This window comes from Pleurodeles waltl, chromosome 8 (genome assembly GCF_031143425.1).
Source record: "Pleurodeles waltl isolate 20211129_DDA chromosome 8, aPleWal1.hap1.20221129, whole genome shotgun sequence".
Taxonomy (NCBI): Eukaryota; Metazoa; Chordata; class Amphibia; order Caudata; family Salamandridae; genus Pleurodeles; species Pleurodeles waltl.
The window spans coordinates 1,003,711,653-1,003,855,831 of record NC_090447.1 but is presented as its reverse complement, the minus strand read 5'-3'; positions in this window follow the sequence as shown (position 1 = coordinate 1,003,855,831).

Below are 144,179 nucleotides of genomic sequence, written 5' to 3'. Positions count from 1 at the left end.
GGGTTACTTACAATAGTTTGCCGCTTACTTACGGGATAAGCTGTAGTTTGCTATTGACTAGATTCTATAATCAAGAACATGTTCAGTACTTCTATTCTAATTTAGATGTAGTGTTTTCTTTTGTGCCTATAATTGAGTTCCTGAATAAAATAGCTAAAAAACATAGCATAAAAATAGTTAGGGGTTTCCTTGAGCCAACACTGACATTTGGAACAGCTTATGCGCACCGCAATAATCCAACCTGCTTACTAACGCCTGTATAGAAGAGCTTCTTAGATCACACTGATGATAGAAGAAAAGCATTAAAGGAAAAGTTAGAAAAAGGATTAGAAAAACGCACGTTTGCAAATGATTATGCTTACACTGCAATAAAGACACAGGGTAGATTAGCTATAGACACACTACACGTAGGAAAGCTTTGAATATATAAGTCGAAATCTGATCATGACACTTTGGGGGTTATTCTAACTTTGGAGGAGTGTTAATCCGTCCCAAAAGTGACGGTAAAGTGACGGATATACCACCAGCCGTATTACGAGTTCCATAGGATATAATGGACTCGTAATACGGCTGGTGGTAAATCCGTCACTTTTCCGTCACTTTTGGGACGGATTAACACCTCCTCCAAAGTTAGAATAACCCCCTTTATTTGTGCGAGCGAGTGAATGCAGACATGTGTTTTTGTTTCAGAGTAAATGGACATTCATGTTAAATGGACAGGATCCAGCGATCCCAGGGATCTCTTACATATGTGGACTTAATGCTTATTACCGTCTTCCAAAGGGATGGTATGGGACATGTTATTTGAGAATAGTTTTCCAAAGGATCTACCAAATTGATGACTTAAAGCAGCTTCCTAAAATGTCTAAATTACATCATACTAGACAAAAGAGAGAGACAGCGGCTGCTGTCGTAGGTGATATATTTGGAGCCATAATTCCTTCAGTGGGGGTTATATTAAACTCCATAAAGATTCGAAAGTTGTCCACTATTGTGGATAACATGTTGACAAATTTTACAGGGGCTATACTCCTGATGGACACTGAACTTGCTGCGGAGAGGGCTATGACTCTTCAAAGACGGGTTGCTTTAAACATTCTTTTAGCGAAGAGTGGCGGAGTCTGTAAGATGCTTCTTGAGCTCCACTGTTGTGCATTTATTCCAGACAATAGTAATAAGATTAGAGGCATGCTTACTAACCTAACAAGAGACAGTACAGATTTGAAGGAGCTGAAGAAAGCTGGAGTTTGGGAAAAGGTTGGAAAAGGAATTACTAAAGTAGGGAATTGGTTTAGTAGTATTTGGAATGGGATACTTGCAAAATAGTATGGGGTATATTGATTGTTCTAGCTTGTTTATTCAGACTATGGTTAACATGCAAATTTAGTAAAGGAATACAGAGAAAATTGGCAAAACACAATAAAAGGAAAGAGGAAAAGAAAAAGGAGAAAATGTTCAAAGAAATTTGGGAAAAATCAAGAAGAAGAGAAGAATATGAAATGTGAGAACTAAGAAGTGAAAGGTTGTGAAGGGAAAGGTTTCATGTGATGACAAGTGTCATCAGAGGAGGGACTGAGGGAGCGTAGCTCTTATTCTCAAAATTAACATGAAATGTTTATGAACTAATTCATAATAATGCCGCATAGAAAATGTTTTAATGTGTTTCTGCTAAACGTGCGCTTGAAATGTGCCCACGGGGAGTGGCCGTCAATGTATACGATGACTAATGAAATTGATTAATAATGAACTAATGAGAAGTTAATGTACGATTTTATACTAATATTAAAGGTTATATGTTAAAGATTTGCTAATTAATCATTAGGCCTTAGTTAGAATGAGTCAAAGCCTAGCTGCCCGGTTTCATATTAAATGTGTTTTTCTAATGTGCAGTGTGCTGACTTGCTGAAGGACATGAACTCGTACTTTTCCAAAAAGCTAGAAGATGAGTGTAACCATAGTAGATCCGTTCTCATGAAATTCGACTTGCTTAAGGAAACATTCTTGCTGAATGCAACAGTGTAGACTTGTTACAGGTACAAGGTCGCCTAAACTGGTACAGACAATGGAACCACTGACTAGGGATGCGAAAAGTACCACGAGAGTATGAAATCATACCGGACATTCTACCCGTTGGAGACATCAATCGCAAGAACCAATAATCTACGTGAGAACTGTTATGGGGTGACAATTTTGATAGTACCACTGGAGAGTCATTGGATGGAGATAGTGGGGTGCCAACCTCACCGAATTAGGAATTAGGGGACTGTACAACAGAAAAGGGATAAAACTCTCTGACCCTAGGAGCCGAGAGAGGGCAATGCCATTGCCAACTTTTGCTATGACCCAGACACTTTGTCACTCTGCCTAGAGACTTTGCTGTTTGACTCTTCAAACCACCCTCACCCTTACCTTGCCCGATTCTATACTTTTCCTTCTTATGAGGGAAAGTGCCCCTTCTTACCTGTCTGGCTGAATTCTTGGCTGATGGCGAATCAACTGATGTCCTGAAGACGAAGACTGACTCTGTATGCTGACCCATTACGGAGGGTAACTATAATATGACAAAATTTATTTGTCTGTTTGCCTTTCCTTTCTAGGTACCAGCTGCTTCTTTTGACAGAGATCTTAGTTAGAGGTTTTCCAAATTGATGTTGCTAAATTGTTTTGCATGAAGCCCAACATGCCAATGCTAATTCGAGGTTAGTTGAAGAGTTCACTAAACGGACGCAAATAGACAAATGACTGAATCTATGCTTTGTTGAATAACGTGCTGAATAATACTCTGCCGGGGTCAATCCATGTTGACTTCGTGCTATGTTCTAATGTTCGTGATCTTTGCTTTGATGAAATCTTATTAGAGTTGCCATATTATGACAATGCTGATGTGTTTCATGGTTTTGAGACTAATAAACTTACTAGTCGAATTGTAATCAATAGGGAATAAACGTCATAAAATCGTACTAAACTGATGTGCTTATTCATGACTAAAAGGTCATGGTGGTTCCTGAGTCTTATTAATGTCATTGATTTATCTGAATTGTCTTGTTATGGTGAATATTGATGACATTATTGACATATTGATTGACATGTTGATCAGTTATCTCGTCCTAAGGTGTCCTCAATCAGGGTCAAAAGATTCATTGGCCTAAAAGGAGTCCAAGAGTGAATAAATTAGCCATAAAGGGACACATTACCACAAGCAACATGCCCATCCAGTTTGGTAGCAAGACTGAGACAATGGCCCTCATTATGACCCTGGCGGTGAGTGTTAAAGTGGTGGTAATATCGCCAACAGGCTGGTGGTAAGTTCTACCAAATTATGACCATGTCGGTGATAACTCCCATAGACAGCCAATGTACCACACCAACCGCCAGGGTGGAAACAACATTCACCACAGCGGTAGTTGCCAACAGCCAGGCAGGCGACAAACTACCACCCATCATATTAAGACACACGAAACCTCCACTTTTTCCGAGGCGGTACCATCACCAACAAAAGCCTGGTGGGAAGAGAGCTCAGTAGTGAAAGGACTCACCATTGGAGACACAGGGAAGAACCACGCCACCATGGAACCTGAACTGCAAGTCTTACCGATGATCTTCTATGTCATGCTCCACCTGGAACATCAATGCCGACTAAGATGACGACGGTGAGTACAGCCGCCTAGCACACAAGGGAGGGTGGGAGGAAAACAAGAGTGACACACACACGCATGACACAGACCATCCTCGCACACACCATACACACAACCAGCTGCACATGTAAACCAATCGCACACGACACACAGCATAATAAAACCAGGACCACAATGCTGGAGTACTGACAATGTATTAGCATAGCAAAACCCACCACATGAACCAGATATATATACAGATGTACATAAAGGAACAATGCCCAGCCCAAAGTCATAAGGGCACACAACTCCACAGGGCACAGTCCAAGGCCCAATCTGTATCCTGACACCCAGAGATAACACTGCAGGGGCATCATTTTGCAAGTGGGAAGGCACCTCAGGTGGAAGGGGGGGCACCTCAGCCGAATATGGGAACATCCCCACTGGTTCTGGATGGGGCTCCATGCCCATTGCTTTTTCCTGGGGAGTACAAGGCCACAGTCTCTGGAGTGGGTGACTTTCCCACTGGTTCTGAGGGGGCAACATGTCCATTGCTTTGTCCTGGGGAGTGCAAGGCTACAGTCTCTGAAGTGGATGACTTCCTCACTGGTTCTGGAGGTGGCTCCATGCCAATTTCAGTCTGCTGGGGAGTGCAAGGCCACAGTGTCTGAAGTGGGTGACTTCCCCACTGGTTCTGTAGGGGGCTCCATGCCCATTTCAGTCTGCTGGGGAGTGCAAAGCCACAGTCTCTGAAGTGGGTGACTTGCCCACTGGTTCTGGAGGGGGCAATATGCCCATTGCTTTGTCCTGGGGGATGCAAGGCCACAGTCTCTGAAGTGGGTGACTTTCCCAATGGTTCTGGGGGGGTAACATGCCCATTGTTTTGTACTGGGGAGTGCAAGGCCACAGTCTCTGAAGTGAGTGACTTTCCCACTGGTTCTGGAGGGGGCAACATGCCCATTGCTTTATCCTGGGGACTGCAAGGCCACAGTCTCTGGAGAGGGTGACTTGCAGACTGGTTCTGGAGGGGGCAACTCTCACAGCAGCCCCTGGAGTGTGGCCTACATGGCGTCCTCTGGCGGTGACGGCTGCACTGTGGTAGTGGTAGGAAGTGCCTCCTGGACAGCCTCTGCACTGTTTGATGGCTGCACTGTGGTGGTGGATGGGGGTGCCTCCTGGGCAGCCTCTTCACTGTCCGATGGCTGCACTGTGGTGGTGGATGGAGGTGCCTCCTGGGCAGCCTCTGCACTCTCTGATGGCTGCACTTCCACAGCTGGCGGTGGTTGTCATGTGACAGCTGGTGGTGGTGGCGGTGTCAGCCTGACAGCCTCTGCTAGTATAGAGTGCCTTGTCTCCTCCTGTTCATGGGTCGTGGATCCCTTACCCTTCCTGGCAGGGGTGGATGGGCTCTACCGCTCTCTGCCTGGTGCTGCAGGCTCCTTCTCCTTCTTCACAGGTGGTGCAGGTCCGTTCCCCTTCTTCACAGGTGGTGCAGGTCCCTTCCCCTTCTTCACAGGTGGTGCAGGCCCCTTCCCCTTCTTCACAAGTGATACAGGCTCCTTCCCACTCTTCACTGGTGGTGCAGGCCCCTTCCCCTGCATCCCTGGTGGTGATGGCTTCTTCCCCTTCTGTGATGGAGGTTTGATATCCTTACCAGCACGCGTAGGTGGTGCTACCACTGTCCCCGTGGACTGTTTGGCTGAGGTGCTGGGCTGTGTCCTTGGTACCCTGCCCATACCTGTAGGACGGGGGGAGGGTTAGGGAAAAGGTCAAATTGAGAAAGGAAAAGCTTTTTAGGGACGTTGGGGGGGAGGAGGGAGGAGTAATGGGAGTGGAGGATGGGGGAGTGGTTGTTGGATGTGTATGTCTACTGGACTTGGATGCAGGTGCATGGGCAGTATGCTGATATGAGGTGCGTGGCTGTTGGGTGTGTGAATGCTAGCGTTTGTGTCCCTTAGAAGGGAGGGAAAGACAGAGGGTGGGAGAGGACAGAGGGGACACGTGCATGGCTGTTGTGCAGGTTTCTGCCAGTGAGGTGTGTGTTCTGCTTGGTGTGGTGATGCTGGTAGTGGATGTAGATGTAGTGCATGCAGGTGTGAGTGTGGACGTGACTGGGAGGAAGGTGGACGAGGAGGGGGAGACAGTGGAGGTAGTGGATGTTGTATTGTCTACAACTGTTTGGTGTTTGCGTGAGGGCCTGTGGGATGAAGTGTGGTGCTTGTGTTTGTCTGTGCCACTCTTGTGTGTTGCCTTGTGTGCATGCTCGTCTGTATGTGTGCCTGGGATGGGTTGGGGTTGAGGGGAGTGGGACTGGGAAGTGGTAATTGGAAGGGGGACGGTAGAAACAGGGACAATGACTGCCATCAGAGAGGAGGCCAGAGCCTGAATCGATCTCTGTTGGGCCACCAATCCACCATAAATGCCCTCCAGAAATGCATTGCATTGCTGCACCTGGGATGCCAGCCCCTGGATGGCATTCACAATGGTTGATTGCCCTAAAGAGATGGATCTTAGGAGGTCAATAGCCTCCTCACTCAGGGCAGCAGGGCTCACTGGGGCAGGGCCTGAGGTTCCTGGGGCGAAGGAAATGCCCACCCTCCTGGGTGAGTGGGCACGAGCAACTCTCTGAGGGGTTACTGGGAGGGCGGTGCTGGTATGGGGTGGCGGCTGTACGTGCAGCTGGGGTGGTCGCAGAGGTGTCCACCGCCACTAGGGAGCTCCCAACGGAGGAGGTATCTGAGTCTGTGTTGTCTCCTCCAGTCTCTGCATGGTGATCCCATCGCCCTCCATCCCACTGGTTCCCTCGGCATCACTGGACTCTGCCTCCAGGTCACACGGGCCATGGTAGGTTCCAGACACAGGTCACAGCAGCACACGCAGTGTAGGTCTTTTCCTGTTGAAGGTCAGGAAAAAAGTGAGGAATCAGATAGAAAATAACAGTCACGTCCACGGCGGTGTACACTGTCACCGCCAGGATACATCTCCATTGGCCACTGTACTCCATAGGGCCCAATATTATCCAATGAATAATTGCAAGGCGGTGCACGACCGCCTACCGCCATGACACTCAGCGTCAGTGGAATTACCTCACTTCCACCTGTCCCTCCATACAGGACAGGCGGTCGCCATTTCGGGGGGGGGGGGGGGGGTGAATAGGCCTATCGAGAATTGCTGCGTCACAAGTTAAATAGGCACATACTTGGAAATTTACACTGTCCCAAAACATTAGTGCACGATGTGGACTGCTGTTGTGGTTTAGTTGTTCAAATTGTGACAGCCTACTCACTCTTGTGTCCCTTAGATACCTAGTGCTGTGGATGAATAGGAGATGGAGACATACCCACGTGTACAGACCACTGGTGGACTTAGCTACACTGGAGGACAGGCACATTATCCTCACCTATAGACTGGACAGGGCCACAATCACAGAGCTGTGTGCCCAGTTGGAGCCTGACCTGATCTCATCTATCCGTCAACTGACTGGGATCCCTCCTCTTGTGCAAGTGCTATCAGTTCTCCATTTTCTGGTGACAGGTTCTTTCCAAGTGATAGTGGGCTTGGGAGCAGGAATGTCACAGCCAATGTTCTCAAGCGTGCTGGCAAGAGTGTTGTCTGCCCTTGTAAAACACATGTGCAGCTACATAGCTTTCCTCCGGTGGAAGATTTGGCCACTGTTAAGGCTGGATTCTATGCAGTGGGACATATCCCAAATATTAATGGGGCGATTGACGGGACAAATATTGTCCCCCCCCCGCCAGAATGAACAAGAAACAGGAATCGTAAGAGTTTCCACTCCTTGAATATGCAGATAGTGTGCCTGGAGGACCAGTACATCTCCCACGTCAATGCTAAGTATCCTGGGTTGATGCATGATGCCTTTGTCCTGAGGAATAGCAGCATCCCAAATGTGATGGCCCAACTACAGAGGCACAGGGCATGGCTTCTAGGTAAGCCTTAGTCCCCACCCAGTGTATGTTAGTGTATGCCTCTGATGTTAACCTCATGGGATGGTGTGTGGCTAAATGTTGTTCCTCAATAGCTGCAGGTGACTCTGGCTACCCAAACCTATTGTGACTGCTGACCCCTGTGAGAAATGCCAGGGCAAGGGCTGAAGAACGTTATAATGAGGTACATGGGTGAACCAGAAGGATCATTGAGTGGGCCTTCAGCCTCCTGAAGGCCAGGTTCAGGTGCCTTCATCTAACAGGTGGATCCCTGTGCTACTCACCCGAGAATGGTCTGCCAGATAGTAGTGGCATGCTACATGTTGCACAACCTGGCCCTCAGACACCATGTACCTTTTCTGGAGGAGGAGGGGACTGGAGATGCGTAAACCATGATGACAGTGAGGATGAAGAGGCTGAGGATGAGGACCACAGAACATCAGTTATTCGTCAGTACTTCCAATGACACACAGGTGAGACAGTGCAACTTAACATTTCTATGATTATTGGTGTATTCTGTGTGGCTGTGGCATGATTGCATTACCCACTTTTTACCTCTATTTATTGTCGTATATGGGTTCTCAATTTACAGGTGTTAGTGCAATGACATCTGTGTATTGATGTGCTGACTACAGCCAACTTCAGGTCATTATTTCTATGCTCTCACACTGTACAGTTCATTTGCAACTGATATAACTGTTTCCATTAATACACTGTTTCAAAACATGAAATACAAGTATTTGAGTTGTGTTCAAGGGTGTTTATTGTAGTGCTAAGAAATTTAGGGTAAAGTAAAATTGAATGGAGTGATGATGGAGGAAAGTCCAGGGTATTGTTCCAGTCTGTTTGTAGTACAGGTGCAGTGTTCAAGTGTCCATAGGAAGCGGAGCAAAGGCAGTTCAAAGTGGACAAGGTGACAGAGTGGGACACAAGGGGGACAACCAGGAGAGTCTAGTTTCCTGGCGGGGGTCTTGGCAAGTGTCTCTGGCTTCTGTCTGGGTCACAGAGAACGTTTGCGGGTGGTTCACCTTCTGCAGGGGGAAGGATGCTGGTGGCCTGTGGGCCCTGGGGCAGGGCCTCCTGCTCACTAGCGGCAGCGGACGTGGAGGGCTGTTCAGTTGATGGGCTGGTGGTAGGTTCCCACTGGTGTGCTGTTGTCTCCCTCATGATGTTGCCCATGTTTGCCAGCGCCGCTGCAATGGAGATCAGAGTGGTGTTGACGGCCTGCAAGTCCTCCCTGATCCCCTGGTCCTGTCCCTCCTGCAGCCATCTTTCCTCCTGCACGTTGTCAAGGATCTGGCCCATCCTATCCTGGGAATGTTGGTAGGCTCCCAGTATCTCAAAGAGGGCCTCCTGGAGAGTTGGTTCCCTGTTCCTGTCCTCCTCCGGGCGCACAGCAGTCCTCCCAGTTTCCCTGTTGGCCTGTGCCCCTGTATCGTGAACGGTGTGCCCACTGCCACTGACCCCAGGTCCCTGATTGTCTTGGGGGTGAGGTGTGGCCTGGGGTCCCTGTACAGGTGGGCACACTGCTGATTGACGTGTCCTGGGGACAGAGGTTTGGGTATGCTGGGTGGGTGCTCTGGTTTTGGATTCTGATGGGGGAGTCTCTCTGGTGGACTGTGATTGTGCTTGGGCAACGGGCTGTCCAGTGGTCCCTGGTGATCCGAAAGTCCAGAGGTACTGTCATCACTGGGGGCATCTTCTGTTGTACTATGCTTCAAGTGTATGACATTTGTTCATCCCTGGCTTCCCCTCTATCGTCAGTGTTTCCCTGCCACATTTTGCTTGTTTATGGTGATGTATTGTGGGTATGTTAGTTTCCCTATGGTGGGCATGCTTTAGTGATGGGTGTCCATGCAGGGCTGGGAGGGCTGTTCATGCATTGGCATGGCATGCAGGGCTTGGCATTGGGGTTAGTCATATGTGTAGGTGCAGTGTGTGGGATGGAGTGGAGTGATGGGGTGAGGGTGTGAAATGGCATGCAGGTATGGGGATTGATAAGTGGTAAATGTTGACTTATCAGTGTCCAGTTCTCCAGCTACTTCAGCGAGTCCCTCAGGATGCAGTATTGCCAAGACTTGCTCCTCCCATGCTGTGAGCTGTGGGGGAGGAGGTGGGGGTCCACCACCAGTGTGGCGAGCTGGTGCCTTGCTGCAATGGAACGTACCTTCCCCCGTAGGTCGTTCCGCCTCTTCCTGATGTCATCTCTTGTTCTTGAGTGCTGTCCCATGGCGTTCACCCTGTCCACGATTTTCCACCATAGCTCCATCTTCCTTGCAATGGATATCTGCTGTACCTGTGCTCCAAAGAGCTGTGGCTCTGCTCTGACAATTTTCTCCACTATGACCCTTAACTCCTCCTCAGTGAAATGGGGTGCCCTTGTGGTGCCATGGGTGTTGTGTGGTGTGTGTTGGTATGAGTGTGTTGGGTAATGTGGTGGGGGTGTGATGTGGAGTGCGTGAGGGGTGTATGTGTGTGAGTGGTATGTATGTCTAGTTGTCTCTGTGCTCTTCTTCTCAGTCTCCTGGTAGCAGTTGGTGTTCGTAATGGGTTGTGGGTAATGTGGGTGTGTGTTGTATAGTGGTGTGGGTGTGGTGTGGGTATGGGTGTCAAGTGTGTGTTTTTCATATTGGCCAATGTGGTGTTGTTTTGTATGTGGGTGTCCATTCTGAGCCTGGGGGTATGAACCGTCAATGGTTTACCACCGTTAAATGTCCGCTGGGGTGATTCGTGGTTCATAATGTGGTGGGCGTTATCTTGTTGGCGTAACGGTATAGGTGCTGGTACCGCCACTTTAACACTGACCTTTGGGCTGGCGGATTTGTGTATGTGGCAGTATTCTGTCAAATTGGTGTGTGTGTGTCATAATATGATGAACGGATATCCGCCACTGCGGCGGTATGTTGGCGGCCGTCAGCGTGGTGGTAAGCGGTATTAACCGCCAATGTCATAATGAGGGCCAAAGTCTTTCGGTACCCTTTGAGGGCAAAGCAATCTGTCAATCCTAGATATACATCAGTTTATTTCTGTAGGAAATGCCCAAACTACAGGACTCTGAAAATTCCATGCCATATTTCACAAGTAAACGATTAAATGACTTCATGCTTGCTGGCCCCCAGATGTCCTTCTTATGATATAATCCTAATCGAAATTAAATTGTCTGAACTGCATTCTCTGCCCAAATCCCTCATTCTGTCACCCACCCAGAGAGGAGTCTCATTAGTAAATCTACTATTTCATCCAAGCATTAACATGCATGATGGGTCATCTTCCATTTGTATGATTGTATTCTTGGACTTCAGTCAAGTGTTGGGAGTAGAATGTAAAGGTAGTCACTATCTATAATTGCACATCATGTCAGAGTCTACTACATAAAGACAAATGTTATTGGCTTAGAGTGATATTGTATCATGCTCCACCAACAAAAGCCTATCCTTAGATGATCCCTCTTGACAATGCAGGCCAAATACTCCAGTGGCAGTATGAATAGTAGGGTCGGAGAAGGAAAGACCTGCTTTAAACTCTTTCTGAGTTGGAAAGGACACAGTGAGCCAGCATTGTCAATGGCCTTTTCTAATATTTCTGATCATATCACACTAAATCAACTCAGGTATTGTGAGCAGAAGTCCATCTTTGTCAATATTCTGAACCTAATAGTCACTGCAGTGAACATAAGACCTTCTTAAAAAACTGGGAATAGTACCACCGATGATTTGTGAAGACACCATAAATTCCAATTCATGGATCTTTCGGCCATTAATGCAGACTAATACAAATGTACAGTCTCTCAGCAAGCCTGATGAGAAGCTGAAATTACATTTTCCTCAGAACTTTGGGGAACAAAAAACAGCCTCAGCCTTATTCATTCAAAGGCCCCTCCTAAATAGCCAGGACTTAGCCATAGTGGGGCAGAGATCTTGTTTGGACAATGTCAGGTGGTGGGAGATAGTTCATCTAAATACTGGAGTGGTCAGGGCTCTGAAGGCAGACCTACCTGGAGGCTGAGGGGTTTTTCATTATGAAACAGGGTCTCCTGGATAATTTTATGTTATGTGAAAGAGGAAGAGCTACAAAAACGGTGAGAGACTAAGAAAATAGTTTAGCTTTGGTGACAGAATTTCTCCCAACACTGGTTAGTTCACGGGATAGATCTGGTACCTCAACCACCATCTCCTCAGAGCATTACTGGATCAGGAAAGATGCCACCCGAAGAAGGCCCTGCTGGAAGACTCTTAACTTTTAACTCTTGCTGGAAGAATCATATTCACTCATGGACTCAGGATTCAAGGGCTCCTGACTCCTGCTGGTGTCAAAGGACTGAAACTGTTTTCCTGTTTCAGAGACACAATAAGCCAAAAGACTCCTAAATCCATGAGTGTTCAGCTGACCACAGGTAACTGGAAACTGATGTTCTGGCTAGAGGGAGACCTAGAGGCCAAAAGCTTGCCCTGAAAAAGCTAGTGATTGCCAAGCTGACCGGAAAGAGCTTTCCCAGCAGTTGGAAAAAAGTGGGACTGTTTTCTCATTTTTCCACTTGTGGAGGACTGAGACACTTACACAGGAAGAAAGGCTTTCAGAGGCTTGCACAGGAAAAAAGCAACCTAAGTGGCATGAAAACAAGGTTCATACTGCAGAGAGTTGTTTGCCACATGGAAAAAGGTTTAACAAAACTTCCCACTAAAGGTATGCGCCATTGTGGAGCTATGCCCAGCAACAGCTTCCACCCTTGACCTGCTGTTGAACTTTGACTTTTAAAAAGTGGCTAAGGAACATCCTTGCAGTTGTTTTAGACCTAATACTCCACCACAAATGTGGGAGTGTACCCTGTCTGCCAAACTGATGGTCCACCTGATTTATTTACAGTTAGGTTGACCATAATGTTTATGATGGTGGTGCCAATGCTGGTCGAGCCAACAGAAACCTTATACCAAAGGCCCAAGAGACTCGAGCCATCAGTGTAAGTACATCAGACTGTCCACCTATGTAGAGCTGGCACTCTTATATACTTTTTAGCCTGGAACCACCAGGGTAAGGTGAGCAGCCCAGAACAAAAAATAAGAACAATTACACCACACCCTGGGAGAAAATGGTTGTATGTTGTTACCTCACTTCTGGTGTCATTACATAACAGGCATTACATTGGGAGTACCTTCATATCCCAGTACTTTACATCAAGAGTACTTTACTTCATAGGTAAAATGGTAGGTATAATTTTTATAAGTATATATGTGTGTTTATATATCTCCTTGTCATTTGACTAGTCATGATTGATCTAATATGTGTGGTTATAAGCACAGCATGGCTGAGCGTGTTATGGTTCATTTACTGAATCATAGCTAGTGAATATCATTTTATTTTTGGGTTTATTTTGTAAACATAAATAAACTTTTAAGTATGTGTTTTTCAGTGATTTTCAGAGATATTCAAACATACGTTATGGCGTTATAAGGAAACCTAACCAAAACTTAGGTTGAAACTGTTTTCAGTGCATTTATAGACTTATTTGATCCTGTGCCACAATGGCTTGTCATTTGGACTATAATATCCATTTCCAGCTAACCATCAGTGCGCACAGACTTTGGCTGTACTTTGTAGAGAATCAATGCTGCCCCTATATAAAAATAGTAAAGGATATCTTACCCTTGCAATAATTGCCTTTAGCCATGAAAAGCAGGGGTTGCAAGGCCCTATACACTACCTGTCACAGGGGTTCCACAGGCATAATCTGTTCCCAAAAAGCCACTGTTGACCACACATACTCCAAACAAGCAGCTGTGTGCCTCAGGGTGGGTAATATGAGCACCTAATCCTCGCAGTGGGCCCAGATAGGATGTCTTTGCATCTAGCCAAGTTCCATGCTCGATCCACCACACAAGTTCAAACCCTGCTGCATTCAAATGTTGGCTCTCTGCAGCAGTGAGTGTTTACATGGATTGTTTTTGAGCCAAGTCCTCTACCTAACCTGCTATTGGAGGCCAACCAACACAACAAACAGCATTGTACATAACTAGATTACAATATCATTCTTTTGTGGGTGTTTTTCCATTCTTTAAATGTTTTTACAGGTTTTATGATAAAACTTGTTTCTTATTTTAATAAACCATTTTCATATATTTATTAATGTAATTCTTGTTTAACTGGAAACATTTTTACTGGCACCATTTTTGTATATATCTGTTTTTCTATCCAAGTTTGGTAGAATATTGATTTTTGTTTGCAGGAGGTGTAATATGTTGGAAATGCAGTGTCATAAATCAGGATCATCCTCATTGCCCTGAGCAACATCTGTGTTAAAACCTTATTCTTCTTGCTCCTGCCCCTTCTTTGAATTTCCAAATGGGATATTTCATTGTGATGCATTGCCTAGAGATGTTTCTCCTTCCTGACTTTCCAAAAGTGTACATGCCTGAATCACTTCTTTCTAATACCTTATTACAAATGTACAAGCCTTTTTTCAAGCATTTACTTTTTCTGTGAAGCAGAAACCATAGAGGTGGAAGGCTTCACCACAACAGCCATGTGGCAGTGCAGAAGATGGTCCTGGTGTTGTCCCTGCAGCTTCTTGGCCTTCCTTTTTAGCCTGAGAGGATATGATGGCAATTAATTAAACTTCCTTCTGGCACTATGAAGGAACAGACACAAAATGGTGTCCTTCAACGATTAGGCTCAATTACATCTAGAGGCTATACGCTTGTTTTTCAGGCAGTGTGACTTACCATCCCTACAGTACAGAATAATCTGCTAGCAAAATTGTTCATATACAAACTGTGTGATGAACTAAATCTGAAGACTCCAGGCCCTGTTTTTCACCTTCTGTGGGAATCTCATCCCTGCTGCACACAGACTTCACAATGTGCATCAGCTGTAAACACAGGTGCTAAAGGGACTAGCTTTTGTCAAGGTTCAAGGAACTCTACGGGATCCACCGTCCAGAAACCAGATCTGTGATCTCCCATAGGTTACATTTCCCAGAAGTTTGCACTGGTTCAGTGTACCAGGGATGGGAAGATTTTGGGTGCTGCAGGAAACACACAACTGATATGCAGCTATGCACTGCCTAATTTGCACACCAAATGCAACACTCATGACCTCAACCTTAAAGAAACAGATATAAAAACAAATGTTGTCAATCATTTTACAGTTGAGATTATCTAGCTCATTTCCCTCAATGCTTTGACAGAGACTATGGTATCATGTTTGTTTAATTACATTTCACTTTGTTATTCATAGGTATTGTTAGAAATGGGGTCTTTGGTTGGCAGTCAGGTTACCCCCTGTCCAAGCAAGGACCCTCACTCTAGTCAGGGTAAGTCACATACAATCCAAATTATCCTGTGTCCACCCTCTGGTAGCTTGGCACTGACCAGTCAGGCTTAACTTAGAAGGCAATGTGCAAAGTATGTGTGCAATAAATCATGAAATAACACAGTATAACACCACAAAAAGACACCACACAGTGTTTAGAAAAATATATAATATTTATCTGGTAAGATGCAGGTCAAAACGATCCAGATTCAAAAGGTATTCATTGAAATATCACTGTAAAAATGATAACTGGTGTCTTTAATCTTTAAAAAGCAACAAAGGTCTCTTTTAAGCACAAAGTACTTGGTTTGTGTTCAAATTCTCCACAAGTGACCGCAGAGGAGGAGTTGTGTGGAAATTTGGGAGGTGTGCGTAAATTTTTCCGGTGCACACAGATGATGCGTCATTGAGTTTTCATGCAGGGCAGGCTTTGCATCGATTTCCGGTGCATAGACTGGGATCCTGTTCAGGTTGCGAGGTTTTCGGATGCCCCGGGGACGATGCGTTCAAATCCTGGGCATGCAGGACGAAGTCAAAGGGGCTGCATCGGTCTGGTGGACATTGCGTGAAATTTCTGCCGCACGGCAGGTGCAGCGTGGATTCCTTTCAGGAAGTTGGGTTGTGTCGTTCTGGCTCGGCTTCACGTAGATCCAGTGGGCCGCGCGTCAAATTTCCGGTCACAACACTGGAGCTGAATCATTCTCCTCTTCGGAAAATTGGGCTGCGTTGATCCGGTTTGGCGTGAGGTGATTTTCTCACTGCAATGCAGGCTATGAGTTGTTTCTTGCAGGCTGAGCATTGATTTTCGCTGCACAAGGAGTTCTTTTTCAGAGATGAAGTCTTTTTGGTCCCGAGACTTCAGGGAACAGGAACCAAGCTCTATCCAAGCCCTTGGAGAGCACTTCTCAGCACAACCAGAGAGCAGCAAGGCAGTAGGGCAACAGCAAGGCAGCAGTCCTTCTCAGAAAAGCAGTCCAGGTGAATCCTTTGGGCAGCCAGGCAGTTCTTCTTGGCAGGTTGCAGGTTCTGGTTCAGGGATTCTTCACCAGTGGTATATTGTCCAGACATGTCTGAGTTAGTAGGGTGAGAGACCCTGCTTAAATACCCAAATGTGCCTTTGAAGTGGGGGAGACTTCAAAGAGTGGCTTAGAAGTACACAAGGTCCCCTTTCAGTTAGATCCTGACTGCCAGGGACCCAGTAGGGGGTGTGGCAGTGCTTTGCGTGAGGGCAGGCAACTGTCCTTTGACATGTAAGTGTCAGGCCCTCCATCCTCCCAGCCCAGGAAGCCCCATTCAATATGCAGATGTGTGCAAGTGTGACTGAGCATCCTGTAGTTGGGGTTTGTCTGAGTGGAATGCACAAGGGAGCTGTCAACTAACCCAGCCAGACGTGGATTGTAAGGCACAGAAGGATTTAAGTGCAAAGAAATGCTCACTTTTTAAAAATAGCATTTTGCATTACCATTCTGGCCATACTAAATATGACCTTGTTACTCCTTTCAGATCAGAATCTACCACTCAAACAGTATATGAGGGTAACCCTAACGTTAGCCTATGAAAGGAGCAGTCTTCACAGAAGTGTAAAAACTAATTTAGGAGGTACATTTCATGCCTTTTAGCTATATAGCACTCTGCCCTATGGGTTACCTAGGGACAACCTTAGGGATGACTCATATGTAGAAAAAGGGGAGTTTAAGGCTTGGCAAGTACTTTTAAATGCCACGTTGAAGTGGCAGTAAAACTGCACACACAGGTGTTGCAATGGCAGGCCTGAGGCATTGTTAAGATGCTACTTAGGTGGGTGGCACAATCAGTGCCGCAGGCCCACTAGTAGCATTTAATCTACAGGCCCTGGACACATATAGTGCACTTTACTGGGGTCTTACAAGTAGATTAAATAAGCCAATTAGGTATTAACCAACGTCCCCATGTTTTAAAGGAGAGAGCATATGCACTTTAGCACTAGTTAGCAGAAGTAAAGTGCACAGAGTCCTAAAACCAGCAAAAACAGTGTCCAAAAAGTGGAGGGAGGCAGGCAAAAAGTTAGGGATGACCACCCTAAGGCTGTCAGGCCTAACAGGAATAAATATTGTGAGGTTTTAAACATTACAGTTGTTTTACAAGTCAGTGTTTGTATGTGCACGAGCTATGGAATGTGCTCTGGGAGAATATCAGTTGTTTTTCAGTTTTACTGTGTAACCATGATTCCACCACCTCCCCACCAACATAACAAAAAAAGATAGGGGGTGTGCCAACCCCCCCAGGTGCCTAGGACCACCACCTCCACAGAACAACATTAAATAAATATATGGGGGGGTGCATGGACCCCCAAGCCCATGGGGCAACCACCTCCCCAGTGCAACATAATAGCAATTGTTAGGGGGCCGTGCAGACCCCTCTGGGCCCTGGGGACCTTCACATTCCTGGGGCTTCAAGATTAAAAAAGCAGGAGGAGCACAGACCTCCCGGGCCGCAGGGACAACCACCTCCCTGGGGCTACAACAATTAAATGAAGTGGGGGGCCCCCCGAGGCCTGGCCAGGTTTTCAACGTGCCCTGTCCCCACCCAGGGCATCCAGTAAAGATGTCCCAGCAATCTCCTTGCCTCCTGATGGAGCCAGCATTATTCTTGAACACAGGGAACTGCTGCAAATAGCAGCTTTCTGTGTGCACGAGCTATAAATTAAACATTTTTTTCCTGCCTTCATGTCTGCGGGCAGAGCAAGAGATGAACTCTCCACTTTCACTAAGTGGGACCACTTTTGAAGCTCAGTTGTGCTAGAAGCAGAGTGTTTGCTTTTGCTGGGTGGGACCTGTCACAGCTCATGCCGAGCAAAAGAAAATAGCTTCCTTCTGAGGGTGGGTACCTTGGGAAGTAGCAGGAGCTGGCTCTGGGGAGTAGTGGTCCCCAGGGCCATAGATGGCCAAGGAGGGGGGCTGCATGGCCCACTCATATATTTTTATATATTTTTAATAACGTTATAGGCCTCAGGGAAGGTGGTGGTCACCAGGGACCAGGGGGGTCTGCACGGCCCTCATCATATTTTAATTGTAGCCCCAGGGTGTTGGTGGTCCACGGGGTCTAGTGGGGCCAGACAGGCCCCCTGCTTTATTTCAGTATTGTGGCTCTGGAGAGGTGGTGGTCCCCAGGACCCGTGAGACTCCATGCACCCTGCATACACATTTTTTTTTGCTCCAAGTTGAGTGGTGGTTCCCGGGGGTCTGCACAGCCCCCTGTATGTGTTATGTTGCTGCCCCAGGGAGGTCATAATCCCCAGGGCCAGGGGGTTCTGCGCAACTCCCCACATATAATAAAATATAGCCCCATGGAGGTGGTGGTCCCTGGGGCTTCAATAAGTCCTCGGGGTGCCAGGACCTGCCCCACCTGGGGACTAATTAAAATATAAGTGCAGTGCTCTGCACTCTTTTTTTCAAATTCTTGATTGATCATTGACTCCAGTCATGGCTTTCACTGTGAATAGACACACCCTGCCCCTTTTTCTGTCCACTGAAGCCAAGTACCAAAATGGCTGCCAATACTTCTTGTTTGAAGTATTGGCAGCAAATCAGATCTCAAAAGGCGATCTCCATGGATCAGCGGCTTAGGTAAACAACGTTTTCTCTTTATTATCTTGAAAACTGTGGAACAGAATTTCACCAGATAACAAAAACCATGATCTGCAGATGAAAAGCTAACTTTTTAGAACATTTGGTGTTATTCTGTCCAGCGTTTTGGCCTGCAGGCGTGTCCAAAGAGTCTATGGGAATTAACTAGGAAACATACTTTCATGTCCCCCCCCCCCCCACCCTTTTTCTCGGCCCCCACTTGATGGATCATTGTGGAACTTTCCATGTTCAACAAGACCATAAAGGGCACTTTTAAAAAAAACATTTATGAAGATTCGGCAAACAGTGCCAAAACACTTTTTCTATGGAAACTAGGTCCTATCTATAACTACCTACTGGTGACTGCCAATAAGAAATACATGGCTTATGTTAATTCAGTGGTTTCCATACTGTTGCACAAACTGGAGTGGGAATAGTACATTATACCCCTCTAAAGTCCAACACTTCCACTACTGTGCGCTGACTGGAGTGAGAATAGTAAATGTTACCTCTCCAAAATTCAGTGCTTTCCCTACTGTTACACAGACTGGAGAGGAAATAGTGAATTTTATCCCTCCAAGGACTAACACTTTCTCTACTTTTGCACTGACTGGAGTGGGAACAGGGAATTTCTCTCTTCAGAAATCCAGTGATTTCCCGACTAATGCACAGACTTGAGTGGAAATAGTAAATTTTACCCAAACCCAACACTTTTTTCTACTGTTAAATTGTTTTGAATGGAAACAGTACATTTATCCCAAATTGTTTGGAATTGGAACAGTATATTTAACCTTTCCAAAGTACAACACTGTCCCTACTGTTATTTAGACCTGAGGGAGAATAGTACATTTCACACTTCTGAAGTCAAACACTTTCACTATTGTTTCAGTGAGTGGAGTAGGAATAGTTATTTTGCCCCTCTGAAGTCCAACTCTTTCCCTTCCTACTATTGTGGTGGGAATAGTATATTAAATATTCTTAGACACCAATAGTTTTCATGCTATTGGTTAATCATTATTTAGCATTAATTAATACATTTTATACTATTTGTTTTTATTTTTAAATGTTTATAGTGTTTTCATAAATGTGTTTTTTTTATTTTTACATTTTATTTAGTTCATAAATTAATATATTTTTTGTTTTTTTCTGTTGAAATGTTTTTATTTTTTATGGCTACTGGTGTCACCAGTGATGCCATCAATTATGTCATTTGAGATGTTTTCAGTAATATCATAAATTATGTCATAGAACATGCCATGAGTGATGTCATCTGTGAGGACATAAGCAGTGCAAGGCTGAGGCAGATGTTATATTTAGTGGTGCTAACTATAATTGGTGAATTTCTGTGATTTCTTAGTTCAAAATGTTACTGTTGACATTGAGACATTCACCTAACTCTAATGTTACTTTAACCTTTGTTTTTTTCAGGGAATTTCTAAGGTGCAATCCAAAACATACATTTTTAATACACCTAACTTTAATGATACTTTAATTTTTGTTTTTTTCAGTTAATTGCTAGATTTCCTTTTAACAATGATAAGTAATAATGAATTACCATACTTGAAAGCAACCCCCTGCTGTGCACAACCTTTGGCCGTTTGTGGTGGGAGGTTGCAGCCAACACTCCCCATGCAGCCAACCCCATACTGCACAGAGCATTTGCCCAAACACAGTGGGTGGTTGGCAATATGGCCTGGCCCTGGGAAATCCATCCCCCAAGGCCACTCATTAAAATTAAAGAGCAGGTGGCAAGGTTCCCCCCTTCCTGGGCCAATTTTGTCCCTGGGAACCCAACCCCCAGGGCATGACCAGTGCCATTTTGAAGGGGGCAGAGGGTAGACAGCCCCCTCTCTGGGCTTATTTCAGCTGTGGGGACCCTATCCCTCCCAAATACATTGTTTTTTACCCTAGGGTTGGGCTCCCTGGGGCTTTTAGCATATAGAAATGTTGCCTGACTGCCATTTTTTCTACAAGAGTCTTTTGGGATTGCAGTAATTTTTATCATTTTATTTCTGCCCTATTTTTAAATTGATGATTTTGCGAGAGTCTCTGTGACTCTTTTTTTTCCTGAGTTTCTTTAATGGCTTCATGGGAAAAATATTCTACATCAAAACGCCATTGATACACTACAAGCAAGAGTTGCCACAATACTTGAACAATCCCCCACCCCTTCATGCTGCTTAGTTATTGCAGGATACATGTTCTTGTTGTAATCATATTACTCATGAAGAAACAACTGGGACATCAACTGAGCAGTACGTGAGCAATCCAAGAATGTATGTTCATTGGTTCGCAGTCCAGGTGAATGAATAATCTGGACCTGGCAATCATGTATCATCTCTCCAACATTATTAATTCCACTTAGAATCCTGCACTCATTCCTCCCTCAAGGGCCCCTTTAGCCACTCCTGCCCTTTGCCTATCTCGTAGCTCTGTCACTATCAGTGTCCAGGCAGCTAAATCATCTTCCAATCTCTCTTCTTTCCTTACATGCTTCATTCTGATTACCTCTCTCATTGCCCATTCAAACATGTCTCCAAGCCAATCAGCGTAGCTGGGGAAGGTTGTACACTCATTCATTTAATGGTGATGGGCCTTTTCGCAAAAAGCAGACTGGACAGGAGCAACTAGTGGCTGAGTTTCTTTTTCACTGGGGTCTGGATGAGTCCCAGCAGTACCATTATGGAGAATGTGGTGCCTCTCATCAAATCACCTTATTTAAAGTCTCCAACACTATTGTCCAGTATGGCACAATCACAGACCACTGCTAAACCACACGCACAAAGTCTGCCGCAGGAGAATCACATCAAGCACATCAAGATGAGCAAGTAGCATGTATCTTCTGTACGGTAGTAGGTGCAAGGTATGCCTGGTGTGTAAAGTTGTACTGTATCAGCTTAAAACATGCATTAGAATTCACTGTGCGGGCCCTTTCATGAACCTGTTCCCATTCTCGGGTGGTGAGTGACTCGCCCAGTATGTGTTCCCATTTCTCCTGTGCCTTGGTCACATTTTTTGGCAGGTCTTCTCTCAGTGTGCGATAAAGATGTGAGATCTGTCTGCATGCCCCACCCAATCTGAGCAGCCCAGCCAATTTCTGTGAGGGCATTGGTTCCTCAGGGAAACAAGGCCATATCTATTGTGCTGTTGCTGGTATCTTAACATATTGCAGTTATTGCCTGGGACCTAATGTAAATAATCCTCCTGCGTCTACCCATGAGATAAATTGACCAGCGATATATAAATCTCCCAGGAATCTGTAGCCACAAACTCTCCAATGTTGCACAGATATCAGAACAGGTATTCTTGCAAATGGTTGTAGCACCCAGAGTGGCATATCTCGCTCATATGATGCACATCATATGACCCATTCACAAACCTGGCAGCTACAATAATAGCTAAAATTTATTTTTACAATATAATTTTACTCCACTGTAGTAAGTCATTGGTCGAAAATTACCTCTAATATCTTCACTTGCCTCTTAATTGATACTTTAACATCTCCGATTTGAATGTGAGTATATTGTTGTAGGAGGCTGGCCTGGCTTGTAGTGGGTACCAAGGGGTACCTACACCTTGCACCAGGTCCAGGTATCCCTTATTAGTGTAGAGGGGTGTCTATCAGCTTAGGCTGATAGAAAAGGTAGCTTAGCAGAGCAGCTTAGGCTGAACTAGGAGACGAGTGAAGCTCCTACAGTACCACTAGTGTCATATGCACAATATCATAAGAAAACACAATACACAGATATACTAAAAATAAAGGTACTTTATTTTTATGACAATATGCCAAAGTATCTCAGTGAGTACCCTCAGTATGAGGATAGCAAATATACACAAGATATATGTACACAATACCAAAATATGCAGTAATAGCAATAGAAAACAGTGCAAACAATGTATAGTCACAATAGAATGCAATGGGGGCACATAGGGATAGGGGCAACACAAACCATATACTCTAGAAGTGGAATGCGAACCACGAATGGACCCCAAACCTATGTGAGCTTGTAGAGGGTCGCTGGGACTGTAAGGAAACAGTGAGGGTTAGAAAAATAGCCCACCCCAAGACCCTGAAAAGTGGGTGCAAAGTACACCTAAGTTCCCCAGAGAGCACAGAAGTTGTGATAGGGGAATTCTGCAAGGAAGACCAACACCAGCAATGCAACAATGATGGATTTCCTGACGAGAGTACCTGTGGAACAAGGGGACCAAGTCCAAGAGTCACGATCAAGTCGGGAGTGGGCCAAAGAAATGCCAGCTGTGGGTGCAAAGAAGCTGCCACCCGATGGTAGAAGCTGTGGATTCTGCAAGAACGACAAGGGCTAGAAACTTCCCCTTTGGAGGATGGATTTCCCACATCGTGAAGAGTCGTGCAGAGATGTTTCCGTGCAGAAAGACCGCAAACAAGCCTTGCTAGCTGCAAGGGTCACAGTTAGGGTTTTTAGATGCTGCTGTGGCCCAGGAGGGACCAGGATGTTGCCAATTGCGTGAGGAGACAGAGGGGGCGTCCAGCAAGACAAAGAGCCCACTCAGAAGCAAGCAGCACCCGCAGAAGTGCCGGAACAGGCACTACAAAGTGGAGTGAACCGGAGCTCACCCGAAGTCACAAAAGAGGGTCCCACGACGCCAGAGGACAACTCAGGAGGTCGTGCACTGCAGGTTAGAGTGCCGGGGAACCAGGCTTGGCTGTGCACAAAGGAAATCCTGGAAGAGTGCACAGGAGCCAGAGTAGCTGCAAAACACGCAGTTCCCAGCAATGCAGTCTAGCGTGGGTAGGCAAGGACTTACCTCCACCAAACTTGGACTGAAGAGTCACTGGACTGTGGGAGTCACTTGGACAGAGTTGCTGAGTTCAAGGGACCTCGCTCGTCGTGCTGAGAGGAGACCCAGAGGACCGGTGATGCAGTTCTTTGGTGCCTGGGGTTGCAGGGGGAAGATTCCGTTGACCCACTGGAGATTTCTTCGGAGCTTCTAGTGCAGAGAGGAGGCAGACTACCCCCACAGCATGCACCACCAGGAAAACAGTCGAGAAGGCGGCAAGATCAGCGTTACAAGGTTGCAGTAGTCGTCTTTGCTACTTTGTTGCAGTTTTGCAGGCTTCCAGGGCGGTCAGCAGTCGATTCCTTGGCAGAAGGTGAAGAGAGAGATGCGGAGGAACTCTGATGAGCTCTTGCATTCGTGATCTAAGGAATTCCCCAAAGCAGAGACCCTAAATAGCCAGAAAAGGAAGTTTGGCCACTTAAGTGAGAGGATGGGCTAGCAACACCTGGAGGAGCCTATCAGAAGGAGTCTCTGACGTCACCTGCTGGCACTGGCCACTCAGAGCAGTCCAGTGTGCCAGCAGCACCTCTGTTTCCAAGATGGCAGAGGTCTGGAGCACACTGGAGGAGCTCTGGGCACCTCCCAGAGGAGGTGCAGGTCAGGGGAGGGGTCACTCCCCTTTCCTTTGTCCAGTTTCGCGCCAGAGCAGGGCTGGGGGATCCCTGAACCGGTGTAGACTGGCTTATGCAGAAATGGGCACCATCTGTGCCCATGAAAGCATTTCCAGAGGCTGGGGGAGGCTACTCCTCCCCAGCCCTAACACCTTTTTCCAAAGGGAGAGGGTGTAACACCCTTTCTCTGAGGAAGTCCTTTGTTCTGCCTTCCTGGGCCAAGCCTGGCTGGACCCCAGGAGGGCAGAAACCTGTCTGAGGGGTTGGCAGCAACAGCAGCTGCAGTGAAACCCCGGGAAAGGTAGTTTGGCAGTACCTGGGTCTGTGCTAGAGACTCGGGGGATCATGAAATTGTCTCCCCAATGCCAGAATGGCATTGGGGTGACAATTCCATGATCTTAGACATGTTACATGGCCATGTTCGGAGTTACCATTGTAACGCTATACATATGTCGTGACATATGTATAGTCCACGCGTGTAATGGGGTCCCCGCACTCACAAAGGCCGGGGAATTTGCCCTGAACAATGTGGGGGCACCTTGGCTAGTGCCAGGGTGCCCACACACTAAGTAACTTAGCACCCAACCTTCACCAGGTAAAGGTTAGACATATAGGTGACTTATAAGTTAATTAAGTGCAGTGGTAAATGGCTGTGAAATAACGTGGACGTTATTTCACTCAGGCTGCAATGGCAGGCCTGTGTAAGAATTGTCAGAGCTCCCTATGGGTGGCAAAAGAAATGCTGCAGCCCATAGGGATCTCCTGGAACCCCAATACCCTGGGTACCTCAGTACCATATACTAGGGAATTATAAGGGTGTTCCAGTATGCCAATTTAAATTGGTGAAATTGGTCACTAGCTTGTTAGTGACAATTTGGAAAGAAATGAGAGAGCACAACCACTGAGGTTCAGGATAGCAGAGCCTCAGTGAGACAGTTAGGCATCACACAGGGAACACATACATATAGGTCACAAGCTTATGAGCACTGGGGTCCTGGCTAGCAGGGTCCCAGTGACACATAACAAACATACTGAAAACATAGGGGGTCATTCTGACCTCGGCGGGAAAAGGCGCTTACCGCCGGCCAGAAGGCCGCCATAACACCGCCGCGGCCACGGTAAATCGCCACGGTCATTCTGACCCGCAACTGGCAAACCGCCAAAAACCCGACATCCACAAAAATCCGCCACACCAAAGGACAGCGAAAAAATGGCGCTGACCAAACGTCCACCGTCACGCCAACAGAAAAACGCCCATACCATTCCGACCCACAAATCCACGCGGCGGTCTTTCAAACGCGGTATTCCATTGGCGGTACACACCGCTGCGGTCAAAATACACACACACATAGAAAACTCAGCAACATTGGTCAGTTCGAAATACGCACACCTGATACACATACTAATACCACTCCCACACACCCAACACAATATAAAGCACACACCCACATCACCCACAAGCCCCTACGACCCGAAACATTGATGAAGGCGAGAGACAGAGCACAGAATAGAGAATCCCACAACACAGAGGCACACAACACCATCACCCACACAGAATCCACGCACCAAACACCACACACCACCACACGCACCACACCCAGCACCACAAACGCCACCCCACACCTCAACCACACCACCCCATGGCACCCCAAAGACACCCCAGGTTCAGTGACGCCGAACTCAGGGTCATGGTGGAGGAAATAGTCCGTGTACAGCCCCAGCTCTTCGGGGCACAGGTGCAGCACACCACAATTGCCAGGAAGATGGAGCTATGGCAAAGGATAGTGGACAGGGTTAACGCGGTGGGACAGCATCCATGCAATCGGGAGGACATCAGGAAGAGATGGAACGACCTACGGAGGAAGGCGCGTTCCATGGTATCAAGGCACAACATTGCGGTGCAGAAGACTGGCGGCGGACCCCCACCTACTCCCCCAGAATTTACCGCGTGGGAGGAGGAAGTCTTGCACATCCTGCATCCTGAGGGCCTCGCAGGAGTAGGCGGAGGAATGGACTCTGGTAAGGCAAATCTTCACTACTGCTTCCCACCCCCACCCCACCTGCATGCCAAATCATACCCCCACCCTGACCCCCTCCCCCATCACACCAACCCCTAGCAAAAGGCTCACCATCACAACCCACCCATCCCAACACCAAGCCCTGCATGCGACCACAAAGCATGGACACCCATCACCAAAGCATGCCCACTGCACACACACATCACCCCCACAAGCCACCCTCAGAAAAGCCCCCACAAGGAAATGCCTGCACATGGGTACACGGACACCCACCCATCACACGAAATGCCACACACAGAAGCAATAACCATACCTTTATACCCCTGCAGGACCCGAATGCCACCACACCGCCACGGAGGGTCCAGAGATGTCCATCCCACCCCCAGAAGAGGCCCCCAGCGATGACAGCAGCTCTGTCTCCCTGGAGCCAGACGACCAGCCCGGCCCATCGGGGACCTCTGGACAGTCGGTTCCCCACAGACAGCCACAGGCTACACCAGACCCAACCCCCTCTGGGAACACCAGCACAGCTCCCACCCAGCGGGCCCATGCCTCTGTCTCCAGGACACGTAAATCAGCGGTGTGTCCACCACTACAGGGCACTCAGGTTGACCCACCACCCCAACAACAACAGGGACCTGGGGGCAGTGGTAGTGGGCACACCGTCCAGGGGACAGAGGCCCAGGAACACAGGGGAACTGGGAGGGCTGCTCTGCGACAGGGGGGGGGACAGGCCCGGGGAACCGACTCTCCAAGAGGCCCTCTCCACCATCATGGGAGCATACCACCGCTCCCAGGAGACGATGGCGACGGTACTGGCCCGGTTCCAGGAGATCCAGGAACTGCAGGAGGAACAGTACATGGGGTTCAGGGAGGAACTGAGGAACATCGGTTCCGCAATGGGGACCATCGTCGTGGCCCTTACCCAGATCGTCACCACATTGCGGGACCATGTGGCACCCCAAAGGGCCCCTGTCATTAGCCTAGGCCAGGAACAGCCTACCACCTCCGCCGGCGCAAGTGGACAGGAGGCCCCCACACAACGACAGGCCACCAGAACCCCACCTCCTGCAGAAGAAGAACCACCCCGCAAGTGGAACCTGAGATCTCACAAGAAGACAGAGTAGGATTGCAAGACCCCGCCAGCCTAAGATACCCCCTGATGTCATCCCACTGTCCCACATTGTCACCCTGTCCAACCTTGAACTGCCCTTGCTCCATCCTTCCACAGGCATATGGACAATGCACCTGTGCGACTGAGAACTGGACTCTGCCATGGACATTACTCCACCCCCACTCATCCCCGCTTCCCAATCATTTACTTATATGTAGCACTTAAAATAAATCACTTATTCCAGTTAAAAAAAACAGGAGTCTGCTTGTATTCTTAACAAATGTATTACACATAACGGTGCAATAGTGGCCAGTTACTTTGTGATGACTACATACCAATTTCAATAAGCTTTAGTCCATGGGCAAACAAAGCTGAAGTCAGGCAGTGGGTCATACAGCTCTGAAAAGGGAAGGGAAAGTCACAAATCAGTGAACAGGAACTGGGGGGAAACACAGACAGTGGAGACGCATGAGGCCTCAAGTAAATGTAAATTGGGGTGGCTGTTCCTTACCTGTGTGCTACTGAATGTATTGTTGTATGACTGTATCCCTGTTGTCCGTGTCGTCCCCGTCGTCTTCTTCCTCTTCACGCTCCACAGGCTCCACAGCTGCAACAACACCACCATCTGGACCATCCTCCTGCAGAAAAGGCACCTGGCGTCGCAATGCAAGATTGTGAAGCATACAGCAGGCCACGATGATCTGGCACACCTTCTTTGGTGAGTACATGAGGGATCCCCCTCTCATATGCAGGCACCTAAACCTGGCCTTCAGGACCCCGAAGGTCCTTTCTATGATCCTCCTAGATCGCCCATGGGCCTCATTGTTCCTCTGCCCTGGTCCGGGGATTCCTCACTGGGGTCAGTAGCCACGACAGTTTGAGGTAACCAGAGTCACCAATTAGCCACACACGGTGTCTCTGTAGCTGTTCCATCACATAAGGGATGCTGCTATTTCGCATGACATACGCGTCATGCACTGACCCAGGGAACTTGGCATTTACATGGGAGATGTACTGGTCAGCCAAACAGACCACCTGGACATTCATCGAATGATAACTTTCTCTGTTTCTGTACACCTGCTCACTGTCTTTGGGGGGTACCAAAGCCACATGGGTCCCATCAATGGCTCCAATGATGTTGGGGATATGTCCAAGGGCATAGAAATCACCCTTCACTGTAGCCAATTCGCCCACCTCAGGGAAAATAATGTAGCTCCGCTTGTATTTCATCAGGGCAGACAACACTCTGGACAAAACCTTAGAAAACATAGGCTGAGACATCCCAGATGACATGGCCACTGTTGTCTGAAAACACCCACTTGCCAAAAAATGGAGTACTGACAGAACCTGCACCAGAGGGGGAATCCCCGTGGGTTGGCGGATGGGGGACATCAGGTCTGGCTCCAGCTGGGCATATAGTTCATGTATAGTTGCTCTGTCAAGCCGGTATGTAAGTATGATATGTCGTTCTTCCATTGTCGACAGGTCCACCAGCGGTCGGTACATGGGAGGATTCATCCTTCTCCTCGCAAGTCCCAGCGGACGGTGCCTAGGAAGGACAACATGGAGCACAGAGTCAAGCAACCCACAGGTTAATTCACACAGCTTGCACAGTACACGAATCGCTATGCATGGAACGGCTTGTATGAGTGGCTATGCAAGGCCTAGGCCTGTGTGACGCAGTAGAAATCATGCCATGTGGGCCCTTGAAATGGCGGCTGCCTGACCTGTGAAGTGTGACAGTGGGATGTGAGGTCACTGCGCTGGCGTGGCACACCGTGGCGGTAGACCGCGGCGCAAAGCAGCATTGGTTAACATTGAACCCTATGGGTCTCAGGAGCCAATGACGATGTGCGCCGGCGGTCGCGGTACGCACCGCCGCGGGCGTGACCGCCATTTTCTATCTGATTAATCACTCGAGACCTGATCATCCACAGGAGAGGACCTATACTGCAAGTGCTGCTGTGACCTCGGTCTGGGAGATACAATGGCTGCTGCGACTGGGGAAAGGGCCCCGCCTTTACTGCCGAAGAATTGGAGGAACTTGTTGATGGGGTCCTCCCCCAGTATGCGCTACTCTACGGTCCTCCAGACCAACAGGTTAGTACACAGGGTGCCTGTGTTGAGTGGGGTGTATGTAAGATGGTGGGGAGGGGAGCGAATGAGGAGTGCAACACACGAAAGATGAGAGCATGTGCCACATGGCAAGGTTGGGGAGGGAGGGGCCACTCACATTGACCAGGCAGAAAACTGATGCGATTTCCTTTACCACCCTGTACATGTCACATAGGTCAGCGCCCATCAGAAGATCGACATTTGGCGTGCCATCGCCAAGGACGTCCGGGCCCTGGGGGTCCACAACAGACGGGGCACCCACTGCCGAAAGAGGTGGGAGGACATCCGCCGCGGGACCAGAAAGACCGCCGAGTCTCTGCTGGGGATGGCCTCCCAACGTAGGAGGGGGGCCAGCCGCCAATTGACCCCCCTGATACCCCAATTTGGATGGGCGCGTGAGGATATCACAGCAGACACAAGGGGGTGAGTATCAGCACATTCTGCTATCTTTGCGCGCAGGGAAGGTGTCTGGGTGGGGGAGGAGGGCTGTGGCTATCTCCAGGCCAGGGTGCATTCTGTAGGCTAGGCCCCTCCGTTAGACACAGCCCTGTGCCACCGCCCCCCACCTCTGTAGGGTGCCAAGTACAGCTACCCATGGTCCGGCCTCACCCATGTGTGCATTTGTCATCCATAGACCCGTAGGACTAGTCACAATAACCAAGTAGTATACCCCCATTGCGCGGCCTAGTTCAGGGAGCTTCTGTGTCTGTCCTCTCCGACAACGGTGTTGCCAATGCATGCACTCAACCTGTCTTCATTTCTCCACCCCCCCCTCCATTTTCTTTGTCTTCCTGTTCATGTGTGCATTAGCATCATCTGGCGGAGGAGAAGTGGCATTGGAGCACGAGGGAGCTGCATCTCACATGGCCCCGGAGGGCCATACGACAGACTCCGAGTACACCAGTGAGACGGAGGGCGAGTGGAGCTCCACAACGGGGACCCGTGGAGACGTCAGCGACACCGACACGTCCTCGGAAGGGAGCTCCCTAGCGGTGGCGGCAACATCCGTGCCCACCGCCACAACAGGTACAGCCGCCACCCAGCGCACCAGCCCCGCCCTCCCAGCAGCCCCTCAGCCTTCGCTCCGTGCCCGCTCGCCCAGGAAGGCGGGCATCTCCTTCGCCCCAGGCACCTCAGGCCCTGCCCCAGTTACCCCTGCTGCCCTCAGTGAGGAGGTCATTGACCTCCTTAGGACACTCATTGTTGGGCAGTCTACCCTCTTGAATGCCATCCAGGGTGTAGAAAGGGAGGTGCATCGGAGCAATGCATACCTGGAGGGCATTCATTCGGGTCAGGCTGCCCATCAGCGATCGTTCAACGCTCTGGCCTCAGCACTGACGGCAGCCATTGTCCCTGTCTCCAGCCTCCCTCTTCTGACTCCCTCCACCCAGTCCCAGTCTCCTGTTCCTCTGCCTATCCCATCCACACCATCAGACCAGCCTGCACACACCTCTACACCCAAGGGCAGCTCATCCAGACATAAGCACCACAGATCACACAAGCATTCACCCAAGCAACATCCAGATGCAGACATGCCAACAGCCACTACCACCTCTGTGTCCCCCACCTCCTCATCTCCCTCCTCCCTCCCTGTGACGTCTCCACTCACACCTGCATGCACACCACCATCACCAGCACACCCTCCATTACAGTCCGCACACGTGCAGTCACCACCCCCACTGCCATTTACACGTCCCCTGTGTCCTCTCCCAGTGTGTCTGTCACCCCCTCTTCCAAAGCACACAAACGCAGGCAGCCACCCACCCAACAGCCATCCACCTCACGACAGCCTCCGTCACAAGCACCTGCACCCAAAGACAGCACACTTGACTCTCCTACAACCACATCCTCTTCCTCCACTCCCAAACCCACTACACCTACCCATCCCTGTCCTCCCCAAGTCCTTTTCCTTTCCAACCTTGAACTCGTTCCAATCACTGACCCACCCCCTCCATCTGGTAAGACCAAAAAAAGCACCTCAGCCACCACCAGCCCTGCATCTACTGTGACCATAGTGCAGGGCTATTGGAGTCCACCAGATCCTAGGGCAGGAACATCGGCGAGCAGCAAGGGGACAGCCAGCCCCCCCCCCGGGAAGAGGACAAAGAAGAAAAAGGCCCGGCGCGACAAGCCTGAGACGGCTGCCACCAAGGACAGTAGCCTTGCCCCGTCACCTGCCATATCATCCAAGGGAGGCAAGGGCCACAGAGCTCCAGCGAAGGAGGGCAAGGGCAGCAGGGCGGAGAAGTCAGGCAGCAGGCGAGCTGCCCAGGAGGGCCCCACCAGCCCCATCCCGGGTGTGACGGACGACACCCACGGGCCCAGGACTCCATCACAGGAGGGCGCCGCGACCGCAAATTCGGATGGTGAATGAGCGGGAAGTCTTGCCCAGGTCTGGCTCCCTAGACACACAGGACAAGCACAGCTGAACGGGCCCCGCCGGGACAAGAACCGCTGAACGGGCCCCGCCGGGAGGAGCACCGCTGAATGGGCCCCCGCCGGGAGGAGCACCGCTGAACATGGCCCCGCCAGGGCAAGAACCGCTGAACGGGCCCCGCCGGGAGGAGCACCGCTGAACAGGGCCCCGCCGGGGCAAGAACCGCTGAACGGGTCCCGCAGGGACAAGAACCGCTGAACGGGCCCCGCCGGGAGGAGCACCGCTGAACAGGGCCCCGCCGGGTCAAGAACCGCTGAACGGGCCCCGCCGGGAGGAGCACCGCTGAACAGGCTCCCGCCGGGGCAAGAACCGCTGAACGGGGCCCGCCGGGACAAGAACCGCTGAACGGGCCCCGCGGGGAGGAGCACCGCTGAACAGGGCCCCGCCGGGGCAAGAACCGCTGAACGGGCCCTGCCGGGAGGAGCACCGCTGAACAGGGGCCCCGCCGGGGCAAGAACCGCTGAACGGGCCCTGCCGGGACAAGAACCACTGATCAGGGCCCCGTCATCTCAAGCACCGCTCCGCTGGGCCCTTCATCTGAAGCACCGCTCCACTGGGCCCTTCATCTCAAGCACCGCTCCACTGGGCCCTTCCTGTCAAGCACCGCTCCACTGGGCCCTTCCTGTCAAGCACCCCTCCGCTGGGCCCCGCCGTCTCAAGCACCGATCTGCGGGGCCCTTCCAGTCAAGCACCGCTCCGCTGGGCCCCGCCGTCTCAAGCACCGCTCCGCTGGGCCCTTCCTGTCAAGCACCGCTCCGCTGGGCCCCGCCGTCTCAAGCACCGCTCCGCTGGGCCCTTCCTGTCAAGCACCGCTCCGCTGGGCACCGCCGTCTCAAGCACCGCTCCACTGGGCCCTTCCTGTCAAGCACCGCTCCGCTGGGCCCTTCCTGTCAAGCACCGCTCCGCTGGGCCCCGCCGTCTCAAGCACCGCTCCACTGGGCCCTTCCTGTCAAGCACCGCTCCGCTGGGCCCCGCCATCTCAAGCACCGCTCCACTGGGCCCTTCATCTCAAGCACCGCTCCACTGGGCCCTTCCTGTCAAGCACCGCTCCGCTGGGCCCTTCCTGTCAAGCACCGCTCCGCTGGGCCCCGCCGTCTCAAGCACCGCTCCGCTGGGTCCTTCCTGTCAAGCACCGCTCCGCTGGGCCCCGCCGTCTCAAGCACCGCTCCGCTGGGCCCTTCCTGTCAAGCACCACTCCGCTGGGCCCTTCCTGTCAAGCACCGCTCCACTGGGCCCCGCCGTCTCAAGCACCGCTCCACTGGGCCCTTCATCTCAAGCACCGCTCCACTGGGCCCTTCCTGTCAAGCACCGCTCCGCTGGGCCCTTCCTGTCAAGCACCGCTCCGCTGGGCCCCGCCATCTCAAGCACCGCTCCACTGGGCCCTTCATCTCAAGCACCGCTCCACTGGGCCCTTCCTGTCAAGCACCGCTCCGCTGGGCCCCGCCGTCTCAAGCACCGCTCCGCTGGGCCCTTCCTGTCACGCACCGCTCCGCTGGGTCCTTCCTGTCAAGCACCGCTCCGCTGGGCCCCGCTGTCTCAAGCACCGCTCCACTGGGCCCTTCATCTCAAGCACCGCTCCACTGGGCCCTTCCTGTCAAGCACAGCTCCACTGGGCCCTTCCTGTCAAGCACCGCTCCGCTGGGCCCCGCCGTCTCAAGCACCGCTCCGCTGGGCACTTCCTGTCAAGCACCGCTCCGCTGGGCCCCGCCGTCTCAAGCACCGCTCCGCTGGGCCCTTCCTGTCAAGCACCACTCCGCTGGGCCCTTCCTGTCAAGCACCGCTCCGCTGGGCCCTTCCGGTCAAGCACCGCTCCGCTGGGCCCGCCGTCTCAAGTACCGCTCCGCTGGGCCCTTCCTGTCAAGGACCGCTCCGCTGGGCCCTTCATCTGAAGCACCTCTCCACTGGGCCCTTCATCTCAAGCACCGCTCCACTGGGCCCTTCATCTCAAGCACCGCTCCGCTGGGCCCTTCATCTCAAGCACCGCTGGCCCATTGACAGTGTCGGTTCTGTGTCGAGCAGGGCTTCAGGAAGCACTCGGGGCACCATGCCTCCTCCAATAACAGTGGAGTCGGTAATCCATCTGATGGACTGTGGCTTTGCACCCCCCAGGATGGGACAGTGGGCATGGAGGCCCCTCGTGGATCTGGCGTCGTGGACTCATGTGGCTGAGGTGCCCCCCCTTCCCTTCCCCCTGAGGTGCCTGTAGTTTTATCATCTGATGCCCCTGCAGTGTTCTCTCCAATGGTATCTGGTGTCCTGTGTGGGCTTTGCCCATGTGTTTGTGCACATTGGCCCACGGACTATGGAACGTGCCGGACTTTTTGCCTATGGATATCTTGTTGACTATGTTCATTCCTTATTTTTGTATCTTTTATATGGCATATTTGCCATTCCTTCAATGGAGCTATTTATACATATATTTTATCAAACATTTCAATTGTGTCTTTGCATTATTCCGGGGGGTTTGTGTGGTGTCACTCTGACTTGTTGCTCGGCATTGGGGTGCAGGTATTTGTGGTGGGGGGGTGGGTGTATGGCGCATGTGTGTGCCCGTAAGCTTTTCTCCTCCCCCCTCCCCTGTGTCGTAGGTGCAGTACTCACCGTTGTCGTCTGCGCCGGCGTTCGTACTCCTGGTAGATGAGCAGGTAGACAATTGCTGGTAGGATGTGTAATTCGGGCTCCATGCTGTCCTCCTTCCTCGTGGAGTGTGTATAGGTGAGCGTTTCTGCCGTGTTTTTATCGGCGGGGCTCCCGCCCCGGAAAAGGTGGCGGATTGGTGAGTTGTGATAGGGTGGGGGGTACATTGTCTGCCGCCTGCCTGTTGGCGGTGACCGCCGCGCTGTTTGTCGGTCCCGCCGTGGCGGTCGGAGTGTTAATGTGGCGGTCTGTGTTGGCGGTTCCTGCCAGAGTTAGAATACCATTTTTTTGACCGCCGGCCTGTTTGCGGGTTGGCCGCCGCTTTATCACCGACCGCCAGGGTCAGAATGACCGCCATAGTGTTTTCACTATGAGCACTGGGCCCTGGCTAGCAGGATCCCAGTGAGACAGTGAAAACACCTGACATATACTCACAAACAGGCCAAAAGTGGGGGTAACAAGGCTAGAAAGAGGCTACTTTCTCACAATTGTTGCCTAGTTTCTTAAAATAGGTCCTTGTACTGATTCAGCATCCAGCTGGGAAGTCTTCACAGGTATCCCGGAGCCGCGAAAAGTGGATCCAGAAGTGGCATGTCTGTATAGGAACCTTTCATGAGATTTTTTTCCCAGTTGTCACCTTCGTCGAGCCACTGGACCACGTGTTGTAAATAAGCTGCAAAGTAGTAAAACGCCTCATTGGGGTGTTCAAGTCATCCCCTCTCCCATGTTTGTTTGAGCATAGAGAGCCCTATGCTTTTCTGTTAATGGACCCACAGCAATTATGTAATCAAACTATCGCCACAAAATATTTCTGGGGTATGTCATACATTATGTTTTGTAGTGTGTATTCACATTTGAGAAGCACCACTATTTTAGCAATGACCGTTTACCCATCAGTGAGAAAGGGAGGTGACTGATGCCCTTAAACTATCCAGCACTTTGCCAATATTAAGATCAAGAAATGTTTGTTTTGTGCAGGTGATCCAGACCTCAAAATATCTCACACCCTCCCCACCCCACAGGAGTCCCAGCACTGGGAGTGACTCCATCCACAACCCCGTTAAGCTACCAATCAACAACAGCTAAGATTTGTGAACATTAACAAGAAACCTTACACCTCTCCGAAGGTTTGCAACACATGTAGCATCACGGGGACCGAGGCCACTGGTTAGGCCATATATATCAGGGCATCATCAGTGTACAGGGCCACCACATGCATGATGTCCACATGCAGTTTGCCAGGGACCCATGTCACGGCGCAGCAAAGCTGCCATAGGTTTCATACCCAGGGTGAAAAGTAAGGGGGCTAAGGGACAACCCTGATGGGTACCCCTGTACAGTGCAAATCTTTCAGACACAATAACACCCGTCCGTACCCTGGCACCCGCGTCAATATATAACAATTTGAACCATGCTATATATTTGGGACCAAGTCCCATTTTCTCTAGGAAGGGCCATAAGTACTTCCAGTCAAAGGAGTCAAATACCTGCTCAATGTCCAAGAGGGACAAACATAGTGACCCTCTTATAGGTCTGGGGCATGAAGGATTTTGAAACAACCTGTGAAGACTGTGCTTTGTCCTTCTCTGTGGTATAAACCCACACTAAACTATTTGAATAAATGAGGTAAAATGTGGGAGAAACTGTGCTTTCAATACACCACTCAATATTTTAATATCTACATTTAAAAGCGAAATTGGGTGGTAAGATGGCGCAATCTTTGGGTCTTTGCTGGGCTTCAGTACTATAACTACCAGGGCCTCGCACATAGTGGAGGGCAATTGCCCCCATTGTAGTGCTTTGTGATAGACCTCCAACAATTTTTCTACAATCCCTTCTGCATACGTTTGATAAAATTTGGTTGGGAGACCATCACCTCCCGGAGCTTTAGCGCATTTTAGTTGTTTCAATGCAGCATGTATTTCCTCCCTAATAATGGGACTATCAATGGCAGTTCCATTATCATCCCTCAACCTGGGAAGGTCAATTTCATCAAGGAACTCTCTCCCATAATGACCTAGCCACGCACCACCTCCTCCAGAGGTGGTGGAGAGGTGGGCACGAAACACTTCATTAATCGTAGTTTGGGAATAAAAAGATTTTCCAGACTGATCTCACAGAGACAACACAGGATCCCGGGACTCCTGCTCTTTAAGCAGTTGTGCAAGCATTGCCTCAGTTTTGTCTCCCCCTGGGTGCAATAGCTGTTGGTATGCTGTGTGAGTGTGTTTCTCCAGTCTACACCAGTCATCTAGAGGGTCTTTATGGGTTTTCTGCCATTCCCCGGGGTGCTGTGGTTCGCCGTGGAGTGTTTTTTCTATGTCTAGTGTCTTGACTTCCTTCTGGGATAGGTCCTGTTCTAACTGTCATCTAACACCATATGAGTTCTTAAGGCAAATCCCTCTGATTACCACTTTTACCCCCCCCCCCCCAGTCGGGATCCCTACTTCTGGAAGTGCCCCAGTTTTCATGGAAATAATGCAACAATTCCTCATGAATTGTGGTAGTAAATGGTGGGTCTGAAAATTCCTCCATGGGTAATCACCAGAAGGGTACCACGGGGTATACACAACCCTTCTCCAGGCTCATCAACAATGGAGAGTGGTCGGAGAGGTAACATGCCAAATAAGTAACATCTTTCACTCGCTGTGTCAGACCAGTTGATATGAGCAGTAGTCCAGGTGGCTATGCATCCCAGCAGCTGGTGTGTAACATGAGAATACCATTGAGTCAGGATGTCTCACTCGCCATACATCCAGTAGGTTTCACTCCTATAGTAGACCCCTCAGTTGTCCTGTAATATGTGGTTTCATGTTCCCCCATGGTGGATCTTGGTCAAGCATCCCATTAAGGAAACAACTGCAGTCTCCCTCTAACATTATATCTGCTGAAAAGCATGGAGCAGCCACAGTTGCTAACCCCATGTAAAATGTCTCACTGTCATTATTGGGAGCATACACATTCAATATACACAACTCTTGCCCATCCAAGTCACGCACCTCAAAGTCACGTACCAGCTATCCAGCTCCATAATGTGTCTCCTGTAATGGAAGGGTACCCTAGAAGCCACCCATATTAGTGAGCCTCGGCCAATACCCAGAATATGCATATAATTGTCCTCACCAAGGCTTACAGTGGCTAAGAATCCAATTTTTCCACACATGCGTCTCCTGTAGGAATGCCATGGAGGCCCCATAGCACTTTAGGTACGCATTGACCCTCCACCATTTCACCAGCTGGGTGCCTCCTCTGAAATTCCATGCTAGAAATGTAAACACTTCATCTGCCATCATCATCACATTTTAGCACCATATCTTCACTAGCCTGCCCAGATTTGATGTCCCCAAACCTCTCTCCCTGGCCCCACAACATGAGGTTGCAGTGTTCCCATCCATATAAGCAGCATGTGTCAGTATAACAGTGAATTCAACTTCCCCTTCCAACTTCCCCCATCCCTTGGGCAGTAAAGCAAACACACACTGCCTAAACCTAGACAGTGCAGAAACTAGCATTTCCCACCCCATTCCCCCTGATACTATAATCAGCGCAAAATGACAGATATTCAAAAAATCACAGAAGTATATGCTGCGAAAGCAGTCAGTATGCCATTGGGGATGGAAGTCAGTGGTTCTCATTCAGCCCTGCCAGTGCCTGTGCCCCTTAAAACCTATTGTTCTGTCAACCTGATATAATATGAAACAGATACAATCATAAACTTCTCCCCCCACAGCCCGTCCCCTTGTATTCACAAGGATATGACCCAGTGACAAAAATGAGAGCCAACTGTAGGAGGCTGGCCTGGTTTGTAATGGCTACCTTGGGTACTTACACCTTATACCAGGTCCAGTTATCCCTTATCAGTGAAGTAGTAGTGTTCTAGCAGCTTAGGCTGATAGCGGTAGCTATAGCAGAGCAGCTTATACTGAACTAGGAGACATGCAAAGCTCATGCAATACCACTTATAGTTACACAGTACTTATACACAAGTAAATACAATACTCAGTGTTACCAAAAATAAAGGTATTTATTTGGGTAACACAGTACCAAAAATATCTTAGAGGCAATACTCCTTCTGGAGGTAAGTATTATACACACAATATCTGCAACAATATTCACGCCATGGGACATTTTTTGCATCATGCAGGAATCCGCTGGCATCTTCCTAGGGTGCATTTCCGCAGTCTTCGACTAACCAGGGACTCTTCTTTTGCACCCTCTTCTGGGTTGGCAGGGGCCCCTGTCCTTCCTGGAACTTCTTTCAACTTCTGGACTTGGTCCCCTTCCTTTTCAGGTCCTCAAATCCAATAATCCAGCAGTTGTTCTTTGCAGAATTGGTTGGCTGCTGCAAAATCCCAAAACCAAGGTGTAGTGTGTCCTAACGAAACATGCATTACTTTACTCCTGCTTTTCTGGGCTCTGGGGTGGGGTAATTTACTTACCTTTACTGTATTCTTACTCTCCCAGCGATTCTGCACACACTACACTTGTCTAGGGGGGAATTTGTGATTCACATTCCACTTCTTTAGTGTATGGTTTGTGTTGCCCCTAGACCTATTTTCTCCCATTGCATTCTATAGGATTTCCTACAGTTTGCATTGTTCTATGACTATTTACTTGTCCAATTCTGGTGTCTAGTGTATATATTGTTTATAATACTTACCTCCAGAAGAAGTATTGTGTCGAAGATATTTTTGGTACTGTGTCACCCTAATAAATACTTTTGTTTTTGGTAACACTGAGTATTGTCTTTACTTGTGTATAAGTACTATGTAACTATAAGTGGTATTGCATGAGCTTTGCATGTTTCCTAGTTCAGCCTAAGCTGCTCTGGTATAGCTGCCTCTATCAGCCTAAGCTGCTAGAACACTACTACTTCACTAATAAGGGATAACTGGACCTGGTATAAGGTGTAAGTACCCAAGGTACCCACTATAAACCAGGCCAGCCTCCTACATTCACTCTCACTAATCAGTAAATGGTGGTCACAGCATGACAGGCAGCACAGCACTAGACAGTTGTTTGGACTTACACAGCGTTGTAGTCTTATGGCACTGTTCTACAGGTATCACGGTGGACCGTCGTCTGTGCTATCCATGCCTAATCTAGGGCTTCCTTGTTGAACGTGGAAGGACATCTTGGAGTCAGGCACCGTCTCCGTGTCTCTGAGGATGCCATCTGAACACACCACATCTTCTTAGGACCTCCATCCTTTTTTTCATTTCTTTAATTATGGCGAGTGATTTTGCACTATTGAGGAAGGTGTTCCATCACCAGATTGATTTTGGATGGGAGCTCCAGGTCAATGTATCCATCCAGTCACTGGCCTGAGCAGCTGTAAAAAATAAATGTACCTTTCCATTATGCACAACACAGAACTTTGCTGGAAACATCAGGCTCTAACGCAGATTAAGGTTGCATAGCCTTTTCTTAACATCCTAATATGTTTTGCACTGGTTTTGAACCTTCTAGGAGAAGTCCGGAAAGATTGATACTTGTCGCCCCTCAAAAGCCAATGGACCTTTAATATGGATGTGCTGAAAAATTGTTTTGTGGTCCCTAGAGACGAGTGTTAATGGCACGCAGCGGGGCACCGGATTCGGTAAAGGGGCCGGCACTCGATGCACCCTCTCTATTGAGAAGCTTTTCAATAATTGTGGTAGGGGCATATTTTTAATGATCCAATCTTCCAAGATGAGCTCCACTGATGGGCCTTCTGCCCTCTCAGAGAAGCCCTTAAATCACAGGTTATTTCTTGTGGCCCTTTTTTCTAAGTTTTCCAGTGATTCCTCAGTCCTCGCTGTCAGTTATTGCAGTGAGAATATAATGGCCCTCATTCCAACTCTGGCGGTCAGAGTAAACGTGGCGGTAATACCGCCAACAGGCCAGCAGGAAAAAACCGTCACTTCTATACTCCGACCGCCAGGGTGGTAACGACCGCTGGGCTTGAGACTTCAGTCTCCAGCCCAGCAGCCATCACTAGACCGCGGGCGGTATCAGGACCCCGCATACCGCCGTGGATTTCGTGGGGTTTTGTACCACCATGAAATCCATGGCGGTAGGCACTACCAGTGCCAGGGAATACGTTCTCTGGTACTGATTGGGGTCTCCTCCTCCCCCCTCCCACTCCCCTGAGTCCTCCCCCCATATCCACGACCCCCTAACCACCCCCAAAGGTGGTAGGCCCCCCACCCCCCAGATACACACACTCCCCACACGCACGCTCACAACACTCATACACCTACACCCACACGCACACATACATGCACACAGACATATTCATCACATTTCCCATACACACAATACACCCACCGAATGCATACACGCACTCACACAGCTCCTCTACACACTCACACGCACATCTCCATGCATGCACACAACACACATACCCCCACCCCCCTCCCCTAACAGACGATCACCTTACCTGTTCCGGTGATCCTCTGGGAGAGAACGGGATCCTTGGGGGCTGCTCTGCTGCTAGCACCCCATCACCAGAACACCGCCACGCCGAATCCTGGGTTGTGATTCGGTGGGCTGTGATCTGATGACATGGAGGTGGAGCAGCCTCCACTTCACCGCCGACCGCCAGTATGGCTGCTGGCGGCTCTCCATCCGAAAAAGGGTGGAGGGCTGCTAACAGTCATAATACAGTTGGTGGGAGACCGCCTGCACTGGCCGTCTTCGTCCCGGAGTAACCTCAGCGGTCTTGACAAAAGACCGCCGAGGTCCAAATGAGGGCAAATGTCTTGTAGGGTGGCCACTTCCTGTTGCAGCTCTCCTACATTTGTTTCCGTGGTTGTCACAGTTTGTTTCCATGGGAGGGACCCGTCTGTGTGTAGTTCACAAATTTATTGGACTGGGCTGCCATGGCCCCTTATCTTTCACCATGATGATCAGACCTGGGCTTCCAGGTGTTCACTCCACAGTGATCCTTCATAGTTGTATTGACCCCAGACTCCCGTTCCTTGCAATGATGGTGGCTTGCTGTTACTAAGAGGGTCTTATCTGGTCAGCCCACAAGTGAGGGTTCCTTAAAGGGGAGTTGCTGAGAGCAGCCCCCATGCAGGTCCAACCAACTATTGCAGAAAGAATTCAAGGCCTTCAGAATACCATTCTCCATTCCGTGAGTAGTAGAAGACTACTGTCTCTCCATGCCAATAGGTGACCGTATAAGAGGTGGCAAGTGTTGTTCCAGTCCCCTCACCCCTCACTCACTGTCTCATTCACCAAACATACCTTGGGTGCCTGAGTCCTGCAGTACTGTCCCTGAACTCTTCCCAGAGTTACAGTCTATCAGGTACTCAGGCACCAGGCATGCCTGCATATCTGCTGCTCTCCTCCAAGGCAGGCACTGCTCAGCTCTTTCACGGGCTGGTGCCCCTCTTCAGTGGTCTGTCGCCAAAGACAGATTTGGTCTCAGGGTCTTCCAGATGAGTCTTCTTGAATTGAAGAGATGCTACTTGTGGATGTCTCCCCCAGGGCCCTGCCACCATGGAAGGGACATTGTGCACATTTACTTTTTGTGTAGGCTGTATGGGTGTAGGCATGAGCACTGAGTTGTCTCTGCATAAGATTCCATCGCGAGTCACTTGGGTCCCTGAGTCACACTGCTACACCCACAGCCGCACCTGGCCCATGCAGGCATGAAGTCAGGTTTCACCTCCCCAATCTCTTTAATATTTACCAGATAGCTGCCATCTCAGTTCCCCCAGTACTTACAGTGCACTGCACGGGGAGTTTCACATTTCCTTATACAGGGGATGCCAACCACAGGGCCACTATTCCTGGTCCCAAGGGAGTTGTATTTATCTTCTGCCCTCTCAGCCATATTCCGGATATAAAAGGGGCCCAAACCCAGGTCAAGACCCGGTGCCTCCACTATGTTGTTCTTCAAGGGGCAGATCCCAGAATTGAGTGGCAACTGTGGAGGGAGGGAAGCTGCAACTTTTTCAGGTCCCTGGAGAACAAGGGTGCAGCACCGGGCCCAAGCATCTCAAGTAGGTGTCCGTCCTGGTGTGGAGTTCTACCTCATGTTCCCAATGCCAGCATGCCGCACGTGGCATTCATTGCATTCCCCAGGTCTCCTCATCCACACCTTTCAGGCCGGGGACAGCTGTAACAATCAAGGATCCCAACCATCATACCACCATCAGAACTCACCACCTCCAGGTGAACAAGAATCCCTGCACACCGTTGGGCCACAGCCAGTAGTGCAGTGCAATTCCAGCCCCAGGCTACGTCAGTCCCACAGCCATGGGTAGTTCTGCCTCGTCCAGCACCAAGTGGCCGTGGGTATCTGACCCCTGCTTCACCACTCCTAAAGGTCAGCTCAACCCGAAAGGTGCCAGCAATGTCGGGTCTCCTCACACACCCATACTCCACATCCACTAGGCAAGGGTGGTTGGCTTCCATCTATTCTCTCACAGGCCTTTGCCTCACACCAGCTGAGCCTTTCAAGTTACAGCACTTTCCAAGCAGCACTAGACAGCCAGTCTTGGAGTTGATCTCTCCCCCAACACCACTATCAAGATTGAGGTATTTTCAGTGCTATGACGGGTTGGGATTACACAGGATTAGTCAGGATTTCATCCCAGGCTCAGAGGCTCATGTCCTGTCTGCCATGTTGCTTGGCCACGCTCCCCCCTCGAGGTGACTCTTGTGAGCTCACCCATCCAAATATTATACAGTTGAGTTGCTTATAGTGGCGTGTCATTGACTTTATTGGTGTACTGCATAGTGGGGTAGAGGAGAATAGTATACAGTGGAGTGGGGTAAAGTGGAGAAGAGTACACTGTAGTGTCATAAAGTGGCATAGCGAATGGTGGAGTGGCGTAGACTGGAATGGTATATAGTGGAATAGCACAGATTGGAGTGACATACATCACACTGCCCCAGAGTGGAATGGAGTACAGCTGACAAACATACAGTTGAGTGGCTTACTCTTTAGTGATATACACTAGAGTAGCATATATGAGAGTAGGGTAGAGTAAAACAGTATAGAGTGAAGCATCCTAGAGTGGAGTTGCATACAGTGCAATACCATAGAGTAGATTGGTGTAGAGTGGAGTAGTATACAGTGAAGTGTCGTAGACTTGAGTGATGTATAGAGAATTTGCGTACAGTGGAGCGAGAGAAGAGTGGCGTGTGGGCCTGTTGAATAGAAAAGATGGAGATGCGCACAAGGGAGTGTTGCATAGTAGAGTGGCATAGAGTGGAGTGACAGAGTGGCTTGTGGTAGAGTAGAATGGTGTACAGTAGAATAACCTAAAAGTGAGAGATGTAAAGGGGAGTGGTGTAAAGTGGAGTAGCATATAGTAGAATAGCCTACAGTAAGCTATCATACACTGAAATAATGCACAGCGGTGTAAAGTACAGTGGAGTGGCATAGACTGGAATAATGTATAGTGGTTTGACATACACCGCAGTGGTGTACAGTAAAGTGGCATAGGTTGGAGTGGGGTCTAGTGGAGTAGCATACTTTGGAATAGCATACAGTGGAGAGGCATACAATGGACTGGCGTAGAGTGGAGTGACATACAGTTGACTGGGGTAGAGCCAAGTGGCATAGGCTGCAGTTGCATACAGGGGAATAGTGTATAATGGAGTGCTGTAGACTGCAGGGGGTGCAGATGAGTGATGTAGAGTGCATTGGTATACAGGGGGGTCATGAAGAGTCACACTGAGTATAGTAGAGTATTATACAGTATAGTGGGGTAGATTAGAGGGGTGTACAGTAGAATAGCGTACAGTGGAGAGGCAAAGAGTGAAGTTGCATGGAATGGCATGTGGTAGAGTGTTTAGCGTACAGAGACATACCATAGAGTGCAGTGGTGCAGAATGGAGTGACATATAGTGCAATGAGTTACAGAGTAGTAGCGTAGAGTAGAACAGCATTGAGTCTAGTGGTATAGAGTAGAACAGCATATAGTGTAGTGCCATATAATGGAGTGGCATAGAGTGGAGTGGTGTAGACTGCAGTGGCATACAATGGGTTAGCTTACAGTGGAGTTCTATCCAATGAAATAGTGTACATACAGTTGAGTGGCGTACACTAGAGTGTTGGATAGTAGAGTGTGGTACTGTGGAATACTGGACAGTTGACTAGCATACAGTGGAGTACTGTATAGTGTAGTGTGGTAAAATGGAGTCAAATAGCATAAAGTTGAGTGCATGGAGTATAGTTGCATACAGAGGAACAGTGTATACTGAAGTGGCATGAAGAAGTGTGAGGTACAGTGGAGCTGCATTGAGTGAAGTGCTGTACAGTGAAGTGTTGTACAGTGGAATAGCATACAGTGTAGTTTTGTGGAGTGTACAAGCATACAGTGGAGTGGTGTACTGTAGAATAGCTTGTAGTGGAGTGGCGAACAGTGAAGTGGTGTAGAATGGAGTATGATACAATGTAATAGCATATAGGGTGTAGCATAGAGTGTAGTGGCATAGAGTGGACCAATGTACAGTGGAGTGAGGTAGATTATTGTTGCATACAGTAGAATAGCAAAGAGTGGAGTATCATAGATTGGAGTAGCCAAGAGTGTAACAGTATTTACTATAGTGGCATAAAGTGGTGTGTTGTGAAGTGAAGTAATTGAAACAGACTTAGGGCCCTCTTATGACCATGGCGGTCACTAGACCATCAGGGCCACGGTTTTGGGCGGACCGACGCCAAAGTGGCAGTGCGACTGCGACATGACCGTGGCGGAGCTGCCATGCTCCAACCGACGACACCGCCAGGCTGCCGCCAGCCTGCATCCTGGTAGTCCCGAGGGTTGTAATCCCCCAGGGCAGTGCTGCCCTGGGGATTACGAGTCCCCATCTGCCAGCCTGTCCATGGCGGTTTACACCGCCATGGAAAGGCAGGCGGAATGGGGGAGGGCCCCTGCACTGCCCATGCATCCAGAATGGGCAGTGCAGGGGCCCTCATGCACAGCTGTGTCGTGCATTCCACTGCCCGAATTAGGGCAGTGGAATGCGCGACAGGTGCTGCTGTACCCACCACACTGCCACATTGCAGCCGGCTCCATTAGGAGGCCGCTGCAATGTTAAGGCCCTGTTCACCGCAATACGATGATCTCCTAATAGGGCCAGCGGGGGTTCAGGTCGCACAGGCGGCCTGATGGCAGGAAGAGTTTGGTGGGCAGCCTCCGACGCACATCAAACTCACAATGAGACCCATAGTGTGAAAGTGTGTGAACGGATGTAGATGTAATGTGTGCAGAATATACATTGTGAGGGGCAAATGAAATGGCAGCTTTTTGTAGTATGTGAGTGAACGGATGTAGATGTAATGTGTGCAGAATATATATTGTGCGGGGTAAATGAAAAGGCAGCTTTTTGTAGTATGCGTGAATGGTGTAAATAATGTTAAATTATCTAAGCCAGGCAATTTAACACAGTGGAAGGCACCTCCCACAATAGTGTGCCCTGGTGGGTAATGCAGTAGCGCTACGGTCAGATCTTGGAGTATAGCCACAATTGAAGTGGGGGGTGCATAGGCTGATGCTATGGTCCAACAGGCCTTGCCCAATTAACTTTCCCTCGATGCAGTAGATTGTTCTCCCAGACGGGGGGGACAGTTGCAAAGCAAACACCTCTGTACAGAGAAGCAATAGGAAGTGTGACTAAGCCATACCCCTGATGGCAGTTAGTGTCTGGCAGAAGCATAAAGAAGCTGTCACTGATTAGACCCTTCAGCGTGGAACAATTTCAAAACTTGCATGCATATTTCGTTGAACTCAAAATTGAGGATTGACTTTCCACATGTTTTTCTCCAAGCTCAAATAAACATTAGTGATTTCACAACATTTTGATACACTTTAAATTTTAAATTTAGTGTCATTGGATTTTGAAACTCTAGTTTAAGGCATGTTTAGACTCATTACTCAGAATTGATCTAATGTCTGAAAACGTTTTCAATTCCTTTATAAACTGTACTAGTATTGGGAGCTGTGAAACCTTGTAGGCTCTGAAGTGAGACTGCACCATTTTAGCAGGATTGGTGAGTGGATGCAATACCCAAAATACCCCCACATCTTGCCAAAACCAGCACTGGAAAGGAAATGCCTTGTGCTGGGATGTTGGGAAAGTTGGATGGGGTAGGAACTCTGACACTCCCTCTTTGCCATGTGCACCATCAAACTGCAGGAACAGATCCTCCAAAAAAATCATAAGCTGGCTAAGGGCATTATCTAACACTGCCTGTAGGCTCAGAATCTTTTTGCCCAGGCCTTGCTTACTTTTCCTTTATATGAAATCCCCTTTCCTCTAAAAGTGGCCATAAAAACTTCCCAAACCATAAAGAACTCATAAATAAACTTAGATCTCATGAATAGACTGTTTATTTCAAAGAAATCATGAATAAATTGTTTAGCGTCACCTACCCAAGCTTGGTCTGACTGCAGAGTCTTATCGAATTGCCACCTAGACTTTGTTTTCTAAAATGATCACTTTGGACACTATTAAGTGATCCAAAAGGATTTGCTCTGAACACAGCAGTGCCACTTATTAAAGACTGTGTCAGAAGAAAGAAGTCTAAACGAGAGTTTGATTAGAATCTTGGGTATTAATAAGTAAATTTGGAAAATTAGAATGGATCAATCACCAGGGATCCACCAAACCTAAATCCCCTTTAAACACATTGAGTAGTTTGGCGGTTCTTGGCTTTAACTGCCTCCTATATCTATTAGATGTATCATACCTTAAATCTTGAATACAATTGAAATACCTCAATTACTAAAGATCCCTCTGTCTGTATTGCCAAATTAAAGATTGGTTCAAGAGCCTCTGTATCATCTGTTAGAGGGCCATAGAAATGAAAAAAATCAAAACCTAATTAGCCACCCTAAATTTCAGTCAAGTCTACCTATCCTTATTGTCCCTCAAAGCTGTCTTAATTTGCCAAGTTACACAGCTAGAAAACAATAAAGCCATGCCTCGTATTGCTGCACCAGCAGAGGCTTAGAATGCCAATGAGTATTTTCCTGGGACATGAATTTTGGGCATAATACTTTTAAAGTGGGTTTCCTGAAGAAAAATAACGTCCAGATTAAAAAAGGTTAGCCATTTCAACAAAGGCCCAGTCTTCCGTCTATTGAACAACCCAATAACATTACAGGTAATTATTTTGATCTGATGCTCCATTATTTTAAACTATTTCTGGCATAATCATAATAATATCTTTTAATATCTTGCACTACTACTATTGCACACCTGTTTCTCATTGACCCAAATTAGGTTTGAAAAATACAAAAACAGCTGTACCCTGCTTATTTTCTCTGCACACCAACTCACCTCAAACCCCCATCTCCTCCCCTTCCTTGGACCTGGGATTATTACATGTACCCACCCAAGGTTCCCTACTCTCACTGTGTACCCTGTTACTGCATCAAGCGCCCCGTGTGGACTCCTCCCCTCACTAACGACTCTCAAAAAAAACAAAAAGCTATTTAAGAAGAAAGAAATTGATAGCAATTCACTTCCCTAGAAACAGAGATTTAACCTCCCTAGAAATAGGGCATTCTCTTATCTTGCCCCAACAAACACAATTCACAACTTTGTATTGACATTCAACATTTTTGAGAGGAAAGACAGCCTTCTTGACCACTGTGAAAACATGAAATTAACCATTGGCTAGAACCTTTAACTTAGATTGCTACAATATTGAGACTTGCACCCCCAAAAGTTTAAATTCTCAAACCAGTCCTTGAAATATTTTTCACCTTCGTGCAGCTGTGATAGAAAGAGCCAAACACAGCCTCATATGATTATTCTCCAGCAGCGAAAATTATTTTCTTTGAATTGCTAAAGACAATATCAGTTTTTTAATTCTGTAGTCTGCATAATTGACCAGCATTGTTCCTTGATATCTTATATCCGGAGAGCACTGCGCAGCCACCCTGTGTGCCCACATAAGTGTGAGATCCTTGGGGCTTCAGGAAAGGTATGCCTTCTGATCAATGAGTCTATTAACTGTGGCACATTCTGGGCTGAACCTTGGGACTCACTGCCCTCCGGTAGACCCATAAACCAGAGATATGATCCCCGCATGATTCTCAATATCTTCCAGTTTATTTTCAAGTCAACAGATCTTTTTCTTTTCAATCAAAACTATTTTGTTGAATGATACCACTCTGTCTTCCAGATCTGAAATTCTTTTCTCAGCTTCCTGCAGTCTTAGTGGGACCTGTTCAAGGTGTTGCTCAATCTTAGTCAATCTTTGATTTCTCAACTCAATCTTATGAGTTTGTTGCTACTTAAGCTCCCTTATTTCTATCAGTATTGTTTCAAACAGACCTTTTAGCATCTCTGGCTGCAATGCGGAGGAATTACAGTCTTTTGAGGGTTACTGGCATACTCAGGAAGAGTGATCATATCCAGAGGAAAACAATGGCCGTGGCCTACACTGTCCACAGGGTTTCACACATCTACAGATATGTTATCGGCCTGAATGGCTTCTATGCTCAGAAACCTAACATCCAAGAGGCTGGGTCCCCCGCTGGGCAGCAATTCCCCTTCTTCCCATTGAATATACTGAGTGGCTCCTCTTTCTTATGCTGACCATTGATTGTCTTCCTTTTATCAGCCTAGCTAGTTACTGATTTGTTGAATACTGGATAGCCTCTGACCTTACTAGTCTGATTTAAGGTAGGGACAGTGTCCAGACTGTGCTTGCCATCTTCATTTATTTGCCCTGGCACCGACCCCACTTCATTCTGGTCACCCCTCTGAACATCATCTGAACTGCACTAAATGAGCTTATCACAGAAGAGTTTGTTTTCATATTAAGGTCAAACTGCGCTGACTGGTCAGATTGGTCTTGACTAATCTCTGTATTGGGAAGCGAACATTTCTCTGACATTTTCAGACCATCTCAGCGCCTTGCAATTCTGTGAGCCATGGCAGCCAAACGACCTTGTGGTGCCCGTCGCTTTAATTTCTGGGCTGTAGGAGTGCTGTGAGCAAAGTATGTCACAACTGACAGTTTAGTATGAACTTGACTCATAATAGACACAGCCACACAGGAATACCCCTGCACACATCTACAGACAGCCTCTGAAATCCCTTAAGCAGGGTGCTAAGCCCCGACTTCTCGTGTCAGCCACCCCCTTGCCTCAGGGGCTATGAAGCGAGGTTAGCTTATCATTGATGGCTGCTTCAACATTTCCACTCGTGGGCTGCTGGACTGACTGAGAGCAAAAACCTCTGCCCGAGTTGAGGCCCTCATCAGAGCAGCTGCTCTCCTCCTCTTGAGTCACCTCCTCTGCCACGCTGTTACCAACCTTGTCACCAATGAAGGTGCTGAGGCTCCACAGATCCTCCCCAAGGACTCAGTAGCACCCAACGCCAGGCCAACTCAGAGCCGCTGCCACCAAACCAACATCCGGCACGTTTGGTCAGCGCATCAGCCACTACCAGCAGAACCATGCACAGGTGAGAGTAAGAGGGAGGTGTCACTCACACAATGGGTACTAGCAGCAGATCATGTGGGCTGTGCCTGCTGCTCCAGTCAAAACCATGACTTTAAAGAGTTGGTCGTGGTTAGCTTTGTCAAGAAAGATAAAGACCCAACAAATCCAAATTTGTATCGACCTATCAGTCTATTAAAAGTGGATTACAAATTATATATGAAAATTTGTGTTGTCAGGCTTGTTCCTGGTGAGCAATCATTGATCCATTTCTATCAAAATGGCTTTCTGCCCAAAAGATCAACGGTAGATAATATTCATCTATTGATACAAGTTATTGATTATTTTACAGTCAATAAAGAAAATGTTGCAATTTTTATGAAGGATGCAGAAAAGGCATTTGACTTGGCCAATTGGCATGCCCTTTTCTTTATTTTGCAAAAACAACAGATGATGGACGGAATGCAGAGCAAATCAAACATTCACCCCCAGTCACAGATCTGGGTTTAATCCATCAGTTTTTTTGCTTGCCATGCCATTTCAGTTTGGACCCAGCCATATGCAAATCAGTCTTGAACCTGTTCCCCCTGGGAACAGTCCAGCCCGAACTGCCAGCCAGGTCTGCCCTGAACTAGAAACAGGCATCCTGGGACCGGTTTCAGGGTATCACCCTTCATCAGCCAGGCTAGCTTGAATCTGGTGGCATAGCAAGCATGGGACCCACGTCTGGTCATACCCTTCCCACTTGGGGCAACAAATGCAACAACAACAGATGATGGACGGAATGCAGAGCAAATCAAACGTTCACCCCCAGTCACAGATCTGGGTTTAATCCATCATTTTTTTTGCTTGCCATGCCATTTCAATTTGGACCCAGCCATATGCCAATCAGTCTTGAACCTGTTCCCCCTGGGAACGGTCCAGTCCAAACTGCCAGCCAGGTCTTCCCTGAACCAGAAACAAGCATCCTAGGACCGGTTTCAGGGTATCACCCTTCATCAGCCAGGCTAGCTCGAATCTGGTGGCATAGCAAGCACGGGACCCACATCTGGGCATACCCTTCCCACGTGGGGCAACAAATGCAAAAACAACAGATGATGGACGGAATGCAGAGCAAATCAAACATTCACCCCCAGTCACAGATTTGGGTTTAATCCATCAGTTTTTTTGCTTGACGTGCCATTTCAGTTTGGACCCAGCCATATGCAAATCAGTCTTGAACCTGTTCCCCCTGGGAACAGTCCAGCCCGAACTGCCAGCCAGGTCTTCCCTGAACCAGAAACACGCATCCTGGAACTGGTTTCAGGGTATCACCATTCATCAGCCAGGCTAGCTTGAATCTGGTGGCATAGCAAGCATGGGACCCACGTCTGGGCATACCCTTCCCACTTGGGGCCCAGTCATATGCAAATCAGTCTTGAACCTGTTCCTTTTCCTTATTTTGGCCAGATTTGAAATCCTGGTAGCAGTTGTAGATATGCTAAAAAAAAGTTATATCAGGGGGCTGAGGCGAAGATTATTATTATTTTTTGGAAGTAGGGTTAGTAAAATTTAAGCATGGTACTCGTCAGGTTGTCCACTTTCCCTGCTTCTTTTTTTAATTGAACCATAAGCTTCTAGGATTCATACAAATCAAATTATTTTACCACCTATTGAGGGAATGGCAAAAATTTAAATATTTGTTGACGATTTTATATTTCAAGACCAATAAATCTAATGTCCAGAATGCTATGATGGAAATTGACGACTTCACATGAATTGTGGGTTATAAAGTTAATCCGGCTAAGACCAAGTTATTATTGTTTAATTCATTTCGTTCTGAACTTCCTGACATTTTGTAGATGGTCGCACAACATCCAGTTAGGTATTTAGGGATTTACAAAAACAATTTCACCATCATTTATTTAAACTACAGAGAAACGCTTGCTAAAACTAAAAGGCTATTGAATAAATGGTCTTTTGGGGCTTTTTCTTTGGTCTGGTCAACATGTCTGTTCTTCATTTGTTTTTATTTCTTTTCCTTAATCTCCCTTTAAAGATCCCCGGTGATTATTTCAAGTAGATATGGTCATTAGAGGTTTTGTTTGGGCAAAACAGCGAACCCGGGTTAAAATATCAGTTTTACAGCTCTATACACTATAGGGAGGTCTAGCACTGCCACATTTTAGGACATGTTACCAGGCTCTCCTAATTGATTTTTTGGTCCAGTCAGCATCAGGCAATACAGTTATTAATAACTTCTTGTTGGAGCGTATCATCCAGGAAAGACAAATACATTTACCTGTTTCTCTTCGTACTGCTAAATTTCCAATGTGTAAGTTCTTAGAGACCTTCAGGCTGTCTAAAAATGTTGGAAATTTCCAGCATGTCATGCCTATACTCCACTGCAGGATTCTGTGGTTTAGGGACTGGGATTGTCAAAAGCGATGGTAAAATCATGGTAAGTTTCAGGCTTTGAGAAGTTGGGGGATGTTTATAATGTCCCAAATCTTATTTCAAGGGACACATTTATTCTACAATTTGACAAGCAGAATGTCTTGCTCTTTTTTAGTTTTACTCAGATTATTAGGTTTTCAAAAACTAATTATGTTGTGATAGAAGAGGGGATTCATATATTTTTAACTCGTCAGGCGGGAGCTGGAACCTAGTATCAGATATTATGACAACAAGCTACTTAAATTGTATTATCTATGCTCCTCCATAACGTTTTTCAGACAACCAATTGTAGGTACAATATTAAGAATGGCAGCACCCTTCTGAGATAGGCTATAGATCACTTAGAGGTACAAATTTTAAGCACATGGTGTTTTTATCAACCTGGACAGCCTATTATACGCCCAATAGGATACATATGATGTTTCCATCTTATCCAGGCTAGTGTTTTAGATGTAAAGCAATGATGGGGGGCGTGGCATTATATATTTTCATACATTTTCTGACTGCCCAATGCTTCAACAGTTTTGGGGTGAAAATGTTCATGCAATTAGTCAGTCTTTGCACTCTATAGTATCCCCAGCACCTAGGTTGATGTTGTTTGATCAATCTTATGAGGTAGATTATGTGCACAAATATCATCATTGAGTCTCCAAAACTGGAGAACTAATGTAGCCCCATTATATTCCCAGTGATATGACAAAATGGTTAGGACTCGTTCTTTTAAAGAAGCCCACCCAAACGGGTGGGGGCTTTACAGAGATTTAATGCAACTTGGGTTCCCTTTACACACCATATAATACAGCCTAAGGATGGTGTTGCCTGTTGAGGCTTAGTGTTTGGACTTTAGTATTTGCTAAGAGTCCCCACAAGTTGATGTGTTTATCCCCTGAAGACTCATCGCTACTATTTCCCTGACCATGGCTGATAATAATAGTTTACAAAGTATGCAATGACTTCCACTTTAACTGGTTGTATTTGAGCGTATGTCAGGAAATTAATTGTACTGTATTCCACTGATTGGAAGTTTACATTTTTTTGCCATTTAATATTGGTTGCTATCCATGTTTTCAATTAGGAATTGGTTTTGCTGATTCTTTTACTCTATTGTATTGCACTCATTCATCATTTTTACACTCTCATCTGCTGCTATGGAATACAGAATTGGCTTTCACTGGTCTGCTACTATATGTATTTGCACAAGGCACTTTTTTACATTGTCACTTTACTATTGCTCATCATTATACCAATGCTGCTATTTATTTTTGTATACTTGATATTGTTGCTAGATTGTTTGTTGATGATCATAGGTTACTATTAACTTTAAAAAGTAATGATGTATTGTATTCTGCTCAAATAAAAATATAAATAAAAGGAATAAAATCCTTCAATATGGAATTTTTCTGTCCTCCAGGTGTCATGGCACTAGACAATATAAAGGGCACTAATAAATGTCAATCAATCTGTGTTTTATACTTTGGAATAGGCACCAGCTATATTCCAAGAGAAAATAATCAATCAATCAATCAGAAGATTTGTAGACTGCTGCTTGCTACCAGTGAGAGTATCCAGGTGTTGGCAGGGTCCAGTTGATTTGTCAAATAGTCAGGACTTCAGGGACTTTTGGGACTCTGGAAGAGATGGGGAGGGGCGTACATGAAAGGGTAGCTTGTTCCATGTCTTTGCTGCTAGGTAGGAGAAGAAGCAACTCCACATCTGCTACGTCAGATGCAAGGGCTGGGGGGGTAGAGAAAAAAGACACAAAGCAGAGGTGTCTGGTGGGCTGATGGAAGTTTAGGTAGTGGTTCAAGTAGGTGGGTCTGCAGTTGTGTAGGGCCTTGTATATATGGGTCAGGAGCCTGAACTGGCATCTTTTCTGTACAAGGAGCCAGTGGAATTCTCTGAGGTGGGGGGTGACGTAGGTTCATCAAGGGAGAGCAAGGACAAGTCTGACTGTGACACTGCATGGCTGTAGTCGTCAAAGGAGTGAAGATGTGATCTCTGCATATAGTGCATTGCTGTAGTCCATTCAGCTGGAGATGAAAGCCTGGGTGATGGTGCATCTTGAGCTGTGGAGTATCCATTTGAATATCTTATGAAGCATGCAGATGATGAAGAAGCAGGAGGCAAAGACAGCGTTAACCTGCGTTGGCATGGTTAGTTTGTTGTCCAGAATGATGCCTAGGATCCTAACGTGGTCAATGCAGGTTGGAGTAGGTCCGAGCTCTGAGGGCCACCAGAATATGGCTCCATGGGGAGCTTTTTTTATTTGAAAATCAGTACCTATGTCTTGTTGCTGTTGAGCTTCATGTAGTTGTCCTTCATCCAGTTGGCAACGTTTGTCATGTAGTTGTGGAAGTTGGTGGTGTCCTCGGAGAGGATGAGTTGCATGTTGTTGGTGTAAGATATGATGTTGAGTCCATGGGTTTTGGCGATACTGAGCAGAGGTGTCATATAAGTGATGAAGAGGGTGTGGCTGAGCAAAGGTCCTTGGGGGTACACCACAGATTATTTCATTGGGTGCGGATAAGAAGGGTGAAGGACGAATGTTTGTGTTGTTCCAGTGAGGAAAAATGCAATCCTTCTGAGAGCAGCTCTTGGGATGCCTATGTTGTGCAGCCATGTGATGAGTGTATGCTGCGAGTATAGAGGATTCAAGACCTCATGTTTGTAGATGACAATTTGCTCGTAGATTGCTCAAATGTGTCCTTATTAGATTGAGAAGCTGCAGATGAGGCTAAATCCTTGAGTCTGCCTGATGGAGGGTATGATTTTTCCTTGTAGGAGATTGGAGTCATTCATTAGCAGTATATGCATCAGGGGATTCAAAATGATTCCCTGTGGGTGTTGAAAATGTGCATGTGACCACCAGCCACACAGCAACAACAGTACATGGGATGAACAAGCCTTTGGCATGGGTTTCCAAAGGATGTGGGACCCCTTCACATAAACTGGGAATTAAGTTGGTGGTGCATGAGGGATCTGGTGTCCTTGAGGCATAAACAGCCCAAAGCCAGTCCATCGAGGAGGCACTGATCACACAAAGAAACACCAGACACGAGCCGCCAAAGCACTAGTTAATCACAAAATTCTGAAAATGTTTTAGACCCAGTATTTAGACTCAATATAAGCCCAACCTCCATCAACGAGGGGCAACAGTTGTTAATAAAATCATTTAAAGCAGAATTATACTCCCAATTATATTCCTATGCCAGGACCTTGAGAAAGCAACATCAGATTTAGATCACAGCCTCCACAAAGCTGAGAAAAGACTTGAGCAGGTTGAAACCATCATTGCCAAAGCATGTGAACAAGATGAATTGGAAGAAAGTGTAACATCATTGGAAAGACATTTCATAAGCATATTGGAAAAGCTGGAAGACATTGAAGATGATCCTAGAAGGAGCCAGGTTAAGCCAACAATAAACATCTCTTCTGACACTTCGAAAGATCTCTAGCTGTGGAGCATCCACAGAAACAAAGAAACATAGACAATTTAAATGTTTTCTTGCCGACTTTCCAACACAACATATGTGGTGATTAATCTGCCCAGGTGTGGCCTGGCCAGGCTTCCTCTAGTGCACCACAGTAGCCTGACCACATAAAGTACAGTAACAAGAACAAGTTAACCCTACATTTTGTTTTTTTCTATGTTCACTGTGGTCGCAATTAAAGATGTTTTCATGCGTGATAAGAAGCCAGTTAGCAGTAGTGTTCCCAGGTAGATAGGGAGCTCCTGGCGAGCAGCAAGTTAAGTAGCATGGATAAAATCTTTAGCCTTTTATGGGTTCTCACCACATATTTACTCTTCAAAAAGCACCCCAAATATTGATCCAACTTACAATTCCCAAGGTAATAGACTTATTAATAGTGTAAATAAATGTCCAAGGCCTAAGCACCTTCGTAAAAAGATGAAGTGTGTTGAAATACGCCAAAAGCAAAAGTACACAATGGTAGAAAGATGCCGCACCTCCGTAGAGTAACAACAAGTATAGTAAAAAAATGTCAATGAAGTTAGAAGCCGGTGCCAGGTGGTCGGGTGCCTTACTACCCTAGTAGGCACAAATATGTGTACCAAGGTACACGATAACATCAAAAGCAATATGACCACAGCACACAGAAATGTACAATCCAATTTCTTATTGAGGAAAAGTATCCCCGGTAGTATGATTAAGGATGTGGAGAATAAAGTATGAAGGTCCCAAGTTGGTATTGCACAATGTCTTTAATCGTAGGAACAGTTTGCCACAGGATTCTGTCGTCTTCGAGATACAGCCAACACGTGTTTCGTCACTCAGGTGACTTCATCAAGGCTGCAAAACAGTAATCAATGCAAACTAGTATGTAAAAGTACCCATTGGTGAGCAGGCCTAATCTGTGTCTACATAGGATTAGTACCCTTGTTGTGCTACAGACAAGTGATTGAAACGTGCACATCTATGTCCATACTTATTCTCTAACACTTTGTGCCTCACCTTTTATGTAGGCCCAGCTTGGACTCCATAGAGCACAATATTCTATATATTTTACTTCACGTGTGTGACACGTTAATTATGCTATCACGCGCTCACGGCGAGTTGTCCTCTCTCTTTTCTTTTCTTCTTTCTCCTCCTCATTTTTCTCCCTCCTTTACACAACTAACTAGGGTTCCCACTTACCATTTCCGGTTGCCATGCCCACCTTTTCTCTGCTCACATGGATGTGCACGTTTCAATCACTTGTCTGTAGCACAACACGGGTACTAATCCTATGTAGACACAGATTAGGCCTACTCACCTATGGGTACTTTTACATATTAGTTTGAAATGATTACTGTTTTGCAGCCTGAGTGACAAAACATGTGTTGGCTGTATCTCGAAGACAACATAATTCTGTGGCAAACTGTGCCTACGACTAAAGACATTGTGCAATACCAACTTGGGACCTTCATACTGTGTTGAAATACCCTTGCTGTGAGAATTGCTCAGAGAATCTTGCCTACTACAAAAAGACACAAAGGCTCCATTGATTAGTTCCCTAGTCAGTTTTACACAATGCAACCTCGAAGGTGAAAGTGGTGTCAGTCTTCCTACAAAGATATCTATAACTCGGATCTGCAAATATAGACAGGGGAAATAGGATGGCGGAAAACACAGGAGGCATAAACAATTGCAACATCACAGTCTTCTGTATCTATGGCCATAGTGAGGATAAAAAACTATTTTTTACTTCCCAGTTCTCCACAATCACCACTGTAACAGAAGACCTTCCAGTCATAGGGGCAACTTTAATACAATATTAAATTCTACTGAAAACAGGTCAATCCACAGATAGGGATTATTCCAATGTCCCAAATTACTAGAAGGTAGGATTGAGGACCTGGGCCTACACAATGTTTGATAGCTGCAACACCCCCAGGAAAGGGTCTATGGGGGTCATTATGACTCCGGCGGTGAGTGGAAATGTGGCGGTAGTACCGCCAACAGGCCGGTGGTACATACCGCCACATTATGAGAATAGCAGGTTGTCTGCAGCCAGCCTGCCACTTCTCCACTCATACCATCATGGCGGTGTCAGCCGGCAGGCCGGAAATGTCAATCTCCAGTACGGCGGCCAGCATAGTACCGGTGGCAGCATTATGAACCTGCCTACCACCATGGGTTTCGTGACGTTAGCAACACCATGAAAACCATGGCAGTAGTCCCTACCGGTGACAGGGAATCCCTTCCCTGTCACCGGTAGGCAGCTCCCCCACCCCTCACCACTCACCAGACGTCCCCCTCCATCCAAACTCCGCCCACCCCTCTGATCCTCACACTACTGCCCCACCCACCAAACACGCACGCACCCGCAGACACCCAATCACTCACACTAGTATACATGCATTCATACACGCATACTTCCAGAAATGCTCGCACACATTCTTACACACAATCATACTGACATGCAGACATGCACTCACTTCACTATTCTTACACCCATTCACTCACATGCATAGAACCACACAAACAACACAACACACAGAGACACATTCACACACACACTCACACAGGCATGCACACACTCAGACACACACACACAACACCCTCTATCCCCCTTCCCTGTGGGAAGCCTGACTTACCTTTGTCAAGGAGGTCTTCGGGCAGGGAACGGGAAGGGGCGCTGCTCCCACCAGCAGCACCCCACCAGCAGAACACCGCCAGGACGTATTGCAGGTCAGGATATGGCTGGCGGCGTTAAACTGGTGTGGGGTGCTGGTGGTAGAAGCGCCAGCTTACCACTGTCCACCAGTATGATCACTGATGGATTTCCACCCTTCTTATGACCGAAGTCCGACAGTGATAATAATATGGCAGACGGACAGTAGCTGCGGTGACGGTATGTTGGCGGCCATCAGTAGGTAGGTAGGTAGGTGGTTTTTACTACCATTTTTATAATGAGGGCCTATATGTCCTACTCCAGATCTCACTCCAGAATCTACATTTGTCTTGTGAATAGAGGGACCTTTGACCTGGTCGTAGATGCTACATTAGGTGTAGGAATCTTGACGGACTACGCCCCAGTTAGCTTGTCAATGGGGATACACAATTCTAAACCTCCAAAATATAGACAATGCAGCAGATTTAAGAGCCCCTTGCGCAATCTAACAACACATTAGCATAATTGTTTTTACGGTAATGTGGCATTAATGGCCAAAAATGCCACACCAGATTTACAAAGTGGTGCAATGCATGCATTGCGCCACTTTATAACACGTTGCACTGCATCATGCATGCGCCATGCATAATATACAGCATTCCCTCATTGGGGGGTGCAAAGAAATCTAACAGATTTATTGGCTTCTTTTTTGTGGCACTTTTAAAGCCAGCTAAGAACAGGCATTAAAAGGAGGCACACCATTACTCATAATGGGCCTCAATGGGCTTTGCAGGATTAGCCTCAACAATTTTGATGCTAATCTTGCAAAACTCAAAACTAGTGTCAAACTTTTTTACATTAGTTCCCTAACTACTGCCACGGTGCACACTATCTTAAATACACCGCACACCTGGTAGTGTTAGAGGGGCACTAAGGGGTGCAATAAAAGTGGGGCTGCACTGGGTACAGTTACATATCTTAAATCTGGTCCTCTGTTGTCTCTGTGATGTAGACCCATCCTGGCCCCACCTTCAATGATTGATAATCAAGTATGCTGAAGACTATGTTTTCTACATGAGCAGCATTATCCCAAATCATCACAATGATTTAGGCAGGTGCCCCTGCTGCATATCGTTTTGAAGGTCACTGGGAGATGTCATGGTTCAGCAGGATTAATTCCATAAAGATGACCTTCCTCCTGTGATCCTCTACATGACTCAAACTCTCCCACTAAGATATATAGAAATGTATATTAAGTTAGTCTGGGGAAAGAGGCTACATAGAGTGGTAAAATCACATTATTAAAAACAAACCCTTGCGAGAGGACTAGGACTTCCAGAAATGTCTAGAAATTTAGAAGCGGCCCAAATTTGCTCAGCCCTTGACTAGATGGGTGAATTGTGAATGAATACCGTAAGCATAGCTGATAACCTCAGAAAGATAGTCCTAGATCTCCTTAAGACACTTATGGTGCCAAACTCCACGTTAAAGAGTGAATTATGGTAGTATTCTCCCGGCTTTAATGATTCTCTTTAATCATTGAAATAACCTGGTATAAAGCAAAAAAGTGATGACTTTCCCATACCCATTGATCCCACTAAATTTAACCTCAATTTTATTCTGGGATTTAATGACCCATCATTTATCAATTATAGCAAGCCGGTCCAGAAAAGCTAAACCGTTTCAATCGGGGATACTCGTAGAATGGCGAGTGTAAAGTAATACTAATTGCTCTAGACAGATACATACAAAATAAGGCAAACTCTACACTGGATGGGTTCAAGTGAAGAATGCATATAGTACGGTAAAGGCCTGGCTCCTCCTGAATTGTTATTGTCACAAGCCTTCATACTCATGGATCTTCCTGTGAAGATACCACATATACCAAACACACTCTCCGGCCAAATTATTATAAAATGTATTTTAAAAGGAAGATTACAGTTGGCCCAAATCTGGAAGCAAGAAGCCTCACTCCAAATAGGGAATTGGCAGTCCAAAATATGGCACAAGTTGTTGATGCGGAAGTTATTAGCTGTTATTTCAGATGGGATACCACACTTGGAAGATAATCTGGAAGCCATTTAAAAGACATATAATAGGCATAATTTAGAATGTCCCAACATGCCCCAGATTTAGTAATAATGGCTGAAATGCACAGAATGTCAGACTCCACAGTAGAGGAAGAAAGAAGACACATTGATGCAGGATGATTTGCAGGTTAGGGTTGATTTGACTGTTGATTAGAAAGCACAGGGCTGCTCGAGACTCTTTCTCTCACGTGCTACAGGACAAAATCCCAGATATTGGGAGGCTCGGAGGCCTACAGGAGCTATCGTCAAATGGAGAGGAAGGAACTGACTTGCGAAATGAGAAACACCAGAAGGACTTTTTGAACCTTTTAGTGTATGACTCTGCAAAACAGACATTGGGAACATTATTACTCCCTTCCCTATTACCTTGGATTTACTGGTTTCACAGCCCCCAAATATTGTTATGACTTTCTTTGTCCCTTCTCTCCCTCCATTATTACTATTGCACTAGATTTACCCCATCAAAGTTCAGTAAATAAAGTGTTAACAAAAATTTAAATAAAATAAATATTTTTTCTGTGTTTCCAAATGTGTGGCCTTATGCCAGCGATCGCTCTCACTGTGGTTCTCCATTTTATCAACCTGCAGTCTACAATCCATTTGCACTCAGTATGGTTTGATCACTTTCTACACTAAGGAGCACACAGACACATCCTCTTCTACTTGATCTAAAAGTCACTAACAGCCTATAGTAAAAAAAAATAGGGGGCCTAAAAAATTCCACATTTCAGAGTGAGCCTTAAGTGATATTTTAACCACAGTTTAAGTGCTGATTAAGTTACATAGGCCCGTATTTATACTTTTTGACGCTAAACTGCGCTAACGCAGTTTAGCGGCAAAAAATTTTGCGCCGGCTAACGCCATTCTGAAGCGCCATGCGGGCGCCGTATTTATTGAATGGCGTTAGCCGGCGCAAGCAGACCGGCGCTGCCTGGTGTGCGTGGAAAAAAACCACGTACACCAGGCAGCGCCGGCGTAGGGAAAAATGGCGTTAGGGCGTCTTAAAAATGGCGCAAGTCACATTGACGCTAAAAAATCGTCTTAACCCGATTTGCGCCATTTTAAACGACGCCCAGACGCCATTTACATGACTCCTGTCTTAGTAAAGACAGGAGTCATGCCCCCTTGCCCAATGGCCATGCCCAGGGGACTTCTGTCCCCTGGGCATGGTCATTGGGCATTGTGGCATGTAGGGGGGCACAAATCAGGCCCCCCTATGCCAAAAAAAAAATATAAAAAAAAAAAAATGTATACTTACCTGAACTTACCTGAATGTCCCTGGGGTGGGTCCCTCCATCCTTGGGTGTCCTCCTGGGGTGGGCAAGGGTGGCAGGGGGGGTCCCTGGGGGCATGGGAGGGCAGCTGTGGGCTCATTTTGAGCCCACAGGTCCCTTAACGCCTGCCCTGACCCAGGCGTTAAAAAGTGGCGCAAATGCGGGGTTTTTTGACCCGACCACTCCCGGGCATGATTTTTGCCCGGGAGTATAAATACGACGCATTTGCGTCGCCGTCATTTTTTTAGACGGGAACGCCTTCCTTGCATCTCATTAACGCAAGGAAGGTGTTCACGCAAAAAAATGACGCTATTTGCCCATACTTTGGCGCTAGACGCGTCTAACGCCAAAGCATAAATATGGCGTTAGTTTTGCGCCGAATTTGCGTCGAAAAAAACGACGCAAATTCGTCGCAAACGGAGTATAAATATGCCCCATAGTATTTTATTTTTTCAATAAATCAGTCACCTATATTACTTGGCACTCTGACTACACACAGAGGTCTAAATTTAACCTACGTGCATAACAAAAATAGTTAAAACAGGAAAGAAAGAGACTTTTTATTCCTGTAGTTTAAAATGTACTTGCTTTTTTAATGGCAAACAGTCTAGCCCAGGAAGCCATCATGAACATGTGAAAGCAGTGTACAATGTCGTGTAAAAGCGTCACCAGAAATGCTTTTCAGTATTTTTAACAACACTAGCATACCAGAAAACCCAGGATCCACCAGACCTTTAAGGAAAATACAATTATGTGTCCAGTGCTTGCAAAAAGCACACAGCAGAAACACTTCAGTAAAAACAAAATCACATAAAAAATAAAATCACCCTTCCATCAAAGGGCTTGCTTCTAAAAAATAAGAAACAAATGTGCAATGTCATTCCAAGTCTGGATTTTCAACCTTCACTGGAAAAAGACAAACTGAGGTTTATTCCTTTAGCAAAGTGTCTTACTGTATTGGGACTTATACAGCATTTTCCATATCCCACTGCAATCCTAAAGTACTCTTATTGTGTTATTTCTATAGCTCTTCATACTCCTGGTGAGGTTGCGAAGTATAGTGATTTACTTTAGTGTTCTCTGTAACTTTAGAAGTAAATAGTTGAAAGTATGTTGTATGTAGATTGGCTCAATGAGGAATATGTTTTGATATTTGTGAAGTTTGAAACAATATGGCGGCTGCACAGAGTGCCCAATGTAGCTGCACATAAGCTTGGAGTGTAAGGGAAAGTGTAAGGACGTATGCAGTCAAGCATGCAGGTGTTCTCCAACTTTAGGCTGGCACTTTCAAATTTAGAGCCCATATTTGATGGATATTATTTAGGACAAACAGGGTTTTGAAGTATGCAAAGTAGCATCAAATGAGCAATTTCATTGGCGGCACTGTAAGCCAGCACAGAAATGCTATATGTAGTTCACTCAGGGAAATAAAGTGTTCAGAAAATTGATTGTGCTGATAAGCCATCACGAAATATGGAGTAACCCCAAGAACGACAGAAGTCCAACTCATTGTACATACAAATTAACCATTAAGCAAGTACTATATAGAGTCTACCCACAAGCAACAGGTGCAGTTGTATACTTGTAGCACTGTCACTGGCTTCCTGGGTTTACTAGGCAGATTGCCACAAGATATACATAAATTCTACTAGAGAGTAGGCCCAAGTGTGATTTTCATTCTGCTCATGTAGTCCACCAAAATTCCTGATTTTTGTGTTATGTGGAATGTGTGAACTTTCCTGTTTTCACATAAACCACAATTTTGCATGATTTTTGCTCATGGAAGATTGATGGCCCCAAAGTAAATCACCGGAAGTTAATATCTGGTTGATTACTGTCACGGATAGACTTAAGTGGAATCATGGAGCTGAGCAACAGTAGAAATGTTAATGCTGGTTATTCGTCTTTAACAAGATTTAGCTCTTAAAATATTGATAATGGCTGCCAGTAAAGAGAACATTGAAGTAGCACTTACTGTGATATTAACTAGGTCTGTGAGTAATTTTTATAACACTGGAGTAATTGAAGTAATTTTGGTAATTCTGTGTTACTCTTTTATGCAGAATAACTAAAAATTACTCATTTATGATCGCATCAGCAATTTGGGGAAGAAAATCCTAACCCAAGAGTACATTCAGCAAGCGCGAGTGTCAGCTCACGCTGCTGTTTGTATTTAATTGCATTTTGCACTATTTATTTAGCCGAAAACGCATCATTGCATGCATTTTGGATCCAAGAGTGATTTTGCTGTAAGTTTATTTGAAAAAAAACAATCATGCAGGTGTATATGGTATCACTGTGCAGTGCACCACCTTTTTTGATTGCAGATCAGACCAAACGTCAATAGTGAAGTATTCTTGGATTGAAAACTGAACCAAATTGCTTTTAGCAATGTCTATAAAGCCACTAACAATTTTCAGATATAAAAATTCTGAATTCAGTAAATTCATGTAAATAAGATTTTACTTTAATACATTGAGAAAATGTTAATTTGCACAAACATATTTGAATAAATACAGGATTTTTCAGCTTTGCCTTTTGAATGTCTGTTTTCATGCTGCTAGCATGTGTTTCTGTTGAGCAATGTGTGTTTAAATGCAAAGTGTGTTTAAGCCTGCAGCACAGTCTCCGGAACAGGGGCAGAGCTGAGCAAAAATAAATTCACACTTGATGAAACAAAAGTCCCCACAATGCAATTTTTAAAAAAGTTGTAAAAATTGACACAGATGTCCCTGAAGTAATTTTATATCATTTAGAAGGCATTGCCTTGTGGGGACCTGAGTTCAGGTCCCCACAGTGCAACCAAGTCCCCACAGCGTGAGTGTGTTATCACACCCATATCCCCTCAAGGATAGTAACACAAACCCACAAACACACAAACACACACAGTAACACAGTTAAGCACCACAGAAGTGCTCCACACTAGTTTAGAAAAATAGCCAATAATTATCTGAGTAAAACAAGATCTAAACGGCATACACAAGTAAAGATGCAAATTATCTAAAATTACGGGGGTTATTATGAACACGGCAGGAAACCCCGCCGTGTTGATGCTGGCGGGCTTTTCACAGACCTCCAGCCCCTTTGAGACCCTGCCAACCACATAATGTACATTCTGATGGGCCGGCAGGTTGAAACAGTTTTTCCGCCTGCCGGCCCAGCAGAATGCAGGGCCGGGACATTGCCGACAGCTCCAAATGCCGCTGTATGGCGGGTGAAGCAGCACCCATCACGCAGATCACTGCCCGTAAACTGGGCAGTGACCTGCGCGACAGGTCACTACACGGGGGCCCCAGAGCACCCCTTCCACCAGCCTTTACCTGGCAGGGGAACCCACCAGGGAAAGGCTGAAGGAACAAGGGTTCTTTATCCGCAGGGCAGCGCTCCTTGCAGCGCTGCCTTGTCGGGTAAAGTAAACTGCCATTGTCAGGCTGCCTATCGGCGGTAGCCTGATGGTGGTGGAGGGCAACCTGTGGTGGCCCTCCTTTGTTCAGAATGTGGGGGTTCATGCCAGTGGTGGTATTTTCCGCCACCGCCGGCATGGCGGTCTGAACCGCCCTGTTCGCAATGTGGGCCTAAATCTTAGTAAAGCGCTTAGAAACACAATAGCTCCAACTCAGGCTATCTAGTCGTCTTGATGGACTCATTCCCAGAAGTCTGACGCCACTCGTGAGGGAATGTGGGCTGGTCACGGAGTCGCACGGACCCCGGGTACAGTACCTTGGAAAATGATGAGGAAACAAAGACGTTGCACAGAGTCCTTGAGGTGAGGTGTTGCTTGAACTGGTGTGGCGTCAGTTCCTTACTGCTACCAGTGAGGTGAGGTTTTGGTTCCTTATTGGTAGGCAGGGGAGGTGACTGGACGGTTCCTCATGCTTGCAGGAGAGGTGATGCAGTGTCTGTGGGGAGGAGTTGGTTCCTTACGACAGGTGGGGTCAATGAAGAGAGCAGGTCAAGATGTGAGGCCTCAACTTTGCAGTGTGGCGATCACACCACAGGGCCACAGGTCCTGCCGTGGGGTTGGAGTCAGGTGTCCCAGAAGTCAGAGGACACAGCACTCGGGACTCAAGCTGCAGCAGGACTTCAGAGGTGCTGCAGTGGCATTGGGCCTGTGTTGCAGGTCGTGGTAGTTGCACTCAGCAGATACCACGGCTCCAGGGCTGGCTGCGATGCAAAGTCAAAGAGCGACACCAGTTCCAAAGTCTCTTGGAGTCGATGTGCTTACTTTCTTCTTGGTTGCACTAGAGGTCACTTCCATGGGACCAGGGACTGGATGTGGATCCACTTGGCAAGACAAAACTCTCAGCAAGAGATACCAGGCACTGGCAGGTGAAGTCTTTGATGGCCCTGAGACTTCTTAACAGGTGGCAAGCTCAGTTGATACCCTTGGAGAACTTTGGAAAGCATGATTTAGAAAGCAAAGTCCAGCCCTTTTACTCACTTCCAGGACAGAAGCAGCAAGCTGCAGGCCAGTATAACTAAGCAACAGGCAGAGTGACAGTCCCTCCTACAGTATCCAGCTCTTCTTCTTGGCAGAATGCCCTCCGTCCAGACGTGCTCCAACTATGTGGGATCAGAGATCCAGTACTTATACCCATTTCTGTCTTTGAAGTAGGTAAAAGTCAAAGAGAAATCTTTGCAGTGCACAAGACTCTGCCTTTCCCTGCCCTGACCCCAGACACACTCCAAGGAGTTGGGGACTGCTTTGTGTGAGGAAAGGCACAGCCCTATTCAGATGCAGGTGTTAGCTACTCTCTCACTCTCTCTCCTGAAGACCATCAGCCTGGTGATGAGCCATCAGGATATGCGGGCACACCTAAGCTCCCTTTGTGTGACTGTCCAGAGTGAATACACAAATAGCCCAACTGTCACCCTGACCCAGACATGTATTCAGCAGACAAGCAGAGGCACAGAATGGTTACTCAAGAAAACGCCCAAAGTGACATTTTCAAACTTACAATTCAAAAACTTCACCAAAAGATGTATTTTTAAATTGTGAGTTCAGAGACCCCAAACTCCACATCTCTATCTGTTCCCAATGGTAAATTACACTTAAAAGATATTTCAAGGCAATCCCCATGCTACTCTTTGGGGGAGATAGGCCATCTAATAGTGAAAATGAAATTTATCAGTATTTCACTATCAGGACATGTAAAACCCATCAGTACATATCCTATCTTTTAAATAAACGTCACCCTGCCCATTGGGCTGCCTTGGGCCTACTTTAGGGGAGACTTACATGTAGTAAAAGGGAAGGTTTGGGCCTGGCAAGGGGGTGCACTTGCCAGGACAACAAGTCAGTGATAAACTGCACACACGGGCACAGCAATGGCAGGCCTGAGGCATGTTTGCAGGGCTAGTCATGTGCATAGCACAACCTGTGCTGCAGGCCCACTAGTAGCCTTTGATTTACAGGCCCTGGGCACATCTGCTGCCCTAGACTAGGGACTTACTAGTAAATCAAATATGCCAGTCATGAATAAACCAATCACCAATGCATTTTTGAAGGGAAAGCATATGCACTTGTTAGCAGTGGTAAAGTGCACAGAGTCCTACAGCCAACCAAAACGAGTCAGAAGGAATAGGAGGAAGAAGGCAAAAAGTTAAAAGTGTGGGGATAACCTTGAAAAAAAAGCCAGATCAGACACTAACGTTTGACAGCACCCCATAAAAAAAATATGGAGGTCAAGCACTACCATGTTTGCCCATTTTCCTACGTATAAACCAGCCTATGGGTTCTGTGGTATGACGAAAATGTTGTAATCACAGATTTAATAGTTGGGTGTAGTGTTTGTTTTCTTTGTGAGGATACCACCTCAAGTAACCTCTGAGGAGGAGAAAAGTTGCTTGAACACTTTAGGTTGGCTGTAGTATTTCTATTTTGACTTCTGCCAAACTAAGGTTGCTGCCTATAGTTACTGCATACTCAAAAGTGACGGCTTCTTCTCTTTACAACCTCTTCCATTTTATCGCTGTTCATCTTCTCTCTCTGCAGCAGCTATCTGTTTGGCGTGTTGTTGTAACACACTTGCTTGCTGGTTTTCGGGTGTGCCAGTTAGCTCCTGGTACCATAATGTCAACCTTGCTTCGCATGAAGCACTGGTTAGCAGTAAATTGTGCATTCTACATTGTGGTGCTCCTGCGGCCTTATTGTAAAAAAAAAAAAAAAACATCAAAATCGGGAAGGCCAGCTTCCTTAATGGGCCAGAGCCAGAAGAAGTTACTGTGGGGAGCTAGGCGGTTGTGTTTGCCCGTCCCTTGTATTGTCTGGTGGTTGGTGAACATCTTTTGATTTTTGACAAAACAGAAGCAGGTGATATTTGTGGTACTACGGGACTTAGAGCAAGTTGACCTGCATTCTGTCGGTGCCACTTTCCACATGATCAACCATTGTTTCACCCTCCTAATTTCCAACTACTTTGAGAGGAGAAGTATAATTTATGATGGAGAATACAGTATTATCAGTGCATTTATTTTTTTACAAAAAGTCCGTGAAGCAAGAAACTCTGCGCGGATGTTCATGATTTCCAATTCTGAACGCTGTATTCTATCCTTTTAAGAATATCTATAACCCACAGTATACACCTAAGACTTTAAAAGAAGTGTGAAATTAAATATATTTTGTGCCATCCTATCTCTGTAGTGTGTTGAGCACTAGTACAAAAAACATAAAAGAAGGCCACAGGAAAAAAACAAAAAAGAAACTGAATTTAAAGAAAGACATTTCAAAATAATTCTATTTTCAATAAAATAGCAACCAGTTATTTGAATTAAAAAAAACATGATAAGAATGTAGAGTGTATGGCTTTTCCAGAGCGAGGATCAAGCTGAAATTACTAACACCCTCAGTTATCAAGGCTCTTATGTGTCAATATATTTCCCTAGAGATACATGAGTAAAACCCCTTGATCGCTCTAGCCCATTGTTCCCATCTGCTTTCTCCCTTCTATGACATTTTCTCTCTTATAATGAATATTAACATGAAATGTTTATGAACTAATGCCTAATAATGCCGCATAGAAAATTTATGAATGTGTTTTTACTAAAACGTGTGTTCGAATTGTGCCAACGGGGAGTGGCCACCAATGTATACGATGATTAATGAAATTGACTAATAATGAAGAATTAATGTGTTACCTTATGATTTTGAACTAGTATTATGAGTTATGTATGTTAAGGTTTGCTAATTAATCATTAGGCCTTAGTTAGCATGACTCGAGGCCTAGCTGCCCGGTTTCATATTAAATGTGTTTTTCTAACGCGCAGTGTGCAGACTTGCTGAAGAACATTTACTCGTACTTTTCCAAAAGCTAGAGGATGTATCTAACCGTAGTGGATCCGTTCTCATGAAATTCGACTTGCTCAAGGGAACATTTTTGCTGAATGCAACAGTGTAGACTTGCAAAAGGTACAAGGTCGCCTAAACTGGTATAGACAATGAGACTACTGACTTGGGATGCGAGAGGACCACATGAACATGAAATCATACCGGACATTCTGCCCGTTGAAGACGTCAATCACAAGAACCAATAAACTATGTGAGAACTGTTACGAGGTGACAATTTTGATGGTCTGACTGGTAAACCATTGGATGGAGATAATAGTGCGCAAAACTCACCCAATTAGGAATTAGAAAAACCTTTGACACAAGAAGAGAGTTCCAGAGAAGCCATTCTTGCCGTTACCTAGACACTTTGTCACTCTGCCTAAAGACTTTGCTGTATGATTCTTTGAATCATTCTTATCCTACTTACCTTGCCCGTTTATACTTTACCTCCTTATGAGGGAAGTACCCCTTTTACCCTGCCTTGCTGAACTTTGCTGTGTTTCTTGGCTGATGGCGAATCACTGATGTCCTGAGGACCAAGACTGACTCTGTATGCTGAACCATTACGGAGGGTAACTATATAATGCAAATGTAATTGTCTGGTTGCCTTTCCTTTCTAGGTACAAACTGCTTCTTTTGACAGAGACCTTAATTAGAGGTTTTCCGAATTGATGTTGCTAAATTGTTTTGCATGAAGCCCAACATGCTGATGCTAATTCGAGGTTAGTTAAGGAGTTCACTGAATGACGCAAATAGACAAATGACTGAATCTGTGATTTGTTGAATATTGTACTAGTGATACTCTGCTAAGATTGCTCCATGTTGACGTCGTGCTATATGCTAATGTTTATGATCTTTGCTTTGATGAAGTCTTATTCGAGTTGCCATATTATGACAATATTGATGTGTTTCCTGGTTCTGAGACTAATAAACTTGCTATTAGAATTGTAATCAATACGGAATAAATACCATAAATCTGACTAAATTATGTGTGGTTATTCATGGCTGAAAGGTCATGGTGGTTTCCAAGTCTTATTGATGACATTGATTATTTTGATTGACTTGCTATTGTGATTATTGACGACGTTATTGATCTATTGATTGACATGTTGAGTAGCTATCTCGTCTTAAGGTGTCTTCAATCAGGGTCAAAAGATCCATCAGCCTAAAGCGAGTCCCAGAGTGAGTAAATTATTGAGATCGGGACGTGCTAGCACACCAAGTTCTACTTGATTTTCTCTAGGCCGGACCCACTGCCGAATGGCTGCTTCCACTTTCACACGGGAGGTTTCTTTGTATCGTTATACATGTTGATAATTTTATTAACTTTTAATTCTGACTACATAATAAAAGGGCGTAGTAAAAAATGTATTCCAGAGAGGAACTGCATGTTTCAGCGGGCCTGAGATATAGACCAAGAACCGTCTTTTAAAACTACATCTAACTTATTTTTAAGGAATTTTAGCAGCACAGGGTGGACAGTATTTTCACTTGAATAATGTAACTGTTAGCAATTTCTCAAATGTCAACATTGACCGTCATCACTAACTCCCTCCATTGCGTTTGTGCCCTTCAGATCCGACAGTTTGCACACATAATTTTATCTGTGTTTTTGAAAATATGACAACATTCACCCAAAGCTGTCCCCTTGAATGGCGTATTTGTCTCGTGCTACATTCCAACAGTTTTATATTATCACAACACTAATCATGAAAAGTGGACGAGCAAGTTAGATGACAGCCCTGGCATTGAAAGCATGCACACTAATGTTTATGTCATTCAGACAACTTTACTGCCATTCTGCCATCACAAACACGCCAGAGGCTGCACACCCAGTGACCTTGCTGAGCTTTCTGCAGGTGTTTTGCTACTGTTAAAATTAGCACAGAAATACACTGCTGTGTTTTGAATCTTCCACTCTGCAATTTGTGCTATGACTGGACAGCAGTATGTCCACCTGTTTGTAATATGGGTTTTTGTTGTCTATGCACGGTTGGTGGCAGATCTGCCTTAATTCTAACATATGAACACTCGCATAGCCTCATCTGAATGTTGATTAGGCTCGCCGCAGTTTCTACAAGGATTCTCATTTTTGACAGGCTCCCTGCCTTGCTTATTTTACCCCCTGCGGAATTCACACTAATCGCAGGGATCTGGGCATGATATTCGGCTGGACACATAGCTCTGCATCTGTTTGCTGTTTTTCAGAAAGGACATCCGAAATGTGAACTACAATTTTATGCCAATGTGGCTTTGTTGGTTGTTGGACTCGACCCTTCATGCAGGGTCATTCCCAAACATTTTGCATTCACTTGTCCTATTTTTGCTTAATTAATTTTTGGTGGCCTTAGGACTCTGTGCAGGGTTAGTTCCCCCTTAACACTTTAGGAGCGCTGCCCCACCTGCTGCGAGCGCAGCAGGCAAACATAAATAAAATGTCATATTAAATGCCATTTTATTTTGCCCTTATGCTCGTGCTGTGCACATGAGCGAGAATGATTTGAATGGGGCCAGACTGAATCCTGCAATTGCAGGAACACTGCTGCCCCTTACAGTGCGCTGTAAGGGGCTACAGCCAGACCAACGTGTGCACTGCAGACCCACCAATCCCACAGCTGTAAAACAGCCGCGGGATTGCTCGCACAGGCCCCAGCCTCAAAATGAGCACTGGGTAGCCTGCTCACACAAATCCTGGAGCTGCTCTCATGCTGAAAACAGCTTGAGAGAAGCTCCCGGATTGGTTGGAATCCAGTTCCACTGAGCAGGAAGGAAGTCCTTACATTCCTGCTTGTGAACATGTGAGAGAGGTGCCGCACTGGGGGACCTGAAATGTGGTGAGGTTTGCGCCATCTCACCCCACCATATTTTTAGCCTGCACACTGGCACTAACTCTACATAGTGTTAAAGTGCTTATGCTCTCTGCTCAAAACAGTAACATTGGCTTGTACCCAACTCACAAACCATATTAAATGTACTTGTAAGCCCCTAGTAAAGTCCACTACATGTGCCCAAGGCATGTAAATTAAATTCTACTTGTTGGCCTGCAGTACTGATTGTGCCACCCACTTAAGTAGCACTGAAAACAAATCTCAGGCCTGCCATTGCAGCATGTGCATGTGCAGCTTTAAACTCCCATGTCCACCTGGGAAAATAAACCTTTTGCCAGGCCTAAACTTTCCTTTTTAATACAGATACATCACCCCTAAAGTGGGGCCTGGACAGCCCCAAGGACAGGGTGTAGTATATTAAAAAAAGTTGGATATTTACTTTTGAATTTTACATGTCCTGGTAGTGAAAAACTTTTACATTTGTTTTTCATTATTGCAAGGGTTATCTCTCCAACAGATTAACATAAGAGTTAGCTTATTGCATCTTAGAAGTGTGATTTCCAAATGGGGAGAGATGACCATTTAATGTTTGGTGTCTCGGGAGTCACAATTTAAAATCATATCTTACAGTGAAGTTGGATTTTAGAATTGCAATTCTGAAAATGCCAATTTTATAAAGTTAGCATTTTCTTGCCTTAGCCATTTGGTACCTGCAACCTGTTTCTGGTTACATGACTAGGTGTAGTTGGCAATTGGGTTTGTGAACTCCTCCTAAACAGCCACAGACAATGGTGATCTTAGGTGTGACTGGTTTGGCCATCACTGGCAGGATAGGAGGGAGGATTTGGTCCCAGCCTCACTTACGCCTGCATATGCTGTGTCCTGCCTCCCTCAAAAGGGCTGCATACCCCTTGTAGTTATTCTGGAGACAAGCCCAGGAAGGCAGGCCATCTGTGCACATCAAAGGCATGCCTCTAGAAGCTTCTTCCTAATTCAAAGACACAACTGTGAATACATACTAGACCTCAGACCCCAACATTTCAGTATACTTCTGGACCTGTAGATACTCTGCCAAGAAGAAGGACTGCTATGCTGTTGAAAGGACTGCCACTCTGCTGGATTGCTGCTATGAAGGAACTGCTGTCCCACTGTGCTGACCTGATGTCCTCTTGCCTGGGGAAGAAAAACTAGACCTGCAACCTCATCTTGAAGCCAGAGCCCCAGAGTAACTCAAAGGGTTAGTCTGTTGGCATCCTGATCTGAGGCTCAGGGACATAAAAGGCTCCCAAATAGCTCAAGGAGCCCCCCAAGTGATGCCTTTCAGGTCCTGGAACCTTTGCGTGGCTCACCGACTTTTGAAATCAAGCTTTTGGGCTTTACGCAATCACAAATGGGCCCTTTGCACCGAGCCCATGCCTTTTGCATTGAAATTCAGTGTGAGCAGCTGCTAGCCCATCTCTTTGCACAGCAAGCATTGATTGCCCTCGGAGGACTGCAAAGTGGGCCCCCACCCTACCAGTCCAAGACTCCAAGCCTGCTCTTCGTGCCATGGCAATCATCACCCGGGACGATCTCCTTGCTCCTCGTGACCCTCTCTAACACTAATAGAATTCTTGCTACAAAACCTGAGATGATAAGTTTTTAACAGGACTAATCTGGGACTGTATTCAACACATGCTGTACCGTGGCCAGCCTGATCTGTTGACTTTGACCCGGTCCAGCATAACCAGACAACATCTGTTGGTGCTTTATGCTTTGCTATTTTACTGTTTATTTTTTTTAAATTCATGACTTGAGTTCTACTGATTAGATTTTTGTTGTTTTGGTCTTGTTTTATTTATTAAATTCTGCTCTGTTTTTCTAATCTGGTGTGGAATACCTTTTGTGTGGTGTTTCACTGTTTTACTGTTTAAAGTGTTACATAAGCACAGGGTCATTTGGGTTTTTCTTGTGCCTTACCCTTACAAGGTTTGCGGTTGCTGTAGTTTCCTCCCCAGCCTCGATACATGTAAATGTATTACACCACACACGGAGCTTTGTATTACACGTCTTTATTCTTCTGTGTGTAACCATGAACTCAACATTCTAAATCATGAATTCTATTAACGATACCAGGACTCTTATATCACAGTTCTACGGAGTCCATCAGGAACCAAAAAGGTCCCGTCATCTCTAACGCACAAGACACTACATCTCCACCTTGTTAAATAAAAAGTACAAATATTGCAGAAATACACAACAACTCTTCAATAAGTCTCATGGAGGTCGAATTAATTGCACAGAACGTGTCCTATGAGGCTGGAAAGAGGTTGGAGAGGTGTCCATGACTGGCACTGGTGATACAAAGCCAGGTGCAGTCAGTGGACTCTCAGAAGTCTCAGTTGCAAAAGACTCATTTGTGTCATCTTAAATTGGTGAATGATGAGGCAGATGCTTGAAATGCAAATAATTTAGCACAATGGATTTTCCAGGACTGTGAGCAGGCACCATGTGTCCTTTACTAGGCACAATTTTAAAGGGTTCAGCATCAGACCTGCATTTTCTCCTTTGTCTTACTAGGACTCGCTCTCTTTCTGTAAACACAGTGTTCTTAGCACTTCAGAATTTGTCTGCCTAAATTGTCATCTTATGCCTGTGACACAAATCTGTGTGGTGAAGTTTATCATCATTTGTTGATCTTTTATTGGTCCATAGTGGCAACTTGGTCATCATGGCTCTCCCAAATATTAGGGTGGCAGGACTATCACATGTCATGGTATGTGGAGTCGACAGGCACAAAGAGCAGAATGAAGCCCTGATTTGAGCTCAAGCTTCTCCTGTGCAGCACACTGAATGGTCTTCTTGAGTGTACTCATAAAATTCTCGAAAATGCCATTTGCTTGCAGCCAAAGAGGTGTGCTTTTCGGATGCCTAACCTTTAGATGATTAAGAAAGTCTCTGATTTCCCTACTGTTGAAAGGGTGTCCATTGTCAGACTTTAGAACTGAAGGAAGACCCAATTTTGCAAAAATTCTATCTAACATCTCAATATATTTTTTCAGAGTGATCAATGAGAGATCTTCTACCAAAGTAAAATGAAAGTACTCATTAACGACCACCATCCGGTTATGTCAATTGTCAACGGGTTCAAGGAAGACAACAACGATTCTCTCCCACTCATGCTTTGGAAGATCAGACATATTTAGCGAATGCTGGGTTGTTTTGGGGGATAAGACATTGCATAAATGAGAGGCCTTTAATTTCCTTTCAACTCTTTCGTCAAGATGAGGAAACCAGACGCAGTCTCAGAAAGCTCTTTAGTGGTGACAATTCCACAATGTCCTTCATGTGCCACTTCAATTACTTGTTGTCGCAGACTCTCCCGTGTGACAATTCTCAAATTTCATAAGACAATACCTTCCTGAGAAATGGACAGTTCCCCTTTCTCGTTTTTAAAATTCTGATATTCATTGCCATTTGTAAGAGGTCAAGTGTGCTGTTTCCAGGACTGATGTACAATAACGTCTTTAAGCATCAACATGTCTCTAACTGTGCTTGTGGCAGTAATGATTTGTTCCAACAAAACTGGACTATGAATTTAATGTATGCTTCAGTCACTTTGGAAGAGATACGAGGACACTGAACTGGCACTTGTGAAAAATAGTCAGCATGGTTTTAAGCTTTCCTTAGCCGGTGCACAATAGTGTAGTCCAGTGACGGCTCGCTGGAAGGAAAAGGGGTGGGGCAGCGCAGCGCGTGGCAGGGGGACAAAAAATATATATAATTTAAAAAATAACTTAGCACTCTACTCCTCTCCTCTCCTCTCCTCTGCTCTCCTCTCCTCTCCTCTCCTCTCCTGTCCTCTCCTCTCCTCTCCTCTCCCCTCTTCTCCTCTCCTCTCCTCTCCTCTCTTTTCCTCTCCTCTCCTCTCCTACAGGCTCCCAGCCTGCCCTTCGTCCAGTCCTAATGCTGCTTTCATGCTCCTGGCAGCATGAAAGCAGCGTTAGGATTGGACAGAGCGCCCAGCCAGGGCACTCCGAGGCAGAGTGAAAGTCTCTGCCTGCTGTCTCAAACCTGGCAACGTAGTGCCTGCATTGCTGGGTTAGAGAGTGCCCATTGCACATGTGTGTTTGACTAGCCCGAGATGGCCAGCCACACATACATGCGCACTGAGGGGAAGTGCTGTGCATTACCCCTTTGTGCTCATCACAGCCCCATGGCCCCACCCCTTTTACTATAAAATACACAGTTTATTATAGTTTTATAGTAAAAGTTTTGCAGCTGCTGCTAATGGTGGGAGGGGGGGTGACGCTCCTCTGCCATAGAGAAGAAGCTGCTCATGGTGTAGTCACTTCCTGTAATTGCAAACCCCAATTTTCAATACTAGGAGGCCTTAGGATTGCCACAGATGGTAAGCAATGCTTGATGATTTTTGACAAGAGTGAAATGCTTTAAATATGAAAATGCGTGGAAATGTTCACAAGCCCACACCACTGCGATAGATACGTTCAGTTTGTTGCAAACTTCTACTAGCATTTGCTGCAATATACCTTTGAGCATTTGGGTGTCCACTGAGTTGGGAAAGAATTGCACCTAACTCAACCGGGCTTGTGTGAACAACAACCCATGTATGAAGCTTTGGATCAAAGAAGAACATTTCAGTGGCATTATCAATTGCATGTTTGATTTTCTTGAAGCTTTGTTCGCACTCGTGTGACCATTGAAATGAAGAATTTTGTTTAGTTAAGTCTCTAAAAGGAACACTTACTTACTCTGGCAAAGTCATATATACACCTAGGTCAGTAACTGGCCATGCCAAAAAAGAACATAATATGGTGACATCTTGTAGATGGCTAACAATGAATGTACTTTAGCCGGATATGGAATCATTCCCCTGTCAGAAAAAATATGGCCAAAAATTTTGAGTTTTGTTTTGTGAAACTCACACTTCTCTACATTCAAGGTTAGATCTGCATCAGCAAGTAAGCAACAAACTTGTGAACTTTATCATGCTCTTTTTGTATGGCCTCAAAGACCAATGTCATCACTCTAATTGAAAGCATTTGTGACAGTCTGTATTATACGTCAAATAACATCTTGAAAAAAGTCTGCAGCTGATGGCACACTGAAACTTAATCTTTTACATCTGAACAAACAAATGTGAGTAGAAAAAGTAGTAATGTACCTGCAATTTTCTTCAAGTTCTAGTTGATGATACCATTTGTTCAGATCAAGGCGAGAGAAAACTTTGGCACCATTTAGCTGTGTGATCACGTCAGCAATGTGTGGACCCGGATGTTGTTCTCTTTCAATTGCCTTGTTAGCTTGACGCACAGCAACACAGATGCCTACAGCTCCTTAAGGGTCCTTTTTGAGCACTACCACTATGGATAAAACCCATGGTTTTAGAACTGTAGATAGCTCAATGACATCATGCTTTAGTAAGGTCTCAAGTTCTTTTTCAACAGCTTCCTGTAAATGAAGAACAATTTGACAATGTCTTCGAGCAACAGGATGAATGTCCTCATTAATATTCAGTTGTACTTTCGTGGTCTTAAGTTTTTCTAATCCATGAAACAACAATGGAGACTGACACACTATTTCATGATGAGCATTTATGTTATAGTTTAAAGATATCAGTCCCATTTCAGCAGGAGTACTGAAGATGAGTAAACAGTCACTTGACACAGTAACTCGAAGTATGTGAATGGGTGCTTGTACTTTTGTCTTTCATGGATGCTATGATTGAACCTTGACTTTTTGATGGCATCGCTGGAGCCCATATATACACTTTAGTCTTCGAAGATATGAGACGGGGCATTGGGGACAGTTTGTGGTACTTCTCCACAGGCATAATGTTTACCTAAGCGATCACTCTCTATAATTTAAGGTATGGAGCAACCATTCACCTTTATTGTTATTTTAGGAAATGTATGAATGACTTTTTTGATCGGACATGTTAACTTCTCTTTGACTTGTCATCTTCCTTGCATGTGACCAGTTTAACATGCACATGGTTCTCTGAGGTGGACATCAACATCGCACATCCATCTTCTTCGCTGCCGCTTGACAATGACACTGAACAACTCTTGAACAAAGATTTAGACGATGATCAACATTTTCAATTTGCCTCAGCTGATGTTGCCACTTGGGTGAAACATTGCTTCTGGAACATTCAGGTGTCCATTTTGTTTTCTCTGCATGCTGCACTTCCTTCACTTTGCAACTGTTACAAAATGGCTCTCTTTCCTGCAGCCCTTGCATACTTGTCCAATGGCAGGACATTTGCCTTCATGTGTAAACGAAAGTCTGCCTCTGAAGCAGTTTCTTTTTCTTTGAAGGCATCACTTTGTATCCTTCAGCCTTGTGTTTCTGTTTACTTCTATTGTTCATGACTGACTCACTGTGGGCACCTCTAGCCTCTATGTCAGCAGCTTGTCAAACTGCACATTTCTTAGCTCTGGCAGCCATGAGTACTTGCTCCAGACTAAGGGCCTGATTTAGGAGGCCCTAGCGCCACCTTAGCGCTGTCATAGCATCATTTTGTTGACGCTTAGATGGCGCTAAAGTGGCTTTACACATGCCATATTTACAAAGTTGCACAATGCATGCATTGTGCCACTTAGTAAATCCTTATGCACATTATGCCTGTGCCCATTAGGGGGGCACAAAAATGGCACAAGGAAATCTAAGAGGTTACTTTGAGCCATTTTTTCAGCACTTTTAATGTCTGCTCAGAGCAGGCGTTAAAAGAGGGCATGCCATTGAATACAATAGGCCCCTATGTACTCTGCAGGGGGGAATTTGGGGAATTTTCAGGAATTTTGACACTATTGCCCCCTACCCTGCGCCATGGTGTGCTGTTTTTTTAAATACAGTGCACACACGTTGGTGGTAGGAGGGTGCTAAGGGATGCAAAAAAGTGGAGTTGCACTGGGTGCAGTGCCACGTTTCCTAAATCAGCCCCTAAGTGTTTCTCTCAGCATCTGTCATCTGAATGAATATGATAAACAGCCATCTATAGCTCAGAGACACATGGATTCTTCATCATTGAACTTTCAATGTTTGATAAGTGTATCAATTCTCTCAACAAATTATTCGATGGTTTTACAAGCTTTCTGTCTTTCCCAGTTGAAAATATATCGTTTGTAATCGACATTCAGCATTGGATTGAATTTGATCTTTAGCGGTTCTTTGATTTGACATTGTGAGACTAAATTGCCATGTGGTATTTTCTTTATTACTTCCTTAACTCCTTCGCATTCAAGATTCTTAAGATATTTGATAGTCCTTTTGTCATCTACATCTTCCAGTGCATCAATGAAATCATCAAAGGTTTCTAACCAGGCAGTCCATCTGGCATCAATATTCTACTTCTTGGTGGTATCAAATGGAAGTGGTGGTTTCAAAAAGGTGGTGGCTGTGTATTTCATACCTTCTTCTACAGTCTATGAAAGTATCTGCTGTTCAGACAGCACTTGATGTGTACCTGACTCTGCACCTTCTGAAGATACTGGCTCAATATTTGCACTCAGTTTGTTGGGCCCACTCACCAGACATGCTGCTCCTTCTTCCACTTTTACAGCAAGTAATTCTTTTGTCTTGTGCACCTGTTCTTCACCTTGCTTACCCTTCTGCATTGTACCTGGTTTTCAATGCCTTTCAGGCTATTGTTGCATAGATATTATTTGCATATATGTTCTTTGTTGCATTGTGGCACAATACCTCTTTCACGGCCACACCAGCAGGTTCCTGGCGAATAATACACAGATTTCTTTGTAAGGCTTCCAACTTTTTCAAACGTTTGGCATTGGCTGGAGTGGTGCTTTGACTCCATACACACCAAATGTTGATCTTCACTTCGACTGAGGCGCGTGTGTCCCCCACAAGAAGTTTGCTGTCTGGGAGAGCACTGCTGCTTCTTCTGGTTACATATCCCCTATCTCGTCACCAGTTGTAGAGTCCTCTCCAGCCTCAGTACATGTAAATCATTATGCCACACACGGAGCTAGGTATTACACGTCTTTATTCCTCAGTGTGTAACTGCTAACTCAGCATTCTAAATCACGTATTCTATTAACCATGCCCAAACACTTCTATCACAGTTCTATGGAGTCCGTCAGGAACCAAAAAGGTCCCATCATCTCTAACTCACATGATGCTATAGTTGCTGTTTGACCAGAGCTCACAACCCAGTCAACCAAGGACCTAGTTTCTCACAGTGGTGGTGCCACATTGGAAGTAAAAAATTATGGCAAATGAAAAATAAAATGGGACGACGCAATACCAACTCAGCAGCAGAAAAGCAAAATGTAAGCCAGTTAAAATAGTACTGTGCTACTAATGTAGAATTGCTATTTATAAGGGCCAGATAAAGGTTGATGGGCACATTTTAAAACTGAAATGGAGTCCCACCCCCATAAACTCCAGGGTAAACCATTATGCACCTGAATACTCCACTAAAATTAAATTGTAATTCTGTTCATCATGCCCAACCTCAAATAATCTCACCAACTGATATCTTGAAGCCCATGGTTTACATTTGCAGATGGCCATCAACTGGTCTGTTCTGTCTCTTTAACCTTTACGATAACATCTTAGATTGCCAAATTACAGTGTCTAGAATACAATCCTCTGCCATAGATGAGGTAGGCAATGTTGATCCAGAGAGGTTAAAGCTGTGACATTTTCTACATACCTGCTGCCTATGTAATATAATACATTTAAATGACATGGATCCAGCCTTCACGGACCTCCTTTTCACACACCTGTGATAAGGAAACCCTTAGCCTAAAATGCTGTAAGTAGTACTAAAGATTGTTCTCTGTATTGACTCCTGCTACATTATTTCTATGTTCTTAGACATTCCAATACCTTACTGTACTCTCTGTGCTTCCAGCTACCCTTAACATACAGTTCTACATCAGGTATGTCCAACATATGCCCAAGATGGCCATATCATCGCCAGGTTTCCGGTATAACTACATAAGATAACACAGACCTGCTAAATATTGCAGTGTGAAGAGGGAGTGTGACTTGGTGGGTGAGGCTCATGCGGAGAGCATGTTAGTGGTCATTGGCTGCTTATTGCCTGCAAAGACAAGCTGAAAAAAACACTTTGATGGGTCGTTTCCAGCTCACCTTGCCTGCCACCATGTGACTTTGCCTCCTTACCAGGTGATCGTGTGAAGGGATCTGAAATTGTGTGACCCACAGTGGCACTGTGTGAATTGGCAGGTCTGTAACAGTACATGCAAAATATGTAAATTAAGCTCTTTTACAAAGTCAGTAATTATTATGAAAATCTGGCAAACATTTAGCCCCCCTCTACCTTTGTTGACATCCCTCATATAAATGCACTCTCCTGTAGTAAACTCTGTACTGTTCTGATCTGGTGAAAAGAAGCCCTCACGTTGCTTGGTGAATAGAGAAGTGCACAATGTCTACCATAGTGAATGCCAAAAGTGATGGCAAGGATGTTATAGGCTGCTGCCAACGAGGAATGCCTAACAAATATTCAAAGAGTGCCAGATTTGCAAAGATTTTGAATATAAATGGACCTTTTAGTACTCCTGAATTCCAAAAGTAGTCAGGAGTGCGCCTAATTCACTTTTGAAAGTCATGAGTGAACTAGGAGTATTACGGGAGTAAGTAAAATTATACCTAAAGATGGCAAGTGCCAGCATGTTTATAGGGTACAAAAAGGGTAGGAAAAACGAAGAAAAAAAACTGTTTTTGGGCAAGTCCACTGCTCTACTAAAATGTCTGATTCGAATTGTCTTATCAGTGGATAATTGGATAAAGTTCCTACAACTCCTTAACAGTCCTTTTTGGGCACTACCAGTTTGGTTGAAACCCATGGTTTTGGATTAGTTGAGCACTGAATGATATCATGTTTTAGTAAAGTCTCAAGTTCTTTTTCATCAGCTTCCAGTAAATGTCAGTGAATAATTGGATAAAGTAAGTTTAGTAAGGTAAAATAAAAATGTCAATCAAAGATTTTTGTAGATATCTGTGTATACGCCTGAGAATTTTTGTGAACTTTCAGCAAGCCAGAAACATACACAAATATTAACCTTATGTTATAATTTCTTTTTAGTTACTTTCCCCCAAGACCACTGTCAAAAAAATATCTTTTCTCCACCATCATCTTAAAAATCTGCAAATGAATGCATGGCATCATGATACTGTCTCCATCTGCTGCATTGTCAAATCCTTCACTTTATCTGCTGATTCCAAGTATCTTCTTAGGGCCGTTTAAGAGCCTATAAATTGGTTTACACTAAGGGCACATTGCATGTGTTTTCCTAGGCCAGAGGGCGCATCCGGTATAAGGAAGGAGTTGTTGCTCAGAGAGCTATCCCTGTGGATAGTCCAAGGCCTCTTAGGTAAAAGGACATCAAGGTGCACCTTTGAATGTTTGATGGGACTCTTGAGTGAGTGGTGTGACTGAAGCAGAGAGACTAAGCCTGGATGCAGGGTGGGGACCCAGACACTGCCAGAGGGTAGAGAAACAAAACTGGAGGGCATCTAGGCCTGAAAGTATCACTTGGTACCTTCATTGGAGGCAGGTAATTAGTCATTCACACTTGTGCATCCTTTGGGTAACCTGAGATTAACAGAGCATAAAGCACGACTTTTCTGTGTTGATTCATAGGCTGAAGGAAATGCAAGCAGAGGAGCCAGATGTAAATGAGTTTGAGCCTGCGTGCAAATAGAGGCCCATGGCCTGGCATTGGATGAAGGGCTGTAAGTTAGAGGCAGACAGCGAAACGGAAAGTACCAAGTGCAACCACTTCTGCATGCAGGTAGATGGCCTGGAAAAAAAGCAGAAGAAAGGGCGAGCGTGGTTACGGAGTCACTGCCAGACATTTATGATGTTGAATAAAATATTACTTGTTCTCTAACAACTGTGAGGGTGCCAAAAAAAGATTCTCACTGAGTGGAAAACTGCAGCATCTGCCCGAGTAATCCTGATTCAGTGCATTGCAAGCGGGCTGCGGAAATTCATAGTCTATGTATACTGTATTGCTAGCAAGTTAATTAGTGTAACAGATACAAAAAAGAAAATCAAGGAGGTCTAAATTCTCTTATTCATCATACGTGATCTACAGAGATACCCCCATATCAGAAAGGAAGGTTCAAAGTGGTTTCTTTGTAATTTGAAAATACCTTCACTTAGCAAGAAATCCTCCCACAAACCATCCTCAGCCCTGCTGGGCCTGACAAATGTATGTCGGAACAACGCATGCTCGAACAACCCATGCCTGAACAACGAGGTCAGAACAATGACCTCGTTGTTACCACTAATGCCGTGATCACGAGTGCCTTAACAACGATTTTTCGTAGTAAAGGCATTCCTGGTAAAGGCATTAGTGAACGGCATGCATGGTTCCAGCATGTGTGCCCCCTGCCCCCCCCAACCCTAAAAATGACCGTGTCCCACCCACCCCCACAACCACCCCAACCACCACACCTAAAATTACTGCACCCCTCACCCCACCCCTAAAACCTAAAAACACCCCAACCCCACCCCTAAAACCTAAATCACCCCAACCCCCACCCCGAATACTAAAAATACCCCGACTCCCCACCCCTGCCCCTAAAACTAAAAGTGCCCCAACCCCCGCCCCTAAACCACCCGACCCCCACCCCTAAAACTAAAAATACCTCGACCCCACCCCTAAAACTAAAAATACCCCTCCCCTAAACCTAAACTGCCCCGACTCCCCACCCCTAAAACTAAAAATACCTCAACCCCCACCCCTAAAACTAAAAATTCCCGAACCCCCTTCTCCTGCTCCTAAACCTAAGCCCCCCTAAAACTAAAAATACCCCACCCCACAAACCTAAACCACCTCAACCCCCACCCCCAATTACTAAAAATACCCTGACCCCCCACCCCTAATACTAAAAATGCCCCAACCCCCTCCCCACCCCTAAACCTAACCACTCCAACCCCCACCCCTAAAACTAAAAATACCTCGACCCCCCCACCCCGCCACTAAAACTAAAAATACCCCAACCCCCCTTCTCCCGCCCCTACACCTAAACCGCCCCTAAAACTAAAAATAACCCAACCCCCCTAAACCACCCGACCCCCAAAACTAAAAATACCCCGACCCCCCACCCCCACCCCTGCACCTAAAACCTAAACTACCCCAACCCCCACTCCCAAAAAGTAAAAATACCCCGATCCCCCGCCCCGCCCCTAAAACTAAAAATACCTCAATCCCCCCACCCGCACCCCTATAAGTAAAAATGCCCCAGACCCCCACCCCACCCTGCCCCGAAACCTAAACCACCCCAACCCCCAACCACAAAAACAAAAAATACCCCGATCCCCCACCCCGCCCCTAAAACAAAAAATACCCTGACTCCCCACCCCTGCCCCCTAAACCACCATGGCACCCACCCCCACCCCCTGAAACTAAAAATACCCCGACCGCTCTACCCTTAAAACAGCCCCGGTCCCAGCTCAACTTACCTCCTCCTTGATCGCGTCGTTCTCCTCAGCCGACTTCCTTCTTCTGTGCCTTAACCATGCATGTGGTTCAACACATGCGTGGTTAAGGCCCTGAACAAGGAAGTCGTGGAAAATGAAAGCGTTGTTCCACTTTCGTTTTCCACAACTTCGTTGTTCAGGAGTCGTTGTTCAGGATGCTTCCCAGGCCTGACTTTGAGAGGACAGAGGCCTTGATTTATACTTTTTTTGCACCGCATTACCATCACTTATTGACGCAAATGCGGCACATTACTGCCATTTATTGATGCAAATGCAGCACAAACTTACAAAATACAATGGTATTTATGTCAATAAATGATGATAATGCGGTGCAAAAAAAGTATTAATCCGGGCCAGAGTGTGGTAATAGGTGTGCAATTTAGCAAATCTCGAGTAGCGCAGCCGTCCTATTAGTTCAGATTTTGGAGAACAGCATGTCATGTTGCATTTTGACAATGTGAACTAGGATATGATGGACTGCATTCATTTGGAAAGGTTCATATCATGCATTGTATGACAGCTCAGGTCACTCTGGTTAAGACAGACAGCTCATTGATATGTCAAACACCTGCTTCCAGCTGCACCAAGTAAACACCGGAGATGAGAAGCTTCCAAAGTTTTTGCTGGCCTGCGACCTATAAATGCTTGGGGACTGAAAGAAAGGAACATGTGCACCACAAACCAAACCACCCACTCATATAGTGCCCCTGCCTCTGAATATTACATGGTTTAAACGAGGCATGGTCTCCTGACATAAGAATATGGGGGTTATTACAACTTTGGAGGAGGTGTTAATCCGTCCCAAATGTGACGGATATACCACCAGCCGTATTACGAGTTCCATAGAATATAATGGACTCGTAATACGGCTGGTGGTATATCCGTCACTTTACCGTCACTTTTGGGATGGATTAACACCTCCTCCAAAGTTGTAATATTCCCCTATATGTTTTGACGTTTGGAATCAAACATATTTGGGTTAGAATTGCTAACGCGTCCCTCTATGATTAATTTATGCACATTGGGACTCGTTTTAGGCCAATTAATCTTTTGACCCTGATTGAAGACACCTTAGGACGAGATAGCTAATCAACATGTTAATCAATACGTCAATGATGTCATCAATGTTTACTATAACAATGCAATTCACTTTAGTCAAAGACATTAATAAAACTCAGACACCACCATGACCTTTCAGTCATGAATAACCACACCAGTTTAGTAAGATTTAGTGATATTTATTCCCTATTGATTACAATTCTAATAACAAATGTATTAGTCTCAATAACAAAACACTCATCAACATTGTCATAATTTGGCAACTCGAATAATACTTCATCAAAGCAAGAATCACAATTATTAGAACATAACACGGTGTCAACATAGATTAACTTCAGCAGAGTGTCATTAATGCGTCAGTTCAACAAAGCATAGATTCAGTCATTTGTCTATTTGTGTCAGTCTAATGAACCCCTGTTCTAACCTCTGATTAGCATTGGCATGTTGGGCTTCATGCAAAACAATTTAGCAACATCAATTTGGAAAAACATCTAGCTATGGTCTCTGTCAAAAGATAGCAGTTGGTACCTAGGAAGGAAAAGCAAACAGACAATTACAATTTCATTGTCATATTTACCCTCCACTTGGGTCATCGCTCAGGTTCGATCTTCATCCTCAGGACATCAGTCGATTCGCCATCAGTCAGGAACTCAGCTCAGCAGGAAAGGGCAAAAGGGTACTTCCCTCATAAGGAGGTAAAGTATAAACTGGCAATCTAAGGGCAAGGATGATTCTAAGTAAAGTCAGCAAGTCACCAAGCAGAGTGACAAAGTTTCTGGATCATATCAATAGCATTTCCCTAACCAATCTAACTCTTATTCTCCCCGCTCTCCATTCTAAACTGCTTCCTTGTGTCAAGGGGTTTTATCCCTTTTTCGTTGTACATTCCCCTAAAATCTAATTGGCTAAGGGGTTGCACCCCACTATCTCACTCCAATTAACTTCAAATTAGGTCATTGAATTTGTCACCCCATAACAGTTCTCATGCATTTTATTGGTCCTTATGATTGGCGTCTTCAGGGGGTAGAATGTCCGGCATGATTTCATCCTCTCGTGGTCTTTTGCACATCTTCTGTCAGTAGTTCCATTGTCTGTACCGGTTTAGGCGACCTTGTACCTACGGATAATCTACACTATTGCATTTAGCTAAAATGTTTCTATAGGCAGGATGAATTTCATGAGAACGGATCTACTATAGTTACATTCAGCTTCTAGCTTTGGAAAAACAAGAGTTCATGTCCTTTAGCAAGTCAGCACAGTGCATGTTAGGAAAAAAACATTTAATATGAGAGTCAGCCAGCTAGGCCTCGACTCATGCTAACTAAGGCCTAGTGATTTAATAACAGTACTTTAGCAACTTAACGTAAAACAATTAGAGTAAAAATATGTTATAACATAATGATTCATCAATATTAGTCATTTTCATTAGTCCCCGTATACACTGGTGGCCATCCCCCTGGGCACATTTCAAACGCACGTTTTAGCAAAACATATTATTACATTTTCTATGCAACATTATTATACATTAGTTCATAAGCATTTCATGTTAATATTGATTATATAAGCTACGCTCTCTCAGTCCCTCCTCTGATGACGCTCGTCATCACACGAACCTTTCCCTTTCAATCTCTCACTTTCCTCATAACCCTCATCTCAACATCTTGTCCCTTGTGTGAGCTTTCCCAAATTTCGTTGAATATTTTCTCCCTTTCATTTTCTTCATTTCTTTTACTTCGTTTTGTCAGATTTCTTTTAATTCTTTCATTAACTTTGCATGATAACCATAATCCCAATAAACAAATTAGAACAATCAATAGACCCCCTAATATTTTTATAAGAACCCCATTCCAAATATTACTAAACAAATTCCCTACTCTGGTAATTCCTTTTCCAACCTTTTCCGAAACTCCAGGTTCCTCCAGCTCTTTCAAATCTGCACTGTCTCTTGTTAGGTTAGTAAGCATACCTCTAATCTTTTTACTATTGTCCGGAATGAATGCACAACAATGGCGCTCGTTAAGCATCTTACAGACTCCGCCACACTTCGCTAAATGAATGTCTAAAGCAAGCTGGTTTTGAAGAGTCATAGCTCTTTCCACAGCAAGTTCAGTATCCATCAGGAGTATAGCCCCTATGAAGTTAGTCAGCATGTTATCCACAATAGTAGACAACTTTCGAATCTTTATGGAGTTTAAGATAACCCCTACTGAAGGAATTATGGCTCCAAATATGTCACCAACGACAGCAGCCGCTGTCTCTCTCTTTTGCCTATCATGATGTAATTCAGACATTTTAGGAATTTGCTTTAAGTCATTGATCTGATAAATCTTTGGGAAAACTATTCCCAAATAACATTCCCATACCATCCCTTTGGGAGACGGTAATAAGCATTAAGTCCACAGATATAATAGATCAAAGGGATCTCTGGATCCTGTCCATTTAACATGAATGTCCACTTACTCTGAAACAAAAACACATGCCTGCACTCACTCGTTCCCACAAATAAAGTGTCATGCTCAGATTTCGGCCTATATATACAAAGCCTACCTACATGTAATGCGTCTATAGCTAATTTGCCCTGTGTCTTTATTGCGGTGTAAGCATAATCATTTGCATATGTGCGTTTTTCTAACCCTCTTTCTAGCCTTTCTTTCAATGCTTTGTGTCTATCATCAGTGCGATCTAAGAAGCTCTTTTCAAAGGGTGTTAATAAGCAGGTTAGGTTATTGCGGTGCGCATAAGCTGTTCCAAATGTCATTGTCGGCTCAAAGAAACCCCTAACTAATTTTATGCTGTGTTCTTTAGCTAATTTGTTTAAAAACTCAATCACAGGCACAAAGGAAAACACTACATCTAAATTGGAGTAAAAATATTGCACATGTTCTTGATTATAGAATCGTGTTAGTAGCAGATTACAGCTTATCCCGTATGTTAGAGGCAGGCTATGATAAGTAACCCCTTCTTGTACTGATGAAGGAATCTTTGTGCACACATAACAGTTTCTCGCATCCAGTTTATCAACATACTCATTCAGCAAGCGATAGAAGACATTAGTAGATAGTTCCCCCTTTGAATTAGTTCCTGCATGTAAGTATTTTTCATCCTGCTCAAATTTCTCCCATGGTGTTAATGTAGCAGTCTCAGAATTTGAAGCATTGTTAGTCACTTTCTTATCCACTAATGGCATTCCCACAATCACACCTATAATTATTATTGCACATATAATACCTATTATAGCACTCAACCAACCACACATCCTGCCCTTCTTACTTTTACTCTTAGTGTAACCCATGATCTGTTAAGAATCAGATAGCAGAATAATACAAAACAAACAATCAAATTGAGGATGATATTAAAGCTCTTTTTTTTCAATGCAAAATCTCTATTTTCTCTGCAAGTATTACAGCGTTTCACTCACTCCAGGACCCTTTTGTCAAATCAGGTTAACAGCTTGTCACAATCGGTTTTCAGAGTCAAATCAGGTTAACAGTGTCACATCCGGTAGTTTATCAGTCTCTTTTCTCAGCTTTTCAGCTTTCAATTTCAATTTCAATTTCAACACAGTCTCTTTCTGGAGCTGAATTCAGGTGCCGTAGTATTGACCTGGAACCTCTCGATCAAAACAAAACGCCAAGAATTCTTGTTGCCATTCAGCTGATGTTGCATACGCCCATTCAGGACCTGCGTGCCTTCTGTTTGCGACTCTTTTTCTTTTCAGTCTACGTTCACTCTGTAACTCTCCTTCACTGAGATCCTCTTTTCTGGTTGTGTCAATTTCTTCCTCTATTGTGTCACAAGGGACCACTTCACCTCCTGCAGCTTGTGACTTCGGCCAGTTATCTCCTTTATGTGTTTTCTTTTTGCTTGGCTTTTCAGGACGTTGAACAGCACCCTCCTCTTGTGATATGGTGTTTTCTCTTGATGGACCTGCAAGTGGGTCAGGAGGAGTCAGAACGCCTTGACTTCCTTCTGACCCTTCTCCTTCATCTTCAGGGTCTGTTACAGGCTCGAGTTCAAACCCAAATCAGTCTGCTTCTGGGAGAACCTCTCTTTGACTTGGTTCTCCTGTTGCTTCAGCTGAGATAGGCTCACTGTCACCTCTCTCGAACTCGTTCACTGTTTGAGGGACTAAGCCATCCTCAGCGGGCTCTCCTTCAGTCTCGGTTCCCCTTTGAATACTCTCCGGCCCTGAGACTTCCTTTTCTGCAGCTGTTGTTTTGGACACTTCAAGTTCCTCATCAGTTGGACACGTCACCTTCTTTGTGTGATTGGCATGTATCCAGTTTGGAACTCCTGCACATTTCAGAGCTGTGGTTGTTGTTAGTATTACTTGATATGGCCCCTTCCAACGCGGCTCCAAACACAACTTTCTCACGTGCTTCTTGACAACAACCCAGTCACCGGCCTTGAGAGTGTGAGCTGGATCACTTATCAGTGGCAGTGTAGTAGCCTCCACCTGGTAAGAAAAAGAGCGGACCACATCAGCCAGACCCTTGCAGTAGTCCAACACCATATCATCCGTGATATTCACAAGAGCATTTGCAGGCACTGCGGGCAATCTCATAGCTCGACCCATCAGAATTTCATGGGGAGATAGTCCTGTTTTCTTGTCAGGTGTGTTTCTCATTGACATCAGCACTAAGGGCAATTCATCTGGCCATTTCATATTGGTAGCTGCACACATCTTTGCCATTATCGACTTCAAGGTACCATTCATTTGCTCCACTAATCCTGATGCTTCAGGGCGATAGCTACAATATAACTTCTGCTCAATGTTCAGTGCGGCATACAAGAGCTTAATCACCTCATTGTCGAAGTGTCTTCCCCTATCTGATTCTAAAGAGATCGGGAATCCGAAAAGTGGTATTAACTCCCTAAGCAACAGCTTTGCTAATGTGAGACTGTCATTTCTACGTGTAGGGTAGGCTTCAATCCAGTGACTGAAAACACACACAATCACCAACACGTACCTCAGTCCTCCACACACAGGCATCTCAATAAAATCCATCTGCATCTTGCTAAATGGACCTCCAGCTCTCCATATGTGGCTCAAAGTTACCACAGTCCCTTTTCCTGCATTCATCTGCTGACAGATGATGCACCTGTGACAGATAACCTCTGTAGCTTGTCTGAATTTCGGATTGAAGCAATCGATTTTGAACAACCTGATCATTGCGTCTCTCCCTAGATGTGCTTGACCATGGTGAAATCTCTCAAAATGTGCCAAAAGACTGTTTGGCAAAACCATTTTTCCCTCCTCTGAGACCCACAAGTCATCAGATCTCTGTACACATTGCATTCTTTGCCAGGAGCATTTCTCCTCTCTGCTAGCACGTCCCTGCAGTGATTTCAGCTCATCTAATGTGTCAACCACCCTTAATGCAAAGTTCAAGCATGTTTCATTTTCAGTTTTAGGTAACTATTCCCACTGGTCTTTGAACGATATACAGTTCAATGCGCAAAACCTTGCGACTTGGTCTGCAAAACCGTTTCCCATTGACACAAAGTCTTGTGACTTAACATGAGCATTACATTTCACCACGGCAATTTCAGGAGGTAACTGAATCGCATGCAAGAAATCCTTAATTCTTTCGCCATTTTTCACTGGTGAACCAGAAGAGGTCATGAAACCCCTCTGTGATCATAACTGGCCAAAATCATGTACAAATCCAAATCCGTATCTGCTGTCAGTATAGATAGTGACTTTTAGGTTTTCAGCTGTGTGGCATGCCTTTGTAAGGGCAATTAGATCAACAAACTTGTGCAGAGTACAGTCTTTCGAGCCAGGAAGCTTCTAAAATACTGGTGATGGTACACACAGCAAATCCAGCTCTCAGTACCCCTATTGAGTCTCTTAAGCATGGACCATCAACAAACATGATGTAATCATTTTCCTCTAACTGAGTATCTTTAATGTCAGGTCTTGGTTTGGTGCATAGTTCTGTTACCTCAAGACAATCATGTTCTACTTCCACGGTATCATTAATGTCTGCATTTTCAATAGGAAGTAAAGTTGCCGGGTTCAATACAGTACATCTCTTGAGGGAAACATTGGGTGACCCAGGAATGATTGTTTCATATTTTGTCAGCCTCGCATTTGTCATATGCTGCGTCTTGGTTCGGGTTAACAAGATTTCAACTGAATGAGGGACCATTACTGTTAAGGGATGTCCCATCACTATGCCTTCACACTGAGTGAGGCTCTGACCAACTGCTGCAACTGCGTGCAAACAACCTGGTAAGGCTGCTGCGACTGGGTCCAAAGTAGCTGAAAAATATGCTACTGGGCGGTTTGCACCTCCATGGACCTGTGTTAAGACAGACAAAGAACAAGCATCACGTTCATGACAAAACAGTAGGAAAGGCTTCGCATAATCAGGCATACCTAAAGCTGGTGCCCTGCACATACACTCTCAACTCCATGAATGCCTCCATCTCTTTCTTGGACATGGTTATGGTATTCGGGTCATCCTGAACTTCCTTGCCTGTCAGCTTCACTAATGGTTTAAAGATTATCGAGAAGTTGGGAATCCACTGATGACCGTAGCCCACCATTCCCAGAAACATCCTGACATCTCTCTTGGTTGTCGGGGGATTCATCTGCAGTATGGCTGTCACCCATTCTTTGGATATTCTCCAGGACCACTTCTCAATCAGGTGACCTAAGTACTTCACCTCTTTCTGACAGTATTGCAGCTTCATTGGGGACATTTTATGTCAGTTTTTTCCCAAGTGATTCAGTAAGGCAATTGTGTCATACCTACAGTCATCTTTCGTGCTGGACGCAATCAGCAAATCGTCAATGTACTGCACCAGTGTCGAACTGAAAGGTAACTCTAATGCTTCCAAATCCTTCTTCAATATCTGATTGAAGATGGAAGGTGATTCAGAAAACCCTTGAGGAATTCTGCACCAACTGTACACCTTATCCAGGAATTTGAAACTGAAGAGAAACTGGCTATCCTCATGAAGAGTTACCGAAAAGAATGCTTGGGACAGGTCCACAACTGTGAACCATTCTGCATCACACGGAACTTGAAACATAATCACTGCTGCATTTGGCACTATGGGGCAACACTTTACCACAATTTTGTTTATTTTCCTCAAGTCCGGCACAATTCGAACCTTCCCACAAGGCTATTTCAGACCCATTATTGGTGAATTACACGGGCTACTCAGCACTTCTTTCAAAACTCCTTGTTTCACAAAGTCCGCAATTATCTGTGCTACCTGGATGAGAACATCTTGTGCTATGTGGTACTGCGGTATCTGTGGAAACATTGCATTTGGCTTTACCTGTACTTTAACCAGTTCTACTCCTTTTATCAGTCCCACTTCTTTTCCTGTCAGGTCCCACACCTTTTCTGCCACAGTTCCTTGCAACTCAGCTGGTAAGTCATTCACTGTAAGCATTGGGAATAGAGTTATCAAAGGGTATTCCTCATTTACGGTCTCCGTTTCTAATTCTATAAGCGCATCATCGTCCCCTTCATCATCACTGTTTGTCTGCACCTCAATCCCTTCATTGGAACAGGTAATTGAACACCTCATCTTGCACAGTAAGTCTCTTCCCAGTAGGGACACGGGACTCGAATCACAGACTACAAATTTATTAGTCCCTGGAAGTTACCAATCTCAACTCGGACCGGGTCTGTAATCGGATTTGTCAGGAACTGATTTGCTACTCCTACTACCCTAATGGTACGTCCTGAAAGTGGTAATTTTGGAACCCCTGCACTTCTGACTGTAGAGCGTGTAGCTCCTGTGTCAACCAAGAATGAAACCTTGTGTCCCATCACCTTTCCCTCTACATAGGGACCCCTCTGATGTACCTCTAGTGACGCTGCAAGCCTGCACTCCTCACTATGTGAACAATCATCCGACCATTCATCGTTTATTCCATCCTCACCACGCAATGGGAACTGCTGTACAGCTTTATTTTGACTCATCATTTGGCCTGTGACCTGTTGAGGGAGCATCACCTGTTGCTGTCCCATTGGAGCCAATGGCATTTGCATTTTCTGTCTAGGTACTATGGGAATCTGCTGCTGCACCTGTTGCATTTGTACTGGTTGGACACGCGGCATTTGCACCTGTTGCATGGGCTGTAACCCCTGCATCTGAACCATGTTATTCTGGAAGTTCTGATTTTGTCCCCTCAATTTTGGACCTCGCACATTTTGAAATGTACCGACATCATTGCTTTGTTGAACGACATCATCCTACACCACCATCGGGCAATCCCGTTTCCAATGCCCCACGCCCCCGCACACGTGACATGGTGACACCTTTTTCATCCCTTGCACATCATTTTGAACCACAACAGTATTCAAGTCTGGACCGCGGTTAACAAAACCTCAACCTCTTGGTTGCGCCTGAAACATGCCATTTCCTTGTGGTTGCTGCTGTATTACCTGCTGTACTCCATTTCCCTGCATCCCTGCCTGCGCTGCCTTAATTTGCATCACCATCACTTTCTCCTTCAACTATCTCTGCTTCAGCTCAATCTCGTCACTACAGTATTTCGCATACTGCAACACCTCATCTATAGGCTTTGCCTGCCAACAGATCAAATGATTCTTAATCATCTGGCTAATCTCTGGCCTCAACCCTTCAACAAACCTGAACACAAGATGATTCATGTCTTTCGGCTCAATGGTCTCAGTGCCACTGTAATGTTTGAACGCTTTCAACAACCTCTCATAGTAAGCATGTATTGACTCTGGCCTCCTGAGAGGTTCGATCGATTTTCTGCCAATCATTCACTTTCGGTGACACTTTCTGCTTCAAAAATTCAATCACTTTATGATAATACTTCATCACCTCCTCAGATGGTGCTCCAGTCACCTTATCCTTGCTGGCTCCTGTGTCGGCCAGTCCACACCTCTCTTGCACTCAAGCCATAAGTCGGGTGGAACAATAATCTCAAACAGGGTATTCAAGTCCTCCCAGAGACACTATGCAAGTTTCACAAACCTGTCCATCTGCTGATACCACTCTATCAGCTTCTCCCATGACTTGGGATAATCATTTGTGAATGACAAAATGTCACCTCTAGACCATGGACTAGAACACCTCCACCTTTATCTCTTTTCTTTGCCCATCTGCCTTCCCACTTTTCTAAGGCTCCCCAGATTTGTGCACTTTGCAATAATTCTTTGAGATGCACTTTCATCCCAGTAGACCTCATGTGGTCAAAATATTTAGAATCGAAGTCTAATCTGTAGCTTTTTTTCAAATGTATAGTATTCTCCATGTCTATGTCATATTTATCTGCCAGGTTCGTCAAACTCTGATGCACCTTGCCCACTTCTTTAGTGATTTTGGGGCACAGATACCTCAATTCTGCCTCTGTGTATGGCTCTAATCTGTTCACCCCCATTGTCCCTTCCACTAATTCTGCAGCTTCTACACCCAGTCCTACAAAGTTTAAGTATTCGTCTCTTTCTGACCTCTCTGCGGTCACTGCAGTAGTTGGTGAAGCGTGGATATTTCCCAACCACTCATTCAGTTGTTGCATGGAAAAGCCTTGCAACAAAATGTTTCCTGACTGCATCAATGGCGCCTGTGACGTATCTGCACTCATTGTCTGTGGGGCTAACACGCTTAACCCTGCTTGCCTCATTGCCTGCAAAAGAGCCCCAATTGGACTAAGGTCTAACAAGGACCTGAGTCCTTCTGCTGCTTGTTCTCTTGGTGTCATTACCTGGGGAGTTCCTGTGAACACTCCTCTTATTGCCTCTTGGGTCATTATTCCCTGATCACATATGTCAGGCTTACCCTGCGCGTACAGCGGTACTGGTGGACCAACAGTAATTGGCAATGATATAGCAGCTGGGGTTTGACCGGGTCCCAAACCCCGTGGAGCACTAACACCCAAAGCTTGACTCACTGTGGCTGCGGCAGGTACTGACTGCGGTTTTGCAACTGGATTGTAACACGGGACCATCTGTTGCTGTGGCTGGGGCAGCAATTGCGGAGTTGGCTCAATCTGTACCAGCTTTGATCTCGTGTATATCGGATCAGGCGGCACCATTACACTCATATTTGTCTCTAGTACTGGGACGTCTGGATAAATCCTCTGTATTGGCGGAGGTTGCAACTGTATCTGCGTATCTGGTGCAGTGGGTACACTGACACCATTCTGTATCAAAACTGTATCACTTGTCTGTACTGTACTCAAGACACCCTTACTCTGTGTCAGATTCTAAGGACCCGCACTAGTGCTTGGAGCAGTGTCATTTATTGCATATGGTGGTGGGTGATCAAATAACAAAGGATTAAGAAACTCCTCATCGTCTGAGTCATCTTCGTCTACCCAAGACCTCTGTGTCTCCTTTGGCTTGCTAGAGCCCTTGTCTGTTTTACACGTGTTTTTCTTTCCCTGTGTCTCATCTTCCTGCGTTATTGTTATTAAGTCTGTCAACTATTCCCCTTCTCCACATTCTGCTCTCATTTTCCCACCTAGCCTCGGCTAAAGTCTTTTCTGTCCTTTTTATTCTCCTTTCAAGTCTTTGCTGTCTTTGTCATATGGCCATTAAATCCCAGACTGCTAATGCCTCATACTGAGCTGGTCTCGGAGGTGGCTTTTGTACACTTAACATCCACCTTAGCTTTTCTAAAATTCTTGTATTGAACGTTCCATGCTCTGGAAACACTAAACATCCCTCCTTCTCTGTTAATTTGCGCCACTGCTTCATCCAAACACACGGCACTACTCCCTTCTCCTCCATGACAATATAAGTGGGAGTACCTTCAGGCGGTGTAGGCTCCCCATCACTCGCCATAATATATGTATCTCACCTCAAAGCACTCTTTAAAGCCTTGAAAAACTTCATTTTTGCATCTTTTATTTTGCTTAGAATCTAATCAGGAAGTGACTTTAACTCCCAGAACACTCTTCACCCACCTTTCTCAACCTATTGCCTCTCACGGACGGCTTCCTTTCCGTGTGTGACCCCTCTTGGCAACTGACCTACCCCCGCGCGGCACCACTGACGTCACACTCACACACACTACGGCTGACAAAGTCTTGCGGCTTGTCCTCCTCACACTAGATTCACACCAAACTAGTGCAAAATATTGCGAGCTCCTTTAACAACAACAACTCAAATTTGCGGGTTTACTACAGGAAGGGTAACACATTCGCTTCAGAACTTTACAGAGATTTCACTTGAAGCCTCGGCCTCTCCTTCTCAGCTCCCGCACATGCAAGAGAAATTCGACCTGCAAATCCTACTCTCGACTTGTCAATGGTTTGTTCTAGTGCACTTTAGAACTTGCCAAATCTCCATCTAAGGTTTCTCTCACACAATTTGACTCAAACTCGACTTGTCAACCACGCCCGATTGACCTATTAAACCTCACAAATTACTACATAAACCCAAGTGTCTCCTACACTTGTCAATATACTCCGTAGTCTTAGACCACAACGGGTCCGTACATTACCAACAACCACATGGATAATTTTTTGGGCACAAAGCGCCACACTCATATGAAGTACGCCGACTTCCCTACTCTCATACTGCAGAGTACGCCCACTCCTACTAAAACAACATTACCTGGCCTAAACACACATAACCTCACAAATCACCTGCAATATGCATAAGCTGAGCAAGCGCAAATTCTATACTACACACATGCTAAAATGCCGAGAACATTCCCAACTCACTTAGGCAGGCTCCAAGATTCCGGGAAAGTCATGGGGAATTTAGAAACTCATCATACCTCCAATTTGCATTATCTCGAAAAACAAATTTAAACAATGATTCTCCGTCCTAGGGCCCCCAAAGGGTCAAACCGTCGCTCTGCTACCAGAACTGCTAACGCGTCCCTCTATGATTAATTTATGCACATTGTGACTCCTTTTAGGCCAATGAATCTTTTGACCCTGATTGAAGACACCTTAGGACGAGATAGCTAATCAACATGTTAATCAATACGTCAATGATGTCATCAATGTTTATTATAACAATGCAATTCACTTTAGTCAAAGACATTAATAAAACTCAGACACCACCGTGACCTTTCAGTCATGAATAACCACACCAGTTTAGTAAGATTTAGTGATATTTATTCCCTATTGATTACAATTCTAATAACATATTTATTAGTTTCAATAGCAAAACACTCATCAACATTGTCATTGGCAACTCAAATAAGACTTCATCAAAGCAAGAATCACAATTATTAGAACATAACACGGTGTCAACATAGATTAACTTCAGCAGAGTGTCATTAACGCGTCAGTTCAACAAAGCATAGATTCAGTCATTTGTCTATTTGCGTCAGTCTAATGAACCCCTGTTCTAACCTCTGATTAGCATTGGCATGTTGGGCTTCATGCAAAACAATTTAGCAACATCAATTTGGAAAAACATCTAGCTATGGTCTCTGTCAAAAGATAGCAGTTGGTACCTAGAAAGGAAAAGCAAACAGACAATTACAATTTCATTGTCATATTTACCCTCCACTTGGGTCAGCGCTCAGGTTTGATCTTCATCATCAGGACATCAGTCGATTCGCCATCAGTCAGGAACTCAGCTCAGCAGGAAAGGGCAAAAGGGTATTTCCCTCATAAGGAGGTAAAGTATAAACTGGCAATCTAAGGGCAAGGATGATTCTAAGTAAAGTCTGCAAGTCACCAAGCAGAGTGACAAAGTTTCTGGATCATATCAATAGCATTTCCCTAACCAATCTAACTCCTATTCTCTCCACTCTCCATTCTAAACTACTTCCTTGTGTAAAGGGGTTTTATCCCTTTTTCGTTGTACATTCCCCTAAAATCTAATTGGCTAAGGGGTTGCACCCCACTATCTCCCTCCAATTAACTTCAAATTAGGTCATTGAATTTGTCACCCCATAACAGTTCTCATGCATTTTATTGGTCCTTATGGTTGACGTCTTCAGGGGCTAGAATGTCTGGTACGAATTCATCCTCTCGTGGTCTTTTGCACATCTTCTGTCAGTAGCTCCATTGTCTGTACCGGTTTAGGCGACCTTGTACCTACGGATAATCTACACTGTTGCATTTAGCTAAAATGTTTCTACAGACAGGATGAATTTCATGAGAACGGATCTACTATAGTTACATTCAGCTTCTAGCTTTGGAAAAACAAGAGTTCATCTCCTTTAGCAAGTCAGCACAGTGCACGTTAGGAAAAATACATTTAATATGAGAGTCAGGCAGCTAGGCCTCGACTCATGCTAACTAAGGCCTAGTGATTTAATAACAGTACTTTAGCAACTTAACCTATAACAATTAGAGTGAAAATATGTTATAACATAATGATTCATCAATATTAGTCATTTTCATTAGTCCCCGTATACATTGGTGGCCATCCCCGTGGGCACATTTCAAAAGCACGTTTTAGCAAAACATGTTAATACATTTTCTATGCAACATTATTATACATTAGTTCATAAGCATTTCATGTTAATATTGATTATATAAGCTACGCTCTCTCAGTATCGTACAGGGAAATTTACATATTTGGAGTGAGGTTGACAAGGTGTCACCACGTGGAAAGAAAGCACATACAATATGCATTTGACAATTTACTGAAACACGTAAGCCTGTTGGGCGGTATACCAGTCAAACATGCGCCAAAATCCACTAACCGAAAAGTATGTAAAGGATGCACATACTGCAACCATATATCAGCTAGACTGGATCCCACGCAAGCATTCACTGCAACCGACAAACATTACAGACAGTATACTATGCAAACACACATTGCACCCATGTTAGACTGTTTACCATATAAGCACACACTGCAGCCTACATACCTGCTGCATAGTGTACCATGGAAGCATATACTCAGATCCAAATCTCAGTATGCCACGCAATATTATATGCCAGGATCTACAAACCTGCCAGGTAGTATGTCACGCAAGCATACGCAAGGACTCACAAACATGCTAGGCAGTATGCCATGCAAGTATGAACTCAGATCCACAAACCTGCTAGGCAATATTCCATACAATCTTACGCTGGGACCTGACAACACAATAACATTCAGGGGGTGCACCACACAAGAAGATCCAGCAATAATAGTACACTGGAAAAGTCCAATACAGTTGAAATGAAAACGATACAAGACTTCTCTCGGTTGCCTAGATAATAACAAAATACCGAGAGGTCTCAGAATATTGATTTTTCCAACCTATGAGGACCTAGATGATGAATCACTTAAGGAATGGGAGGATAATTTGCAAAATGCATCATTTAATATGATGCGTATTCTCATTAAGCATACTGATAAAAAGGTTACTAAACTGCAGGGAGACATAGAAACACTGGAAAAAGAGATTGATGAAATCCCCCAGAAAGATCTGATAAAAAAGAACTATGAGATTTTGGATAGGGTAGTGGAAGACTACCAAATTTACCTTCGTGACAAAACAATTACATAAAGTCAAACGTGATGACCTTGATTACAAATTGGGCAGAATTTATACTTTTGCCTGAAAATTTGACAATGTTAAGGTATCTGAGACCGTGAAAAATAGAGATGGTCTTTCCAGTGATACTGATCTCTCAGCCGTCATCTCAATGTCATCCCTGGATAGTAACACCTCCAAAGCAAGCTGTTCTTCCAAGCAAAACCTTCACAGTGCTTCCAATAATTTTTTAGTCGAAATGGAGCGACTACGCCTTGGAACAAAAACAAATCGGAGAGAAATATGACCAGAAGGGGTGGCAGACGGTGGAGAAAAAGGTTCAGAAAAACTGGAGGTCCGTACTCGTTCCAAGAAGGATTAGGATCTACTCCCCCTCTGACAAGCGAACCAGGAGGTGACCTGACTATAGTCAACTTATCTGATCGTCCTTTGAGCAATTTATTGGGCAAAGGATTGGGATTCTGTCCCACACAGACTAATGATTATGTTGAGACTTTTGTTGATCTTTTCAAATTTACCCGTCAACTTAAATTGAAGAATTGTTTCTCCTCCTACCATGGAGGGCTTCCTAGCTGTGACATCCCCACTCTCCAGTCTGTGGACCATGCTAGTGGGGGTACCCACACACTGGCTGAATCAGTATCTGACTTCTATGATATACAACTTCTGATGTCTCTACAAGATGATGGTGGAACTAGTATTGAGGACATCAGAACTGATTTACAAATCAAGGAGGATCTCAACACCACTAGTGGCCTCAGATTACGGTCTAAGTTTATACCCTCTAATACACATAACAACATTGATGTATTCTCGATGAAGGTTTCATCTGAATTGGTCGAATATCTCAGTACTTTTAAAATTAACTGGCAGCAAAAAGACAATTTGTCCACACTTGAACATCAGGCCCTTATTAACCTTAAAAAAGATCAATCCATTGTAATTCGCGAGGCGGATAAAGGTGGGAATGTAGTCATTATGAATAAGTGTGATAATATGCAAGAAATAGATTGACAACTGGCTGATACTGCATGCTATAAACGTCTCACTGGCAACCCGATCCATGCATTGACAGAATATATCAATAACAAATTATGGGGGTGGCATGAACTGGGTTTACTCTCTGACCATGAATATAAATATCTATTAGTAAAATGTCCTAGATATCCCTGTATATACATCCTTCCGAAAATACATAAAGAAGGCACCTTTCCTCCAGGGAGACCTATGATATCAGGGATTGATTCCCCTACAGAGAGACTTTGTGGATTTCTTCTTGCAGAAATTTGTTTCCAATTTACCTTCATTTATTCAGGATAGCAAAGAAATCCTGAACAAGTTTGAGGACTTTCCATGGTCAGATGATCTATTGTTCGTCACCATGGATGTGAACAGTCTCTACACTTATATCCAGAAATCGTTTGGTATATTGGCAGTTACTTCCTATCTTAATACTCGTACCGCTGATCATTTTTCCCACAACCAGATGCTTCTAGAAATTATTGATATTATTCTATCCAGGAACTACTTCTTACATAATACCCAGTGGTTTCAACAAATACAGGGGACGGCGATGGGTTCTAAATTCGCCCCGTCCTACGCCTGTCTCTTCATGGGATGGTTCGAGAAAATACATGCTTGGGGGAAGCGTGCCTCCCCCTGGACTGAATTTATTGTCTTTTGGGGGAGGTACATTGATGATATTATTTTAATATGGAACGGGTCCATTGAACAACTTACTCAATATCATGCCTTTCTTAATGATAATTCCTACAACGTCAAAGTCAGTCTGCAGTACAGCAAGGTTTCTATAGATTTTTTGGATATAAGAATCTTCATACAACATAACTCCATACAAAGCATCCTATATAGGAAATCCACTTCTTGCAATAGTCTCCTTCATGCAACCAGTGCACATCCATCTTCTGTTATTAATAATATTCCCTTTGGTGAGATGACACGTGTACGACGTAATTGTAGTACTGACGACAAATTTTGGGAACAAATTGGACTTGTTAAACAAAGATTTATTAATAGAGGCTATGATCGCATGACTCTTTTGAAAGCGGAACAGCGCATCAGGAACACTTCGAGAAAGGATACTTTGGCGGTCATTCTGACCCTGGCGGTCAAAGACCGCCAGGGCGGAGGACCGCGGGAGCACCGCCGACAGGCCGGCGGTGCTCCAATGGGGATTCCGACCGCGGCGGTAAAGCCGCGGTCGGACCGGCAACACTGGCGGTCTCCCGCCAGTGTACCGCCGCCCCATTGAATCCTCCAAGGCGGTGCAGCTTGCTGCGCCGCCGAGGGGATTCCGACCCCCCCTACCGCCATCCAGATCCCGGCGGTCCGACCGCCGGGAACCGGATGGCGGTAGGGGGGGTCGCGGGGCCCCTGGGGGCCCCTGCAGTGCCCATGCCACTGGCATGGGCATTGCAGGGGCCCCCGTAAGAGGGCCCCTAAATGTATTTCACTGTCTGCTGCGCAGACAGTGAAATACGCGACGGGTGCAACTGCACCCGTCGCACAGCTTCCACTCCGCCGGCTCGATTCCAAGCCGGCTTCATCGTGGAAGCCTCTTTCCCGCTGGGCTGGCGGGCGGCCTGAAGGCGACCGCCCGCCAGCCCAGCGGGAAAGTCAGAATTACTGCCGCGGTCTTTCGACCGCGGAACGGTAACCTGACGGCGGGACTTTGGCGGGCGGCCTCTGCCGCCCGCCAAGGTCAGAATGAGGGCCTTTGTCTTTAACACTTCGCAGTGATAAAAAAATGTACCAAACACTTGTCTTTTGTTACTAAATACTGAAACGACATTGGCACTTATTAACTGATCTACCGGGACTGAAAGGGCTTCTCCCCAAAACTCCCAAGATCACTTACCGGAGAGGAAGGACACTTAGGGACCATCTTTGCCCCAGCTATGTCCCCGTACCCATTGCAACCACCTGGCTCCCCACAAAACCTTTGGGTTTTTATACCTGTCATGAATGTAACATGTGCATCTTTGGTTTGGATAAAACTAAAAATTTCTGTTACAATAACACCAGGACATACACTATCAATGGTTTCATCAACTGTAACACCAAATTTGTGATTTATATTTTAGGGTGTGCATGCAAGAAAATATATGTGGGTAGTACTATAAGATCACTTAAACAAAGAATACAGGAACATGTGTGTGCCATCAGGAATAATGATAGTAGATACCCACTGACATCACATATCGCATTAGCTCATCCCCATGATAGTTCAATTTGGTTTCAAGGGATTGACTTCATCCCACAACACCCCAGGGGAGGGAATAAGGAATTACAACTACGCAAAAGGGAGGCAGCTTGGATATGCCGGTTACGAGCAGTAGAATTGGGACACAACACTGACCATGAATTTCATTACTTTTTATAATACTATGTTCCTATGAGACCTTTCTACATTTAGTACTCATGTATCTTCTGTACAACATATCAGACACTGTTTGAATTATTATGCATGATATTTTCATGTGGTCTCAGCATAGGCCTCCATGGTTAATTACCCAAAAACTGTAAAATTTATATGATGTGTGGTTTTTTTTGTTAAATGTTTTTTCCTTAAAGAGATTTCTTAATTTTTTCTAAAGTAACTTTTTATGGCTCTTGCTTTAAATTACAATTTTGTACAACTTTTTTGTTTACCTATTTACAAGCTATTGATAATGTTTTCCCATACAATTTTAGAACTTTCTTTTTCCTTTGTCAGCAATCAGCACTACTTTTTCTAATAACCTGTTTTGTTACACGGGGTCACGTTCCACCTTTTAGTTTAACACACTCTCACTCACTGGGGTCTTGTACACATTTCTTTTCTTTTCTCTTTTTTCCGTCCTTCCCTCTTGTTTTATTTTATCTCTGCTCCTATTGCACTTCTTTTCTTTCTTCTACACTTTCCAAATATATATTATTTTTCTACTGTTTTTTGTTCCCCTTTTCTTCTCTTTTTACTTCCCCTTGGCCATTTGGGACTTCGATTTTAACTTATTATTATGATCTTTATGGGACTTTTCTTTTGCGTGTTATATTTTTGTCATACTCTCTCATCTTTTAAGATGGCTGCTACTTATAGTTCTCCTTTTATGTCTACAAACTAGTCTAACCTTTACTAATACGACCCCTGCTACGATGCAGTCCGTCGTTTATTTAAAGATGGCCACCACTTATGGTCCTCTTTCTATTTCCACAAGCTAGTCAAATCTTTATGCACACGACGCCTGCTACGATGCAGTCCGTCGTCTATTTTTAAAAAAAAATCTGCGAGGCACAGCGGAAGTTGGTGAAACTTGGCGTCCGCCTCTCCCGTATTTAACTTTACCGCGTATCTGTCTGGAATACACACTTACATCGGAACGGGCGGCATACGGCCGGGCCCCGTCACTCCTTATACCTACCGGCCTTGGACACTTTCTTTGACCACTTGCTTCATATTCTTTTGATATATTGCACAGGTAAGGGCACTAAATGGCCTTGTGCTACATTTTCGTTTGAACAATGGTATCTCGTTCATGACGAGTACCGCCAGACCTTGTATTTATTTTCTTCTTGTCTTCATTTTTGAGGATATCGATTTTCCTTTTCATGTTTATTCTACATGTTCTGCATAATTCAATTTGGGAGACATCTATCTCCCTATGATAACTTTCTCTTTTTACCTATGGTTCTGATTTTTTACCACACATTTAGATAATTAATATTTTTTGTTCTTTCTCATTAGGTCCATTATATACATTTGTGTCTTGACACTTTGCTGAATTTCTTTTACAATATCTGGAATACCACTTTGGTACGTTCCTTTTGACTTATTTTTCAATTCATTTCATTCTTTGCACTTATGGGAGTTTTTTAACTTTTGGAGCATAAATTTTCTGTTTGAACTTTCAACATCTTTTGTGCACTTCTTTTCCTGTCTTATCACATGGTCTGCATGTCGCACTTCTTGGATTCTCCTTGGTGCTTACTTCATTTCAATTTCGTTCCTTGCCGGTTCTTCCTTTTCTAACTATGTATAAGTCTTTGGCCTAGATCAATTTTATATTTTTAAACTCGGTTGCACTGTATTCCTTGATGTATTATTTGAAATTGTCTTTACTCAGCTACCAACATGTAAAAATAGTGTCTTTGTCAATATGGTGTTTTTCGGTGTTGTATTAATGTTATTATATTATCTTTTCATTTTTTCATGGTTATATGTTACCTTACAGCCCTGAGGAAGCCCACGTTCATGGGGCGAAACGCGTTGGCTGTTTTTTCTGTATGAACTGCATGTCATAACAAGTCCTTCATGCCAATTAAAGAAGCTTTTCGAAGGCAACCGAGAGAAGTCTTGTATAGTTTTCATTTCAACTGTATTGGACTTTTCCAGTGTACTATTATTGCTGGATCTTCTTGTGTGGTGCACCCCCTGAATGTTTTTGTGTTGTCGGGGCCTCCTGTGTCCCTTGGGCTCCTTCCTTGCAGCAGGTGCCCGGGTGGAGTTGCACACCATAACCTTTCGAATAACTATTGTACCTTACTTGGTTTCTTCAGGGATTGATGCGTGCTCTTCAGGCCTGCTGCATCTTGTTCTTACTTTGTTACGCTGGGACCTACTAACCTGCTAGGCCAGTGATACTCAAAGTACGGCCGGGGGCCGCATGCGGCCCTTTTGACTTTTACATGCGGCCCCCCCAGGACAGCAGTAGCAGTAGGCTGCTGTTTACTGAACTCAACAGGCAATACTTTATTTAAATATTATTGAAGATAAAGAAAGGAAGTAAGGAATGTGTCCTGAACTGTTTAACTGCAGGAACACTTTCATTTTTTAAAGAAATCTTGCAGCAAAAGTCTGCAACTATGATTAGGGTTCCTAAAAATTCAAAAAATGTTTTTCATTTACAAGCAGGACCATTTCATCTTACTACTTCATATTATATCAGTGCATGGAGAAGTATTTTTTTTCAAATATAAATTCAAAAACATTCATTGATACCCCCACCTTGATAACAATGCCAATAATTAATTTTCAGTTGTTATCTGCACTCTTTGATTGGCCTGATTTGCTATTATACCTGAACAACATAACAGTTTCTTAAATAAAACACAGGAGAAGGGTTTGCACAGCACACATACTGAAGTCATGCATTGTGAGGTCCTACTACATACAAAAATGAAGAAAATGAAGGGAACATGAAATAAAACAATTGCCTAGGATCACACAATTTGGTAAAGTGGGGAAGCTGGGTTAATGCCAGGTTTTCTGGTTTCACATTTTAGCGATTTAGCCACTAGATCTATATTCTTTGCTGCCCCCTGCACGCCCCATAACACCACAATACTCCCCATACAGAGGCCCCTCCTCCCCTTGATCGCCACGTTGCTTGCATCAGTGCGGCCCTCGGTCACACCACAGACCAAACTTTGTGGCCCCTTCGAAAATGTTTGTGAGTACCCATTTGCTAGGCAGTATGCCATACAAGCATACACTGGGACCCACAAACATGCTAGACAGTATGAGATGTAGGCATACGCTGGGACTCACCAATCTGCTAGGAAATATGTCATGGAAGCAAACAGTGGGGCCCACAAAATGTCTACGCAGTATGGCACACAAGCAGATGCTGGGACCAACAAACATTCTAGGCAGTATGGCACGCAAGCATGCGCCGGGACCCACAAACATGCTAGGAAGTATGCTGTGCAAGCATACACTGGGACCCACAAACCTGCTAGGCAGTATGGCATGCAAGAATGAGCTGGGACCCACAGACACGCTAGGCAATATGCCGTGCAAGCATGTCCTAGGACCCACAAAAATGCAGGCAGTATAGCACGCAAGCATGTTCTGGGACCCACAAACATGCTAGGCAGTCTCAAATCTGCAACACAGTATATCATGTTAACAAGCATTGCACTCTAAAATCCATCTACATGGCATACCACATAAGCATATACTACACCTCTAAACCTGTTGGACAGTGTGTCATTTAAGCATAAATTGTAGTACAAAGTCCTGCGAGACGATATTCCACATAAGCTTGCACTGCAGTCCCAAATCTGCTAGATGGTATCACAAGCAAGAATACATTAATATCCACAAACCTGCTAGGCAGTATGCCATGCAAACATATTCAGCGACCCCAAAAAATCTAATAGAAAACATTCCTCGGTAGTCGCACATCTGATATTATAAATTCAAATTCCTTTTATATTTTCTGATGCTTGATATCGTTATACAACTAAATGTTACTAAATATAAGATGACCAATTTTAAAATACCAAAATTATGTTGCCTACCATCGCGACAAAAACTCTGCCGGTGATTCTAGTTGTGATGAAAAATACTTTAATGTGCCACATTTGAAAGTGTTTACCTGCAGTTTATTTTAATCATAAAAGGCACCACTGGCTTTGGGTTCTTTTTCAGCTTGTTGCAGAGAAGCACACACTTCTACCTTCCTCAAAGTCTCCAGCATTTAAAAAAAAGAATTATGGGAAACTTTGATTATAATTATTTAATGCTCTGGTACAGCATGTCAATGAGGCGATAACTTGACTCAGAATTATGTATTAGATTTGACAGGTCATTTTATGGAGCAGAGAACTGTTGTCGGTTTCTTTCTAGAGGTCAGTTCCTTTGGCCTGTTTATAAAGGTATTTCTGATGCTATCTCCTTGGACTAAACATTCTCAGTTTACCTTGCAAGACTGTTGTTATAAATCTTAACACAAGAAGAAAGAGTATGCATTGTTTTATTACGGAACTGCAAACTTTGTTTATGGTTTATCTCTTTCCTTATGCATGAAATCATGTGTATTTTTATTGGATTCAAAAAGTGGTATATGTGGCCAAGAGATGCAAATAAAGTGTACAGCATTATAACATTCATCTTTAGTAAGTCATTTTTATCACCCTCGTCTCAAGGATACAGGCAGAACGTTTTCTCGACTTGCTTCAGCTGTGAAGGACAAGGTTTTATTTTTGCCTTTGACTGGAGTGAAACTAAGAGACGTCCAATTTCTTGTTTCTGCAAAAAATAAATTGTGTTCTATCCTTTTCGCTATGTGTCAGCTATTACTCCATCCTCAAACTATTTCCTTTGGATAAGACCAGAAAGGTGGTATGAGTTCTCATTGTAATGTCCCCTCCAAAATAGCGAGGCGATACCGGGGCCTGATTTAACTTTCTTGCTGGTATCTCCCCATTAGTTAACAAGGATTGGGAGTAATTTCCTCCAGAATGGGAAATAACCTGTTTACACAAAAAATAAAAGGCCCTGTTCAACTTGTTTTTCCCCTTCTGGGGTAAATACCATTCCCAGATCTACACTAATGTATTCCACCTGCTTGGAGAAGGTGGTGGCAAATGAAACAGGGGCTTTTCTTATTGGCCTAGGTGAGGAAGATGGAGATGAGGGATTGCAGGAGGTCAGAGTTTCTTTTACTTGAGCTTGGGGAAGCTTTTTCTTCTCCCGCAATGCTGAAGGATGAGAGTGGGGCCAGACGCAGCAGCTGCCCACAGGTCCTCCCACGCCTTTGAGACCAGTGTCTCTAGACCCGAATTATTAGGTCTTTAGTTTGAGGACCCACTAATGAAATACCCAGGGACACCGGGAAACTTGCTGTTGCCCGCAGCAGATTCCCCTCCGGCGATACATCTCTGGGCAACGCTTAGTAAGGGCATTGGTCTGCTTTCTTATTCACCCAACCCAAAGGAATAATTTAATGATTCAAGATGGTCGGTCAGAATCATCTCTTGCTAGTGTGTTAAGCCAAGTCAGCCATTTCAAATCACCACTGATCTGGGATATTTTGTATTACAGACCCCTAGTTAATCCCATCATCATGAAAACACTGCATTTCGAGGACTCTAAATTACTCAGATGAAATACTACGTCCACATTACAAAATAGTATGCATGTACAAACAAAGTAGGAAGAAAAAATCGCACTCTTTTATTGAAACACTATATTGTTCAAACATTAACATTCATATTTTCCTTGTCCATTGATCGCTTGACTACAAAATCTATACCTCATAACAACATTATCTACTTTTTTAGAATATTTTTATTATGCATGTTAAACCAATGTAGTAATAACCAGAGCCCCTCTTGTCCAACCATATAGGTCAGTCAGTGGAATAGAAACATACATTAGGTATGAGACTGCCCAGTTCACTCCTCCAAGCTCTTCTGCCACAGACTCCATATCACGTGCCTGGTAAGTAGGTTCTTCAGCCTGCCTGCATCACCTCTGGTTGCGGCTCTCCTCCTGAACCTTTGGGGGATCTTCCATCCCCCTTGTCTCACTGTGTCTCACCTCACCACTGTGAGGGAAGTGTGTCAGAGGGCCAGCATATATCTATTGATGATCACCTCACCCCAGATCCCCAGGGACATCGAGTGGGGAGTGAGCGTCCCACCACTTGGGAGAGTCATCTCCATATACCTGACCAAAATCCTTGCAGATGTGGGCAGTCCCAAATTGCATGCAGGATGGTACCTTGTTGGCCACACCCACTTCGGCAATGGTCTGAATTAGTGACTCCCATTAAGTAGAATCATGTTTGTGTGTAATAGGCCCAGTGTAGCATCTTCAGCTGGACAAGCCAGAAATCTGCCCGAATGGCCACTCCCTAAGGGATTGACATGCAGCCTCCCATTCCACATCCTCCAACCTTCCCAGATCCACTTCCCATTTCTCCTTCAGCATCTCCAGGGTGGCTTGACAGTGTGTCAGGAATGTGGCGTAAATCTGAGATATGGCATGTCTCTGTTGTGCAGAGGCCAACATGCTATGTCCCAAGGGGCTCTCCTCTTGGACATGGACAATCCGATGGTGAAGGATCTCCCGTACTTGCATCAAACATCAAACATGCAAATTGGCCCCTAGATAGGTCATACTGCCCCTGTAGCACCTCAAAAGGCAGCCATCCCCACTCCCCTTTCAGGTCCCAAAGTTTTGAGATATCCACTATATCCCACTGCTAGTTTTCCGCCACCCAAGCAACTCCGGGAGGGTTCTGGACTATGTCAATGGTGTCTCCAGAGTCAGCTTATCCACCTGCTTAAACCTCCCCAGTGCTCGCTTACATTGCCCTACTACCACTTCAGTGGGTTCTGGAAGGTATGCAACCCTAGTTGCACATATATGACCCCAGCATAAACTTGTGAGTCCATTGCCAGTCGATGAATCAGCAGGGAGGGACCTCCCTGGTCTGCAAAGGATGAGTCATTGATGACCGACATCTGGAACACCCATTATAGAGACATAAGTCAGGAAGTGCAATTCGTTCATCCATTGGCTGCCCGGTCGATGTGGGAAGCACTACATGAGGGCAGGCACCATTCCAGAGCAGGTTTCCCCACCAATCTAAAGAAGTGGCATGGGACCTCAAACAACTCATTTTGGAGCGCATTGAGAAGATTGGGCAGATAGATCATTTTAAGTAGTGCAGCCGTCTCTATGCCTGACGGAGGTCTCTAGGCAGTTCACCCTGCCTCCTGGAGGCACAGAACATGTCCCTCTAGTGTCAGCTTTCTTTTAACACATTTAAAGAATACAGGGAAAAACATTTTGTGAAAAACATTTGGTCCTGGTAATTTCCTACTTTTCATTTAGGAAAGGCCTCCACAATTTACCCTTCTGTAATATCCTTCTCTGGGGAATGTCTATCAGGCCTCTTCAGCCGCAGTACTGGAATATGAGTCAAACATTACGCCTATCCTTTACAGCCTCCGGAGAGAGGCATGGGGCATACAAGTCTTGGAAATTTTGCATCATTGAGCCCTGCGATGTGTATATCATGGAAATCTACCACTGGCCTTCCTCCTATTTGGCTAACCAGGCCAACAATTTCTCACCTTGTCTCTCTGTTTATAAATCCTACTTTGCCTGGCCCTGCAGAGTGTTCTTACCTCCTGATGTAGCATTTTCCTATATTTCTCCCTAAGCTAGGATAGGTGATCTGGCAGGCCTGGGTATGTGGCCGTCACATAAGTCACCTCCCCTCGCTGTATCTCCTCCTCCAACTCCATTACTTTTGCTAGTCCATGATGTGGGAGATCAAACAACCCCATAAAACTGTCTTGTATGCCTCCAAAAAGGCTGCCTCTGAGGCCACTGAATTCCTATTTAATCAAAAGTAAATGACCGTTGCATCCTATACTTAGTTCTTAGTTTTCCAGTCTACCAGTTCCCAGGGGTCCAACCTCCAAACAGCAAGGGCATGCCCACCTGGGTGGCAAAGTTCAGTGAATAATGGCAAAAGGTCCAAAATACCCCTAGTAAGAAAAGACTTGTTTCAGGATCCACCCAATTAAAGTACTGCACTCAGAAGTAGTCCAGGTGTGTCAGGGATCAAGCAGCATTGGATGGACATGAGTATTATCTGACTCCTGGGTGGGTGATCTACTGAATATTAGCCAGCCCCAGGGCTTCCTCAAACCTTCGAACGCGTGTGTCATCCCTGGGTGCCCCCCCGACGGGAGCACTCTGTCCAAGTCCCCCTACAGGTTAAGATTAAGGTCACCACCCACCAACAACAGTGAGTCAGGAATTTCAGCCAGCCAATACCCCATCCTCTTCAGTCCTTCGTCTTGGAAGCCGGGTGGCAGGTGCCAAGATTCCACAATCAATCTCTAACCCTTACACATACCCTCCACCTCCTCCCTGCATCCCTGGAGTCCCTAGGTGTCTACCCATGTTTTGACCACTAGGAGCAGCAGGGACATACAGACTAGGATCCCCGTTCCTCTAGACCCTTAAGAATAGCCTGCATGGGCCAGGGTCTTGTACTGACCTCCACCCAGCAATCCACAGCTATTTCCAACAAGGTGGGTCTCCTGCAGCAGTAAAAGGACTAGGGAATATCATGCCAGAAACTTCATCAGAACCTCTCTTTTCAGCTTACTGCCTAGAGAGTTAAAATTCCATGACATAATTTTAAGGAAAGAGTCTCTACTCAAGCTCAGTTTGTGACATCCCCTGGGTTATCCAGGTGCCCCTTAGCGACCACCTCATGCCCCACCAACCCATTGTTGTTACACCTTGCTGAAGCACCCAAACCTCCCCATCCTGCCCCTACTTCCCTACCACCTCGTGCTGCGAGTGTACAACTACCTGACCCCCTAATGCTTGCGTTACCTGTCACCCATCCCAACATGAAACATGTATTACCATCGATTCAAATTGTCCAACAAAACATGGCCCCCTAGGAGGGGTGAAGTCCTGCTAGACCGATCTATGGCTGCTCATCAGCAGCCCATTCTGTTCCTTGTTGGGTTCCCCAGAGTCCACTTGTGAGTCTCCATCATTACAAGATCTCATCCGCAGTCATGGAGGTAACCACCAGAGGGGATGGCTTTTCTATGTCCTCTCCATGGATAACCGCATCAGTGTCCAATTGTCCCTAGTCTCTATCCAATTTGCCCTGGGCAGTTTTTTCAAGGTGTAGGAGAACCTCCCTGCAGCGCTGCCATAACTTTGTCCCTTTCCACTTGTACAAAGACCTTGGTGGGTGTCGCACTGTAGTGGCGAATGGACAGCACCTCTGCCTTTGTGTTTGCCATTCGGAGGAGCTGTCTGTTTCCTGGGATGTGGAAAGTGGGCGACCCTGTTGTTCCAACATACCTTTCCAGTTGTGTCAAAACTGAATCCAGATTTGGTCTTAATGTGGAGGTGAGCTGGGAAAGCAGGACACACTTAAGGTTGAGCTGGACCAGGTGCAGCTTTATAGCTAGATGGGTTTCCTGCTGGCACTGCAGTGCAGTCATGTAGTCTAATTACATGTTGACCAGTTGGTCATTGATCATCCAGGGCCCATGTAAGCGTGCACAATGAAGGATGTTGTCTCTGTCTCTAAAGTTCAGTAACCATGCAACAATAGATTTGCGGTAAGAACCTGGTGCTGGGGGTCTGCCATGTATTCCATTGATGAGGCCACACCCCCAACATTATCTTTTGGGTTATTATTCTGTATGGTAATTCACCATTTTAATGCATTTCTAGAGTCAAGAAAGTCAGTCGGATGAAAACTGGCTGACAAAACTTAATTTTAGTGAAAAAATAAAATAACGCAATACCTTTTGCACCTAAATATAGGCCCTAATTGTAACATTGTCTGTAAGTGCTGCCTACTGCCCCGGCAACGGCTGCCAAAAGACCGTTGCACGGCTAACATCCGTCTGCCATAATATGACCAAAGCCGGTTTTCCGCCACAAGAAAGGCAGAAATCTGGCTGTGGCCATGCTGGTGGACAGTGTTAAGGTGGCACTGCTACCACCAGCAGCGCCATGCCAGTAGACCACCGCCAGCCGTATTATGAAAAATAATACTGCCTGGTGGTGTTCTGTTGGCAGGCTCTCCCGGAAGATCCCCTGGATGCAGGTAAGTCTGGTTTCCGACTGGGGAGAGGGGTGGGGGGTGTTGTGTGTGTGTGTGTGTGGGGGGTGCATGAATGTGTGAATGTGAATGGGAATGTGTGTGTAGTGTTGTTTGCGTGTGTGTGTGCATATGTGAGAATGCGTGTATGAATGGAAATGTGAATGCATGTTTGCGTGTCAGTATGAATGTGTGTACGGATGCATGTGTGAATGAATGGATGCATGCATGTATGCCTGTGTGAGTGAGTGTGTGAATGCGTGGTGTGTGCCTGCATGGGTGTGTGTATGGGGGTCTGGATTAGGAGGGGGGAGCATGGATGGAGGGGAGGTTGGGGGGGTTTGGGGAGTGTAAGGGTGGTCGGGGGACCTCCTACCAGTGACAGGGAAAGAATTCCCTGTCACTGATACGGCCTACCACCATGGTTTTCGTGGCATAACGAACACAGGAAAACCATGGCAGTAGGCAGGGTCAAAATGCCGTCGGTGGTACAGTAGCGGCCACCGGATTGGAGATTGTTATCTCCAGCCTGGCTCCTGCTACCGCCATGGCAGTCGGTGTGGTATATTGGCTGGTTGGCTTCAGCCAACCTGCCAATGTCATAATGTGGCGGTATGTACCGCCAGCCTGTTGGCGGTACTACCACCACATTTACACCGACTGCCTGGGTCATAATGACCCCCAAAATGTTTCCGCCCAAAGGGTACATTTTAAAGGACGGTACGACAAAGCGGTAAGAAGTGTTATTGGAGTGGGTACCTAGGACTGAGAGAGGAGAGGATGAAGAAGAGGAGATAGTGAAGGGAATTATATAAACAAAAAGGAGTGAAGCAAGAGATGGAGTAAGGGGTTTGTAAAAAAAGGTAACAAAAGGGGTATTAGGTGTATAAAAAATGGGAGTGAAGGAGAGGGGTATTAAAGTATTTGTAAAAAAAAAGAGAGTATACCAGGTGAAAGTGCTAGGGGTTTGTAAAAAGGGAGCAAAGTGTGAGTGGTATAAGGGATTTTGTGAAAAACAGGAGTAAAGTAGGAGAGGGAGTAAGGGGTTTTCTTTAAAAAGGGGAAGTAAATTAGATAGTGGAGTATCACAAGAAGCAAAGAAAGCAGAGGAGGGATACTTTTAAAAAAAGGAAACAAGAACAGGGTGAATGGATGTGTCCTACTTAAAAAAGCCAAAAAAACAGCGGAAGAAAGGATTTTTTGATTATCACGAAAGGCAATAAGAGGGTTGGTTACATCAACCGAGAGAAACCATATTTTTATAATGAAAATTTGTCAACATTGAAAAATGTTTTGTGAGAGCCCTATTCTTTAGCCACATTTTCCTGCACATACAATAATTCTGTTCAGAGCTCCTGGCCATTCAGGTATTATGCCGGAAAAGAACATACCCAGAACATGAGAAAACATAGTCAAGACTCCTAAGCATAATGATTATATAGAAACTTATAAATAATGAGTACAAAAACATACCTGGGGTTTCAAATTCAAGACATATATGTAAGCTAATTATATAAAAGCATTTAAGAAAGTAGCATTTAGAGATACTTACTATTTCAATGTTTATGTTTCCTGAAATACATAATGAATATTTGATTATAGCAACATGTCACAAATGATTTTATTGCATCTAGATTTATGACAGACATGCTTTTTGCAAATGACTCTGAGGGCCATATGTACAAAGCCATTTTGTATGTCTAATGGCGCTAATCCCTATGTCTTGTCTTTAGGAAATGCAAAATGGTGGTTTAGTATGTACGAAAGGCATTTTCAATGGTGCAGTTTGCTATTTACATCATGTAGAAGTCCTACTGTGTGCCTTTCGAAATTAGAGATCACAAATTGGAATTGTCAAATAGCAAATCACCAGCACTATGTATAAAGGAGTTCCAAATTGCAATTATTCACAAAATGGCCATTTAGGAAATGCAAATACCATCAATGGGTATCAGGTGGTAACCTGGTAGAAACAATACAAAGTCACCAAAAATGCATCTGGCTCTTTTAGAATTGTGACTCTGTATTTCTTGGCAAAGAGGATGTGGATTTTGGCTGGAAGGCAGAGGAGGAGGAGACAAGAGAGGATATTTAGGGTGAGGGTCAACCTGTTTAAACAGACTGAGAAGGAGATTTATGATAAGTAACGATCGAATAGTGTAGTAATTTTACATCTAAGATACACCTTCAGCTACATTCCCCAATGGTCAGAATCAGTGCAATTTCACCACATGTGCAGGCATTGTGCTGTCTACATCTTTTATCTTCTGGCAGTTAACAGGAAGTTATAGCAATGGTAGGGGGGAGTTTCACAAAGCACATGTTCTAGGTTGTTTCATAGGTGTTGGATATCATGGTTGGCAAAGTGAACTAATACATTTTTACCAAACACTCTCAAAGATATACAGCACACAAAACTAATGTTTTATGGGGTAGCATGGTTTTCAAACATAATTGGTTGTGTTGATGGCACACTTACTGGGATATGTCCCTACTCTGCAAATTAATTCATTTCAAGAACAGGAAAAGCACACATTCTCTCAATGTTCAGGTAGTGTGTGAAGCCTCATGCATCTTAACTGACATTGTAGCCAGATTCCCAGGTAGCACTCATGACTCCTTTATGTTGTGCCACAGTGGAATAAATAATCCTCTGGCTCAGGGTGAATTTGGTGCTGTTTTTTAACTTGGTAAGAAGATTACAAACTCAATTTAAAAAGACATGTGTATGGGTTGCACCCTTGGATACTGACACCATACTTGAATCCAAGAACTAGAAGTAAAAGGCAGTACAACAGGGCACATAAAACAACATGCTCAGTAATTGAATGGACTTTTGGAATACAAAAAACACAATTCAGATGCTTCTACAGGATGGTAGAGTACCACCCTACAACTGCTGCAAAATCATTGCCACTTGTGCTATTCCTCACAACATAGCTAAGAGGATCGGTCTTCACAACATAAACGTGCCAGAATCAGACCCAGAGGATTTAATGCCAGCACTACAGAATCAGCACGACGGGACAGTAGTCAATGTCCCAGAGATACTCACATGGGAGCAGGATGCAACCGCTTGCTACATATACCTTTCTGCAGCAGTTGCCCAGAAATACATTTGTCCGACAAGAGGATGGAGAACCCTTATCTGGAGAGGGACTGAACGCTATGCCAAATTCTATACCTGCTGAGGAACAAGACCCGATCCTATCACCTGCTTTGTCCTTTTATTCCTAGGACTCTCTTCACAATGCAGACTGAGAGATAGAAATTCTCTACGATCCACCCATACAAATTCCCAATTGTCCCAAAGAAGAGAGAGTAAACAAGAGTCAGGAGCCCTTTAGGGGTTGTGGGCCACAGTCCCGGAAGACATTGGTAAAGAGTACACCGGGGGAGAAGACGGGGGTGTAGGCGGAGATCCTGGCGTGTTGAAAAGGAGAGCAAGGAGACAAGGGTTCGGGTAGAGAAAACTACCGGGGACTCAACAACTCTCCAAGGAATCCAGAGCTTTGACCAAAGGCGAACCACATTCCACACAAGTGGTCCGGCCAAATACCAGGGAGACGTGGCCTTCTCAGGTGCCTAACCGGCTCTTGGGCCCGAAAGGGGAAAAAAGGGGAAGGAGAGTTGGAAGGTATGAAGGAGGGGGAATGTCGAATTGATAACCTAATCTGTACATAGAGAAACTGTTGTGAAAATGCAGTGCACATTTACTCATGAAGGTTGTTTTAGTTATGTACTAATCCTGAAATCATGAGGTTTGTTTTTTGATAAAGAGATTTTATTGATTTTGCAAAGAAATAAAACAATAATACATACATATAACTAGGCGCCAACGGGCACTTCACGGTGGTCAATCCCATTGTCTCAGACAGCATATTAAAAGCGCAAGTTATGCATCGCCATGTTGGAGTACCCTATAGGTGGCTCACTCCCATTAGGGGGAGGGGGAGGGGTTCACGCTGGCCCTCCCTGGTGTGGTGCCGTTCGATAATGTAGGGAGGGTACCTGTTGCGGCCTCCCACTTCCCCCAAACCCTGTTATATTTGTTCGGGCATCCTCTAGCCTCGTAGACAAGTTTTTTCACGCTGCGCACACAAATCCACCCCTCGTCTCCATTTAGTCAATACCGGTGAGCCTTTGGCTTTCCAGTCAGCCATTATATCCCTTTTGACCACTAGGCATGCCACTCCGAGGAAGGTTCGATCTGCCCTTCTCATTCCAGTATCTCCCGTGATCCCCAGCAGGAGAGGCAGTGGCGCCACCTCTATGTCTTCCAGTAAGACCCCGGAGATCTCCCGCGTGACCCTCCTCCAGTAGATTGCTATAACCGGGCATGCCCATACCATATGGAAAAAATCAGTTTCCGGATTCATACATCGGGAGCAATTGGCTGTGGCTCGAAGACCTGCTTTGTGTAATTTGGTGGGTGTAAGGGAAGCTGTGTGGAGGTAGTAGGTCGGTATTAATCGGAAACAAGTTGCCATTGTTAAGGTTCGCGGGGCCATCCGTGCCTCGATCCAGTCCACCTCTTCCATAGGGCCCAACTATCCCTCCCACCTCTGGCGAAGCCCCTCCAGGGAACAAGCTGTGTTGTTCGTCAAGGTAAGATATATCTGGGAAACTCCTCTTTTGCCCAGGTTCCCCATCAGTGCCCTCCCTTCCATAGGGCTATATTCGGGAATGGACTCCCCTGCCTGGATGTGTGTAAGGAGGGCATGGCAGAGTTGGAGATATTTATGGAATTGCGTCTTGTTTAATGAGAAAAGTTTCTGGAGGTTCTCAAAGGATCGTATGTGTGACCCGTCCCAAATGTCGCCCAAAGTGGAAATACCTATGTTGTCCCATTTCTGAAATCCCTCCAAGCCCGCCACCTCCCTTAAGTGTTTCCTGTGCCATAGCGGGGTCTGCTGGGTGAGGCGCCCCCACCATCTCGACACCTTCTGGGCCACCCGCCATCCCAGCAGTATCACCTTAGTCACATCTGGGACCTCCCGTGAGATTGGGCCTCTGTATAAGGCATCAAGGATCCATGGGTAGCTCAGCATTCGGAGCTCCAGTCGGAACACCGGGTCCGACCATCCACCCCCCATCCAGTCATTAATCATGAGCAGGTGCATCGCAAGGTGGTAGTACTGGATGTTGGACATTCCCAACCCCTCATCGTAGACATCCCTCTGGCAGGTTTTGAGTGCCAGTCAGAGACGGGTGCCATTCCATATGAATTGGCGAGCTGACGAGTCCATCTCTCTAAACCATCTCATGGGGATGGGATGCGGGAAATTCTGTAATAGGTAGAGGAGTCTGGGGAGGATCATCATCTTATAGAGTGCAATTCTTCCAAGCAGGTTGAGGGGGAGGGACCCCCACCGCTGGAGGTCATTTTTGATTCTTCTAGTTAATGGCGTGATGTTGAGTTCCCACGCTAATTCGGGGAGTAGCGAAACGTGTACTCCCTGGTACTTAAAACTGTTTCTCCACACTGGGATGTTTTGTTGCCAGTCCACGCAATCCCTCGAGTGGTGGAGGGGGACCAGTAAAGATTTATTGGGGTTTAGAGTCAGACCTGAGGCCTCCGAGAAGAGGCCCAGAATTTCTAGAATGCAGGGGCGACTCTTGGCCGGATTGGAAATGTACACCAGGACATCATCCGCATATAATGCCACACGGTCCTCTGGGCCAGCAGGCCAAGCCCAACCCTCAATCAGAGGGTCCTCTCGCAGCAGCCTCGCCAGGGGCTCTATTATTAGCGCAAAGAGTAGAGGGGATAGTGGGCACCCTTGTCGGGTGCCACGGCCAATAGGGAATGGGTCGGAGACCACCCCGTTCACTTGAACCCAGGCCGTCGGGTTAGAGTAGAGTAGCCTCACCAGGCCCCGGAATTTGGGTCCGAGTCCGTTTCTTTGCAGAACGTGCTCAAAGTAGGACCAATCTACCGTATCGAAGGCTTTTTCAAAGTCAAGCAGAAGCAAAGCCAAGGGGGTGTGAGACAGAGTCTTATGGTGCGCCAACGCTAGATGCAACCGCCTGATGCAGTGCCTAGTGCTACGGGTAGGCATGAAACCGCACTGGTCGGGGTGTACCAATGTGGGCATTACTTCCTTTAGTCTGGAGGTGAGGATTGATGCCAGCACTTTGACCTCGGTATTTAGAAGTGAGATTGGCCGATATGCCGTGCAATGTTGCGACGGGGGTTGGGTCTTAGGGATCACCACAATTGTGGCTAGGTCGATCCCAGGGGGGAAGCGGCCCTCCCGTTCAGCCTCTTCGTACATACTGAGTAGGTGAGGACCCAGAATATCACTGCATTTACCTATAGTTCTGCTGGGAAACCGTCCGGACCTGGGGTCTTGCCCGCTGCTAGGCTGGCAATTGCACTGGCAATTTCCGTGAGGCTGATGGCCTCGTCCAACATACTCCTGGCCGCTTGGGAGACACTGGAGAGAGTTATATCATTTAGAAGGGGGGATTCCCTTTCAATAGTGGGTCGGGGGTGCTCTGCGTATAGGCGTGCATAGTAGGAGGCAAAGCTTTGTGCGATTTCGATGAGTGTTTTCGAAAGAAGACCAGATTCCTCCATGATTTCAGGTATGATTCTAATAGCCAGAGGGTGGGTGGCCAGCCAATGTAGCAGCTTCCCGTTCTTGTCCCCCCAACCATATATTCGGGCGGTTGAGGCCCTCCCCATATATTTCGCTGATTCTAGCACTAAGGGGGTCATTCTGACCCTGGCGGTCATCGACTGCCAGGGCCAACGACCGCGGAAGCACCGCCAACAGGCTGGCGGTGCTTCCTGGCCAATTCTGACCGCAGCGGTAAAGCCGCGGTCAGAAAAGGGAAACCGGCGGTTTCCCGCCGGTTTTCCCCTGGCCATAGGAATCCTCCATGGCGGCAGCGCCGCCATGGGGATTCTGACCCCCTTCCCGCCATCCTGTTCCTGGCGGTTCTTACCGCCAGGAACAGGATGGCGGGAACGGGTGTCGTGGGGCCCCTGGGGGCCCCTGCACTGCCCATGCCACCGGCATGGGCAGTGCAGGGGCCCCCTAACAGGGCCCCATAAAGATTTTCAGTGTCTGCTTTGCAGACACTGAAAATCGCGACTGGTGCCACTGCACCCGTCGCACCCCTTCAACTCCGCCGGCTCCATTCGGAGCCGGCTTCATTGTTGAAGGGGCTTTCCCGCTGGGCCGGCGGGCGGCCTTCTGGCGGTCGCCCGCCGGCCCAGCGGGAAAGTCAGAATGACCCCCTAAGTGTTTAATTTTGTCTCTAACAATAGTGAGCTGCCTCAGATTAGAGGCTGACGCTGAGGTCGTTTGCTGGCGCTCTAGGGTTAATGCCCTGGCCTCCAACTCGGACACTTGTGAATTTCGTGCACGTTCGCGCGATCAAAGGAGATACTTGGCATGTCCTCTAAGAGTGACTTTACACGCGGCCCATATTGTACCTGGGGATTGGACTGATCCCAGGTTAAATTCGAAATATTGAGCAAGATGGTCTCTATCCTCAAGAGTGTAGTCGTTGTCTTGTAGGTACCATGTGTGCAGGTGCGTGGTCCGAAACCCCTCGAGGCAGTATCTCCGCCCCTGTGACACTGGTGATGTCTAGCGCGGGCATAAATACAAGGTCAATTCTGGAGTGTGTCAGATGTGCGGCTGATGTGTGTGTATATTGACGTTTCCTGGGATGTCAAGTTCTCCACACCTCACATAGGCCAAGGCTCTCGGCCCAGCCACTAACACTTGAAGCCCGGTTGGACCTACTAGCAGTAACGTCTCCGGATACATCTAGTCTGGGGTCGAGAACGGCATTGAAGTCCCCTCCTACCAGGGTGTTTCCCTGGGGGTGTCCCACTACTACCTGGCGGAGAGAGAGTAGAAACGCGTCAAGTCCCGCTGGGGGGGCATAAGCACATACAAGGTTTAGTGGTGATCCGTGGAGTAACCCCGTGACTACTACAAATCTGCCCTGTGGGTCGGACTGCGTGGCTGTAATCACCATAGGTAGTGAGCGATGGATTAGAATGGCCACCCCCCTAGAGCCCCTGGAGAAGCCCGCATGGTAAACCCTGTCATATCCCCCTCGCGCGAGCATGGGGCACTAAGATCCGAGGAGATGGGTTTCTTGTAGTAGGGCAACTGAGGAGGAATATCTGCGGAGAGTATTGAATACTGCAGATCTTTTGATCTTATCTAACAGACCATTAACATTCCAGGAGATGATTTGTGTTAGTGAGGACCAGGCGTGGGTTGCGCGGGTATTGTAGGTTGTCGGGTGCCTGCCAATGGACATAGGGACCACCGTTTGGAACAGAACAATGAAACATTAAGGCCACAAAGGAAACGTGTCAACCCGTTGCCATTTAACCCCATCTTAAACTTCTCACCCCCCCAACCACCCCCTCCCCATACTCCCACCCAGGAAGCATCTGTCGCCCAAATACCCAACCAGAACAAGACAGCCAGAAGGACTGTTGTTGGAGTGGAGTGGTGGACCCCTCCCTTCAGCTGGATCATTTGCAATCAATAGTATGAAGTCAGGCCGTACATGGCAAGCACCAAGGAGGCCTCGGCCACCGGTAGGGCCCCTTCAAGGGCCCAAAGGAGCAAACCGGGCGACTCCGGTCACCCCACGTGCACCCCATGGGAGCCCTGTGTCTCATATCAGCCGAGTATCGGGGACTGACTCAGGCGGCCGCCGTCCGTGGCTCACGCCGGGTCCCGTACCTCCGGGGACTCCTCCACCTGGGAACCAGGGTCTCCATTCGTCTCTCTGTCCACAAGAATGTCTGGGTCTTTTTGCCTCCCCTTTCGAGACCTGGTGTGCTTCTGGCTCCTCCGGGGTCCCCCCAAGGGGGGGGTCTGTTGTGGGAGGGCTCTCCTGCCCGACCCAGGGTTCCCCTTCGGGCTTCAACGCCCCCCTCGGTCAACCAGTCCCACGCCTCTTCCGGGGATTCAAAGAAATTTGCTTTTCCGGCTATAAGGACTTTGAGTCGTGCAGGGAAGAGGAGCATGTATGAGAGTTGCATTGCTCTAAGTTTTTGTTTGACATGCTCATATGACCGGCGACGGATCTGAACTTCACGGGTGTAGTCTGGAAATATTAAGATCTTATGATTCTTCCATTGAAGATCTTCCGAACGTCTAGCTTCCTTAAGAATATTGTCTCGGTCTTTGAAATTGAGGAAGCGTGCAATCATCGGGCGTTTTGGGCCGCCCGGCGGGGGGGCGCGGAGCAAGGGCCCTATAGGCACGTTCGACTGCGAACCAGGGTGAAAGGGTCTGGTCTGGAATCCAGGTTTTGATCCAATGCTCCAAAAATTCGGAAGCTTTGTCTTCCTCCACGCCCTCCGGGAATCCGACAAAGCGCAGATTATTGCGTCGTGATTGGTTTTCTGCATCCTCCCCTCGGCGGTGTAACTCACTGGTTCGAGTCTGTAGCTGGGCCACTTTGGTTCTAAGATCGGCTAATTCGTCCTCAGTCTGGGAGACCCGGCCTTCCACTTCAGTGATTCGTCTCACTGCGTTTCTGAGGTCTTGCCTAGTGAGGCCCATGTCCTCTCGCACTTCTCCAATTCTGGTCTCCGCGGTTGACTGCGATGATTGGATTGCTTGGAGGATAGCACTCACTCCATCCAGTGCCAGGCCCCACCAGCTGTGTCTCCGTCTCCCTTTGGGCCCGCCGGCGTTGTGAACTGATCAATCTGTTGCTGGGAGGCTGGGGGTTGTTTGTTCACTCTGTCCTTCCCCATCTCGTCCCGGGAGGTTGGGATCGGCTTATGTGGACTCCTGAGGTAGATCTGTCTAGGTACCAATGTTTGAAACGTATTCGCGCTACTGGGGACCCAGGGGGGGCGCCTCAGCGAAGGACCACCAGTGGGGCTCCAACACTACGGGTGCGATTATACTGGCTCAGATCCTTACTTGGAGCTTGAGATCTGAGAGGAGGCCCCGGGAAATCACCCGGCTCTGCATAAGGTTCCATCTGGCGCCACCCGGTCAGGATCGCCAGGGGGGCAAAACATCTCTCTCTCCCGGGACCCAGTGCCCCCGATAGGTCCACACTCACCCCGGTCAGGCCACCGATCTCCTCAGCTGCTTCGCGATGTGACGGGAGCTTGGGGAGGTCCCTCTCCACCTGTCTGGCTTATGATTGGTTCCTCTACTGGGGCCCAATTGCAGCGGCAACCAGCGGTTGGCCCTTCTGGCCAGGAAGCCCGGGATAGCACGAGCCAGCAGGCCCTCTTATCCGCTTTAATCTTGGGATTCTTTTAGTGGCTTTCCTTTTAGCCCATCTTTTCCTCTCCTCTACCTGGGGGGGAGCCTGTTTCCCCTTCAGGTGTGCCACTTCATTCTTCTCTCGCCGCGCCGTGGCCCACGCCGGAGCCACAGCGCCGATCGCAACAGCCTGGGTCGCCCCCCCCCCGGGGGCCCCGTGCCTTCAGTGCCTGGCGAGCGTCCTGCCCACTCCTGTCGAAGCGCCAGGACCCGGCGGGTGCAGGTGTGTGTGTTCGGCGCGGCCACCTCGCCGCGTGAGTCAGAACGAGGAGTCCTCTCCTCACCGTGGCTCGCCTCTCTCTCTCAGTTCAGCCGCCACGGCCCTCCACATCAGGCGCCGCTGAGCAGGGGCGCGGAGGTGGCCCGGGCCGCCGGGGGTCCCTCCACACCGGCTGACGCCGCGCCGCCATCCACGGGGCCCGCGCCCCGGATCGCAGCACCGGCTCCTCCCGAGCCGCTCACAGCACCCCAGCCCAGAGGCGGCTGCACCAAAGGCCAGCGGCTCAGCTCCAGCCCCGCCGGGGCTCCTCAATCTTCGGCCGCCATGTTGGATTTCGGCCGGTCGAGTGGTGGCGAGCACCCGCGGCTTAATCCCGGTCGCCACTCGTATCAGAAGGATCCTCGGTGATTAGGGAGCCCATGGGGGCAGTTAGTCGACGCCATCAGTTGGTAGATAGTGGTTTCTTTGGGCGGATGATGGAGGGGTCCAGAGCACTCTCAGAGTGCGACTGCCATCTTGACGCCCAAAGCCACGCCCCCATCATGAGGTTTGTTAACAGGGTTCTTTAAAAATGCCTGATGACCGCTCTGTTTTTTTTTCCTCTTTGCCTTTTCAATTTCCATTTTCCCTTTTAGCCCCTAACTAAAAAGCGAGTTAGCTAGACACACTGAGCACTTCTTGAGTTCTTTTTCATTTACTTTCTGGTTGATTTCTCACCCTATAAAATTGGTGATGGTGGCTCAAGAGGTCATTATAACTAAAGGGTGACTTGCAAGACAAAATAGCTCACCTTGGAATAAGATCAAAAGGAGATAGTCATAAACACTTACACTTACCTGTAGTGTTTCCTTCTTTTGAGGGGCGGGATCGAGAGATGGTGATCTGAAGGAAGGTCCAATAGGGAGAATGTGAAGAAGCCATAAATATATTACCAATCAAAATGGCTAAGACTATATATAAGATGGTGTGAATTACTTTTTACCAAGCTTCCCTTGACACTTGGAGGCGAATGTGGGCAATTTGCATTGAACCATAATGGATGCAGTTGTACAGAAACTAGTTCAAGGACAACGTAAATTGGAATGGGCCATAGAAAGACAGATGTCTGCCGCTAAAGAGGATAGGGATCTGTTTAATGAAGCTGTTAAAGGTCAGGTGGACAGCCTCCATAAAGTTGCTGAGGATCACTTGCTCACCACATGTCTCTCAGGAACCTGAGGAATGGGTCCAGGGTTGTCACTTCAAAAATATAATCCTGGAGAAGATTCTGATGCCTTTCTGTTGAATTTTGAAAGAACTGCTAGAGCAGCAAGTTGGCCAGAAGCTAAATGGCCTTTGTTCCTAGCCCCGCTTCTTGTTGGAGAGGCTCAAGCAGCATACCAGGTTTCCAACGCAGATGGGAAACATCCAAAGTGGAAAACAAGAACATTATACTAGACCACCTGGGGATGGACAAAGAAACTTATTGATTGAGATCCTGCAAGGAGAGGGGTGCCTTTGGTGATAGCCCCAAAACCCTTTTCTTCAAATTGAAAATTTCAGCTGACAAGTGGTTGAATCCCCACGAAATCAGCAAAGAGGGTATAATGTCCAAAATTTACTTGGAACAATATCTAGAAGCCCTTACTCATCCGCACAAAATGGGTATGTCAGCATACAAATCTCACAGTGCAACAGGTGGTCGATATGGCCACCACATTCGCCAGAGACCAACCCCGTATACCTAGATTAGAAGGCTACAAAGGATGAAGCACTGAACATTCAGGGGGTTATTCTAACTTTGGAGGAGGTGTTAATCCGTCCCAAAAGTGACGGAAAAGTGACGGATTTACCACCAGCCGTATTACGAGTCCATTTTATCCTATGGAACTCGTAATACGGCTGGTGGTATATCCGTCACTTTACCGTCACTTTTGGGACGGATTAACACTCCTCCAAAGTTAGAATAACCCCCTCAGTCGGGATCCATTAAGGGGAAAAAAAGGAACAAGGGCTCCCTTTAACAATTTAAAAACCAAACCTCCCCGAGCAGACCCAACCCCTTTTAATTTAAGGGACCCCAATGTTTTGAATGAGGAGAGTGGGTTCACATCTCCTGATTTTGTCCCACTAAAATAGACGGTGAAGAACCAATGGATGTGAACTATACCCCATAATCATTTTTATACACCCAAAAGTTTGGGTCATGTTTTTATGTAAGTCTCAAACTAAACCGACAACAAGTAAGAACCCTGCTTGACACAGAATGTAAACAATCTGTAGTCAAGGAGAAGACTGTACTTCCTCCTCAATTCCTTCCTGGACATTTTGTATACATACAGTGTGTACAAGGGGATGTAAAATCATATCCGGTAGCCTATCTCGCAGTATATACATTAGAGGATGAATTGAAGATGATCAATGTAGGAGTTTTATGTAACCTCCCAGAAAACCTGATTCTATGTTTAGACAATAAGGATTTCCTGACCCTGCTGTACGACCAATTACAAAAGATGGGGGCGAAGCCTAGGACTGTGCTTGTAGCCCTGGAACCCTGGAAAATGTATTGTAGTTTCAAGCATGCCCAAATAAATACACAACCAGATTCACAAAAACCATTCCATTACATTCCTCCATATCAGAAGCCAAGGCCCTAGAGTAATTTAAGTATTTTGCTGGGTGGGATTTCCCAAAGAGATCCTAATAGATCAAGGAAACCCCTTTAGTACAAAATGAATGAGGTAAGTACGTTAAATCCTAAATTTAACCAATATCACGATTATAGTGTACCATTAACAAATGCATGGTATTGTAGAAAGATACAATGGGACTCTCAAACTCGCTCTCAGAATTTTTTTTATCTCTGAAGGTAAGAGCTGGGACCACATTCCTCCATTGCCCTTTTTTGTCATCCGTTGTCAAACACAGAGCAGTGTGGGATGCTCCTCATTCAAACATCTGTACAGAAGACAGCCCAGAAGACTGCTAGAAATGACCAAGGATATACGGGATAAAGATGAGGATGAAGAGGCACTTTCCCTTTTAGAGTATTCCCAACAGTTAGGGCCTCATTACAACATTGGCGGACGGCTACCGCCGCCCGCCAAGCTGTAACCGCCGTACAGCCGCCAATGCGGCCGCACTCCCGCAGTGCCATTTGGACATTCCCGCTGGGCCGGCAGGCGGAATCCAAGTTTCCGCCCGCCGGCCCAGCGGGGATGTGGGCCGCAACATGGGAGCAGGCTCCAAATGGAGCCGGCGGTGTTGCGGCCATGCGACGGGTGCAGTTGCACCCGTCGCGCTTTTCACTGTCTGCGCAGAAGACAGTGAAAAGCCGCATGGGGCCCTGTCAGGGGGCCCCTGCACTGCCCATGCCAGGGCCCAGGGGCCCCACGACTCCCCGTACCGCCAGCCTTTTCCTGGCAGTTCAGACCGCCAGAAAAAGGCTGGCGGTCGGGGACTCGTAATCCCCTGTGCAGCGCTGTAAGCAGCGCTGCCCTGGCAAATTACATCCGCCGGGGCCATTGTGGCGGAAAACCGCCGGCCCTGGCGGTGCGACCTCGGCGCTACCGCCACGGTCAAAATACGCCGGGAGGCACCGCCAGCCTGTTGGCGGTGCTCCCGTCGTTTTGGCCCTGCGGTTGTAATACCGCCAGGGTCATAATGACCACCTTAATGTCTAAATTGGGGAAACTCAGAGAACTGGCACGGGTCAATCTGAGAAGAGCCAAGTGAAACAAAAGCGGTTTTATGATGAAGGGAAAAAGTGATGTTTTTTCCAAAATGGGTGATGGGGTCCTAGTCTTACTTCCCACCTCGCCTAATAAGATGAGAAAGGAATGGAAATGGCCATATCAAATTGTAGAAGTCATAGGCAAAGTCACCTATAAAATAAGAACAGGAAGAAAAGCAGTGCAGAGCTATCATATCAATTTACTTAAGAAGTGGTTGCGACCTCTCCTGAAAGGAGTTCACATAGCACAGTCCATAAGCCTTACTCCAACCAATTTGCCCTTATTGGCCATAAACGAAGAACTAACTAATACCCAACAAAAGGAGCTTTGGACCACTTTAGAACCTTTTGCCCCTTTATTTTCAGATTTTCCCAGCAAAATTGAATAGATTGAGCATAGAATACCAACTTGGAAGGGACAAGTGACTAAACAGAAACCACATAGGATTCCTGCTCTACGCAGAGAAGCAATCCAGAGGGATATAGAAGCAATGCTAGAAATGGGGGTGATTAGACCATTTAAAAGTAAATGGTCATCTCCCATAGTCCTTGTCCCAAAGCCTGAAGGTACAATCAGATTTTGTATTGACTTTCGGGCTGTGAACCGTATCTCCAAATTTGATGAATATCCACTTCATCGAATTGATGAACTTATAGAATGTCTTGGAGAAGCCCAAAATATTACAACCATTGACCTCACTAAGGGCTATTGGCAGGTTCCGCTCTGCCAAGAGGACCAGGAACAAACAGCTGTTTCAACACAATCAGCCTTGTTTGAATTCACTGGACTTCCTTTTGGGCTGCATGGAGCACCAGCTAGGTTCCAAGACTCATGAAAATAGTATTACATCCCCACCAGGCTTTTTTGTCTGTATATTTGGATGACATAATTATATTTAGCCCAACCTGGGAGTGACATTTGCACCATTGTACCCTAGTATTGAAAGCACTACAAGCAGCTAATCGCCATATAAATGCCAGGAAGTCTAAAGCAGGATTCAATTCAGTAAAGTATCTGGTTATGTCTTTGGACATGGGGCCTGATTACAACTTTGGAGGAGGTGTTAATCCGTCCCAAATATGACGGATATACCACCAGCCGTATTACGAGTTCCATAGTATATAATGGACTCGTAATTTGGCTGGTGGTATATCCGTCACTTTACCATCACTTTTGGGACGGCTTAACACCTCCTCCAAAGTTGTAATCAGGCCCATGGTCTTATCAAGCCCCAAACCAAGAATATATGAGTCATAACAGAGATCCCAAAAATGAAAAAGGACATACAGCCTTTTTGGGTCTCATGGGCTACTACAGGTGATTCATTCCCTATTACTCAGTGCTGGCAGCCCCTATAAAAGATCTTCTGAAAAAGGGAGAAACAAAGAAGGAGCTCTACAAACCCTCACAAAAACCGAGCACGCCTTCTTCTCCCTCAAACCTGCTTTAGTCTTATCTTGTTTCCCCTCACTTTGGGAAATCCTTCATCTTACAAAGAGATGCCTTGAACAAAGGTTTGGGTGCTGTGCTGTCCCAGAAAAATAATAAGGGCCACAAAGTCCCTGTACTTTTCATCAGTAGCAAACTACTCCCAGGGATCAAAAATATGCCATGAAAGAGAAGGAGTATCTTGCCATTAAGTGGACAGTAGAAAAGCTAAGACACTATTTAGAAGGGAAATCATTCATCCTTTATACAAATCACACTCTCCTCAAATGGAGTCACAACAATGGTAACAAGCAATGTTTACGGAGGTGGTTTTTGTGCCTACAACCCTTTCAGTTCGAAGTTCATCACGGCAAAGGAAGCACCAAAGGCAATGCTGATTTCCTGTCCTGGTATTCTATTTCCCACAGTTGGGAAAGTGCTGGGGTGGCGATATGTCACGAGAAGAGGCCTGCAAACTCTATTTCTGGAGAGGGACTGAACTCTATGCCCTATTCTATACCTACTTAGCACCAAGACCCAATCTCATCACCCTCTTTGTCCTTTTATCCCCAGGATTTTCTTTGCAGTGCAGATGGAGAGATATAAATCACCTGCAATCCACTCATACAAATTCCCAACTGCCCCAAAGAAGAGAGAGTAGATGAGAGGCAGTAGTCCTTTAAGGGGGTGTGGCCCACAGTCCCGAAGATGCTCGTAAAGAGGACGCCGGGGGAGAAGCCACCCTGTGTAGTGAAGAGAAGGCGGCAGAGAACCTGATGTATCGAGAAAGTGAACAAGAAGACGTGAGCTCGGGTAGTTAAACCTACTGGGGACCCGAGAACTCTCCAAGGAATCTGGGGCTTAGATGAAAGGCAGACCACCATCCATGTGAGCTATCCAGCCACGTCCTAGGAGGGACATGACTCTCGCAGGTACGTAACCAACTATGGGGACATGCAAGTGGGAAAGAGGAGGAGGAGAGTGGGACGGTGTGAAGGAAAACGGGAATGTTGCATTGATACCCTAATCTGCACATAGAGGAACTCATAAAGGTTGTTTTAGTTATGTACTAACCCTGAAATCACAAGGTTTTTTAACAGGGTTCGTTAAAAATGCCTGACGGCTGCTTTGTTTTTTAATTCTCTGTGCCTTTTTTACTTTTGTTGTTCCTTTGAGCCCCTAACTAAAAAGTGAGTTATGAAAACACACAGAGTACTTCTCGAGTTCTTTTTCATTTACTTTGTGGTTGATTTCTCACCCTATAAATTTGGTGATAGTGGCACAAGAGCAAACATCTAAATGGATTATTTGTAGTTAAGATGTTATACTTGAAGACTAACATACAATATGTTATGTAATAATTTATACAAGCAAATAATTTACCTTGCCTGAAGCCTGCTGCATTAGAAGGGTCAATGTCCTGACACTCCCACCACACTTTCAGGCTCAAGTGCCCCTCAATAATTGACTCCACTGGAGTAGGAGGAAGACATTTGGCGGGCCACCACCTCTGCCATGAGGGTCAGCCATACTGCTGGTCACCTTTGCTTTCTTACTGGAACTTAGCTCATATCAACATTTTCTTATTTCATGTATGGCCCTCTGCATGACACCAGGAGCGTTCACTTTTTCCAGGATACCATCCCAAAAAATCATTTTCTGACCCTCTGGTACAGAAAATAATTATTTGTCAAACAACTGGTACATGTGTGCGACTCATTTCTCGGTCAACAGCTCCAGCTCTTTATGAGAAAATTTAACTTTCTGCTTCTGGCTGTCAAATCTCATCATATTTGGACATGGTGTTGTAGAGAAATGTAACTGGTACTGCCTGTAGTCACACAGGAACACACCTTCCTTCCAGCATCTTCCTAGGCTTCTGAGTTGTGGCCACACCCTGTATTTTTAAACTTCCAGGAGCTTATATCACCATTCTGCATCCAAAATACAACCTTTTACTAATTGTGATTTTCTACTTAGAAATTGCATCAGTGCGATTTCCAAACAGGAAATTTTCTGATTGCGATTGGGAATTTGACAGAATCTCTAATAGTGGGTTACTCTCTTTGTACATCTCATTATGTGATTTCCAAATAGCAATTTCTGTTAAAAAGCTATTGTACAAGTGGCCCTGGGTTCTCTACACACAGTTTAATTAATTTGTTAGGTAGGAAATATCACCTTAAATGTTACATTATTATTATTCCAATACAATGTAGAATAAAACCTTTTGTTTCACTAAGCTCTCTGTTTTTTTGGTTTTCACATTCATTTAAAAGTACTGCATTCTTATGGAAATATTACAAATTGTTGTACAGCATTTGTCGATTCAAATATCATCAATGAGTATTTCAATCTGATTGCTTTAGGTGTTGCACAGTTTGAGTGAAAACATGTCATTATGGTACATACTTCAACTTACCTGGAATGTTTCTGGGTCATAACATTTAGTCTGAATTGTCTGGCTGTGAGACAATGTGACTTTCCACCTGAAGAAAAGTATGTGGTGGCTAGGTCACTGTGGCCCGTGGTTCAATTAGGGAATGTCATAAACTTTGAATACTCATTGAAAATATGTGTTTATGGTTCTTTCACATGAAACAATGATGTCCACCTTCAGTCATGAGCTACCAAAATCGTACATATCAGTTGGCTGATTCCTATTACAGTTTTGACATTGTTGTGTCAATGAGTAGTCTCAATAGTTTAGCACAATGGTTCAGAAATCCCTCTAGTACATCACATACATGTCAAATGAGTATGTGATCATATTAATGGCAGATCTTCATTTTGTTCCTTCAAATCCAGAAAGTTTAAGCTTGATATATAGAGTTGAGATGTTGGCTAATTTATAGGCACTGTGAAGCATGTCTTCCAAGGGGTGTAAACAAAATTCAACTCCATGAAGATGACCATGCAACTCAGGTTTCATTCCGTTACAAAGAGGTACTTCCAATTACACAGCACAGGCAACAAATACAAATATAGAAAACAATTAAAATATCTCAAAATAACTTGTTGTTGAACACCAACACCTTCATTCAGTATGCAACCAGCTCTTAAGGATAACCCAAAGCCACCTTTATGCAAAGAGATAACTTAATCACCAAATGTCCCAATTCCCTGAACCATTCCTGAAGGGCTGGCCAAATTGCTGTCTATTTGCTGGATACCCTCTTAGTAATTCTAGCTACAATGACTCCCAACAAGGCTGCAAAAAATGCTTAATCTTCATAATTATTACCATCCATGATGACTTTCAAGGAAATATCCTCTTTGTATGTCCTGTCGATAAGCAAGTGTGTTAGTTAGTGTGTTAGGGTGTTTACCCTTATCAGTGCTTTTGCTTTCACATTGTATTTTAATTTTTAAAGGACAATATCGACTAATGGTATTATTATATCACAGCCAAGAATAGGTCATGATGCTGTCAACAAAAGGCTAATGGAACTCCGTGAAGGAGTAAGGCATGCAACCCTCTAGGAAAGCATGATCTAATTTTCTGATGTTTGGATGTAAACTTTGTTTTCACTCAACCCTAATACCACACAAGGAGATGTGACACATATAGTGTGACAACTAACCTGTGTGTTTCTTGTGAATCACATATAACACTATTTCAAAATTATGCATCTAGTGTAATTACATACAATATATTTATTGCATCTGTCATTCAATTGATAGTTTTGTCCAAATAAATGTCATTTTGATTGATTGTTGAGCAGTGGACACCTGACCTACTAAAATAAAATATTTACTTTCACATAACTTATTTATTCTTTATACAACCACACAAGCATTATTTGACATTAAAATATTTTTTTCTATTTTTATGTCCTTTTTGTTATATCTGCTCAAGTCCTGAATGAACAGGTACCCCACTATAGGGGACACGCCGATCAAGGAATGTGGTGTTGTTTAACCATTTGTAGTAGTAAGCTTCATGTACGTTATTTTAGCATACTAGGCCTGCCGCTGTGCACTTTCACCTAGATATGTTTTTTTCAGCTCTGCTTTATTATTTTTACAGTAGTCACTTTTACGGTCTTGTTTTATTTTCTTCTATCTGACTGTTTTTGCCTAGGACAGCGCTCTGTTCTCAAACAATACATTCTTCATCACTCTGTGCTTCTTCCAAGGCTATAGAAAGATAGGTAGCTGGTGAACGTGGTATGAGTTTAGTCTCTGACATTCATAGAAAACACACATCCTTATGTAGGGACAGTTTCTTAGAACATCAGCTGTTTTATTATGAAAACACTTCCCTGTCCTTTATGCATTAGAGGGAGATTCCAGCCACAGAACCACGACTGTATGCTGATTGCTGAATGCTTCACTACAGATGCTAATGCATAATTCAGGCTTTTTCTCAGGTATGGGGGATGATGTCTTCCCAGGGGGAACCTGAAGGGCTGATTTAGAGCTTAACATGCAGTGCTCTATTATAGCCTAAATAGGAATTAGGGGGTCATTCTGACTTTGGCGGGCGGCGGAGGCCGCCCGCCAAAGTACCGCCGTCAGAATACCGCTGCGCGGTCAAAAGACCGCTGCAGTAATTCTGAGTTTCCCGCTGGGCTGGCGGGCGACCGCCAGAAGGCCGCCAGCCAGCCCAGCGGAAAACCCCCTTCCATGAGGATGCCGGCTCCGAATGGAGCCGGCGGAGTGGAAGGGGTGCGACGGGTGCAGTTGCACCCGTCGCGATTTTCAGTGTTTGCTTGGCAGACACTGAAAATCTTGGTGGGGCCCTGTTAGGGGGCCCGCGACACCCGTTACTGCCAGCCAGGTTCTGGCGGTCAAAATCCCCAGAGCCAGGCTGGCGGTAAGGGGGTCGGAATCCCCATGGCGGCGCTGACTGCAGCGCCACCATGGAGGATTCCCCAGGGCAGCGGGAAACCGGCAGGACACCGCCAGTTTTCCGTTTCTGACCGCGGCGGTACCGCCACGGTCAGAATGCCCATGGATGCACCGCCAGCCTGTTGGCGGTGCATCCGCGGTCATTGGCCTGGCGGTAGTCTACCGCCAGGGTCAGAATGACCCCCTTAGTCTATTGACTCTAGTGACAACATGGTGGTGTTATTTTTATGCTTTACTCTCTTCATCACAATTCTAATCTTGTTATGTTGTGTTGTCCTGGTTATTGCAGCTCACGCTATGCTAAATAAGATGCGGTTGCTTCATTAAAATTGAAACATATACTGCCTCTGTTTGTCATTGTGTATATGAGACTAATGTAACTGAGAGAAACAGATGTGACCTGAGTGACCACGGCTTCCCTGAGAAACCATTTATGTAATGCGTTTGGTTTCCTAATCATCCCTGCCCTTGGGTAGAGATGAGGCACTGCTAGTTGGCCAGAGCAAAAGTTGGAGCGACAGGTGTCACCTGCAGTGGGTCAGACTCAGTCTCCCACAACGCAGGCGATTCTGCCACTCGAAACCCAGTAGTCTCATTAGAATAATGAGAGCCTACGCAACATGGCGCTGCCAACGTTTGGTCAGGCTCTAATTTTCGGGTCCTCCTGAGTATCTCTGTCTCAATACATACAATGACACCTCAGTACTATATACAGAGATGTCCGTGGTTTTGAGGATTTCCTCCTCAGCTAAGTAGGATATCCTATCTGATGCTGGAGATTGTTCAAGCTTGAACTATAAAAGGAAAATCCCTATTTGGTGTGCCTTCTCTGGACAAATGTAACATTTACTAAGGGGAATCCGCAGCAGGTAGCAATTGCAGTTAATATGAGATAACCCCTGACTATGCATTTACTGGCAAACGGCCTACCGGCCCAGGGGGCTCAAGTCACATTTGTTGTAGAGACAGATGAAGCTTATATAACAGAACTCTTCTATTCTTGGGTCACATTTCCAGCAGCTGCTGGGAATCCAAATACATTTCATCAATATACACTTGCAAACATACCTGGACAATACAGGGCATATGCATATTTAGAAATACCTTTATCTTATCAAGAACATAATAATTGGCTTGATGGTGCCCTACCCTACACGATATTACCAGTTAGGTTAGGTCCTCTAAGTAATGATGGTCCTACCTGGCCTTTATTGGCCACCTATACACCTCACCCTGCAGTAGCAAATTTAGCAGTAGCTGAAGTTCGTCATTTATATACTGAACTGACGGCAATATATTGACGATTAGTGCAGTTTGGAATGCAAACATTGAATACAAACCCAGCGCTTGCTGCTCCAGCGCAACCACATGCAGTGACGCCAGGTATTAATCCTACAACTGTGCATTTGATCATGGGTAAAGTACCCGCCAAACGAGAGGAAACTCCATTATGGCTAGCTCAAAATATATACACACTGGAAGCAGCATTTCCCCATACGAGACCTCAGGATAAACATAGAATTTTAACGATGTGCTTGCCAATTGGGATGGTCCCTACAGTTGATAACTGTAACACATGGGGCACGGAGTTTGCCGCGCTCTACACTACCGCACACGGTACTCCGACACTTGCCAACTTGTCGTAAGTGTTGAAACCAATCCAAGATGAATACGGGGCTGCACCGGTCCTAGATTTGTGAATGCAAAAAATGGGCCATTTTGCCACATTCTTTTAAGTAACCTTAAAGGGAAAGCAGTCACACTAGCAGTGCCCATGCGGCTCCATGATGTTCCTCAGCAGGATCAAGAATGCGAGCTGCCAAAGATTATCGCAGAGAACTATTCTAGTATTGGTCGAGATAGTCTAAGGGCCACACCATCCAAACCACAGTTTCAGGGTAAATCTAATAAAGATTTTTCCAAGAAAGCACCTGAGGGTAACAAGAAACGCTGGGATAAAAAACTACAAACTCCTAAAAAAGAGAGGGGAGAATCTCCTCGTACGGAGACCCCACAGAATAGATATAATCTCAGAAATAGAGATGATGTAAAGACGTCTGATAGATATCAATATACTGATACACGCCAATCTCGTTCCTTTCAGGACTCATCGGAAAAACGCAATGAGAGAGGAGGGCGATCAGAGTGAAGAACAGAGTACGTGAAACCGAGACAGGAATTACAACGCTCATCAGAGGTTTCTGTTAAAAAGGAAGAGAAACCTCCCCAACAAAAACCCCATTCAAAAAAAAAAAAGTGGCAGCACTCACAGTTCGACATGCCACTCAAGAAGAGGGTCCTCTTGAAGAACAGGAAGTGGGCATTAGCGCTGCTAGACAGCACGGCAGAGGTCACAATAGTTTGCCAGAGTCTTCTAGAGCATCTGGAGGTGAAAGCAACTGATTGCTTTCTACAAGTAGAGACTGCGGACATGCGTGTCTCCACACCTGATAGGGTGTATAGAGTAATGCTGCAGTTAGAAGGAGACATTGAACGCACAATAGACGTGAATATTTGGGATCACGTAGTAAATATATATGATGGCTCATTGGCCGAACAAGATTGGCCACCAGAATTTGTCCGTACCTGCCCATATGGGGAAGATGTTATTAAACATTCTTTCTCGTCCCTTGTTCGGGAGGAACTCGCAGAATCCTATGCCATTGATTGGGCATTGGCGCAGGCACCCACGTTATACCACAACCAGGTAGGATGGGATAAAGAATCCCCTTACCACATCATACCTACTAAAAATCAACCCCAACCACAACCCCAATATCCAATAAAACATGATGTAAAAGCACCCGTGAGAGAAATACGCACACAACTAGAGTACCATGGCGTAATTGAACCCTGTGTCTCCCCAATGAATAATCCTTTATTCCCAGTAGCTAAACCAGACCATTCATACAGAATAGTCTTAGACTACAGACACCTAAACAGTCATACACGCACATATGCTATACAAAACTTACATAGCACAGCACTGATGAACAACACAGTGTGGAAAATATACAAAACAACACTGAACATTTCTAATGGTTTCTTCTGCCAGAATATAGCACCTGAGAGTAGAGACTTAACAAGTTTCAGCACAATATGCTCCCAGAAAAATTCTGTTGCTTACCTCAGGGGTACAAGAACAGTCCAGGACTGTTCGCAGCTCGTGTGACTGCAATTTTGCACAAGATTGATCCTGAAGCATTGTCCCATGTAGATGATATATACCTTACGGATGATAAATTGCTGCAACATTTAAGACAGGTAGCTCGCATTGTTGTAGGATTTGCTGAATTTGGCTACAAATTCAATTAAAAAAAAACTAAAATTGCCTTCCTCAGCATCCTGTTTTTGGGATATGAGCTATCAAGTGAAGGAAAGAGCCTAGCACAACAATTCTTAGAGAAATTTGCACAGTTACAACCACCAATTATGATTTAAATACTCCAATCTCTATTGGGTTTCCTAAATTTTGGAAGAACTTAAATTCCAGATTATGCTACATGCACAAAACCTTTATATGACTTAATACATCTTGATTTTTCAAGTAAATTTTGGACAATGGAACACACACGCATTTTCAGAGATCTGCAGACAGACATGCTTGCAGCACAGCATCTACACACAAGGGACAATAAAACCCATTTGGTCATCAGAGTAATTGCTGGTGCCATCGGTTTCACCTATGTGACATTTAATGAGGGTGAGACCGTCCCGACTGCATACAAATCACACTTGTACTCAGCAGCAGAACAACGCTTTACTCCCACTGAGAAAATTCTCACTGCTGTGCAGATGGCTGTCATTAAAGAAAGACCTCTAGCCCACGGTAAACGGATAATTGTTATTTCCCCAATCCCAACTCTAGAGGCTGTCACAAAAGCCAGCTTTCCAAACGCTAAAGCACTACATCCATGTTGGATACAGTGGGCCACGTCTTTGACAGCCACTGATGTAGACTACATTTGTGACCCAAAGGTACAAACACAGGAAGTTTTGCAGTATGAACTAGAATACCCAGTTCCAGCAAACACATTGCCTATTGAACAATATTATAGAGTCATCCACACTGATGGCTCTGCACAACCTGCAATTGGCACAAAACATCAATATTCCGCTGCTTGCGCAGTCGTAAGCTGCTGTGTGGAGGACAATACATTTTGTCCCCTACATACATTTACGCAAACCCTAGGGGATTGCACAGAACAACTGGCAGAGTTAAAAGTTCTGGTGATGGCACTGAAACATATGGATCCTGCACAGCGAATGCTGATTGTTTGTGATTCGTACTATTGTGTCCAGTCCTTCAACAAATACCAGCATTACTGGCGCCAGAATGGGTTCAGAGACTCTAAAGGCAACACCATTAAACACAGACTTCTGTGGGGAAAGTAGCGGATCTGAAGGAAACGCTACCAAATGTCCATTTTGTACATACACTTGGACACCAGTGCGTTGGAATATACGTGGCTGGAAATACACTGGCTGAATAAGACGCAAAGTCAGCAGTTGCTATGGCTGCTATCGCTGCAGTAACACGTTTAAGTATGAAACCGGACGCAGACATTTGGGCTGCCGTGAAAGCTATGGCTGATGGCACGCCCTATCCTAAAACATTTCCTGCTAAATACTCCTACCGAATGGGAGGCCGTCTGAATGCTGAGGTTAAGATACCAGGTGTATGCGTGCGAGATATTCCCAACAAAGACATAAGGCCAGAGTTGATTAAAGCAGCGCATGAAGGGGTGGCATCTGCCCATGCTGGTGTGGCGGCTACAATATCTATCTTACAAGCCCTCTATTGGTGGCCAGGCCTCTACAAGGAAACCAAGCAGTATGTCCTTTGTTGTGACATCTGCCAACAAAATAAAGATTCCACTGCTAAGCACCCACTGCAAACACCCCTCCTAATTTCCATCAAAACTTTACAATGTTTGTACTTGGAACATTGGAGTCCCCTAAAATCAGATAGTGCATACAAGTACATCCTAGTCGCTGTTGACTCCTGCTCCAGTTTTGTATGGGTGTGGCCACAACGCTCGGCTGATGTTCGGACTGTTATTAAAGATTTGTGAGTCTTTATCGGTACATATAGGCAGTTGCGGCTTTCCATTCGGACTAGGGCCCTACTTTCGCCTCAAGGGCTTTCAGGGATGCCATGGCTTAGTTGGGGGTCCAACTCCAGTACTCGTCTCCATTTCATCCCAAAGGAAATAGTGTCATGGAGCGATTAAACTGTGATTTAAAGCAATCCTTAACAGCACAAGTCTTAGTTATGGGTTGTAGTTGGCTTAATCACCTGTATGGAGTCCAGAGAGCATTTAACAATCATCCTAGAAGGCCCCTGGGGGGGTCGTACTTCATATGAGTGCCTGTTTGGAACTAGATTGTACATTACATATCTTGATGGTCCTGGCGTGGAGGCGGCAGAAACGCCTTTTGACATAAACGAACGTGTCACTGTCTTACAGGAATAACAACAGTATCGTGATTAAAACTCTTCAGCCAGTGCTGCCTCCACGGGAATTAAGGATGTACCTGTGGCGCCTACAGGCTGGATTCCTAGCGTGGGGGATCTAGTATGTGAAAAGGTTGCTGTGAAAAAGGAATTTGGTCCTTCTTATCGTGCACCAGTCCCAGTCTTGGGAATACACTGTACCAGAACTGTCATTCTACCACCATTGGCAGGTGCCAAACAAAATCGATTTGTCTCCATCGACAATGTCAAATGACACCATGTGGCCGATCCTGCACAGCTGACCAAAAGGAACAGCCAGTAGTTCCTGAATCCCTCTCACTACTGGTCAAGAAGCTCCTCTACAAGTTGTAAGCAGCAACACTGATACCTCTCCGAGCTTGGGGAGGGTGGAAAATGATCTTGCATTGGTTCCGCTAACAACAAATAATACAGAAATAATTGATCGATTTGATACCACTTTGACACAGATGGATAGTGCTATTTACTCGGTACCACCATGGGAAAAACTGACTCCACCAATTAACTCAGCTCCAGTTTTTGCATGAACTGCCTCTGGATATTTTGCCGACATCCATGATGAAGTCTCAGACTCATTCGCCTCTTCGACTCCAGAACTGTCAAAGACACGTAAGCTGATTAACTTGCTTAAAGTAACTTATTTCGTTCTTCCATGGAAATATCTGTGTCTTTCTTTGACTGTTCTAGCATTCCTGCTTTGGATTGGGTTTGTCATCACTTTATTTTTATTAGTACATGGTCATTTCCTTCCTGAAAGATCAACAGTTGAGATGGTGGATGAGGTTCTTAAAACACATTATTCTTCGCACACGGTCCGCAAAGACTTGTCCTTTGTGGACATCTCCGCTATTCCAATTCCTGATGGGATTGTTTGGCATAAAGTAGTATTTGATATATACGGCCATACGGAGGTCCTTCAAATGCCATATGTGTTCAAACTTTCAATGAATGATATAATAGTACCAGGCATTGTTTCAGATGATTGGGATGTGAAAACAGTTGATTCAAAGATGACTGAATTACAGTATTATACTGCATTTGAAAACAAAGATGTTTATCAATCTAAAGAGAATTATGGTGATATGTTTTGCTATAATTATTATGGCCACCATTTCATCCACAGAGCAAGCAGCCCAAAGACTGTTTTTAATTATACACAATGGGAACATTGTCCGACTCCCCCACAAGGGAGTTCTAAAACTTATGCTGAAAAGTTTATATATTTTTATGGGAATTATGTCAAAAATGCTGAGTCATATTATTTTAAATTGCCACTTACAGAAAACATACGCATATTGTTGACAAATACGAAGTTTATATATTCGGATTCCTTTGTTTCCCGGTTGACTATAGAAAGCTATGAATATTGGCTGAAGTCGATTGACTTAAAAAGTGTGTGGGGAACTAAACATTGGCAAATAAAGGGGAAGGAAGCTTTATTTAGAGCATGCCTGATACCTATACAAATTATATTTTTAAATGAAACAGTACAACAAATGAGTTGTTTAGGCTTAGCAATGATTAAGGAATTGAACACGCCCAGTATACCTGCTCCTGCAAAATTTTACAAATGGCAAAAATATATAAATTCAACTGAAGATCAGCTTGATGAATGGGTCCAGAAAGGTACATTTAATGTTTCACTGACACGTCCTGGCGGGTGGTTATTATGACCAATAGATACCAATGGGTGTCACAATCATTTCATTAACTGCTCAGGGGGTTTTAGAACAAGTAGGCCGGACCCTCACTATATATCGTCCGCACATGCGGGTATAGTAACAACATACAGTGTAGCGAAACTATGCCAGCAGTGGTTAAAGACTTCCTCACTAGATGCAGTTAGAGAACACCTCAGTCTCCTGTCTAATAACACCGACTTACAGGACTTCCTGTTAGGACCCAGAAAACATCACAAAAAACGCTTCCTATATGAAGTGCATAATGAAATTTGGAAGCTTTCACAACAAGAAGCTGCTGCCCGGTTAAGGCAAATAGACCAGGAAAATGTGAAAAAGGCATGAGCTGTTGTAGATAATGGGATTAATACCTTGTCCTACCGGATATACACTTTAAACAACATTGTTTCTTCTGCAATAGACATTATACAAACTGATATGTCTTCCTTACATCATGGACAGAGTCAACTAAGGTCCATTATGCAGTTAGGTTGGACACTTCAAACATTGAAGGCGGGTCACGTTTCCTGCCAACATGTCAGCAGAAGGGATATATTTTCTTCTTTTGACTTAAAGCGACAACAACAACCAATGGCTAAGAAGGAAGCGACTTATGTCATGTTAAACAACGAAAAATTGGAAAAGTTGCCTTTTACTGTGGCTGAAATACCATCTGCTGAATGGTTAACACACAGTCATTAATCTGCCTATTTCCACACTACAATTCACCTCCTGTTTAAAACACATTCTGGTAGGCAGATATGAAAGGCTGGGAGATAGTTACATCCATGAGGTGAGGGAGCTTCCCTTCTTGTACAAATGTCTCAGTGGCATGAAAGAAGTTGTTCTTAGCGGTAGTGAATGTCGCTTAGGCTCTCATTATTCTAATGAGACTACTGGGTTTTGAGTAGCAGAATCACCTGCGTTGTGGGAGACTGAGTCTGACCCACTGCAGGTGGCACCTATCACTCCAACTTGTGTTTTGCTCTGGCCAACTAGCTGTGCCTCATCTCTACCCAAGGGCAGGAATTATTAGGCAGCCAAGCGCATGACATAAATGGTTTCTCAGGGAAGCCGTGGCCACTCAGGTCACATCCGTTTCTCTCAGTTACATTAGTCTCATATACACAATGACAAACAGAGGCAGTATATGTTTCAATAAGATTTTAATGAAGCGAGTGCATCTAATTTAGCAAAGCGTGAGCTGCAATAACCAGGACGACACAACATAACAAGATTAGAATTGTGACAAAGAGAGTAAAGCATAAACGTAATGCCACTATGTTGTCACTAGAGCCAATAGACTAATTCCTACTTAGGCTATAATAGAGCACAGCATGTTAAGCGCTAAATCTGTCCTTCAGGTTCCCCTGGGAAGACATCATCCCCCATACCTGAGCAAAGGCCGGAATTCTGCATTAGCATCTGTGGCAAAGCATTGTGCAATCAGCATACAGTTGTGGTTCTCTGGCTGGAATCTCCTTTGCGCTCATGTGCTCGGCTGCCTAATCATCCCTGCCCTTGGGTAGAGATGAGGCACTGCTTGTTGGCCGGAGCAAAACACAAGTTGGAGTGACAGGTGTCACCTGCAGTGGGTCAGACTCATTCTCCCACACCACAGGCGATTCTGCCACTCCCCAGTAGTCTCATTAGAATAATGAGAGCCTAAGCGACAGTGGAAAAGTCTCTACATCCTCCATGTTGACCCTCATAATAATCTAGGGCTACACAGCCTTTGTACATCAGTTTATTTTGTATGCAGTTTTGCTCAACATCGTTAATTTATTTAAAGATTCCTTTGAATCTGCCTAACAGTTGACTATTCAATGCTTTTTCCTTTCTAAGATGGTGATTGAAAACATTACTGTATGTAAACTAGATTAAGACCAGAGAAGTGCACTACATAAATCCACTGCGACTGGACTTGTGTAAACTTAGGTATATGTCATGTGTATATGTCATGTGATGCCTGTTGTGTATTCCTGGTCTTTAAACTCAGCGTGAGGGATTTGCTGTCCCATAACCACTGCAGACCGGTGGAGGTGGGGGCAACTTGCAGGGAACCCTTGCCCTGCCACAATGTGCTATAAAGTGTCTGCCACATCCCAATTGTGAGGGACCTCTGCCGTATATTCCTGGACTTTAAACTCAGTGCGAGGGACTCGCTGTCCCATAACCACTGCATCCCTGCGGATGAAGGGCCAACCAGCAGGAAAACTTTGTCCCACCATGACATGCTATAAAACACCTGCTACATCCCCATTGTGCGGGACACCTGTTGTGTGTTCCTGGACTTTAAACTAAATGTGAGGGACTCCCTGTCCCATAACCAATGCAGCCCTGTGGAGGAGGGACCAAGCAGTAGGGAAACCTTGTCCCAAAGTGACGCGCTATAAAGTGTCTGCTACATTCCTGTTTCAAAGACCATGTCTCTCTTGCACCAGACATTGACTGTAGGAGGCCAGACCTGGCCACCCCTCTAAAATGTATTTTGTGGGTCCAGCCGTTGTGATGCCTACACACACAGGATTAACAGAGCCTTGTGAGTAGAAGTTTTATGATTTCTATTGACTTTGTCTTAGATGTGTATGGATTTAGCAGCGTGGAATTGTACAGGACTGCATTGGTTTATAAGGCGCAGATAGACATGCATTGTGCTGCACATCGTCTTGGCTCATCCAAGGTGGTCAAATATACTCTTTGGCTTTCTTTCTTTGTTTTTGTTTTTATTGTGTGGCATAGTATCATTATCCATTGTCTATCATTGTCATAAAACATAGGGAAGAAAAAGCATCTCTCAGCAGTGACCAAATCTATATCTTGTGGTATGGCTCTCAAATCACATGGTAAACGACATACCACCATTGAGTACTTTCTCACCAGAGACAGGGGGGAAATTGATAAATAAATCTCCAACATTGAATAGAAATTGTCTACATGTAATCAGGGCTTAAAAGACGATTCAAGATCTTACGCACAATGCCCCTACAAATACCTCTGTGTTGGCCACATTCGGTGTCACAGAGTAGTGTGTAGTCCATGTCTGCTTGCAATTTCCCACCTGATTTCAGACCTCAACTCCGTTCAAAAAGAATGAAGACACCTGGGTCTTTTTCCCATGCCTCCGATAGTATGTGACTGACTGGGATTACAGCACCAATGAAACGTAAGGTATCTCCTGGCATATCTAGCACTAAGACTAGAGCAACTACCTCAAGGTTACCAATGGGAGATGATAAAAGTATGCTTGCCACATTTTCTGCTTTGGAAGTAATGGTAACATCTGCCCTGGACTCTATTGTTGCTAAACTGATGCAAGTGCAGGGCATTGCCTCCAGCAGTTTCAAATTATTGAAATCGAACTGCACCTCTGCTACCATTTGGCCCACATCCATCGCTGGTGGGGCTTCTTCTACGGCTCTACCTGAATTTTCCCAAACAGAGGATGCTCGCCCTTTTCTCCAGCCAAATGATGGCAGCAGTAAC